The 125,058-nt window shown below is 41.7% G+C and overlaps 2 protein-coding genes and 1 long non-coding RNA gene across 10 annotated transcripts; 1 reads left to right on the top strand and 2 right to left on the bottom strand.

The window, feature by feature from the left end:
• Positions 1-13,245: 13,245 nt before the first annotated feature.
• VPS54 (VPS54 subunit of GARP complex) lies at positions 13,246-62,384 on the top strand. Of its 7 annotated transcripts, none has more exons than XM_080997362.1 (23): positions 13,246-13,879; positions 24,797-24,958; positions 26,424-26,665; positions 33,738-33,816; positions 34,613-34,647; positions 35,185-35,316; positions 37,576-37,961; positions 39,676-39,802; positions 40,345-40,452; positions 42,025-42,080; positions 43,748-43,844; positions 45,320-45,660; positions 47,352-47,481; positions 47,835-48,016; positions 49,427-49,539; positions 50,895-50,958; positions 52,319-52,424; positions 53,462-53,549; positions 53,946-54,067; positions 56,908-56,988; positions 58,266-58,373; positions 60,453-60,547; positions 61,277-62,384. In XM_080997362.1, exons 2-23 carry the CDS (start codon positions 24,823-24,825, stop codon positions 61,380-61,382), a joined length of 2,934 nt encoding a protein of 977 aa, XP_080853488.1. In that variant the 5' UTR covers positions 13,246-13,879; positions 24,797-24,822; the 3' UTR covers positions 61,383-62,384. The 7 variants fall into 7 exon arrangements, with proteins under 7 accessions (XP_080853488.1, XP_080853492.1, XP_080853486.1 ...); XM_080997360.1 differs by lacking the exon at positions 13,246-13,879 and adding an exon at positions 14,114-14,266; XM_080997361.1 differs by lacking the exon at positions 13,246-13,879 and adding an exon at positions 14,130-14,236 and having other exon boundaries at positions 24,794-24,958.
• LOC308472528 lies at positions 60,727-61,234 on the bottom strand. The gene is made up of 2 exons (XR_013983555.1): positions 61,164-61,234; positions 60,727-61,080 (listed from the first exon to the last, which is right to left on the bottom strand). It is a non-coding gene; the product is annotated as an uncharacterized lncRNA (long non-coding RNA).
• Positions 62,385-62,464: 80 nt separating the features above from the next.
• UGP2 (UDP-glucose pyrophosphorylase 2) lies at positions 62,465-94,409 on the bottom strand. 2 transcript variants are annotated; one of them, XM_080997426.1, is made up of 10 exons: positions 94,256-94,409; positions 86,139-86,266; positions 84,057-84,164; positions 81,238-81,423; positions 74,622-74,755; positions 72,213-72,510; positions 71,087-71,284; positions 68,787-69,029; positions 65,375-65,479; positions 62,465-63,383 (listed from the first exon to the last, which is right to left on the bottom strand). In XM_080997426.1, exons 2-10 carry the CDS (start codon positions 86,250-86,252, stop codon positions 63,276-63,278), a joined length of 1,494 nt encoding a protein of 497 aa, XP_080853552.1. In that variant the 5' UTR covers positions 86,253-86,266; positions 94,256-94,409; the 3' UTR covers positions 62,465-63,275. The 2 variants fall into 2 exon arrangements, with proteins under 2 accessions (XP_080853552.1, XP_080853551.1); XM_080997425.1 differs by lacking the exon at positions 94,256-94,409 and adding an exon at positions 92,510-92,950.
• Positions 94,410-125,058: the final 30,649 nt, after the last annotated feature.

Here is a 125,058-nt window from a genome sequence, read left to right on the forward strand (position 1 = left end):
AGGTACTAGATTTTTTACTAACTAAAGGGCTAGGGAGTGTGCTGTGAATGATGAGCTCTGACTTACCGTATTTTTCGCTCTATAAGAGACACTTTTTCCCCTCCAAAAATTCAGGGGAAATGTGTGTGAGTTTTATGGAGCGAATGCAGGCTCCATGGCTTCAGCGAAAGCAACGCAAAGCGTCCGAAGTGCAGCGGGAGCGCTCCCGCCGTGCTCCGGAGACTTCGTGTTTCTTTCGCTGAAGCCTGGAGAGCGAGAGGGGTTGGTGCGCACCGATCCCTCTTGCTCTCCTGGCTTCGCTTCGCTGGAGAGGCGCTGCACAGCTTTCCCTCTCTGCGCAGTGCCCCTTCGGCGAAGCAGGAGGAGAAATCGAAGGGGCTGCATTTTTCCTGCCGCTTCGCTGAAGGGGCGCTGCGCAGAGAGGGAGAGAGTGTTTTTTTTCTTGTTCTCCCCCTCGAAACCTAGGTGCGTCCTATAGAGCGAAAAATACGGCACCCATCAGCTGGGCACACATTCTAGTTACCAATGGCAACCAGATAACTTAATAACAATCCTGGCTGAATGTAGCTCAAATATATATTTGCCACAGGTGGATCTGGATGATATAGCAATTCAGGGGTTGAGCTATTAATGAAATGAATATATCTTGCACCACAAAGTGTGAAATCATACACCCTGCTTCTCCTTTTATAGTTAATGCGATTTGCCATCAAAACAATGAAACATGCATATTGAAATGTTTTTAGAAGAAAAACAGCCTTTAAAAAGAGGTGTTAACTTACTTTGTGAAAAGCAGGCAGAATCCTCTTCAGAGAAGTCTACACAACCAAGCAGAGTCATGTTCCACACTGGTACATCTTCATTTGTGATTAAATATTATCCAAATCAGTGTTTCCTAAACTTGGATCTCCAGCTGTTTTTGGACCACAGCTCCAATTATCCCTAGTTAGTAGGACCAGTGGTCAGAGATTATGGGAATTGTAGTCCCAAAACAGCTGGAAACCCAAATTTAGGAAACACTGATTTAGAGACTGGAGTCAGTTGAAAGTCTAAGCGTTTGGAAAGGGCTCATATGGAAAGGGCTAATAAAAAATGAGCAGAAGGCACATGATCCATTTATGTTATTAAAAGGTAAGGGGACCCCTGACCATTAGTTCCAGTCGTGACCGATTCTGGGGTTGGGGCCCTCATCTCGCTTTACTGGCCGAGGGAGCCGGTGTACAGCTTCCAGGTCATGTGGCCAGCATGACTAAGCCGCTTCTGGCAAACCAGAGCAGCGCACGGAAACGCCATTTACCTTCCCACCGGAGCGGTACCTATTTATCTACTTGCACTTTGAGGTGCTTTCAAACTGCTAGGTTGGCAGGAGCAGGGACCGAACAACGGGAGCTCACCCCATCACGGGGATTCGAATCGCCGACCTTCTGATCAGCAAGACCTAGGCTCTGTGGTTTAACCCACAACGCCACCTGCGTCCCATTTATGCTATTAAAGCTAAGCAAAAACATGCATGAAAAGGCCAGTTTGAAAATTCAACTAGTAGTGTATTCAGCATCAAGTGCTAATGAGCAAAAACCAGACTGAATAGGTTTCCAAGTGCACCCTTCATCAGTATATATACCATTTGCTATATACACAAAACACACAAATGCACAAAACAGTAATTAATATCAGTTCACTATACCATCTATAAATATTTTTAAACCATAAGACTATGCTGATAAAACTTTTATTGTACTCATGGAATTATTTATATCAAAATACTCCAAAAGCTACTATAGTCATAATTTAATCACTTGAAATAATAAAGCACATAAATAATTGTTGCTTATCAGTCTTATGATCATACAAACCTCACTGAAAAAAATAGTTCCTGATGCCCTGATTTTAATGCCAAATCCTACTGTATCTCAGTTCTGCTAGCACACAAAGTTAATTGGTTGCACCTGAGACATATCTTAAAGGTATAATATTGCCATTCATACTAAGAATGTTGTCAAATACTGCATCACCAAGATGTTACTATGCAAATACCCATGGCTGGAGTTTCTCTTAAACAGGATATTAGCAATGCAAATTACAATGAAGGACAAATATGTATAAATATAGGAGAATTCCCTTGTTGCCAAGATCCAAGTTTGGGGCAGATGCTATTTGGTGAGAGAAACCCAGCAGAGATTTAAATTCACAAAATATGCAGCAAAGTAACGCATGAAAATATAGGATGTTTGTTGTTGTTTAGTCGTTTAGTCATGTCCGAGTCTTCGTGGCCCCATGGACCAGAGCACGCCAGGCATTTCTATCTTCCACTGCTTCCCGCAGCTTGGTCAAACTCATGTTGGTAGCTTCAAGAACACTGTCCAACCATCTCATCCCCTTCTCCTTGTGCCCTCCATCTTTCCCAACATCAGGGTCTTTTCCAGGGAGTCTTCTCTTTTCGTGAGGTGGCCAAAGTATTGGAGCCTCAGCTTCAGGATCTGTCCTTCCAGTGAGCACTCAGGGCTGATTTCCTTCAGAATGGATACGTTTGATCTTCTTGCAGTCCATGGGACTCTCAAGAGTCTCTTCCAGACCATAATTCAAAAGCATCAATTCTTTGGCGATCAGCCTTCTTTATGGTCCATATATCACTAGTGGGAAAACCATAGCTTTAACTATACGGACCTTTGTCAGCAAGGTGATGTCTCTGCTTTTTAAGATGCTGTCTACGTTTGTCATTGCTTTTCTCCCAAGAAGCAAGTGTCTTTTAATTTTGTGACTGCTGTTACCATCTGCAGTGATCATGGCTGTTAGATCTTTAAAATATGCCTTTCCAAATTTTCCTACTTCCCCTAGCATAGAGAAAGATCACACATTTGGTAAGTTTACTATGGTTTACTTACAAACTCTCCAAAGGTCAGGTTCACATGCTTTTCCATATAGCATTCCGAAAATGCTGCATAGGCAGTAAACTTGGCTAGGTTACAGTGATGAAAGTTCCTAAATTCTTGGTATGGGAACACGAGAATGGCTTGTAAGAGCCATGCAGTCTGAGCTGCAGCAACCAGCTCAAAACCTCTCGGTACACAGACTGAGGTGTACCAATAGACTTGATTACCTTCATCCCAAGGTGAGGGGGAGAGACCTAGGCTAAGTATGGCAGGACAGTTTATTCTATGGTTTTAACCCCTTCAGCTTAATCTTGTGGGTTATCCTAGACTAGTTATCCCACACTTTTAACATCGGGGGGGGGGCGGTGTTCTCACAGTACTGGAGCTCTTGTTCATAAATGTCATTTTTCATGATTATTTGCTTCTTTAGATAATTGGTTGGTACAAGAAAATATTATTATGCTTGTATGCTGAATCACAGACTTTTTAGACCCTTCTGTTGCTGAACCATTAATCAAGTATTGTTCTACCCACCCATCTCAATTTTCACTCATCACTGAATGTTGCTGAGCTTGGGTAAGTTTGGGGTAAAAAGCTGCTTGTCACAATTTTTAAGCATTTCTGCACCTTTTGACAATATGGCCTTATTGATTACATGGACTGTAGTCCTGATTGCAAGGAAAGATCCTTCTGTAGCCAGTGCTGCTGTAGAAAACAAGCAGCAATGTTGCAGAAAAGAGGCCTTCTACCTTCATTTTCAAATATGGTGTTGGGCTGCCATCTGCTGCAATAATGGAAAGTTACTGCAGACAACTGCTTTTGTCCTACGGCGGTTTCTTAATAGTGCACTATAAACAAGGAACACGTAAGGGATGAATATGCTTTGTTAGCTAGGGAAATGGGGGGGGAACCTGAAGGAATATATACAATCCCCACACAGACATGTTGTACAGCACTGTAAAGAGGCAGATAGTGAAAATGCAGTTAAACCAGTGCTCAAATCTGTTCTCAGTTTCAGGTTTCAGTCCAGGTATTAGAGAACTTGAAGAAGGAATAATCTCTGAGCATGTCCAGTGTGCATTGTTTTCAGAGCACTGCCCCACTGAAAACAGTCCAGATTGCACCCTCCACCTCTTGCACTAGGAGAAATCCACCTGTGGATCAGCTAGACATGTAAATAAATCAGTAGAGTTATCTGCACCTATGCTGAGTCTAAATTCAGCTGTCAGATTTCAGACAACATACCATGATTAAAAATAAATAAATCATGCTTTTATTGTTACACAACAACAAGAAGAAAGCAGCTAACAGTGGATAAGGTACGATTAAAATAACGCAAAAAGTAAAAAAAGCACAGAGTTAAAAAGTAAATGAATAAATAAATAAAACCAAATACTGTATTAGAAAAGGCTGTTTGCTGAAGAAACTCAGGAGAAGGAAATCTCATCCGATAAACTGATTAAAATGCCCTGAAGTGAGAATGATTCATGGATGGGGCCTTCCATAAAACTGCTGGCATAAAAAAGCCCTGCACCTTGTGGTCACCTGTAATAAGTGGGAATATGGGTGCGTTACAACAATTAATCACATGTTTCAATGGCCAGAAGCTTTTCTTCTTTTTGTTGGTATAAAATAATTCACAGTTAAAACATTGTAAAGGAAACAACATTAATTTTAATTTATTAGCAGGGCTGGCCTTGCAATGGCAGAGTGAAGCACTTGCCTCAGGTGCAGCGGCAGAGGAAGCCACCTTTGCACCCATGGGGGGGCACCGTGGGGCCCCCAGAGTCTGCCTTCCTCCTCCCACTCAGCCACCCTACAGGTGGGGGGAGGCAGTGGGCGGACTGTTTGGGCAGAGCTCAAGCCACCGGGTCTCAGGCCCCATGGTGAGTGCCACCCAACATTTTGTCACCCCCCCCCAGTGGAGATACTCGGGGTGGCCCACACCTACCGCACCCCCCTTCCTCCACCCATGCTCGGGTGGCAGGTGCTGGGAAGTGGTAAGGTTCTGGAGCACTGATGCCGGCTATTGGGGGTGTTTGGGGCGCCACCCCCTCAATATTTGATATATTGATATATTGAAGGTGCTGGCATTCCCTGCCACCACAAGGTGCCCTCCTTGTGCTCCAGCTCCCACCCAGGAGCCAGGAGGGGGCTGGGACCAGCGAGGGCAAAGATCACCCTCTGCACATCCCGCCCCCAACGCATGCTGCGGGAAGGATGAGGGGGAGTGCGAAGCAGCACCACACTCTGCCTCCTCCTCCCCACATGGCATCGGGTGGGGAGGAGGAGGAGGAGGAGGAGGAGGAGGAGGAGAATAGCGCTGCTTTGCTCCACTGGGCATGACATGTTGCGTGTTGTACACCCCCTAATGTGGGGGCACTTGGTGCCCCTGTTCTGGAGGAAAAACTTGTGTGTATCTTATGGCTTGCTCTGCAACTCCCTAAGCCAGCCTGATGCCCTTGTGTTTGCACAAGGAAAGGTTCAGTCAACAGTCTTGGAGCATGATTCAGCTGCCAATCTGGTTTTTCTAGCCTAAGTACCGAACCTTACATTTGCCTCTACTGAAATTCATTTTGTTAAGCTTGCGCCCAGGTCTTCAATCTGGTAAGGTCATTTTGAATCATGATTCTGCCTTCTGCAGCATTAGCCAGTTTGGTGTCATCTGCAAATTTGATGAGCATCGCCCTCAATTCCTTCATTTAAATACTTTATAAAGATGTTGAACAACAACAGGCCCAGCATGGGCATAGCCAGGGGGAGCAGAGAGGGGCAGCTGCCCCCCATCAATAAAAATCAGTAAAATACATAAACTGAGGTTGTGCTCCCCCCCAACAATTGGCCTGCCCCCTGAAACAAAAATTCTGGCTATGCCCCTGGGGCCCAGGACAGAGCCCTGTGTCACTTTTTCCCAGAATGATGAAGAACCATTTATGAGTACTCTTTGGGTTCTGTCAGTCAACCAGCTACAAATCCACCCAACAGTTACTTCATTCAACCAACATTTTACCAGCTTCCTCACAAAATATCATGGGAGATTTTGTCAAAAGCCTTACTGAAACCAAGCCTTACAATACTAGGTCTATGGCATTTCCCTGATCCACCAAGCTTGTAACTCCATCCAAGAGAGAGAGAGAGAGAGAGAGTCCTCTGGCATGACTTGTTTTTGAGAAACCCATGCCAGGTCTTGGTAATCACATCCTTTACTAAGTGCTCACAGACGACTGTTGAATTCTCCTTTCTGGGACCTTTCCTGGAATCGATTTCAAGCTCACCGGTTGGTAGTTACCTGGGTTTTATTTCCCCCCTCCCCCCTTTTTAAAGATGGGGACAACGTATGTCCACCTCCAGTCAGCAGGGACCTCACCAGTTCTCCAAGAATTATCAAGGATTATAGACAAAGGCTCTTTTTATAGACAAAAGCTCTTTTTGGACCCTTGTGTCCAAATTTCTGCTGCTGCTGCAACTCTAGATGCTAGCAGAATCTAAAATCCATGCTTCAGAGTGCTTCATATCAGGACCCTAAGACAACAAAAATGTATTTTGTTCCATTGTGATCTCCCACGAGAAACCTGATAATCAATGGTCCATAGTCCAACATTGTGTGACCTAAGGATATTCTGAGGGAGATATAAAAAAATCAATGTGAAACTGCAGAAATTTAAATAATAGTAATCTGATATGTTTCAATTGAAGTTTTTTCTTTCCTTCTTTTTAAAAAATATTGCTTACCAATTTGTTTCCAAGCAAGGAAAAAAGTGCTAAGTAATCGAACCATAGAATTTTAGAGTTGGAAGGGACCCCAAGGGTAATCTAGTCCAACCCCTTGCAATGCAAAAATCTCAACTAAAGCATCCATGACAGATAGCCATTCAACCTCTGCTTAAAAACCTACAAGGAAGGAGAGTCCACAACCACCCAATGCAGACTGTTCCACTGCCAAACAACTATTTTTCCTGATGTTTAGTCAGAATCTTCTTTCTTGTAACTTGGAGTCATTGGTTTGAGTCCTACCATCCAGAGCAAAGAAAACAAGCCTGCTCCCTCCTCCATGGGACAGCCCTTGAGATATTTGAAGATGACTATCATATCTCTTCTCAGTCTCTTTTCCAGGCTAAACATACCTAGCTCCTTCAACTGTTCCTCATAAGGTCTGATTTCCAGACAAAGGAGATGGTGTTGGACTTCTGGAGGAAGAGAGAGGAACCTGCCCCATTGTATAGCGGGGGGGGGGGGGCTGCGTGGAGAGAGTCTCCTCCTTTAAATTCCTGGGAGTTTACCTTAGTGAGGACCTCACTTGGAAAATCAACACAGCTCAGGTGGTCAGAAAGGCCCAACAGAGACTCCATTTCCTCAGGGTCTTGCGCAAGAATAATGTTAAACAACAATTGATGAACTCCTTTTATGGTCCACAATAGAAAGTGTCCTTTCATATTGTATCACAGTGTGGTATGCTGGCTTGACAGCTGCGGACAGAAAGTCTCTACAGAGGGTGGTGAATACAGCACATGATATCTGTCCCTTGAGTCCGCTAGATGTCCCTTGAGTCCGCTAGATGACATCTCAAGGGATCGTTGCCTTAGGAGAGCGAGAAAAATTCTCAGGGATGACTCACCCCCTGGCCAGCACCTCTTTAATCTTCTACCCTCGGGCAGGAGATATAGAAGTATAATCAGTTGTACCAACAGGCTAAAAAATAGCTTCTGTCTGTGGGCTGTTAGGCTGTTGAATGGAAAATAACATAGCGCAACTGACTTGCGAGGTGGTGTGTTGTGCGCTAAGCACACAGAGTACAATGAAATTGATTTTTTGGGGGGGGGAGGGAGGCTTGGTTAGGTTCGGTTAATTTCATTGTACACAGGTTGTACATTGACAATAAAGGTATTATTATTATTATTATTATTATTATTATTATTATCTTGCTTACCCTCCTCTGCATACATTCCAGCTTGTCAACACCCTTCTTAAATTGTAGTGCCCAGAACTGGACAGAGTATACCAGGTATGGTCTGACCAAGGCAGAACAGAGTGGTACTATGACTTCCCTTGATAGTATACTATAGTATACTATTACACGACTGTTGATGCAGCCTAGAATCACATTAGCTTTTTTTGCTGCTGCATCACACTGTTGACTCATGTTAAGCTTGTGGTCCACCAAGACCCCAAGATCCTTTTCACATGTTCTGCTAGTAAGCCAATGTCCCCCATCCTATAGTTGTGATTCAACTGCCAATCTGGTTCTTCCTGCCTAAGTACAGAACCTTACATTTGTCCTTATTGAAATTAATTTTATTAGCTTGGACCTAGTTCTCCAATCTGTTAAGGTCATTTTGAATTCTGAATCTGTTCTCTGTGACATTAGCTACAACTCCTAGTTTGGTGTCACCTGCAAATTTGATTAGCACCCCCTCAATTTCTTAATGCAAGTCATTTATAAAGACATTGAACAACAATGGGTCCAGGACAGAATCTTGAGGCACCCCACCTATCACTCATTTTCAAGGAACCATTTTTTAGTACTTTTTGGGTTTGGTCATCTGCTCATCTGGCTGGGCTTCCCCAGCCACTCTGGGCAGCTCCCAACAGAATATTAAAAACACAATAAAACATTTGTATGCCACAACAGCAGGAAGACTACTCCTCGCACAGAGATAGAAACAACAGGATATTCTGGCAATTGAAGAATGGCAACAGAAAGTATTGGAGTATGCGGAAATAGCAAGCCTAACTGGAAGAATCCGACAGCAGAACGATGAGAAATTCCAAAAAGAATGGTCCAAATTTATAGTATACTTAGAGAAAACTGCACATAAATAAAGACACTTATATAAAACTCATAACGTTTATTGTAAACATTTGGTTAGACCATAAGATTTAATGCTGTAATATAATAAGGATTGTATGTTTAAAGTATAACACAAAAACTTATTAAGGAATTATAGACATTTATAGAATGTATATATAGTAAACACGCTTAAGTAAGAGCAATATAGAGAAGCCAGAAGAGGGGTGGAGGAAAGTTAACTTGGATAAGATATAGATTTTAAAGAGAATAATATTGTTAAGCTGTATTGTGTTTAAGATATTTGAAAAAAATCAACATCCCCCCCCCCTTACGTGCACTGAGGGTGGGTGGGCTACAAGCTGGGGGTGGGGCAAGGGTCAGTAAAGAGCTGATTCACTTTGACCAGGGTCACTTTTTTTCCTCGCCAGGCCAGGTTCTTCTCTGGACTTCCTTGGCGGGGTTTGGGGCTGGAGTGTGCCCTGCTGTGCCTCTTGCAGGCAGCGCCTCTTCCACAGCTTTGGGGGTGGGATGGGGGCCCCCTCCCCGGCAGCAGAGGCCTCAGCACTGCTCCACAGCCGGCCGGGTGAGCTCTGGGCTGCCGGCAAGGCCTCTGTTCATATCTAGAGGAAAGTTCATAAGTCAAAGCACCTGCTGAAGGTCGTAACTGGAATCGTACGTATGTCGAGGTTCCACTACAATGAAATGCCATGGGTCCACCAATTTGTCCTCAAGACAAAATATCAATATCTCTGCCACTAATTAGGTAAATAATACATGCATTGTCATTTAGAACAAAATGACTGCTATAAGTCAAAGGTGAGGGACGTACAAATATCATGCTCCTGCTTTCCTTTCTTGATTAATGCATGAAATCAGAGGGAGATTTTGTTGGATAACATCCTTTCCCAATGTATTTTCACTGCAGAAATGGACTCCAAGACTGGAAAGTGCTAGCACTTTCATTCTTACAAAAATCAGTAAAATACAGCCTGCATATTTTATATTTTTGTAAGTATAAAAGCTAAAGATTTAAGTTCTAAAAAATTAAACCTGAAAATTAAAGCAAGGTCTACGGACAGTAAACTACTCTTCCTAGAACTTTTTGAATAACATGTAGAACTGAATACAGGACCTTGGATTCAAATTATAAAGAGAACTACGGCATCGCTTGGGGAAATGATTGACAATAAAAACTACTTTAAAAGGCCACTGTTACACTAGGGCCATTAATCGTGACTTCTGTAGTCATCTATTTACTTATTTGGAAATAAGCTTATTTTATTATATTTCACTGCAGCTTACTTCCTCACATATGTGCACATAGGACAGTAGCCTTTATTAATTGTTAATTCAGTGCATGTTATTTATGTCACTGACATATCTTTGAAATAAGGAATTTTGATTCAGAGTTCACCTGGGTGAGAGATATGTAGATACCAAGAGCCCAGTTTTGCAAGGTAATAATCTGACAACTATTTCACACTTGAGTCACGTTCTTACTGATTGGCCTTTGATGAATTTATTTGCTGCCATCTGTTTCATCAAGAAAATTGTTTGTGGCATGCCAGATGGTAAGTGAGAACAGAACAGCAATGTAGGCAGCCTAAGCACATTCAGAAGCAATTCATAACATTAGCCACTATTTCACAATTAGTGGGAGGTGCAGCCAAGTTTACAAGACTACTCAGCATATACATTGGCCTGGACCTGAATTTAGAAGAGTGTTTATTTGCATATCTAAATATACTCTTTAACATGCATCCATTTATTTATTTGTTTATTTGTTTATTGTTAACAAAAAACCACTCTATTTATAGCTTTTCCTTAAAGAGTCCTTAATAAGGGAATTCACAAAATAATTTAGTATCTTAGGCTGTATTCCTAGTCTCACTTAGGATCACCTTGTAATTTAATCCTTGAATTTAATGGGACTTTTAAGTACAGTGGTACCTTGGTTTACAACCATAATCCGTTCCGGAGGTCTCGTTGTAAACCAAAACAGATTGTAACCCAAGGCACGCTTTCGCCAATGGGGCCTCCCCCCCCAAAAAAAGGATTATAATCCAAAAATAATGGGGGGTTGTAATCCAAAAAAAGGGACACGCACTTCCGGGTTTGATGTGATTGTAATCCAAAAGGGTTGTAATCCAAAATGGTTGCAAACCAAGGTACCACTGTAGACATCATTATGACAGTGCTGTTACTGAACTGATTTTATTAATGGTTACGTATTGGTAAAAAGGTATAATTTCTCCACCTTCCAAAGCCTTTAAAAATACTGCTCTACTAGTGAGGGTTGGGAGCAACTCCAGACCAACCAAATGATTAATGGTGTGGAAGATGCCAGATCACAGTTTAGTATTATTTTAGCTGATAATTGTTCCATTGCCAATGCACAAAATCTTCGAGAAAATTCACAAAGATGGTGTGATTTGAACAGAGTGATCTGTGACAATGAGAGACTATAGTCCTGTATGACCCCCACCCCTCCCATTGTTACTGAGCTGGTTTTAGTTCACTTCATAAAGGCCAAAACACAGCCTTTCATTTTCAAGAGCTGACAGACCATGTCCCCAATTAATGGAGAAACTGGCAATTTTAGTAAAATATAATGTGCAACTGAGTTTTATTTAAATATCTTCTTCAGGAGGTTGATAATAGCAAAACAGGGTCACACTCTTCCTATCCATCTCCCAATACCAGTCATCAGCCTAAACAACCAGTCTTTCCAGCAGTGCCAGAACAGGGTCTTGAGCCAGATTGAAATGGCTATAATCTATGACCTGCTTATACTTAAGGTCACTTGTACAGTGTGCTACCCTGTACAGTGGTACCTCGGGTTAAGAACTTAATTTGTTCTGGAGGTCCATTCTTAACCTGAAACTGTTCTTAACCTGAAGCACCACTTTAGCTAATGGGGCCTCCTGCTGCCGCTGCGCTGCCAGAGCACGATTTCTGTTCTCATCCTGAAGCAAAGTTCTTAACCTGAGGTACTATTTCTGGGTTAGCAGTCTGTAACCTGAAGCGTATGTAACCCGAGGTACCACTGTAATGAGTTTTACCAACTGTCTTCCAGGTTAAAAAGGGCTGCCTGTTCTACATTGGTGGTCCACAATTTGGGGGACCTTCAAGCAAGGATCTCTCAACAATAGTTCCCTTAATCTGGAAGAAACTCTAATTTACCCCTCCTGCTCTTTTAATGTTCTCTAGGAAAACTAAGGATGATGTAGCAGAATGAGTCTTTTCCCATTCTGGGCCCTGGCCATTCATTCCTGGGAGCCAGTAGGGCAACATAGAAGAGGGTTGTTGGACAAATTCTGTCCCAAGGGATCTTTACCCAGAGGGTGTCAATTTACTCTGTGTAAAAAAGGAGTCTACACCACAGTCAGGCATAGCCAGATTTATTGTTGTAATGGTACTGCATGGGCAACCCCTCAGCTCATGCTATAAAGGAGCAGTGCGTCTTTCAGCTTACATCACACATAATTTATAACCTAAAACCATTCAAATATCCCTCCTACAATTCCTATTGGTTAAGAAATTGCAGTTTACAGGCTTCCCGATCCGCCTACATTGTATGTCCCTCTAATATGTACCCCCACCAATAACATACATCCCATGTCCATTCAAATGAGCCGTTTCTCCAACAGGGGTGTGTTCTCTAATATTCATGAAGCACGTGTAATAGTTCTTAAACTATCACCTGCTATTTCTCCTTGTTCTCTCAAGTCACCTCTAAACTATAAATCTATCCCTCTTTCAAGGCTAACAATCTACTTTTAACACATTCTTTACTTAATTGTAACACTAGCAAGGAAAGGAGCCTCTTAGGGAGTATTCTAGCTTGTCGAGTCCAACATCTACTTTATCTCGTTTGCAGTTTCTCCAGCAACTCAAGTTGTAAGACATAAACAACTCAGGTTGTAAAGATATAAACAACTCAGGTTGTAGATAAAGTTCTCCGAAGGGGCCCCTCCTTTGGGCTGTTTGAGAACCTTTGTTCGCAGAACCTTGGTGTCTTAAGGCAGGCCCGGCCATTTTTGCTATTTCTTCCTTATTTATTCCACAAGGGTTTTCTCTGTAGTCGTGTTGCATCTGTGGAACTTTATTCCCTGAGAGACTAGCCTGGCACCTACTTCATTCTATTTTTAGTGCTTGGTGCGGCAAGAACCAGGCTTTTAATCATTTAAGATGACCCTCCTGGATCAAGCATTCTGTTCTAATCGTGGCCAACCAGATACCTGCGGACCCAAATACAAGAATGCTCTCCCTTCCTGTATTTTCCAGTAACTTTTCAGAAGCCCTCCTGCCTCCCACTGTAGAGGCAGAGCAGGTAAAGGACACCTGGACCCTTAATTCCAGTCCCAGGTGACTCTGGGGGCGGTGCTCATCGCGCTTCTGGCCGAGAGAGCCGGTGTTTGTTCACAGACAACTTTTTGGGTCCTTTTATTGTAAACTACCCTGATAATTTCTGTTTATTACATAAGTAAATAAGACAATAAAGTGATATCGCATCTTGAAACATGGAGTAGTTTTTTGAAGGTACGCAAACTGGAATAAAACCATGTAATATTTATGACAAGAGAACAGTTACCTATAATTTACCATTTTATTTCAAAATACTTTGAAAATTCATTAATGTAAATGCACGAATGCTTTGGCTTTCTCTAAGACAGAAAATGGGAAAGGGAGATGCTACACTTTATGAAAATGTTTGCAGGTGTGACAGACAGGGAGGCGGAGAATGCAGGATGAAATGGGGAGAGGAAGGGAGCTGGGAGGGGAAACGTCCCATCCAGAGCAAGTCCCATTGCTTTGTTCCTTAAGGTGTTCTTCTTATTTGGGCGTTTCAGTCTCTGGCAAGCCGGGATCCAGGCGTCTTCAGGATGCCCCCCCCCCGGTCTGCGCCTTCTCCGCCTGGGTCCCCGCCTGGCTCTCTCTCGGCAGGGAGGCTGAGCGGGCTCCTTCGGCTGCAGAAACGTGGCTCCAGCCCGAAGTCGGATTCGGGAGAGGAACTTGTAGGCTGCGCTTTTGTGGCGCTCCTGCAGCTGCGGGTCTCTTTTGCTGAGGCGGTTTCCCCCTCTTCGCCGTTTTCTAGTTTTGCTTCCGATCTGAATGTTTTGCTATGAGCAGCCTGGGCGCACTTTTCTACGCCAAGGGCGAGACGTGTAAACATTTGGAAAGAAAGCGGCGCTGACCCCGAAGGCGGCTGATTTCTGAGGTAAAATGCTGGCTATTATTCCTATGCGGCGGCTGCATTTTGCTGACAGGGAGGGAAGCGGGCGGCGATGCGCCTGCCGCGAAATCTCTCTCTCCGGGGCCTTTTGCCCGGCGCTCGGCTGGCTGCAGCTGGGCCGAGAAGGGGCGGAAGAGGCGGCGGCTCCGCGGGCGCCTCCGGCCCCGGCAGCTGCTGCTGCGGCGGCGGCTCCTCCTCCTCCTCCTGGCCGGGGCTGCGGGAGAGGCGGCGCTTGCCGGGTCCGCTCTGCTCGCCGCCGCATCGCCGCCCGCCCTGGGCCCAGCCGGCAGCCCGGAGAGCCGCTCCATGGTGGCGACGTGTCGCTTGGGAGGCGCTAGGCCGCGGCGCCGCCTTGGCAGCTTCTTCCCGCAGGTACGGAGGGGCCGGGGAGGCGGGCGGGCGGGCGGGCGGAGGAGGCCTCCTCGTCGGCCCCGCCATGAATTCCAGGCCCCGAATGGGGCTGGATCCCGGAACTGCGCTCCTGCCCCCTCGAAAGCAGCAGCAGCCGCCGCCGGATCCGACCCCTCAGGAAAGGCGCAGGCGAGAGAGAGCAAGCGGATCCCCCCGGCAGCCCAAGGGAGCAGGCCGCCCTCTGGCCGTCAGGAGCCCCGCTTTGCAGGAGATACTCTCCTCTCCCTCCCTCCTGCCCCTGATTTGCGGGGTCCGGCTGCCTTCGCCGCAGGAGTGCCCCTCGGCCCCGCGATTGCGGGGGAATTGGGTGGGTGCTCGGGCGCCCAGGGAGCCAGTGCCTGTGCCAGACCCTCCAACAGTTCTCTGAGGAGAATAGGGACGTCCCATTCCCTAATGATCATTTTACTATTTATACCCCACACATCTTACTGGGCTGCCCCCAGCCACTCTGGGCAGCTTCCCACATATATAAAACATCATGAAAAAACTAAACATTAAAAAAACTTCCCCATACAGAATTGCCTTCAGACGGCTTGGAGATCAATAACTCCATAGCCTCCAACATTTCTCCAGTGAAAATAGGGACGTCCTAAGGAAAAGTGGGACTTTCCGGGATCAAATCAGAAACTGGGACGGCTTCTCTAAATCAGGGACACCCCTGGAAAATAGGGACACCATGCTCTGTCATAACCCCTTTCCTCTCCCTTTTCCCCACCCTCCCCAAATTGGCATGAGCTGTGACCCCATAGTTCCCTTTCCAGAGGATATCACCCACTGCTTTAATTCTTCTTACACAAATACCTTCCACCCCTTTTAAGCCATAGGGCGCTGTTTGCAGGCAATCCTTTCCGCCCACAATTTATCTCCCTTGCCCTTTCTTTCCACGGAAGGTTGTATCCTGCGAACCCCACAGAGGGCAAGTAGGTTCCACAAACTGCTGGTTCTTCTCTAGACTGACCAGCATCACCAGTCCATTTTATCAGATGCACAAAGTGTTATCACGAATAATTTTATAGACAGACAGATATATGGAAGGGTGGAGTGGAGTTATAAACATTGAGGTCGGATGGAATGAAATTGAGAACAGACAGACACACTGATATGTTAGCAGCAGCCATTCACACGAAAAAGTTGTTAATAACATAGACTTCTTTTGTGTGGTTTTAAAAAACCCACTTTTGTCCCAATTCAGTGTACAAGTTACTGACCCTCTTGAGGACTTGTAAGCTATTAAAATAGTATTAAAAGGCTAGCTTTCCACCAGTAAGATTAATAGGCAAGAAATGGCCAGTGAAGTCCTACCCAACCTTAGGCACCAATTTACCCCATCAAAGCTTTTTTTAAAAAAACCAAGTGGTTTCAAATTTGTGACATAAATCCATTTAGAGAGTGGCATCTTGTATTTTGAACAGGAAAATATCTGATAAAAAGACAAGACGTGGTGAGATCCTTCCAAAGCTGCTGCACACTCTACCTTAGGGGTCAGCAAACTTTTTCAGCAGGAGGCCGGTCCACTGTCCCTCAGACCTTGTGGGGGGGGGGGTCGGACTATATTTTGAAAAAAATACAGTGGTACCTAGGGTTACATATGCTTCAGGTTACAGACTCCGCTAACCCAGAAATATTACCTTGGGTTAAGAACTTTGCTTCAGGATGAGAACAGATATCGTGCTCTGGCTGCACAGCAGCAGCAGGAGGCCCCATTAGCTAAAGTGGTGCTTCAGGTTAAGAATGGTTTCAGGTTAAGGACGGACCTCCGGAACGAATTAAGTACTTAACCCGAGGTACCACTGTATATGAACGAATTCCTATGCCCCACAGATAACCCAGAAATGCATTTAAATAAAAGGACACATTCTACTCATGTAAAAACATGCTGATTCCTGGACCGTCTACGGGCCGGATTTAGAAGGCGATTGGGCCAGATCTGACCCCCGGGACTTAGTTTGCTTACCCATGTCCTAGGTTATATCCAAGATAAAGTATTATTCGTGTATTATGATTCTTTTGATCTTAAGGTATATTTCAGCTGCAGAATGAGAAATGAGACAAAAATGCTGATGGCAAAATCAATGAGAATACTATTTGGAAGTAAAAGTGATTCACTGCTAGGCTTGTTCAATATTAAATTCTTTTGGTCCACTGCTTCTAAACTCTGAAAAAGACAAATAGGAAAAGAAACATATAAGAAGATCCAGCTGGGACAGACTAGTGGAAGGGTTTTGTTTATTACTATGTTACCCAGCCAGATTGGCAAGGCATTACTACTATATACTACTTCTACTACTTCTACTACTTTTTGTGTTTTTTAATATTGAAAACTGCCCTGTGATGCTCGGATGAAAGGTGTATATGTGATTTATTTTGAAGGGTTATATATACACTTTGCCTCCACAGCTGCCCCCATCTGTCCTTCCATGCTAATATGTGCTTAGCATATTAAATGCACCTGATAGCTGGTACTTGGAAAGTGCCACCATTGAGCTTTTCCTTTGACAGTCTGGATTGAGATGCCTTCCTACATTGTTTTTGTTATGTTTTCCCAGCATTATATGCTTCCATTTTGGCATATATAATTAGAATAAGAATGTGTCATGTATTCATGGGTTTACAACATAACTTCAAATGATACCCGAGGAAGCATCATGTCTTAATGTCAGACATATGTGTGTATAGTGCATTTCATTCATATATATACACTGGAGTAACCATCCTATCCTCAAACTAAAAAGTTCTGAGTTGGGCCACATTCATGTTTATAAATGAGTTACCTTACTCTGTACCAAAAAAGTCACCTGGTGTTATTGTACATGGTGTCGTCTGTCCGTTCACCTCTTTTTATCAACATTTGAAATGTTAATCACACATTTGAATGTTTATTCTGTTTTTCTTAAATGTGTTTAATCTTTTGTTTAGGACTTGAAAATAACCGTGTGTGTTACAATCTCAAAGGTTTTTTTAAACTGATGGAACTGGAAGAAATAGGAGGTCTCCTTACTGGGACTTTCTTGGACTTTCCTCATTAAGGCTTGCAAACTTAATATTGTTATACTAAATCATTTGTAGAATAGTTGCAGAGTGCAATGTGTTGGAGAACGCCCAGGGGTGCCTGCTAACCCCCAGAACTCCCAACATCCTCCGGTATGCGCAACGCTGGAAGAGGCATCTCCCCGCTCTTCCAGTGTGCTTAGCGACATAAACCAGCTTGATTGATGCACACTAATCATCTAGCATAACACAGCAAGAAGCGTGAAACATCATAGTCTAATTTACTATTTATAACGAAGTAAAAGCAGAAGTACATTACCAAGTACATACAGTGGAAGAGAGATAAGGCTGTTTTCCATTCCCACAGTCTGCTCAGACAGGCATGTGAATTATACCAATCACATAATGCAGCATTGGAGGAGTGAAATTGCTAACATCTTGTTGATACTAGTAGAGACTACTAACATTGATATATCCATGTATATATGCGCACCAAGATGAGCACTTCTTCTGTTTGGACAATCAAAGTTATATAAGTGGTTACATATAAATTTAACCTTGGATTGAGTTTACATTATTTTCTGTGATCCATTATTTTCACTGGAGTGAAATGGGGGTTACTAGAACCCTCTAAGTCTATTCCATGGGTATGCAAACTAAGGCCTGGGGGCCGGATGTGGCCCAATCGCCTTCTCAATCCGGCCCGTAGGCGGTCCAGGAATCAGCGTGCTTTTACATGAGCAGAATGTGTGCTTTTATTTAAAATGAATCTCTGGGTTATTTGTGAGGAATAGGAATTGGTTCTCTCCCCCCTACCAAAAAAATAGCCCGGCCCCCCACAAGGTCTGAGGGACGGTGGACCGGCCCCCTGCTGAAAAAGTTTACTGACTCCTGCTCTATTCTATCTGCCAAACCCAGATAACTCCTCCCAGAAAATAAAATGAAATTAAATTAAAAATCTGAATGAAATAAATAATCCATTTTGAAAATCAACTAGAGTCCAAGCCTATATGTTTAAAGTTTTAACAGGGGTGGCTAACCACCAGTTCAGGGGCCTGATCTAGTCTCTCAAGCATTTCTTTTTTCTGTTTCCCAACACTCTGCCAGTTTTGGAGAGGGCAATGTGTATATATTTCTCCAATATTTGGGGTTCTATCCAGCATGAGGACTCATTTGTCTTGTTTCCTAGTCACCCTCTTTGGTTACAGTCCTCTTGGTACTCACCTCCTGAGTTTGCTATTACAGTACAGTGGTACCTCAGGTTACATACGCTTCAGGTTACAGACTCCGCTAACCCAGAAATATTACCTCAGGTTAAGAACTTTGCTTCAGGGTGAGAACAGAAATTGTGCTCCTGCAGCGCGGCGGCAGCAGGAGGCCCCATTAGCTAAAGTGGTGCTTCAGGTTAAGAATGGTTTCAGGTTAAGGACGGACCTCCGGAACGAATTAAGTACTTAACCCGAGGTACCACTGTATCTGGGTCAGAAATGTAGCAAAGACTTGAGTACTTTCTTTCATTTGTGGGGGCCCTCACCTGCACAAAATATGATTTATTTAGAAAGCAATCAAAACCTTCAGTGTGCCATGCTGGATGGCATTTTGATGAGGCAGGATTGTCACTCTCCCTGACTTTTCTCAGTTTCTGCACTTACTTCCAAGTAAGCATGCATATGATTGTGCTAGTAATACTTTTATTGACCTGTTATGAGCTGTAATCCTAAATAATACGTGTAGCTAGGGTCTTAACTGCTAAGTACTGAAGGTCAGAACAGGTTCCTAGCTTATTTGGAAGTAAATAAGGGACATGTTTTTGCAAAACTAATATAGTATGCCGAGTTTCAGCCTACTATTTCCCCATTTGGGTGTGGGGCTACCTGCACCTTAACTCTGGGAGTTAGGTTTCCTCTCAGCACTGGAGTCTACTGCCAGCTAAGTGTATATAGGATTGCAGCTTTAACCATTCCATTTTGCCAAGTTGGAAAAGTTGAATGTTGCAGACCAATGAAGGGATTATTTATCTAGAGGTTACTATTTCACATTTGCTATCCCCCATCTCAGTGAAATACATATTCCAGCCTTCCACAACTTTCCAATTTATCAACATTCATTGACTATGATCATTGATGGATTGAGAGATCTGAGTCAAGAAGACCTTCTGACCCAGCCAAAAGCAATTACCATTTTTTTCGCTCTATAAGGCGCACCAGACCACAAGACGCACCTAGTTTTTGGAGGAGGAAAACAAGAAAAAAAATATTCTGAATCTCAGAAGCCAGAACAGCAAGAGGGATCGCTGCACAGTGAAAGCAGCAATCCCTCTTGCTGTTCTGGCTTCTGTGATAGCTGTGCAGCCTGCATTTGCTTCATAAGACGCACACACATTTCCCCTTACTTTTTAGGAGGGAAAAAGTGAGTCTTATAGAGCAAAAAATACGGTATTATTATTTAGTTTGATTTAGCTTCTATTCTACCTATTTGACATGTAAGCATAGCAGACCCTGCAATGAATTCAAACAAACAAACAAACAAACAAACAAATGAGTAATCCTGCAGGTTAAATTTAGGAGCTGGTGTCTTAACTTGTATAATGTTCATATATACTTTATAAACAGTTTAAATTAAGCAGTATGAGGAACTTTCAGGGTAAAACACTTTGGCTTCAGCTCAGAGCTCTTTGGAAGTTTGGATGTGCAGATAGCTCTTACTCGCTTTCTTGACTTGGACAAGGGCAATCATTGCATTTACTGAAACTGTGTGCTTTGGAATAAGCAATGAGTCCCTGAATTTCAGGGAATTTATTTGGGATTATTTATGTATATTTGCCTATGGATTCCAGATGCTTTGCTTGCAATAACTGCAATGTGTTTCATTAAGACGTAGCTTAGATCAGTATTAGGTTAATTTAATTGATCTAAAATTTGACAGACTACTGTTATTACATCAGTGAGGGAAGTAATATCAACATGAATCATTTTCAGGCACTGAAATATGAGTTCTTAAAAAGATCTTCCAAATGTTAAAACTGGAACATTTGTATGTTAGCCTTGCCAGTGAAAATGGAATGACAGTTAGGTGGAAATATAATAAAAATAAATGTTCAGCAAAGTTTATTATATGAGCTGTGATTAATCGAAGTTCATATTTTAGTTTCTGGAGCCATATCAATGCCTACCTTAAGCATGGGCGTAGCCGCAGGGGGGCAGTTCCCTCCCCAAATCAATAAAAACCAATACAAATCTGCCCCCCTAACAAAAGCCTTTCCCCCCAACAAAGCCTGGCCCGTCCAACAAAAATCCAGGCTATGCCCATGAATGTAAGCTATAGTTTCTGCATCTATGTAGAAGTACAGTGGAACCTCGTATTATGGACAGGATCCATTCCGGAGGCCTGTCCATAACACGGAACTGACGCAAGTTGAAGCGCTGTGTCTGTGCAGGCGCATGGCGTGATTTAGCGCTTCTGTGCAGGCGCAAGTGGCAAAACCCAGAAGTTACCCGTTCCGGTACTTCCGGGTTGCTGCGGACACAACACGAAAACACGTAACCTGAAGCGGACGCAACCTGAGGTATGACTACAGGATACAGTTGCAGTCTAATGTAGGAGTGCAATTAAAGTATTTTCTGTTGGTGATACTTCAGATTTTCTTGTGAGGTTTTGTTTTGTGTTCATTTCACTTTTACTTTGTGATGAGATTTGAATTGGAAGGCTTGTGCATTACTGCATATTTGAAAAAAAATATTCACTAAATTCAGAAGGATGCTGTTGTTATCTAAATTAGAAAACTTAACATTGCAATATGAGGAAGCATCTTAGTTAATAAGCTGGGGCCATTCTTCACAAATAGTTAGTTTGAATGTCCTGCACAGGTCTAAGATGTAACGGAAATGATTTTCACCACGTAATTGCTAATTGTGGAGCACACTTTGATATTTTCCCTTTTGATACTATTTTACTAGAGCAATTAGGAATTGTGACATTTTGTTCTTTTTGTTGTTGTGTGAATAGACTGGTGTGTACAGTGGCTTGCTGAGGTTAGTTATTTATAAGATCATAGAATCATAGAATTGTAGAGTTGGAAGGGACCCAGAGGATCTAGTCCAGTTCCCTGCAATGCAGGAATATTCAGCTGTCCTTTATAGGGATCAAACCTGCAACCTTGGTGTTCTCAGCACCAGGCTCTAACCAACTGATGCTAAATTTATGACTATACTCAAATAGCTGTTAGCTGTGAATAATTCAGTGTGGCATCATGTTGCTGCTGATTTAGGACTGGTTTATTGGTCTAGTGAGATGACTTCAACTAGAAACATTTACTCTTCCTGTTATGTTTCTGTTTTGTTACTGAAATTAAGCTTTTCACCTTTGGCAGGGAATAAGGTGATTGTGCATGGTAGAAGGGAGAGGAGGAAGATGACGACGAGGAAGTTGAAAGCAAAAGCATTATACTTTTCCCAGAATATCTTACAAAGACTGCTTATCCCACTTGTCTCTTCCCTAGCATGTTGGTATCTGTGTACAGTAACCACAAATTGATGGTTTATGTTCAATTAATCAGCATTTGCATCTTAGAAAATTCTACAGGAAGGTAGAACCTGGTTGCATTCAGTGAACTAGATGAAGACTAGTTGAAGAAAAAGGGTTTATGAAGGTTTATTGTTAGCATGTACTCAAAACTTTTCCTAGAAAGAAAAAAGCCCCATGGGTATCATTTGTTAACCAGTGGGCTGTTATGACCATTGTTAAATTGAAGTAATAGGTATCTGGTATATTTGATTTGATCTTGGCCATTTGTTTTCCCTAACTTATCTAAAATCTGCTCTAGCCTTATTTGTATGTATCTTAATGGACTGATAGTCCCATATTTGATAATAGTTATTAATATACCACACATAATGCATAACAATTATGTATATTTCTAAAAGGGAGTCTACTTAAGGTCACCAATGACACCCAGTGGATAAATACTGCAATTAAATCACTTGAAAATACCACACTATTCTTCCAAATACAGTGGTATGTTGGTTTTTTAACATCTCCGTTGATGAACATTTCAGTTTTCGAATGCCATAAACCTGGAAGTAAATGCATCGGTTTTTGAACATGCCTTAGAAGTCAAACAGAAATGCGGCTTCTGCTGAGTTCAAGATCCTGAGGCCTAGCTGTCGGCTATTGAGTTTTCGATTTTTGTTTTGTTTTTTTAAATGATATTTATTGAGAAATTTTTTTAAAATTACACAAAAAAAGAAACAAGACAAAAAAAGAAAAAGAAAAAGTAAAACCATCATTCTCCAATTCTCCACTTTCAATACCTTCTTTCCTTGACCTCCTCCTCCTCCCTTTTCCTGTAACCTGATTTATAATAGTCACAGCAAATCCTTTCCATAATTCATAATATTCTGTCCTCACATTACCTTAGTCTATTTTCATCTTATCTTATATATAAAAAAAAGTTTAAAACTTAAATCTTAATTTTTACCAACTTCTCCTAACCATAACATTCTTACCTAATTCTTTAAACATTTTTATAAGAGCCAAATAATTTCATTTCAACATTTTCCTAACATTCATCAATTTTGTAAAACAGTCCTAATGATAGAAATAGAGACTTAAGCAATCCAATCTTCATCCAGCGTCCCTTCCTCCTGGTCCCGGGTTTTGTCAGTCCTTTTTGTCCTATTAATCTAGCACATTAACCTGGCAATCTTATATCCGAGGCCCTCAAGTCTCTTCCATGTCCCTTCCACAGCTCTTCTTCATATTTTCCTTTTATTCGTGGGAGCTCCAGCTTTGTAATGTTTTTGACCCTTTTCAACAAAACAGTCCCTTTTCCATAGTCCAGACTAGACTCGATGTAGTATTTAAAAACATGTTCCAGATTTCCTTCAAAGTTGAGAGCCCCCACTGCTCCAGACATCTGACGGCCCCTTTCCAGACTCGAAAAGTCCAAATCTCCCTGTATAGGGGGGTCTATCCACCCCCCCATTTCCAAACCAAACCAAATTTTTTCTTTCCAAGTCTGGTCTTTTCCAAGTTCATTTGTCAAATCCAAAAATTTATATTCCTGCTGGGCCGCCGCTCCTTCCGTCTCTGGTGCCCAAGATTCAGCAGAATCCTCTTCTCTCAGCTGTTGTGTCATGGCACGCTCCTGTTTTAGTTCCTGGGTGGGCTCCATATAGTTTCCCACTACCTGTTCAAAGGTTCTGGCCGCATTCGTCATCAAATCCGTCTTCTGGCTTAACTGATCCAATAGGGCATTTATTTTGCAGAAAGCACCCAACAGTGCTTCTGCAGACATTGTCCTGCAAGGTCACAAACCCTTTCCCATGGTTGTAATCAGTGACAGCTGCAAGCTCCCAGGGATTAGTTACAATTTCACAGTTCCCCTCTAGGGGGAAAAAACTTCTGGTTGTTCTTTCTCTTAAAAACAATAGCAACAAAGTTTCTTTTTTAAGATATTTTGTCCATATTTGTTCTTTTAAGATGCGAAAGGGAGCAATGGAGTCACTATGTTTCTCTTCTTTTAACTATCTGTCAAAGACATTTGTTTCTGGTCAGTGAGCTTCAAACGTCAATTCTGACACCCCGCTCCAGGATCAGAACGGTGGAAAATTACTTTGCTTTAGATTCACTTCTGCAGGTTTAAAGAGCTCGAAAAAAGCTCCCCCTTCTTCTCCTGCTACCGAAGGGGGGTTCAGCGATTTTAAATGATGAAAGTCAATCCTTTAAGAGTGATTTTTAAAGCTCTAGTTTGCGTTGTCTTTGCTTTGTTCTGGCTACAGGGAAACGGAAGGCTGACTTCCTGTTTAAACCTTTCCGTTTCAGTACCAAATTAGGGTAAATTTTTAAGTCCAAATTCCTTTCTATTTCACCAGTTCTTATTTAAAGTCCAGATATTCAATGTTCCAGTACTCACGGTTGGTTATTTTAAATGCCAAATTGTCCCAGGAAAAAGGCAGCGCTCTCCGGCAACGGCTATGCGGCTTCACTCCGCAGAAAAAGCGATTGACTCACAGCACCGCGCCACTTCCCCCTCTTTGCTTTGGAGCCCGTTTGTGGGTTCCTTTGCGGGTTGGGGGGGGCGCTAAGGGTGCCCGCCGAGTCCCACGGTCACAGGCTTCATCCGCCTGTGATTTCCAGAAGGGTCCCCGCTTCGCCGCAGCGGAAAAGACCCGTTTCATGCGGAGCTGGTCCCTCCAGTTCGGAGGGAGTCCGCCATTGCCAATGGCGCCACCCCGGAAGTCTGAGTTTTCGATTTTTGAATGTTTCAGAACTTGAATGGTCTTCTCGAATGGATTATGTTCGAAAACTGAGGTACCACTGTATTCATTAAACATAAAGAAGATTGTATGGAGTTATCTCATTACATTTTTCTAAACCATTTTATCTCCTTTTTTACCTTAACTTTCAGTTTCTATAACTGGGTTGTCATATTATAATTGCCATCAGCCTGCCATAATATCTAAAAAGATGTTTATGAATACATGTTATCTCTTTTTCATTCAGTACTTAACCAGTGGTGACTATATGCAATGGCCTCAAGCCACCGGTCTTCACCAGTGCCTCCATCAAAGAGCAGTGATACTTTCATTAAAAGGGAAGTGGATTCTGCCAAACGCTTTCGACCAGTGCAGTCGCTGCCAGATGTATGTCCCAAGGAACCAACAGGTAAGTGTCTCTAACAAAATTGGCTTAACTTTTTTCCAAGCTGAGTGCCACGTTACCCCATTGAAAAGCTGTTGAGTGCCACATTACAGTATGTATGTATTAAATTTGTATACAAATTTAATACATACCGTACATTCATACATACAGCATAAAAACAAAATAAAGAAACGAACAAAACCAAAACACACCAATAACCCCCCTCTCACAAACACATTTAAAAGGACATAGAATGTTAATCAACCAAAGGGCTGGTTGAAGAGGAACATTTTTTTGTGGCACCTAAAGATGTATAATGAAGGCGCCAGGTGGGATCTCAAAGTTACTAGGTCTAGACCCTTACCCTTAACTCTCTCCCTCTCCCTCTCCCCATACACACACCATATCTCATGGAAACTGAGATCTGTGTTTGATACACGCGTGTCCCCACTTAAATGAGGGTTATGTTCCCAGGTACCACAAGTACACATGACAACATGTATAGAACACCATCTAAAAAGCCAAACTCCAGCACAATCACTCCCTCCAAACCTCTCTTCTTAAACTCCAACTCTCCACAGGCCTCCCCTTTCGCACATTTTTGCAATTTAAATAGATTTATTTAATTATTTACCAGCTCTGCGTGTATACATGAGTTGAACACGCGTAAGTGGAGAGACGCCTGTCATTAGCAGGGTAGGCATGGTAAAGTTTATGCTGTTAAACATACACATTGTGTACCTGTTGAACTCTGTGGACATGACAAACTACATTCTAGTGATTTCAGGGGATCTTTTCTGAGTGTGACTTAGACAGATACAATCCTTAAATAGTGAATTGACATTAGTTTGTTTATTGCACAGTTGCATATTACTACAGACATAAAAAAACAGTAAATGTTTAAATTTCGGATATTTGCTTTAAACTTGATAGCCTATGTGAGCTTGAATGAAAAGAACATGCTGGAAGAGTAATAAATCAATTTCAGTAAGATTGTTTTTATAGCAAAAACAATTAAAATCAATTTCAGGCTTATGTAACTCTTGAAATGCTGCATTGTCTTCTAATTCTTCTCTTAATTATACTCTTAGGTTCTGCTATTTTAAAAAATTTTTGTACCTTTGAAAGGAGCAAACAATAGTAAATTACATGATGACTGTTTCAACGTGTAGAAGATTTGTAGGTCTGTCATTGTGAGGCTTTGCAAAATGCACAAAGATAACAATTGTTAATACGCTTCATTTCTCTGATACCTGAAATTACCTGCTGCATGGAGATTTGTATCTGCTACCTCACTGCCAACATTGGAGATGGATATATTTCAGTCTAAACACAAAGGTGCAGAGCAGTCCTGCAGTACATAATTAGAGTGTAATATCTTCTTAAGATATTTATTTGTATAGTTAATTCTGAAATTATGCTGCAGATTTTATCTTGTCATTGCTGGAAAAAATGCATGCCTCTTTCAAGTTACTGTTTTGTCTTTCAGGTGATCCTAATAGTTTATGTGACAGTCCATCTTTAGTTGCTGATCAACATAGATGGACTATTTATCATTCCAAAGTAAATCTCCCAGCAGCACTGAATGACCCTCGGTTAACAAAAAGGGAATCTGATTTCTTTACAAAAACATGGGGACAGGATTTTGTGGACATTGAAGTTGTGCCTTCGCTCTACCTCCCACAAATCAGCAAGGAATTTTTTGTAACATACCAACAGGAAATTGTTCAGGTAAAAGAGAAATCCTATGATAGACCTGTCTATTTCTGATGTTCAGGCTGTGAGTGCTGTTGCTTTTGTAGCAAATAAGGGCGGAAAAAGGAGAGTTGGGGGGAACCCAAAGCTAGAAAGAAAGAAAGAAAGAAAGAAAGAAAGAACCCATAGTGCCTCAAAACAGCCTAATGAGGATTGGGTCTGCTCAGTGGCCATGGAATGCTGACTGACTTTTTTTGCGTATTCTGTGCAGTTTAATTTGCTACCTCACAGAAGATGATAAAAATGTATTTGTCTCTTTAAGTTCTTTCACTGTTTATTTTTCTTCTTGCAAGCTGGCTTAGGACCTAAATTGCCTGGTTGGTGAGGGACTGAGAGGGAGGAGGTGAGCAGGAAAAGGAATCTGCTGCCAGACCAGGCAGGCAGAGGATGAGCACAGTTCATGCTAAACAATTTTTTAAAACGTTAATGCTAACTTGTCAGCCAAAGCCAGCTTTGAGCTAGTGTTTCAGATCCTGTTTTGTTAGCCTCATAGAAAACCATGAGGATGTACAAGCAAACCATAGTTTAGCTACACAAAACTGTGGTTTCCTGTTACATCTGAAGTGGCCCACAATTAATGGAATTTTTTACATTTGTTGCACACACACAGTACTATATGAACATTTTTTAAAAGATTCCATATGCTGGGAGAAGAAACACGACTTGTTCATTTAAACAGTTTTTCCTATTTTTAAGCAGCGTGATGAAAGAAGTACAAGCTCTCTGTGCACAAGGGCTAAAAGCTTGGAACAGTTACTGTACTCTACTCTGAATGTGTCTGCACACACTCTACCTAGCCCTTCTCAGTTTGAGGAGCAAGGTCTGAAGAGGACTTCAAGATGCATTTGACTGAATGAATTTGGAAGCTTCCTTGCAGTAGGAAACCAATAATCCAGAGTTCCTGATCATGGGGAGGCTTCTAAGTCTGTCCAGTTGGATTTGCATAGAAGACCCCTTCATGCTAAGCACACTAAGATGGAGAGTGGAGGGTTGGTGCTGCTGTACACACAAAAGTTGTGGGACACACGGACACCAGTCCCCTGCACTCCCCACCCCCCCTTGCATGTTCAGGATGAAGGCCTGAAGAGTACTTTAGTGCTAAACCTTACAAAGAAGCCTTAGGCCCTCAGGTGCTTTGGGACGATATTGTGGGAATGTTCTGGGGTGCAGGAGAGGATATATTGACTAATTATATCCTTATCCAACTTGTCCTAACAAGTTCCCAAAATATCAGCAGAGTTTATAAACATTCCCCTTTAAGTGCGCAACGGTAACGTGTGCACAGGTTCGCTAGAACCTCTATAATAATTACTCTGGTAATTTCCCCTTTGTTCCCTCTTAAAATACAAGACACAACACAGTCTTTATAAAAGTATAAAAGAGTTTACTCACGATCTGTTCACAATATGATCCCAGACGGCAGACTGGCTTAAAAAGTTACATATACTTAGAATCTATCTTATTGCAAGATAGACCTTATCTCCTCTCTTGGCTGAGAGCCAAGAGGGCATCTTTACATGCTTCCTCATCGAAGGAAAATGGCAGAGAGAGAGAGATGGCTGCCTGCCCTGTGCTTTTGTCATTACCTGCACAGGTGAGGGCACACCCACCTCTAGTCACATGCGGAGGAAGTCTGTCCCCAGGAAGTTTACCTGCTTGCTGGACAGACATCCCTCCCCATGTTCTAACATGTACACTCTAGGAATGTTGTCATTGACTGCTCCTGTGTTTACATCCCACATACCCCTTCTCAGGCAATACAACATATACAAAACATAAACAACTTTATTCAACCACCCAGAGTCCCAGCTTGACACGTAGATTCTGGAAACTCTCTCTTGGTAGGGGTTTCGTCAGGATGTCAGCAGTCATCTCTTGGGTGCTGCAGTAGGATAGCTCCACAAGTCCATCCTGGATCATCTGGCGTATGTAGTGGTATTTAACCCCAATGTGTTTTGTTCTGGCCAGGAACTTCTCACTCTGCGTCAGCTTCAGGCAACTTTGATTGTCCTCTAGCAAGCTGACAGGCCCTTTTCTCACCAACCCAAAGTCCTTTATGAGTTGATCAAGCCAGGCGATCTCTCTGCAGGCTTCTGTTGCTGCAACGTATTCTGATTCTGTGGAAGATAATGCTACACAGCTCTGTTTATAACTGCCCCATGAAACAGGTCCATCCCCAAACATGAAAACATGACCACTTGTTGATTTATAATCAGCATTATCCCCAGCCCAATCAGCATCTGTATACCCAACCAACTTAGGGTCTTTGACGGCTGGTAACCTTAATTTACAATTCATGGTACCCTTCAAATATCGCACCACCCTCTTTACACCTGCCGAATCATGCTCAGTGGGAGAATTCACTTTTCTGCTAAGAATCCCCACAGCATTAGCTAAGTCAGGTCTACATGTGGTAACTAAATACAAAAGTTTACCAATCGCCGACCTGTAGTCATTGTTGTCTGGCAACTGCTTCGAATCCTGCTGATTCTTCAGGAAGTCAGTAGCCATCGGTGTAGCAACTGGATGTGCGTCTTGCATCTGCATGTGCTCAATTAGCTCGTGGATCTTCTGTCTTTGGCTGAGAAGAAATGAGCCGTCCTCTTCTCTTTCCACCTGGATCCCGAGGTAGTACTGGACATCTCCTAGCTCCTTGACCTCCACCTCCTTGCTAAGGTGTTTTACTATCTGTGTACAGTCTTTCTCACTTGCTGTGGCAATAATCAGGTCATCAACAAATGCTAGGATATATGAGAATTGTCCATTATTTGACTTACTGTACAAGCACTTGTCAGCGTCGCCTTGCTTGTACCCAAGTTGCGTCAGCATTTTATGCAACTTCTGGTTCCAGGCTCTGGCAGCCTGTTTAAGTCCATAAAGTCCTTTCTCGAGTCTGCACACTAAATGTGCTTCATGTGGTTTTACAAAACCTTTAGGCTGTTTCATATAAATTTCCTCAGAAATCTGCCCATGTAGAAAAGCGGTAGCAATGTCAATGTGTTTCACCCTCATTTTCTTGGAGGCTGCAATGCTTAAAAGCATTCTTACGCTGCTGTACCTCACAGTTGGTGCAAAAACTTCATCATAGTCTTCACCAAAACGCTGTGAAAATCCCTGTGCCACAAGTCTAGCTTTGTAGCGCTGCACTTCTCCTTCTGACCCCTTCTTAACCTTGAAAACCCATTTACTGCCAATGGCCTTCTTACCGGGAGGCAGCTCAGTGAGTGTCCAGGTCTTGTTCTGATGCAGTGCATCCATCTCCTCCTGCGCGGCCTTCCTCCAGAGACTGGCTTCTGCAGCTGGCATCTCCTGTATCTCTTCCCAAGTGGAAGGTTCCTGTGGAAACGCCGACCCTGCAAAGTAGGACAACCGTACTGGTGGGACACCTTTGTTGGTTCTGGATGAGATCCTGACCTCTGGTTGTGCGACCGCATCAGCTTCCTCATCCTCCTCCAACGCAGGCATGTCCCCATCTGAGTCCTCATCTTCGTCTCTGGTGCTGCCAGGGTTCTGGTCCTCTGCGTCTTCTGGTGTGTCGCCTGTAGGGGGCGCTGTAACACTCGAAGGCAGATAATTACTTTGTGGGGTCTCAAAAGGGAAATATACAAACTCTTGAGTCCTTTCTGACTCATCTGAAGAATCCACAACAGTGTTCTTAGTGTCTACTTTTCCATATTCATCAAAATAAACCGCATGGTATGCATTTGTCTTACCAGTTTGTAAGTCCATAATTCTGTATCCTTTGCCTCCAGAAGCATATCCCACAAGGATACCTGCTTTTGCCCTGGAGTCAAGCTTGTGTCTGTGTTCCTTGGGCACGTGGAAGTAACACGGACTTCCAAACACACGTATGTGCGACAGATTGGGAGCTTTCCCATGCCAAAGTTCAAATGGTGTGCGCTCTGCACCTTTAGTTGGCAGTCTATTCTGCAAATAGACCGACGTGTATACTCCTTCGGCCCACAGCTTGTGTGGCAAACGTGCATCCTTTAGCATGCACCTTGTCATGTCCATAATGGACCTAAACTTTCTCTCAGCTATGGCATTCTGCTGTGGTGTGTAAGGAATTGTGGTTACGTGTGCAATTCCTTCCTTGGCCAGGAGAGCCTGCATTTCATTTGAGCAGTACTCACCTCCATTGTCGCTCATTAACACAGCTGGAGCTCTCTGGAATTTGTTCTTGACCATGGCAATGTATTCCTGGAGCTTCTCCACTGTTTCACTCTTCTCTTTGAGGAAATATACAACACAAAATCTTGAAAAGTCATCCAGAAATATTAAAATGTATCTATTCTTTCCCAGTGAGGGAACATTCATGGGTCCACATATGTCAGTGTGCACTATGTCAAGCACTTTGTTGCTTCTTTGTTCTGCACAACGTGGAAATGAAGGTTTTACAGCCTTCTCAGTAATACAGCTTATGCACTTTGTTGGAGCTTTGTTGCTCTGCTTTACCTGCAAACCTCTTACAAGATTTCTTTTCTGTAGATCCAGAATGAGGCTGGCGTCCCTGTGTCCAAGCCTTCTGTGCCACAGGTCCAGATCTGCTTCATCCTTCTGGCTGGAATGTGCCACTTTTGCAGACTGGTTCTCTGAAAGATCAAGCTCATATACACCATTTATTAGCTTTGCTTGAGCAAACACTTTGCCATTTCTAGTCACTTTACATTCTCCATTTCCAAATGTGACCTGGAAACCTTTCTTGTCCAAAGTGGACACGCTGATTAAATTGCAGCTCAGCTCTGGAACATACAAAACTCTAGAGATTGTGTTCTCAATGCATTCATTGTTTATATTGCATTTCAGGCTCATGGAACCTGCACCTTTTGCTTTAACAATGTTGCCATCTGCAATCTCAATTTCAGATCCTTCTTCATCATTTATCTCATTAATCTCATTAAAATAGTCCTTTTTATATGAAAAATGCGAACTGGCACCTGAATCTAAAATCCATTTGTTACGTTTATTTTCACGATTCTGGACAGCTAAGTTCCTTTCTTGCAGTAACCATGTGCATTCACATTTCCCCTTCTTTTCCCCTTTTGGCTGAAAGGGGTGGGGTTTCTTTGCTTTAGGAGCTCTGCAGTTCTTTGCAATGTGTCCTTCTTTGTTACAATTGAAGCAAATCACTTTCTTAGGCATCTCTTTGGACTTTGTACATTGCCTAGATGCATAACTGCTGCCCTTGCTTCTAGCATTTCTCACTGGAGATTCAGCTCTATCTCTGCATTCTTCTTTTAAATAACCAATCAAGTCTTTAAAAGTCAGACCTTGTCTATGAGCCATCAAACTTACAAATGCGCTAAAGTGTGGTCCAAGTGATGATAACAAAAATGCTATCTTTGTATCCTCATCAAAAGCTTTGGGAGTCAGATCAATTCTTTGAATAATCTCAGTAAACTTGTTGATGTGCTCTGTGAATTCCTCTTTTGAATTCATCCTCAATCTGGTTAATTTACACACCAAGTTTCTGAAGCTGTTTATGCTAGATTCTCCATACACGCGCTCAATATCTCTTAAGATTTGAGATGCATCATCTGTACTATTTATTAATGATAGCTGCTCATCACGAAGTCCACTCAAAATTATGTGTCTAGCTTCACTGTTCATGCGTTTCCAAGCACTTATCTTGGCTAAATCTCCCTCAGTCGATCCCGTGGGCTGAGGCTTTAAAGCTTCCAAAATATGCTTATAATCTAAACATGCTATCAAGCGCTGCTTCCAGTGCATGAAATTATACTCATTCAGCACAGGCATTCCTAGCTTTGCATCACTATCAAAAGCTGCTCTAGCCATCTTAAAATCCAAAAATTTGAAAATTCTTCAAAATTTCTCAAAACTTTAAAATCAAAATCTCAAAAATCTCAAAATACAAAACAATTCTTCACTGCCTTGGGTCACTGTGAACTCTGAGGGAAGGGGGGGGGTTGCTTAATCCCCACTGCACAATGGAACAAAGGACCATGTGTTTACCAGGAAGTTAAGTCAGAAAAATACTACTCAACTTAAAATCACAATCCAATGCAATCCTTCAAAAATACGCAGAAATATGCAATACTGGGCCCATAACCCTTTGTGGGAATGTTCTGGGGTGCAGGAGAGGATATATTGACTAATTATATCCTTATCCAACTTGTCCTAACAAGTTCCCAAAATATCAGCAGAGTTTATAAACATTCCCCTTTAAGTGCGCAACGGTAACGTGTGCACAGGTTCGCTAGAACCTCTATAATAATTACTCTGGTAATTTCCCCTTTGTTCCCTCTTAAAATACAAGACACAACACAGTCTTTATAAAAGTATAAAAGAGTTTACTCACGATCTGTTCACAATATGATCCCAGACGGCAGACTGGCTTAAAAAGTTACATATACTTAGAATCTATCTTATTGCAAGATAGACCTTATCTCCTCTCTTGGCTGAGAGCCAAGAGGGCATCTTTACATGCTTCCTCATCGAAGGAAAATGGCAGAGAGAGAGAGATGGCTGCCTGCCCTGTGCTTTTGTCATTACCTGCACAGGTGAGGGCACACCCACCTCTAGTCACATGCGGAGGAAGTCTGTCCCCAGGAAGTTTACCTGCTTGCTGGACAGACATCCCTCCCCATGTTCTAACATGTACACTCTAGGAATGTTGTCATTGACTGCTCCTGTGTTTACATCCCACAGATATGTCCCACCAGCCATGGAGATAATGGGGGTTGCAGTCCAACAGCATATGTGGACCTAAGGTTGGGGAAGCCAACCTTCTTCAGAGGATAGCCCAGTCCTATGCATGGCTACTCAGAAATAAGAGCTATTGTAGGCATTATTCCCATGTATGTGTGCATAGGATGTCAGCTTTAGTTAAAGGTATAAGAAAAATTGGCCTTGATATATATACTTTAATCTTTAATATATTTTATTAATAGGAATGCAGTCCTGAATTACACAATTGCATTATAATAGATTTAATTTGTTAGTCAACTTTCATTTTGCATAGGAAACTTAAATAATGTGCTGTGGGGAAAAAATGTTTCAAACACAGAATTTTCTTCACCTTTTGTAGAGAGAAAAGATTCATGAGAGATGCAAGACCATTTGTCCTCCTAAAGATACTTTTGATAGGACACTGTTACATACTCATGGTAGGTTACAGGTTTTCTTGTAGCTGCGTAGTCATTCTCTTTAATTTACTAGGGCTGCCATACGTCCCGAATTTCACTCTTCATTGGATAATTTGAGTCCCTGAGCGGGGAACAATGAAGTAAGGTAGCCATAAAATATGCAGGAAAAAGATAACAATATACAGAAATGAGAGAGTATAGAAAAATGGGGCTAATAAAACAACAGCTTCACCATAAAGCAAGCAAAGATAAATTACAGTGAAGACAGCAATTAGAATTTCTAATTTCACCCAATACCTTGGTAAATAAAATATGACATCTAGCTGACTGAAATATTTCAAATTGTCTGCCCTGAATCTTCGAAAATTCAGCTTCATTTAATGCCCCCAAATTCTAGTATTTATGAGAGAGAGAGAGAGAGAGAGAGAGAGAGAGAGAGAGAGAAACATTTCTGTATTCACTTTCTCTATGCCATGCATAATTTTATACACCTCTCTCATGTACCCTGTCTTTTCAACTCTCCAATGGCTAGAGAGTGAAAGAGGTGAATACCTGCCTCCCCACTGCCTGCTGAGATGGTTCTTCAATCTACAAAGGAGAATATTTGCTTTAATAATATTTTCTTCTATTTATCTAAAATGACTGAGTTCAGATTTTTCTTACTTGTGTATATTCAATTTGAAACCAAATCCAGAAACATTCCAAAGTTTAATAAGGGCCTGTATGTTTCATAAAATTGAAAATGAATGAGCAACTGGAGTTTACTGTGAAAATATGTAATTTGAATCTTCTATTTGTTGCGGCATTTTATTTTTAGATAAATCCAGGACAGATCTGGAGCAAGTACCTAAGGTATGATGGAGATTTTCATAGCTGTAAGAAGAAATGCTTTGCTCGTGTCTTTTGCTTATTAATTTATTTGGGCTGTATGTATTATTTATTGAATTTATATACCGCTCTATACTCGCAGGTCTCAGGGTGGTGTACAGAATAGAGATACATATTTTAGCATAGCTTATCCTACTCTTATATGTGACAATGTATGCAGAATTTAGGCAACTTATCAAAATGCATCAATTCCAGTTGTTTTCAGCAATCTTCCTCTTTTTGAAGTTGTTTCTTTTGCTAGATTCTGAAGATTAACTATTCACACTAACACTATAGTCACATTTTATTTTATTTTTGTCCTTTGCTACAATAATCCGTACATATTTCACACATACATAGGCCCAATGCAATAATGTACTACAGCAAGCTTCAGATTTGTGTGATCTCCCCTTCTTTCCTCCTTTGTCCACAAGGTTGAGGAATGGGGGTCTGCACTATACAGGTAAAGGTGGGAACATTAGTGGTGTGTGGTAATGAGGTGTGATTGACTTCTTTTTTCAGATTTTTTTAAAACCAGATTTTGCCTTGGAAGATCCCCTAACATTTAATGCAGTATTACCTTGGTCTCATTTTAATACTACTGGAGGCAAAGGAAATCGTGATGCAGCTTCCTCAAAGTTGCTTCAAGAAAAGGTAAATAAACTCCGTGCTTTTCTCCCCCAGGGGGTACTCAAGGGGACATAGAATCATAGAATCATAGAGTTGGAAGAGTTGGAAGAGAGCACAAGGGCCATCGAGTCCAACCCCCTGCCAAGCAGGAAACACCATCAGAGCACTCCTGACATATGGTTGTCAAGCCTCTGCTTAAAGACCTCCAAAGAAGGAGACTCCACCACACTCCTTGGCAGCAAATTCCACTGTTGAACAGCTCTTACTGTCAGGAAGTTCTTCCTAATGTTTAGGTGGAATCTTCTTTCTTGTAGTTTGGATCCATTGCTCCGTGTCCGCTTCTCTGGAGCAGCAGAAAACAACCTTTCTCCCTCCTCTATGTGACATCCTTTTATATATTTGAACATGGCTATCATATCACCCCTTAACCTCCTCTTCTCCAGGCTAAACATGCCCAGCTCCCTTAGCCGTTCCTCATAAGGCATTGTTTCCAGGCCTTTGACCATTTTGGTTGCCCTCCTCTGGACACGTTCCAGTTTGTCAGTGTCCTTCTTGAACTGTGGTGCCCAGAACTGGACACAGTACTCCAGGTGAGGTCTGACCAGAGCACAATACAGTGGCACTATTACTTCCCTTGATCTAGATGCTATACTCCTATTGATGAGGCCCAGAATTGCATTGGCTTTTTTAGCTGCCGCGTCACACTGTTGGCTCATGTCAAGTTTGTGGTCAACCAAGACTCCTAGATCCTTTTCACATGTACTGCTCTCAAGCCAGGTGTCACCCATCTTGTATTTGTGCCTCTCATTTTTTTTGCCCAAGTGCAATACTTTACATTTCTCCCTGTTAAAATTCATCTTGTTTGTTTTGGCCCAGTTCTCTAATCTGTCAAGGTCGTTTTGAAGTGTGATCCTGTCCTCTGGGGTGTTAGCCACCCCTCCCAGTTTGGTGTCATCTGCAAATTTGATCAGGATGCCCTTGAGTCCATTATCCAAGTCGTTGATAAAGATGTTGAATAAGACCGGGCCCAAGACAGAACCCTGTGGCACCCCACTAGTCACTCTTCTCCAGGATGAAGAGGAACCATTGATGAGCACCCTTTGGGTTCGGTCAGTCAGCCAGTTACAAATCCACTGAGTGGTAGCATAGTCAAGACCGCATTTTACCAGCTTCTTTACAAGAATATCATGGGGCACCTTGTCAAATGCCTTGCTGAAATCAAGGTAGACTACATCCACTGCGTTCCCTTCATCTACCAGGCTTGTAATTCTGTCAAAAAACGAGATCAGGTTAGTCTGACATGACTTATTTTTCAGAAATCCATGCTGACTATTGGTGATCACAGCATTCCTTTCTAGGTGCTCACAGACTGTTTGCTTAATGATCTGCTCCACAATCTTCCCTGGTATTGATGTCAGACTGACTGGGCGGTAATTATTTGGGTCCTCTCTTTTCCCCTTTTTGAAAATAGGGACAACATTTGCCCTCCTCCAGTCTGCCGGGACTTCGCCTGTTCTCCAGGAATTCTCAAAGATGACTGCCAGTGGTTCTGAGATCACCTCTGCCAGTTCTTTTAATACTCTTGGATGCAATTCATCTGGCCCTGGAGACTTGAATACATCTAAACTAGCCAAGTATTCTTGTACTATCTCCTTAGTTATTCTGGGCTGTGTTTCCTCTGCTGAATCATTTGCTCCAAATTCTTCAGGTCGGGCATTGTTTTCTTTATTGGAGAAGACTGAGGCAAAGAAGGCATTGAGGAGTTCAGCCCTTTCTGTGTCCCCTGTTTGCATTTCACCATCTTCTCCTCTGAGTGACCCCACTGTTTCTTTGTTCTTCCTTTTGCTACGAACATACCCATAAAATAGGGTATATGAACTTTTAATGGAAGATAATATTGTGGTGCACAAGACACTTCCAGTCATTATTGATCTGAAAGTATCAAATCTGCAAATTAATTCCAACTTAGCCAGTTCATGCTGAAGTCTCATTTTGAAACTTTCCTCCTTGAAGAATGGCAGCTTTCAAGCCTGTTCTTAAACGTTCAGGAAGATTGAAATACACCTCCAGTGTCATGCTGTATACTTTTTTCCTTGTTTTTCTTTGTTTAATTTTAAATCCAGTGTTCATTAAATATGGTCTGTGTTCCTGGGTATGTGCATGTGTGATTTGTAAAGGCAGCGTGCCCATTTTACTTGAGTTAAATGTCTGGTATTGTGACACTGATTGTGGTAGGTTAAGAGCACAAATGTTACAATATTGATTTCTCTTTCTTCCCTTAAGCTGAGCCACTATCTGGATATTGTGGAAGTAAACATCGCTCATCAAATCTCTCTCCGCTCAGAAGCATTTTTTCATGCCATGACCTCCCAGCATGAGCTGCAAGACTACCTCAGGAAAACCTCACAGGCTGTAAAAATGCTTCGAGATAAAATAGGCCAAATTGATAAAGTAATGTGTGAAGGATCTCTTAAAGTTTTAAGATTATCATTGACTAGAAATAACTGTATAAAAGCATATAGTAAACTGAAGTTAATGGCAACAGTGCACCAAACACAACCTACTGTACAACTATTACTGTCCACTTCTGAATTTGTTGGAGCGTTAGACTTGATAGCGACAACACAAGAGGTGCTACAGCAGGAGCTCCAGGGCATTCACAGTTTCCGGTAGGTGACATTTGACATTCCAACAGAAATTCATAATCACATATAAAATTATTATGATCAGTTTCAAGGGACATCTAGTTCATGCAGATCTAAGTTGATACTCAACTAAATTTAACTCAGAGTAGAGCTGTTGAAATTAATCGATACGACTAAGTGAGTAAAGCTTGGCTGCATACCACCTATAACTGGTATCTTTATATATGTTATTGAGTTGAACTAATTTACTATATTGTTAATTATATTACAGTATATTAGTGTCCAGTGAGAATGTAATTAGTCAGTTTTTTTAAAAGGCCCTAAAAGTATCCTTGATATAGTGTGAATTCTTATTTACATTAATAGTTGTACACCACATAAATGCAAAAGTAAAGGGTATTCAGACTGCCCTTCCTCTCTGTCCTAAATATAGGCCAATCAAGATCAATGGTTGAGTACAGGTCACCTAGTATTATGAGAGAAGGTGGAAAGTTGTCTTTGTCTATTTTCCTCCACACCATCCATAATTTAATAAAGCACTGTCACACTCCTCCCTCCAAAAAAAATCTTGTTTTCTAGACTAAAAGGTCCTTTATATTTTAGTCCAGGGTTTCCCAAAGTGGCTGATAATGACTCCTGGGCTTGATGGGGCTGTGCAAGGAGTGAATAAAGACCTATGGCTCAAAATGAATTAGGGGTGGAAAAGAAGCTTGCAGAAAAGGGCATGTCATGCGCAGAGTGAGCATCCCTTGCCAGTGAGGAACCTCTGTATTTAACAAGATGATTCCACAATACAACCATATTCTCAGACCGTGCTGCTTTGCTGCTTAAAAAATTGTCTATAGGTGCTTTTCCTCACTTTATTCATTTACACTGGGTCAATGAGAACTTCATAAGCTCATCCAGGGTTCAGGTGTTTGAGAAACCCTGTTTCTAAGCCTTTCTTAGAGTGAAGATAGTCATCCTTTTTGAGATACGTCGAACAGAAATCAGTCTAGTGCTCCAGATATTTCTTTCCCTTAGATTTGTGTCAGGGTGTTAAACGCTTTTCTAATAGTCATTGAATGCAGCTCAGCTTTTTTATTCCCGTGATGCTCTCTTGCTGGACTAATAATTGTGCCCCTTTAGATTTGTTCTCCATGCGTTGGTTTTTATTTACCTTTTTGTTTTCCGTTTGCCCAGATTTTAGAAATCCTTTTAGATCTCCTTGCATTCTACAAACTTGGTCATCTCACTGCCCCTTCTGACTCCATCTCTTTATTGAAAAAAAATAGATAGCTCTCACCTCAATAAATATCTTTGGGGAAGCATTACTGCATGCATACCTCCACTGTTAGAAGTCAGTTTACTCTTGCCCTCTATTTCCTGTTTTTTTAGCCAGCTACTGATCCCTAAGAGGACCTGTCAACATCTCCCATGACTGCTGAGTTCTCAAGAGTCTCTGGTTACTCATGAAGTGTGTAATTAGAATGCATATTTTATAGCAAATTGTTCTCTTTTCATGGAGATGTCTGACATTAATGTCACAGTGGAATTTAAAAGTTTTTTTTTTTTCTTCTTTTGCTGCAAAGGAAGACATAACGTAAATAAACTGTATTCAGTGTCCTTTATTTATTGTGTAGAAATTACCCAGATGATGCTTATACATCCCCATATTTTACTGATATTGAGATAATGGCACTTTCATGCTCCCTCCCATAATTATTTTAACTTTTTCACACATTTTTTTCTTGAACAGGCATCTTGGATCACAGCTATGTGAATTAGAAAAACTCATAGATAAAATGATGATTGCAGAGTTTTCTACCTATGCTCACAGTGACTTAAATAGACCTCTGGAAGAAGAATGTCAGATTCTGGAAGAGGTACAGTACTCCCCATTTAGAAGGCTTTTTGCGGTCTAATTGCCTCTCAGGACATAGAACAGAACACACTGCTGTCAATGCCTATTCCATTCACTTCTCCTCTACAAAATGAGTTTTCACCAACACATCTTGAATCCTCTCAGTGATTTGAAAGCATTAATTTTGGCATTTTCCATTCAATTCTTTTTTATTTCTCAGCTGTGTCATAATGCATACCACTTGTCCACTCCTTCATTCATGGAAGGCACAAATGCATACCCTGTATTGTCCTTACCAGAACTAGCTTCTGTGTATAGTATGTGGGGATGAATGCAAAGTATACATCTGTAGCACATGGCTTCTACAGCAGCCAATAATTTCTGCCGGGCCAGAATCAAACCTTGACCTTAATAGTACAGAGACTAACTCCTATTGTACTTTCCAACAGATTTGCTATTTAGCATGTTAATTTATCTGCACTAGTAAGGTTCTAATCTGCCATTTGAGTTCTGATTACCTTTCTTTCACATGTGATCTTTATTCTTGTTTTTTTTTCTAAATAGGAAAGGCTTGTATCTTTAGTGTTTGGACTTCTAAAACAAAGGAAATTGAATTTTTTTGAAATATATGGAGATGAAATTATTGTAACGGCAAAAAATATAATTAAACAGGTAATTTATTTTTGAGGGATTTTTACCTTTCACGTATATAGTAGTTAAATGTTTTGTGTTTTTTTGTGCTTTTTTTCTAAAAAAAATATTTAGGGGTACTCTCATTTTGATTCAAGAAAATCACCATTTTATAGTTCAAATTGGGAAAAATAAATACAGGAAATGGAAAAAAGTACATAGTTTCACAAAATGTTTAGGGGCATTCGTCCCCCCAGAAAAAAAAGCACTGGTTTTATGTATGTCTTCAGGTCTTCTGATATTTCCAGGTATCTAAACCGGTTTTCTTTCTCTATCATGAGTTATACAAAGCCCAAAGAATGGATATACTTTGTTGATTTATCATATGTTTTGCTTATTGATTGTTGTTTGAAACAATAATCTAGATTTTAAAAATAGATGTATTTTTTATAAGCTGTAAATAATGGAGTACCATAATCGCTGACCACTGGCCTTCTGACTGGGGATGATGGGAGCTGTCATCCAACAGCTTTGGGGGACCCAAGGTGAGGACGGCTGCTCTAAAATACCACCGTTGCATCTATCCCAATCTGGATTGGGCTTCCCGCACCTGCCATTTATTGCTCTCCTCTTTAGTTTAGCTCTGCCCAATCTTCCTTGAATCTTCTGTGCTGTTTTGGGAAAAGAGACATCATCTTCATCCTAGTATTGAAAAGATTTTATATTCTTTGGGTACTAAACACACTGGCTTATTTTGGACAGTCTTTTCAGGCTTAGTATACACTAGAAATGAAGCAAAGAAGGAGAAGCTTTGAAAGGCTATAGGCCAGGGGTCAGCAACCTTTTTCAGCTGTGGGATGGTCCACCGTCCCTCAGATCATGTGGTGGGCCGGACTATATGTTTTTGGGGGGTGGGGGGAAATGCCCCACAAATAACCTAGAGATGCATTTTAAATAAAAGCATACATTCTTCTCATGTAAAAACACGCTGGTTTCCGGACCATCTGTGGGCCGGATTGAGAAGGCGATTGGGCCGGATCCGGCCCACGGTCCTTAGGTTGCCTACCGCTGCTGTAGGCAATACTCGGTGCATTTCAGGGTTTCATTATCTTTCCTTTTTTACTGTACACATAAGATTTTTACACATACACTTAAAATGAATGTGACACACATGAATTACACTTAAAATGTGAATGTGTAACATACAGTGCTCTCATAGTAATGTATGAATAGGCACTCAGAATAATGTTTGAAGGGTACAAAACTTACCCATTCAGGACAACTTATCAAATGTTTTAAAAAGGTATTTGGAAACCATAGGCAGGATTGAGTGAACATTTTCAGTGGCCTGGGCTTCAGTCCTTAAACCTGGACTTCAGTTTCCTGCATCATTCTTCACACATCACAATAATTAGCAGGAGGAAGATAAAGCTGAATAAGGTGATCTGTGAGCAGACTTGCCTAATGCATGTGTGGTCCAATTTCATTTTCCATTGTGAAGTTTTTATTATTTCAGCTCTGAATATTAGGATAATCAGGAAGTGTCTGATTCAGGGGTAGAAAGCTTTCTCTCCAAATTTAATTCTAAGACATATTTTTCTTATATCTTTGCAGTGTGTGGTTAATACAGTGTCACAAATAGAAGAAATAGACACAGACGTGGTTGTTAAGTAAGTATAAAGTATAAAGTTTTGAGTTGCCATGAACTAGATTTACCATTTGCTTCTCTATCCGTGAATTGCCTACCAATTTTGTCCACATGCTTTTTACTTCTTCTTGGCATCTGTGCTTTTAGCATAATTCCTATAACTTTGAAAGAGTGAATGTGTTGATCATGTGCAAACAGCAGAGGTGAAAATGGCAGGTCACGCAAGATAAACTTTCTGAAATTCTCTCTCCTACATGGCATTAAAGGTGCAAAGCTTTATCTCCTTTTCCTCTGCTCATCATAGAGAGAGAGAGAATGAATTTTGAAAAACTTACGTTAAGGCTGCAATCCTATACATCAGTGGTTCCCAATTAGCTAGTTTTTCAAAAGCCAAGCCATGGACCCCATACTTTTGAAAATGTTGATAACTCCATGGTAGTTTCCTGTACAGATGATTTTTTAAAAAGAAAATGTGGGGTAGCGCCTAATAATTTTAGGTATACTAAATAAGAGACTATAAAATTTGTGATATTACCTTTCAAAAATGACAAAGATTTAGTTGGCGGGAAGACCAATTTAATTTTATAAACATATAGTACAAGTGAACAAATTATGACATGTCTAGCAGCTACTAAGCATAAATAATAATAATGAACTTACTTACTTGCAACCCATCTGGCTAGGTTGCTCCAGCCACTCTGGGCAGTTCCCAACAAAATGTTAAAAACACGCTTTCAGGTCTGTAGGTGGTTGCTCGCAAGTAAACAGCCAGGACTCCGACTTGTCTTTTACAGGTTTTATTGAGTTCAAACTATGTACAGTTCAGAAGTCCAATCTTAAGAATGGTTTGTTGAAAGAAGTGAACTCAAGCATCAAGCTGTGAAACTGGCTTGTTTCAACAAACCATAGTTAAGATTAGCTTCTGTTTAGGGTTCAGATGTAATGATAAACTCCAGTTAATCAAAAAATAGAAGTGAAAGCTTTAAATCTCCTCCTGGAGGAGAGGGGAGGATGAAGTGTGGGAGCTGAGACCACCTGCTGCTTATTCTCATCAGGATAAACCATGATTTAATCCCCGCAATGGGGTGAGCGCCGGTTGCTCGGTCCCAGCTCCTGCCAACCTAGCAGTTCGAAAGCACAAAGTGCAAGTAGATAAACAGCTCCAGTGGGAATGTAAACGGTGTTTCCGTGCACTGCTCTGGTTCGCCAGAAGCTGCTTAGTCATGCTGGCCACATGACTGTATGCTGTACGCTGGCTCCCTCGGCCAGTAAAGCGAGACGAGCGCCGCAACCCCAGAGTCGTCTGCGACTGGACCTAATGGTCAGGGATCCCTTTAGCTTTACATGTACTACAGAATTATCTGCAAAGTTCCTGAAAGTCTTCAGTTTCTGAAACCTCAGAATACAAATTTTGCTACAGAAATTATGTAAACATAATTTAATGTTGATCTTCTTCATCATTTTTATTATGCATTCCCCCCCCCCGAGGTGTACTGTTAGTCTTTGTATCATTCACCATAATAATAGCACTGTGAGGTGGACCTTAATATACCTTTTTAGAGATCGGAAGCTGAGCCTGAGACGCTGAAGACAGAACTGGCAAGGATGTACCCAAGGCCACCTTACAGGATGAGAGTTAAACTGAGTTTAAATGAAATTGTAATTATTGTTATATGGTATTCTTCATAGACTTGCAGATCAAATGAGGATGATGAATTTTCCACAGTGGTTTGATCTACTGAAAGATATATTTTCTAATTTTATTTTATTTCTCAAGAGAATTAAGGTAAGAAGTGTACTTTATAGACTTTATATTGTTATTAAACCAATTGAATTTTGATACATTTGGAATTGGGTCTCTTGCATCAGCTGAGTGAGTTTTCATGAAAGGCATTGGAGAGTCCTCTGCCATTATCCAAAAGCAGGCAGACTGAATCTCAGGCAATACTTCACTGCCCCTTGCTCAGAGCATAATCCCTTTGGCAGGTTAATTGTTCTTCAAAGCTGAATCGCTGACATCCTGGGGCCTCTTAGGAGAATCAAATTTTAAATTGAGAGATCAAGCCTTAAGGCTCCTGCCTGTAAGTTACCCAGAGGTATTGCTTCAGCTGAGTGTTAATTTTTACCCTCCTTTGTTAGATTTACAGTACACTTCTGAATGAATTGTATCCTTGTATGGCATTATAATTTATTTGTACAGCTGGAAATGGAAATGAAAATTACCACAATTCACATGTTCCTCTGAGGTCAGGAATGGAAATCTTACAAGCAAATACAGTGGGCACTCGGGTTGTGAACATGATCCGTGCGAGATGCACGTTCGCAACCTGCAGCGTTCGCAACCCACATCTGCGCACACGTGGGTTGCAATTTGGCGCTTCTGCGCATGTGCAAAGCACGATTTAGCGCTTCTACATATGCGCGACCGCCGAAACCCGGAAGTAACCAGTTCCGGTACTTCCGGGTTTCGGCAGTCCGCAACCCAAAAAAACACAACCTGAAGCGGCTGTAACCCGAGGTATGACTGTATAAGCTGTATTCACAATCTTTTTACTGTGCGAATATTACATGATTGCATTATTTTCTACATTTTTTTATGTCTCCCTTCCATTGGAATTTATTGGCGTTAATTACGCAATTAACTACACTAGTTTCAGACATAGCAGATAGCGAGATGAATAATGTAGATTTTAGGAGAAGCTAAACTGCAGTAGAACAAGAAACGGTGCTGATTGTGAGGAACACAGGGTGGTGCGGAAATCACTGTTTCCTTCCATCCCTAGCTCTACAGTGTAACAAAACTAGATTCAGCATTGTGGTGTGGGAAAATATTGTGAATTTCTTCATCAATTAAATCTCTCTACGTGCTGATAATTCTAGAACTCTGAAATTGATACCGTACCTTGATCAAGCCCTGAAAGATAACACTATCATTATTAATGTTTCATGTTTTATCCTTTTAGAAAAATATTTGGGGAAATGGCCTAATGGCGTAAGTGGCATAAATTTATTGGCCTTGGTTTTAAAAGGCTGCCAGTCACTTTTTGCAGAATTCATATGAACCACCATGATTATTGCATTTAGCAAGTGACAGAAGATGTTATGGGGCAGCATAAATGATGTAAACATAGTGGATATGAATCATTCTGTTGTGTTCAGATTTTGCAGTATTTAAAATAGAAACATTCTTGCTAAAAGATGTACTCTTCAAGGAATTCAGCACTGTCTCAATTTTTTTAACCAGCACTTATTTTATCTTAGGCAACACTAAATGTTATCAGAAGAGTGGTTCTCTTGGTTCTAGACAAGAACCAGAGGAGCAAGGAACTGGGTGATACTTCTGCTCAGAAGAACTCTGCAAAGGACAGTACCATAGACACAGAACTGGTGTATCTGGCGCATGAGGGCATGTTCATAAGTGATGCCTTCAGTGAAGGAGACCTCCCGTCTGCAGCAGCTTATTCTGCCTCTCAGAGAAACCTTTCCCCAGACAGTGAGCCCAGCAGCAGTGACTCTGTATCTGAGCCAGAATGTACCACTGACTCCTCATCTAGCAAGGAACAGACTTCGTCCAGCATTACACCAGGTGGAATTGACATCATGTAGGTAGCAAAAAAAAAAAAAAAGCAGGATTCAGTCCCCACTGCAGCTAAACAAATTAACGAAATTAGCACAAGTTCACTGCTTTTAAATTTGAAATTGAAAGTAAACTTTCCCAGATGCTCTAAAAATGTGAGCCTAAAACTCAGTTTCAAGTTTAATGCATATTCTGCCCATGTTGGCTTCTCAACTCTTGAGTCTAACACCTTCAGTTTCATAGCATTCTGTAGGTTGTACCCAACAGGGTCTTATGGGGACACTGCAGAGAAGATGTTAGAAGCAGGAAGGCTGCAGGGGAGAAGAGAAGAAGGGGAAGTCACGGTGTGTGAATGGAAGTCTGCTCATTCAGCCTCAGCCATTAACTTGGCTTCTCTTTTGAATGTGATGATATAAATTTATGACTGCGCTCTATGATATGATAATAAATTGTCCCTCCCATTTTCATTTCAGATCTAACATGATATAAGTATTCCAAATTTTGAAGCCCTTTGTTTTTAGTTGCAGTTAATTACACCTGAAGAGCTTTGCAGATTCTTTCTTCTTTTCTTACCTTTACTTTTCTCTGGTCTCTGTTTGCCCTGTTTAAAAGCCCTAGCTGTGTTCCCTGACTCTACACCCATATGAGTTAGGAATGGGTTTCAGTCCTCCTTTTTGGCTTCACTGATGCACCATATGGACATAGAATTTCCTGTGTTTGAGAGTAGATATTATACAGAGAGCAAGGCATAGATGCCACAACAGTGAGGTTACCAGCCATCCACAGCCTTTCCCTGTCATGATATTTGGTAACATCTTGGACCAGCCTTAGTTGGAGAACACTTGTGGCCACTCAACAAGTCAAAAGGCAGATCTTTAATATTTTTCCCCATTTCATTTCTATACAGCCTCATATTTTTAGGGAAAAACCTCAATGCAGTTTACAGCACATTTAAGTATTAAATAAAACAATCCAGAATAAAACATTACTGAAGAAAGTCAAATATAAACTATACATTCAAAGCAACATGATTAACAGGAAACTAAAATTTATCTTAAAGATGTCAGAAAAAAACATTACAAAGGAGATAAACTACGGGATGCACACTTAACACAGCAAATAAAGCAAAACAGACATCTTACACATTTAAAAAGAAAACATTGCTAAAGGAAATAAAATATAAAATGCACATTTAGAATGGCATAAATAACAAGAGAATAAAATATTATCATAAGCATAGAACATATCTGCAGCTGTTGCTGCCAGTCCTGCCAATGGTGGTTCATGGCGGGTGGCAGCTGTGGAAGCTGCCAATATTCTTCCCTCTCTGGAAATAGCATGTTGGAAAGACTCAGGTTAGTGTATACTACGTTAAACAAAAATGTGTTCTAGTGGAATGGTGTGTAAATAATGTAAACACGGTGTAAAAGACTTAAATGATCAGTAATTGGCCATCAATTGCTTGGTTTTTTGTTTTTTAATTTTGGTCTTTTGGTCTTTATTATTTGTCACTTCACTTGCTGCTGCTATCTATTGGACAGTTGAAAAGTCAATTCTGCTCCAGTTCAGAGATTGTTATTGACATCAAAATGCAAAGCTCTCATTGTCTATGTAGTTGCATGTGAATCATTTCCTTTTTTGAGCAGACTGGTGGGGCACTAGATTGTTTCAGCTGAAAATTATGTGTGAACAAAGTCTTCCTTCTATTTCTTTCAGGATTGGTGAGGACATAAAGCTCTCAGAACTGGAACTAGGTAGATTAGCAAACAATATCCAGGACCTACTTTACAGTGCCTCTGATATTTGCCATGATCGTTCTGTCAAGTTCCTAATGGCTAGAGCAAAAGTAAGTTCCATGCATATACCTGCGTCCCAGAAGAGGTCCAGCTAGGGTCATTAATGTAATCATGTCCTTACACCTGGACCCAACACAGTCTAAAAATAGCCTGATGTCTAAAAATAGCCTGAAAGTTGGAAAGGGCTTTGCTTTATATTTGAGATGATATTCATACAATAGCCCAGGGTGAGGAACTGTTGGCGGTTCAGGTCACTCACCTGTCAATCACCTGATGACATAATGATATCAGAGAGTCCATGCTGATGGCGCTTTCCTTACTGCATAGCCTTTTCAGCCTTTATAATGGGGTAGGATAACAATGAAAATAGTTGTGATGCTGTTACAAAACCTTTTTCATTTAGGATGGGTTCCTGGAGAAATTGAATTCTACAGAGTTTGTTGCTCTTTCGCGACTGATGGAAACTTTCATCTTGGATACAGAACAAATCTGTGGTAGGAAGAGTATGTCATTGCGTGGTGCACTTCAGAGTCAAGCTAACAGATTTGTAAACAGATTCCATGAGGAAAGAAAGACCAAACTCAGGTATCTTTCTGTGATTATGTACATGTGTGCTTCAAGGCTCCTTAATTAACGCAACAGCTCCTGAAGCTTCCCACTACCACCGCCTTTTGAAATGAAAGGGCAAACGGTGGGAGAAATGTGCTCCATAAGAGCCATCTGCCTCAGGGTTGGGTAGTTTAGCCCACCCTGACCTCAGTTTCTGAGACAGTGCCATTTCTGTTGCTTATAACTCCTTCCCATTCCAGCCTATATTTGGTATCAGGTTTTCCCCTGAGTTATATGGCATTGTTCACTTAGCTCAGAGCAAAGTCAGGTGGCTAATTGTTTGGCTAAAGTGTGTCGTCTGATCTGAGGAACCAGGGTTCAAATCCCCTTTCATGAAGCTCACGGGGTGACCTTGGACCAGTCGCCAACACTCAGCCTGACCTGCCCCACAGGGTTATTGTGAGGATAACTGAGGATGGGGGAAAGAGTCATGGGCACCACCTGGAGCTCCTTAGAGGTGGGATATAAATGCAATAATAAACAGTCAAAGAAAAAAACAACCCAGTAGTTTAATCTGAGGCCCAGTGTACACATAAGCAGTAATAACTTTCTGCACATTGCATCATGTGAAAAGTGAGGAGCTGCTTCCCATAAAGTTACCCAGTTTTGGTGTTACAGTTAACAGAGGTGGTTTAGTTGAAGTTGTCCAAACTGTATGGCAACTCACTTCACACAAATGCCTTTCCACATCTTACTGATGGCCACACATGTGGCTCACTGGATGTATGAGTTGGAATGAAATCTCTTGATGGTCAGACTCCCTCATGAATTTTCATTCTCATTTATTTCCATAAGGCTTTTGCCAGTACAGCTTTCTTTAGTATGCCTGCCACAATGATTAGTACCGTATTTTTCGCCCTATAGGACGCACCGGCCCATAGGACGCACCTAGATTTTTGGGGGGGGGGGGAATAAAGGGGAAAAAATTATTCCCCCCCCCCCCGCCCAGAACGGGTCCCAGAGCGATGCCGAAGCTGAGCGCAGCTTCGCCATCCCTCCCAGAGCTTGCGCGGCTGGGGGCGGGGGAAGCCAGAGCTTCCCCCGACCCCAGAACAGGAGCCAGAGCGATCTTCGCGCCGGGCTCCCTAGGGCTGCACATAGCTTTCTGAAGCCTGGAGAGGGAGAGGGGTCGGTGCGCACCGACCCCTATTACTCACCAGGCTTCAGCAAAAGCCTGTATTCGCCCCATAGGACGCACACACATTTCCCCTTCATTTTTGGAGGGGGAAAAGTGCGTCCTATAGGGCGAAAAATACAGTATTTGAATCAATTGACTATTTCATGATTTCATCCTGGTAAGAAATTTGGAATCAGTACGGACACATAGCTCTTCAAGGCAATGTGTTCTAATTGTTGAACTCCCCCTTCCTTTATGTGTATAAATAGCCTCCTGCTAGATAACGAGCGCTGGAAGCAAGCTGATGTTCCGGCAGAGTTTCAGGATCTTGTGGATTCTATATCAGATGGCAGAATTGCTTTACCAGAAAAAAAAACAGGAGGTGAGTTTCTTGGCTCCTTGTTACTTTAGTAATTTCCATGTGGACATGATGCTGCAAAATGTTGACAGGCAAATTTTATGTTTCTGGAGCAGTAGACCATTTTTAAAGGGTTAATTTACTTTGAAGCACAGTAGCAAACTGAGGATGTTCAACCAAATTAAAAGAAGAGAAAAGGCAAAGACCGGAGGGAGGGAGGGAGTTGGGAAGGTTTGTCATACCTTGCAGGGCTGCCTCCTCAGGGCTGCCGCCCATGTCCCAGCCACCCACTCCTGCACTGGACCGCTGACTGCAGCCTCTTGCTCCTCCCCTCCCATCTCAGGGCAAGGTTCAGGACAAGCAAGGGGATTCTTCCACCCTAGAATCTATCCTGGCTCACTTAATGGCAGCAGCTGGAGCGGCCCAAAACAAAAGAAACCTTCATACGGCAAAGAGACTGGAGCTCACATGTCAGCCCACTTGCAGCATGCTCATTGGTCAGAAAAGCACTGCCTGCCCGTCCAGGGGACAGGAATTCCCTTTACCAACACTACCACTTCCTTCTGTTTCTTTCTTTTTCCGTGCTTTATCAGTGGAGAAGACATTCAAAGCTTCAGAAAACAAACCAAAGCAAGGTTCCACTTCGATCCAAATGGAAGCAAAGTGCCTGTCCAAAGTTCTGAACCAAAATAAGCTATCTGAAGCAGGTTTTGGTTTTCCCTGTGCACACTCTCTCTCCCACCCACTTTTTTGGCTTCCCTGCAACCTTTTCCGCCATCCAAGGCTGCTGTGTCCTCCCTCCCCGACTCTTCTTCGCTACATATCCCCTCAAACTTGGCTGTTTCACCCTCCTGAGTAGGAAGAAAGGGGTCGCTGGGAATTCAGTCCAACAGAAGTGGCTGGAAGTTAAGGACCCCCCCCCCCAAATTCCCAGTTTTTGCTGGTGTGGATAGTTGAGAGCAGCAGGCGCCTGAAGGGAACATGGACCCCCCAATGCTTGTGAGAGAATCCTGTGTGCTACAAGTTGCGTGGGTGGTGCATGCTCAGAAATGGAGGGAAGCAGGTTCTTCAGCTGAGCCCCTGTGCATTGTAAAGAAACTACTTTCTGAATAAGAGCATGCCTTGCGCCTGTGCATTGTAAAGTACATAGAGGGACTCTGTTGAAGAACCTGCTTCCCTCTGCACCTGAGCATGCGCCTGGGGGACTAAGCTAGTCCCTCCGGTTCACAGACTGCATGCCAGTGTTATAAAGTGGAAATGGAGGAGTAAAGTAAAGGGTAATTTTCATCCCTGGGCCTTTTTTTAAAGAGACAGTTGCAATGTTATTTGTGTTGTTTTTAATTTTAGATCCCCCCTCCTTTTTTATTCACTTGTTTTAGCACCTGAAGAAAGAAAGCCAACTGACTTCCTTGTTGTTGATGGACAAAAATATGCTGTAGTTGGGTAAGACATGTGTGTTCCCCATCATGGCAAGTTCACTTTTGAATATTAAAATATTTATTAGTTTTGTGAAAGTTGAGGAAAACTCCTGAGTAAGTCTCCTGCATATAATTCCCTTTTTAAAATCCTCAGCAAATTTCAGTCAAATGTTTGTTTTCTTTCTTTTGATCTTATCAGGTGATAATTTGGGTTCCTCCAAAATTAGTAGCCAGAGATATTATATGGTACATACCACACCAGTATTTCTGTTTTAAGTCACTGCTGTGTGCTCTGAACTTAGGAAATGCTAGTGAAAAGAAAGATTCAAAAGTAAGATTTTTTTAAAAAAGTTTTTCATCTAATTGATGTTGCTGCTCTGACCCCAATGTACTGTTGGGATAGCAATGATTAAGTAAGAGTAGGAATATTTAAAAGAAGAGGAAGTAAATTTATATGATTTCTCTAAAAGTGAATTGATCAACAAATGAAAGTGGTTCATTAACTTTGATGCCTGTTTTTTTTCTGGGTTGAGCCTCTAGAATATAAAACAAGAGGAACTGGTATGCATTAGTATTTTTATGTTTTAGCTGAAGATTGTACTGTTAATGCTGGATTCCCTTTTTATATTGTTATATTTATGTCCCGCTCTTCCTCCCAAGTTGCTCAAGGTGGTGTATATGGTATGCCCCCTTATTCTGTAAGGTAGGTTATGCTAAGGGACTGTGACTGGCCCAAGATCAATCAATGGAATTAATGTCCGAGTGAGGACTTGAACCCTGCTCTCCCAGTTCCTAGTCCGACACTCTAACCACTCCACCAGTCTACTGTATATTTTGAAATTTTGTTTGTCTATCTAAACACTTATACATTCAGTCATCACTTAAGATATCTTAACCAAATTTGGCAGGATGGTTCTAGAGGTCAAAGAGGAGTGCTTTGTCTATTTTGGATAGGTTGCTGTTGGCTTCTTAGAATTGCTGAGCACTCCCTGCGCGTGTGTGTGTGTAGTCACAGCAGTATACTTCGTTGAAATAACTTCTGATCTTTTACCATTTTGCTGCAGAAAATTGCACCCTCCTACTCCGTCAAAAACACATCAGTAGTTGGTATTTGTGACTTTCCCTAAAATGCACCATCTCTTTCACTGACCATAAGCTAGCTCTACTGAAGCCAGTGAGAATTTCCCCATTTAATTCAATGGCATATGAGCTGAACTCACCTGGAAAGTAAAATTCAGGAGCCACAGTAGAAATTGGCAGGCAATGGTGTTGGCTAATAGCAAAAGATGAGAAGGAAAAGGTTGAAGTGTGTTTTTAAAGATGTTTTGATGACTTGCAGTCTGTCATATGGTCTGAGTGTGTATGTTTGATTCTTTGTCTTGCAGGACAGTGTTGTTGTTAATTAGAATCATCCTTGAATACTGCCAATGTGTGGATAGCATCCCCTCAATAGCTACTGACATGCTTACTCGTCTGTCTGATTTACTAAAGGTACAGCTCCCTCAGGTCCTTCCTAAAATGCAGGGAATGTACCTTGCTTTTTAAAATATATTTTTATGAAATGGCTTTATGGAAATAAATAGGTATGGTCAAGGAAAATGTGGGGGGAAACATCAGAAAACTTGTGTAGGACTTTGAACTCTTTTTGATGCACACAAAAGTTTGTAAGAGAGCTTTCTGTTCATTTTTTCACCTTGTGGAATGCAAAGCAACTCCCAGTGTTGACTTTGATATTTAAGCCATATGCCTTCCCTCCGTCCTGTTGAATGTCATTATTAATTTTTGTGCTGCTCCTAGCTCACAGCCAGCTGGATCAGCTTCAGACACTGAGATTAAACTACAAATTAGTAAAACAAAGAATAACTTAATCTATAACTGAACAAATTCAAAGGCCTTGCCTTGTGCTTTGAAAGACCATTTGACTTAATGCTGCTGATAAAGGCCAGTATTTTCAGTTTCTTGGAAGAGTTGTTTGTTTCTTTTTTAGCACTAAGGTGCTGATTTCTGCAAGTATCTAGCTGGAATAAAATAAGCACTGTGGCATTGCATGTCTCAGAAAAACTAAGAACTTGGTAATTGTTGTCGTAAAGGAAGTGAGAATCATAAATGTTGGAAGGGATCCCAGAGTTCATCTAGTCCCCACCCCCCACCCTGTACGATACAGAATCTGCACTAAGACTGTTAGAACAGCAGTTCATGGAAAGAGGCTTTTCAAGCTCACGTCTCTCCTCCCCACTCCTAGAACCCTCTCCAGAGGTTCTGGGGGACGTAGTCCAGCTGGGTCAGACTAAAGCACTTTCCAGTCAAGCAGCAACCTGTTTTTCACCATGCCCTCTCCTCTCCCACTCTTTCCCCCCAGCAACTGGTGTTTGGAGACATGCTGCCTCGGAGGCTGAGATGGTGCACAGCTATCATAACTTGTAGCCTGATCTTCCATGAATTTGTCTATAAGATCATAAGATAACTACAACATGACTCCCAATTCCCATCAGCCACTGTGTTACTGTTTACCTTTCTCTCTTTCTCAGTATTTTAACTCAAGAAGTTGTCAGCTAGTGCTTGGAGCAGGTGCCCTGCAAGTGGTTGGCTTGAAAACAATAACTACAAAAAATTTAGGTATGGATTTGGCTTAAACTTTCTATGGTCATGTAAATTCCCTTTTCAATTTTCTAAAGAAACTTCGAGTAGGCAGCTTTTCCAGAACATATTTTTGTGGTTGCAATGTGGTTGTATTGCAAATTCTTTTATGGGCAGTATGTGAAGGAGCTAGCGTGCAATAGATATTTTAAAATTCAGTTCATGAAAAAGAGCTGCCTTCTGATTAACTTTTGTGTACTGGCACAGTAAGCCTTTGGAACATGCTGTTGGTGAATTTCTAAAATAAAAGTAGTATTTCCTCATGCAGAATGCTGTGCATATTTTCTTTATTGCAGTTTGCATAGGAAAAGATCTCATAGTATAGTAATAGCTCTTCTGTGTTGTTTTCTTCTGTTTTCTTCTCTGTCTTCACAGCCCTCTCATCACGCTGCCTGCAGCTCATAGTGCACTACATTCCTGTTATCAGAGCTCACTTTGAAGCTCGCCTGCAACCCAAACAGTTCAGCATGCTTAGGCATTTTGACCACATTACCAAGGTATTTTTCTAATAATTTTCTGGATTGAAATACCTTGTTATTATTGTTGTTGTTATTAGGTAAGAAAAACCTGCATGCATTTTACATTCCCTGCATGGGCCGTCGTTTTGGTGGTTCCAACCTAGAGGTGTGCATTACTATGGTTGCATAGTAATAACCTCAGTGCAATGTGAATGTCCATTTGCTCATCTGCCTTTGTTCATTGACAGTCCTGGGAATAGATGCTGTAGGATCTCATAAACCTTTTTCTTTTCTTCTGAATTAGTTCACATCCATAATACCAATTCCAGCAACTGCCAACAGATTCCCTTTGTGCTGCAGTCCCACCTGCTCTTGCTTCCTTTCTCTAAACTCCCATCTTCCATACTCCATTGTACATGGGAGAAAAAGCTGTCTTTTAAGCATCTAGAACAGTGGTTCCCAATTAGGGGCCCGGGGACCCCTGGGGGTCTGCGGAACACACTCAGGGGGTCCATGGCACCGTCCCCTGCCAGGGACTTGCTTATCTTGTTAACTGCACAGTGAAAGCCTTCCAGGGGCCACCCAGCCTCTGCTCACAACCAGCACCTGCTTGCTGGTAGGGGAAAAACTTGTGAAAGAGTTGGGGGATGGCAAGTAAACTGGGATTGGGCAAAAACCTCTGACACAGTTTCATAGAGAGGGGGGAAGAGAGTGCAAACAGCTCACATGCTTATCATTTTTTAAAAATGTAAGGGATCTCTCCCCCCTTGCTCTCTACTTTTTCACTGAAAAGAACTTCTAATTGCTTTCAACAACTAGTTTAGTTTAGAGGACTCTCCCACTGCTTGGTAGTACGGTTTTCAGTTAATCTTGCCTTATGAGTTTGGGATTCATGTCTCATCTTGGAAGCCCAACAGGGGAAATAGCTAAGCAAATTGCCACTGTGATTACCACAGCAGCTCAACCTCTGATGATTTAGTTTAGTGCTACGGCTGGGCAATCCTTTCTTTTCAACATTGTGATATATCAGTAGCTAACAGAGCCTAGGACTTGCCGATCAGAAGGTTGGCGGTTCAAATCCCCGCAATGGGGTGAGCTCCCATTGCTCGGTCCCTGCTCCTGCCAACCTAGCAGTTCGGAAGCACGTCAAAGTGCAAGTAGATAAATAGGTACCGCTTCGATGCTCCGTGCGCTGTTCTGGTTCGCCAGAAGCGGCTTAGTCATGCTGGCCACATGACCCGGAAGCTGTACGCCGGCTCCCTCGGCCAATAAAGCAAGATGAGCGCCGCAACCCCAGAGTTGGTCACGACTGGATCTAATGGTCAGGGGTCCCTTTCCCTTTACCTTAAATACCGGTATATGCTGATATATTACTATGTCTGGAATTTATCTTGGCTTCTTCTTCCCACCTTAGGGCAGTAAGCAGCAGCTGAGAAACATGGCCCACCACTACACAGTGAGCGAGTTCCGATGCCTCTCGGGCTTATGTTTGATCCGAGGAGCATTGGGGCTTTGCTGAAAGAGGCCTCTCGTCCCCCAGCTGAATGATCCAGAGGGGGGCTGGAAGCTCTGCTAACTGCACGGCTGAGGGGAGCGGCAGCCGGGCACCCTTCAGTGGAGCAGTTTCATTGAGCCCCCACCCTGCCACCAGCTCATGTGACCGCAGGGCAAATTAGAGGCTCCATAAAACTGCTTGGCTGAGGCAAGGGCAGTCGCATGCTCCTCCGCCGAGCAGTTTAAAGACGTGGAGGGAGGAAGAAGCTGTATTGTGCCTCGCCGACACAGCTTGTTTCTGCCTCTGTCGGTGTGAGGGCAGAGTGGGATGGTGGCTTCACTCCGTGGTAGATCGCTGGTGAAACGGCTGCAGCTCCTGAGTTCCTCTGCTACCAGCGCCAGCTGGAGGGAGCCAAGAGCTCAAAGAGATTAATGAGTTGAGCACAGGAGGACTAAATAACAGTAATAAATTACTACTACTACTACTACCATCATTCCAACATTCCAGCTGTTTTCCACTCAGTCTTCCCCAATACCTTATCAAGCCCTGGCCAAGCCTTCACCTATGTCTTGAAGGTGCAAGATCCCTTAGTTAGCAGAACCATATGCTGCAAAATTCTGCTAGGATGTACCATTTCAGATTAGAAGTAAGGAATAGCATGTTTGAATACTCTCTCATACAAAAAGCCTTCTGCATATAGAACACGTACAAGTTAGGGACACAATTCCTTTTTAAAAATTCAGTTGTAGTGGGGACACGTTTTTCCTGCTGTCTGGTGATAGGCAGTTTTTGGTAATATAACAAATTTTACATAAAATCCTTTAGTAAAGCTAAAATCCCCTAGGCTACCCCACATTTTCCTCAAATAATTGCTTTGCACAGGTAACTACCACAGAGTTATCAAAATTTTCCTAAGTAGGGGTCTGTGACTTGGCTTTAGAAAAATAGGGGGTCCTCAGTAATTAGCTAATTGTGAACCACTGATCTAGAAGGATTGAGGAAGACAAAGTCTTGTTTCATTTGCATGGAGATTTGGATAAGATAAGAAACTGTAATGGGCTTGAGAGAGATGTAATTTCTTCCATGCAGAAGGGAAAAAATTGCTTTTCCTGACTTTCATACTGTTGCACAAGTCAGGGAAATCTCTTGACTTTTCCCAAAACTCCCAGCTGCCACAGGTGTTGGTAGTGAGGACAAATGTAGACTAGACTAATTGGTCAGCCGGCATTTGTGGGCGCCTTCCAAGTAAGTATTACTGATTAAAAATGTAGCAGCAGCGGCAAATGCATTGTAGTCATCTTTGTTTTTCTTCATGCCTTCTGGATAGGCTCTTTAGGACAGACTCTTGCATAAATATAAATAATAAATATTATATTCTTTTCAGGATTATCATGACCACATAGCTGAAATTTCAGCAAAGCTCGTAGCCATAATGGATAGCTTATTTGACAAGCTGCTCTCTAAGGTAAATATTTGCGGATAGAATCATGCTTCTTAACAAAGGTTTAAGTTCTTCAGCTCATGCAGAATACTCAGTGGGTACATGGACAATACTTTCCTTGTTCAGGTGCTTATTGTTTCTTAGCAGTTCAGTATGCTTAGGTATTTTGACTACGTTAGCAAGGTATTTTTCTAATAATTTTCTGGTTTGAAATGTCTTATTTTTAGTATTGTTATTTGTAGCAGAGAATTATAGAGGATACCTTTAAGTTTTATCAGATGATTGCTCCAAGAGGTCCACTGTGCAGTATTTTGCTAACTTGTTACATTAGTAGTTCAATGGCAAATAAAAGCATAAATGTCCAGATATGGACCCCAGACTCAAAAGGCAAGGTCAGGTGTGCCTCCCTTATACCTGAAGTATCACATTCTTAAACAAAGAATCCAGTTCCACTCCAAACCCAGACTCTGTGTGTGCAGAGGTGTACATGGGAGTTCCCCGTGCAAACAGCCCCTCCCATTGCATGCTGAGCTATATTGTATGTACATAAAGTAACTATATTGTGCATAGCTCTATTGTGCATCGTATTTGCATTTGCAGAAAACTTACATACTGTTCTTTGGGGCAGTTTTTCTTAACAGCTGGGAAAGAGGATATTTTATGGTAGTTATCTGATCAGAATTTTAGCACATTACAAATCATCTGTATAGCACATCACAGTTGATGATGAGAAACTGAACCAGCCAGCAGAAAGATTATTACTCCTGATGAGACCAGGGTCTCAGGGTTGGATACATTAATTTAAAATACAATGTTAAAAATAGTTTAAAGCAATCTACTTGTGGTGAACCTGGCTCCAGAATCACAAAAATAGGGTGATTTAGGGTGAAACTCTTAAGAAGATATTTATCAGGTGTCAAAGGCCAAGGTAAAGATGCGTGCCTTCAGCATTCATTGAAAATATATGTTGAAGTTGCCAGACACAGCTTTGAGGAGAGAGTTCTACAAACTAGGGCCTACCACAGAGAATGCCTTCTCCTGGGCCACCACCCCAAGTTTCTGTGGACAGCAGAACTACCAAGCAGGCATCCCCTGCTGATCTGGAGACCTGAGAGGGTCCGTAGGGAAGGGGGTGGTCCTTCAGATATTTGGGGCCTGAATCATTTGGGCTTAAAATGCTAACATAAGCACCTCCTTAGATTGGGCCCAGAAATGAACTGGCAACCCATGAATTTCCAGTGTTTTTTAAAGTAGCAGCCAGAAAACAACTTTAGTGACACATTCCCTGTCTTTGTTAACAGTATGAGGTGAAAGCACCTGTTCCTTCCACCTGCTTCAGGAATATTTGTAAACAGATGGCCAAGATGCATGAAGCAATATATGACCTTCTTCCTGAGGAGCAAACACAGGTGAACCGTTTTGAGTGGTGTGTTTATTTCTGCTGTAGGAGTGTCACGTATGCTCCCAATAGTTGAAGAGGCAACTGCAAATGAAGTCTACATTTGCTGATTACTCATATAAGGAGGATCACATCTCATGTTATTTAAGATCTTGGCTTAAAATGCTATGCATATGTAAATTATTCCTTATTTTATGTAACACATAAATAGTAAACATCCAAAAAATAGAGATCAGTATTGGAATAGCTTTACCTCATTTGAAATATGGCTGCAAGTAAAGCCTTTAATTATGGAGTCTTTTAATAGCCTTGGGGAAATGGTCCACTAGGTATTTCTGTGTTGTCATGCTGAACCAGGTGGGTTGGTTCCCCCTAGCATTCAAAGGCAGGAATGTTCTTAGGAACTTGTAACTAACTCGTTCCCAGAAGCGACCTCATTCTGGTTTTTTTGCCAGGTTAGAGAAGGAAGAAATTGTGGGAGATCTGCAGTCAACCCTAACAGTGCTAGTGAGTATAGAGTAGGATCAGTGATGGGAAAGATGTTCTTCTCTCCCTCTTTCTCATGCTGCACACCATGGAGGCAGACATGCCTCCACACAGCTCTCTGCCTTGTGTGTCTAAGGCTGCCTTTGCTGCATTTATCATCCCAAAAACAAGTATCTTCATTTCTTAATGTTGCTACATGTCTGTGACTTGATTAAGTAAGGCATTTTTAAACTAACTTCAGAGTGTGGTCTATTTCATTGTATGGGGTGGGGTAGAAGGGGACCAGTTGACTCAAGCAGCAGGAATGGAATCAAAAGGTTTAATAGCCCAATCCTGTGCTTCTTTAATCTGCTTGATGCCAGATTTAAACTCTGCTATTGGGGCTCTTTATGCACTAGTCCCATGTTTTTAAAAACTGGCACCAGCCATTTCCCTATTGTTTGTTAACCCACACACATGGGTCCTCTTACCAATACCCATCAGAAGTTTACAGGATCCACACAAAGATGGAAGAAAGTTCCAGTTGCAAGCAGTGCCCGGTGGTATTGTCTTGCCAGCGACCCAGAGTAGTGTGCTGCCATCTGTGGAAATAGTGACTGAGGTTGCTTCTGGAAATGGGCTAGTTAGAAGTTCCTGAGAGGCAAGTATATTCCTGCTCTCGAGTGCTAGAGGGAGCCAAACCCACCAGGTCTAGTATGGCAGGATGGGAGAAGTAATGGACTCTTTTTATTTAAAACAAGTAACACATACTATTTAATTGCAGATATTGTCTCATTAATTTTACTTGTAAGTTTGTGTGTGCTTGGGCAAGGAGATTCCCATGAATCAGAAAATAAGTAAACCATTTCTTGGTACTAGTTTAAATATTATGGCCCCTACGTGAAAGCTACTGACAACCATATCTCCTTGGCCACACCCCAAGTGGGACTGTAGCATCTATAAGTAGCTTCACACCACCACTGTATATTATTAACCTTTGGCGCAGTCCATTCATGCAGAGTTGTTATGTGAGATGACATCATGAAAAAATATGCCATACTTAAGCATGGTTCTGAAAGAATGGGTTTCCCAAACTCCATGGGGGGGGGGGAGTACCCCTCCTCCCTGTGCCTTGGTGCGTTGGCCAGGAAACCCCAAACAGGGGTTTGGGAAACCCATTCCTTCAGTTCCGGGGGAAAGTATGGAGAACTAGGGGGTTGTTTTTTAAAATAAAAACAAAAATGCTGGAACCATTATTTATGAAGTGCTCATTATTTTCTGTGCTGGCGGAAGTGCACAGTGGCACATAAATGCGAAGTTGGGTATGTACATGAAACTGACTACAACTCACAACTTAAGTGCATTTAACTTGCACACATATGCTTGGCAATAAAATAAAAAGGGGGCAGACATATGGGAAAAGAAGAGTTTGGCAATCCTACCCACCACTGAACCCAGTGTGTTTTGACATTACACAATTTTGGCTTTACGCGCTAGCCCCAGAACATAACCTCGGCGTAAGTTGAGTCTTCTGTATTCTTCATAGTCACTCCTCAAGAGAACAAAACCTTTCACCTTCTTACTATATATTCTAAAAAGGAACATCTTCTATATTGTTCTCTAGATGTTGTTTTTAAGAATTAATGCAAGCTACAAACTTCACTTGAAGAGGCAATTGGCCCACTTAAATGTAGTCAATGACGGAGGACCTCAAAATGGGTATGTTACACAAGGTTTTTTATATAGGAGTTCAAGGGTAAGGCTGCTAAATACAGTCTATCTCCTTTAAGCATTTGATTGATACTGCTGGATGGCTGTGCACAGAAAAGGACCTAACGCTATGGGAAAGAACACAAGTGTTGAGATCCAGAATACAATAAACGTTTTAAGAAAGAGAATTCTAGCAAGAGAATATGGAATTTAATGGATGCATATTTGATGTAGTTATAGAAGTTATATTATTAAACACAAAACATAGTATTTTGTGATTTTGAACATCACAGCTCTTCAGGAATTAAAAACAGTTTTACTACTACCTTACACTAATAGTAGATGGTGATATTTTCAAACTGTTATTAACTATACAGGGTGGCCCAAAAGTAGGTATACTGTTGAATCAATGAAATTCATCACAACAGATTATTTGGGTACACATAGGTGACACACAACAAAGTTGCAGTTAAATTTCAGGCTGGCAGTTAGAAATAATAGTGGAGTCAGATAAAAGGATTATTGTGAATGATGATGGCAAACTTGAGTCCAGTACAAAGGAAATGGATTCTAAAGCAGTATACCTACTTTTGGGCCACCGTGTATTTGTGTTGAAATGCAACACAAATACAGTACAAAGCAAAATAGATCAGGCTTAGCACACGAGACCAAGTGCACAACACTTAGCTTGAAACATCCAGCCCTTTTGTCTCCTCAATGTGTTTATTTCTGTTTCAGATTGGTTACAGCAGATGTAGCTTTTTACACTGGAAATCTCCAAGCTTTGAAAGGGCTTCAAACCCTAGACTTGAACATGGCTGAAATCTGGGAACAGAAGAGGTGATAGTCCAGCAGAGCAGAATTGCCTCTTGGCATGGGATGGTTTCTTCTTTGTAGAAGATGAATTATTGGAACATAGAAGAGGAAGCTCCCTTGTGATGTGGTGAAAACCAACTATGGGAATGACTTTGATAGTTCTTTTGCAAGAAAAGTGATCAGTTCTCTGTGCAATTTCTTCATTCTTTCTGGAACGAGGCTCAGGTTTCTTTGGACCAAATCCAAAAGAATATATAGCTGTAACACAGCTGTAGTTTTCTAGAGAGTGCTCTGTAAATCTTTATATTAAAAAGATGCTTTGCATTTCCTCTAGTGCAATGAAATTCACATGGTGTCTCACCTTTATTTAATGATGGTAGTTTGAAAATTCTTGCTGTTGAATTATAGAAAATGTTTTCAGTATAAAACTTTACTGTTAAATTATTTTTTTACAGATGTTTCTATAAAGTCTTATCTGCATAGATTTGGATTTGTTAGGGTGCATCCTGTTCCAAAGTATTTCCATAAATGATCTTCATACTCCCACCAGAAGATGACATTTTAAATGTTTCCCAGCTCTTGAAAGTAAAGCCCTGCAACTTATTCTGAGTATAAGGGCATGTTAATAAGATAGCTTATCATAGCCAGTAAGCTTGTCAAACTATGGGGGGGGGGGGGAGTGTGTTAATTTTTTGAACACTTCTTTTAAGAACCCCTGCCCACTCTATTTAAAATGTTATGTGTAGTTCTGACTACACATAAGTGCAGCAGGAGATGAGGCATGACTAATTTATGAATACTTTTTCTAATGCTACCTTTCAGGCTGGTACCTGCCTCTCTTAAGTAATGAAGTGCCTGTGTATTTCACCTCACAGCATTTTTACCTAAACCCAGTGAGTGCCTACTCTTGTGATGATTATGTACAATGATAGTCCACCATGTTTGTGTGCCTGTGATTTCTTCAGACAGGCATGCCTATCTGTTAACATTAGCAGAAGCCGTTGTCAATCAAATAAAGTTGTAAAAATGAGCTGTTTAAGAGAGCAACTTCTTTAAGAATAGGATAAGCACAAGGCCAGATTTTGTTAACAACAAAAAAGAAAATTCAGACAGGGGGCTTGATGTTTTATTTCCGTACCTTCCAGATGTGGAATTTGTTTCCACATTTGTAACAAGCAAAACATGATTTAATTCTAAGAACATAAAGTACACTGAGGTGGTGATATTTTCCCATATTTAGAAGTACATTTAGGATTTCTTAAGAAGTAATAGCTAAAAAGTAAGAGAAGCTAGAAGATGAGGGGTGACAGTAAAGGAGTAACATTCTAAGGTGTCTCTTCTTTGGGTAAACAGAGAGCAATAACTCCAGCTTTAGAGAAGGATAAAAGTGAGGTAACTGAGCAATGCTATCGTTGCTGTGATGGTACTATAGCTTGAAGGTATTAACTGTAGGAAGGAAGACAATGTTAACAGTTAAGTACTAGACATTTTAAACAGCTTATGTGCCATATTAATAAATCATCTAAGTGTTTTATCATGGGTGCCATTTATGCTTTATAAGGTGGTTGCACTTAATAGTTAACAGCATATTTCACAGCTTTTTCAGTTACAAGCCATTCAAAACTCATTGAACATCAGCATCTTAAAACATCTTACACAAGAGATGTCTGCCTTTTCTTAAGACAAACAATATTGCACTTTAGATTATATTAGCTGAATTATAGATTCATTTAAAGAGCTGCATCTTAAATATTCTTTCAGTTAAGAAAGTTCAGAAAAATTACTTAGAAATAATACTGTTGGTACAGTGAGTGGATAGCTAAGTATAGAGACCTTCTGTGTACAAATCTAATGCCTATGGGTTCTTCCACTTGTGAAACTAGGAAATATTACCAACATCTCTATTAGTTCACTTATTGGATCAGTGATCAAGGATCCGAAGATTTCCAGAGACTATTTTGTTCTCCAATACAGCTCCTGGTGGGATATCTATCCTGTCACCATGGTTTGCAATGATGATGACGGTTCCCTACATAATAAAAGAAAAAGGGGAAAAAATTCAGATCCTTTTTTTTTATTGAGTGTGCTGCTTGGACTTGAACTCTTTAATTAGATTTTCTTAACTCAGCTTTTAACTGTTTTGAATTAATTCTAATACATTTCATACAGTGATTCATGCCAAACTTGTATGGCTGGTATAAAATAAATACATCCTAAATATTTACCTACAGAAATTTGTAAAACTTAGTTTACATACACTATGCAACTTAGTCATATTTAATAACTCTGCATACAAATAATTTCAGGCCCCATTTCTTTTGAAGACCAGCAAAGCGGTACCGAAGATATTTCTATTTTGTCACTCCAAACAGCAAATAAGGATAAATTGTGATTCGAGGACCCAATCCCCGCATAGCTAATCTAAAGGGAGTGGAGGGTGGGTGACTCGAAGAAAATGTGTGTGCAATGGCGGGGATGGCTGGCACGGCCGCATTTGAACGGCAAGCCACGCCCCCGCTGAGCTTCCCTATTGGGTGCCCAACCGGGAAGGGCGTGGCGCTCCAGCCCCTGGAGTTGAAGCAGGGGGCAGAGCGCCCCCTGCATGACGCGGGAATCGTTTCCCGCTCACAACCCCTCCCCTCCGGGAGGAGGAGAGGCTTTCCACCATATTAATCTGAGATATATCAATATTTAGAATCCTGTGTACAGCTCTGGGCACACCTCAAAAAGGTACAGAAAGGCAACTTCAAGTTCAAACCTATCCCTTTTACTGAGAAGTCTCATTAGTCAATGGGACTTTACTTCCCACTATGTGGATATAGGTAGTGTTAACAAAAATCAAAGGCTTGGAGGAATGCCTAAAGTACTTGTGCCTTTTTATTTGAAGAAGACTTTGGGAGATAACAGTTATGAATGACTGCAGATCACAAACAGAAACACTTAAACAGAGATGTAAAATATGCTAGAACTTGGAAGTTGGCAGCAAGTTCAGGACTGACAAGGAAAGGCTTCAAATAATGCACAATTAATGTTTGAAAACTGATTAAAAGCTCACAGTGTTAACTCAGGTCAGTTCACCTGAGGTCAAACTGAGAAGGTATCAAGACTATTAAGCAATGGCAACCTAATGAAATGTCCATGTTTCAAGGCAGTATATGTGACACCTTGCAATTAGCAATCAAAAACTCTTAAAAAACTAAATATTCGGTTCCTGGCATGGGACACTTTTGCCCCTAGCTGTGGTTCCAAGTCCAGATAGAAAGCACAGGGCACTCCATCTACAGTGGTACCTCGGGTTACATACGCTTCAGGTTACATACGCTTCAGGTTACACACTCCGCTAACCTAGAAATAGTGCTTCAGGTTAGGAACTTTGCTTCAGGATAAGAACAGAAATCGGGCTCCGGCGGTGCGGTGGCAGCAGGAGACCCCATTAGCCAAAGTGGTGCTTCAGGTTAAGAACAGTTTCAGGTAAAGTACGGACCTCCAGAACAAATTAAGTACTTAACCCGAGGTACCACTGTACATAGGAAGAAAAGCTTCTGTTACCACCAATGGGAGCTTTTCTTCCAGTGCCAATAGCAGGCATGAGAGACAAAATCTGAAATGAGACCACAGCTGGGGCATATGGTCAAAGCCCCCCATGCCAGAGTCCCAGTCCAGATCAGGCCACTTTTACAACTTTTAAAAAGCCATCCACACTATTTCTAATTAAATGAGTGGTCCCTGGTTGAGTTTGGCCATTAGAGATGCCACATGTCATTTCTCTTACAGAGATTTATCACTCTATTTTCAGATGTAGTGTGATTCTTATTTTGGGTACACACACTGGGAAACAAATGGTTTTCAATAAATTTCTCGAAGGCAAATATATACTTTCTTTCACATATTACATGTTCTACATCTAATGAAGAGATGAATATTTGTATATTTAATCTTAAGGGAGGTTGACAGATCAACGATTTCTACATGTTATCAAAACACAAAGGCAATTTGTATACAGAAAATTGTATGCCCTACCTTTAATGCCACATTTTTGCCAAATGTGACATCGCCTGAAACAGTCAGATGATCCAGTTCCAGCATATCTGGTATACTTTCAAACCTCTTCAGGTAATCTTGAACCTTTTCAAAAAGCAGACATTAAAGAATGATGCCCCAGGTCCCCATATACGTGTCATCATGAAAGATTTGTCTGGGAATTATTTGAAATATAAACAACTACATGGCCTACCTAGAACTATGCTTATTTAGTTGTTTATCATGGAATTTTATAACTTTCTTTTTTTCCTCACCCCTTTAACTAAAGACAATTATTATTTTCCTATAGTTTCATGCAAAATGCAAGTGATTAATGGACAGGGAATTGCAGTCATGGGGGCAGCAGTCCTTTTCTAAATTCATCTAAGTTTAAAGGTTTCTGGCAGGCATCATTGTTATCCCTCTGGAAATAAAGGTAGGCTACTCATAGCTTTAAGGGATGATTACTTGAAGGACCTGGGGTTGCAATGTTCACACCCAGGATAGAGCAAATGGGAGCTTGCTCATGCCAGTTTGATGGATCAACACACCTGACTTGGATCTGGGTTAACAATGGAAAACTGAACTGAACAAATGAGATTGTGTAAGCATCCACTATCAAATATGCCATTGTCATAGGAGAATATTTATAAGAGTTCTGACGACAAAAGCAGTTTAAAAATAATGTGAAAACAAGGCACATCAACCTGCTTCAATTTGCCCTTGAATACCTACCATAGTAGGTTTTCTGGTTAAATGCTGATGTGAAGGAAGTCAAGAATATCACCTGTTGCCCGAGGGGTTTTCTAGTAAGGGTCGAGATTTTCCAGTTTCAAGATTTTCAAACAAATCCACAAACCAATTAAACTGTGCCACTTTCATTTAAGTACATCTAGTTCTGCTGAGTCGGGATGCGGGTGGCGCTGTGGGTAAAACCTCAGCGCCTAGGGCTTGCCAATCGCATGGTCGGCAGTTCGAATCCCCGCGGCGGGGTGAGCTCCCATCTTTCGGTCCCAGCTCCTGCCCACCTAGCAGTTCGAAAGCACCCCTAAGTGCAAGTAGATAAATAGGTACCGCTTTATAGCGGGAAGATAAACGGCGTTTCCGTGTGCTGCGCTGGTGCCGGCTCGCCAGAGCAGCTTCGTCACGCTGGCCACGTGACCCGGAAGTGTCTCCGGACAGCGCTGGCCCCCGGCCTCTTAAGTGAGATGGGCACACAACCCTAGAGTCGGACACAACTGGCCCATATGGGCAGGGGTACCTTTACCTTTACCTTTTAGTTCTGCTGAAGTAAACTGAGCCTAGTATTCCCAATTTGAGCTACTCTGCCAGCAACAGTGGTAAAGACATCAGATAACACAGAGCTACTCTACGGCATGCCATCTCGAGAAGGCAGATCTGGCTAAAACAAACCACACAGCTTAGATAAAAAGAATGGCTTTTTAAATCAAACCTCTCAATTAGAAAGAGACTTAACACATTTTCTTTGTTTCCTATTATCTAAGATATATAAGCTTCTTTTGGGGTGGGAAACAAAAGACAAACAGGTGAAACCAGTGATGATACACTGGGCAAGGGATTTTAGTTATAATACAGAAATGGAAGCATGGGAAAGGTTATGGAATATGGATTTGAAATTTACAGCATGTTATACATTGAAAGAAAATTATATGAAAATGATGTACAGATGGTACTTAACACCCAGTAAATCAGCAAGAATGTATAAGTCAAAATCAGACACATGCTGGAAATGTAAATAGGAAAAGGGCACATTCTATCATAGATGGTGGTCTTGTAAGATAGTATAAGACTTATTGGAAATTATTTATAATGAACTGAAAAAAATGTTGAAGGTAACTTCTATTAAAAAACCAGAAGCCTTTCTTTTAGGGATACTAGGGCAGGATATACTGAAAGACCAAGCAAAATGGCTTATGTATGCAACCACAGCCGCTAGGATGCTCTGCACGGAGATGGAAAGAGGACACTGTCCCAACAAAGGAAGAATGGCAAGCAAAGTTAAATAAAGAATGGCAAAATTTACGGGAAGAGTAAGAAATCAAGAAGAAAGAATGGGGGAGTTATGTGGATCATCTTAAAAATATTGTAAACAAACACACCAGCAGGATTAATTTAAAATCAAGCAATTAAAAGGTGACTTTGGAAGAAATATAGAGAGAAACAAAAGGAATTAAGGAGGAGATGCAGTTCTGAAAATGTTTTTACAAGAAACCAAGGAAGGGGAAGAAGGAAGTCAAAACAGGTAGGTATGTAAATGTAATTGATGATTATTATTGTTAAATTGAAAAATGAAAATAATTTAAAAATAAAATAAAACCACACAGCTTGGTCCACCATTACATGCAAATATGGTCAATGTTTTACTGCCAAGCTATAAACAATTAAAAGGAGCTATTCTACAAGCTAGAATGCCTAGCCCTAGGCAAATAAAAAGTCTTCTCCTGGCACTAAAAAACCATCCAATTAGGCATCAGATAAGCATGTATGTGAAGAGGATACGCCACACACAAATGCAAGTCACCACCATCAAGAAGCTCCTCTCTTCATCTGAGATTAAAGGACCTAATGGTAGCAGTGGGCTCACCAGGGGAGATAGAAGGGTTCAAGCAAGCAATTGTAGATACTAGTTGTTTGGGTAGCCATCCACCAAGCCATTTAGTGCTTTATAAGTAATACCTAACACTTTCAATTGTACCTGAAAATAGACATGCAAAACTGTGCCTATTTAAATACTGATAAGATATACTCTATACAGCTGGTCACAATTAGTAACTTAGCAGCTGTGTTTTGCAATAAATTGGAATCGCTGGGAAATATTCAAAAGGCAGTTCTCTATAAAACAAATACTAGCAATCCATTCTAGAAGTGATCTGAGCATGGAAAATTGTCCCGGGCTCTCTCTGGGAGGAATCTCAGCTGTGCTTCATTCTTAGCTGGTGGAAGGCACTGCATGCCACCGATGCCGCTTGGACTTCTAGTGATGACGACGGATCTATCAGGACTCCCAGACTCTAGAATTAGTCCTTTTGGGGGGATTGAAGCCCTATCCAGAAACCATCTTGCTGACCCACCTACCAATGGAATCTGTCTTATTTAGATTGAACTCCAGGTTTCTGTGTCTCATCCAATCCGTTACTGAACCCAAACCCTAATTCAGTAAGTCTACTGGTTAACCTGACTCCAGTGAAACAGAGTAGAATTGATTGTCATTAGCATAGTGAAGGCACCTCACTCCAAATTTCCAGTTCATTTAATTTACTCTTAGGGCAGCATTCAGGAACGCAACTAGATTGGCTTCTAGTCAGCCATGTGAAGGAGCTTGATAAAACTGTTTACCCATCATCTGCAATTAACATTTTTCTTGTTCCTCTCATTTAAGAGCTATGCTTACCTTGGTGAAAGAGCTTCCCAGTTTGACCAGCGGCACAGTAGGGAATTCCCTTTTCTCACTCATTGTTAAAGATCCAGCATTAAGGCTATATAGATTGGACATCACAAGTAGAAGATCAGACGTGGTCTTGACAGGCAGAAACCTGCTACGGGGTACATTTATTCCCAGAGAATTCTCAAAACTTTTAATGGCAGCACCAACAGCAGTCTCCAGCTGAATAACATTTAAACCACCGTCTAACGTCTGGAAGAAAAAGCTTCATCAGTTAAGTAACTGTTCAAGAACGTTAACAATGATGATGATGATTAAAAATTTCTGTTATTTCTTTAAATATCACAGAGTGGTTTACAATATAAAACACAAAAACACATAATAATAATAATAATAATAAATTTTATTTATATCCCGCCCTCCCCAGCCAAAGCCAGGCTCAGGGCGGCTAACAACAATCAAATAATCAAACAATCAAATAATCCAACATTCTAAAACATTTCATTATAAAAATTAATTAAAATCAAATTAATGGCAACCGTTAAGCAAAGTTCTGTGCAGGTTGCCAGAGGAGGGAGTCAGGCTGGGCCCTGACCAAAGGCCTGGTGGAACAACTCTGTCTTGCAGGCCTTGCGGAAAGATGTCAGGTCCCGCAGGGCCCTAGTCTCTTGTGACAGAGCGTTCCACCAGATTGGAGCCGCAGCCGAGAAAGCCCTGGCTCTAGTTGAGGCCAGCCTAACCTCTCTGAGGCCTGGGACCTTCAGGATGTTTTTATTTGCAGACCGTAGGTTCCTCTGTGGGGCATACCAGGAGAGGCGGTCCCGTAGGTACGAGGGTCCTAGGCTGTATAGGGCTTTAAAGGTTAAAACCAGCACCTTAAACCTGATCCTGTACTCCACCGGGAGCCAGTGCAGCTGGTATAGTACTGGATGAATGTGATCTCGCAGCGAAGACCCCATAAGGAGTCTCGCCGCGGCATTCTGCACCCGCTGGAGTTTCTGGGTCAGTCTCAAGGGCAGCCCCACGTAGAGCGAGTTACAATAATCCAGTCTGGAGGTGACCGTCGCGTGGATCACAGTGGCTAGGTCAGGGCGAGAGAGATAAGGGGCTAACTGCTTAGCTTGGCGGAGATGAAAAAATGCCGCCTTTGTTATAGCTGTAATCTGCGCTTCCATAGAGAGGGAGGTATCGAAGATTACACCCAAACTCTTAACGGACGGTGCTGGCACTAATTGCATCCCCGCAAGAGATGGGAGTTGCCCCCCCAATCCCATATCGTCCCGTCCCAGCCAGAGGACCTCTGTCTTCAAAGGATTTAACTTCAACCGGCTTCCACGTAACCATCCAGCCACAGCTTCCAAACATCTGGTCAGTGTGTCTGGGGCCGAGTCAGGATGGCCATCCATCAACAGATAAGAGTTGGGTGTCATCGGCATACTGATGGCAGCCCAGCCCAAAACTCCGAACAAGCTGGGCGAGGGGGCGCATAAAGATGTTAAAAAGCATCGGGGAGAGCATCGCACCACATACCACAGCAACAACAAAAACAATACCCCCCCCCCCCCAGTTTAAAAGGCCAGGCAGTTTAATTAGCCAAAGTCCTGGGAGAAGCTTTCACCTGGCTCCTAAAGATATGTAAATAATAGTTGCTCCATCCAAGCTATAGCTCAAAGATGTACGTTTTGTCCGAGTGCACCACATTTTCAAACCACAAAAAGTATAAATAAGGGGAGGAAGAGATCCCTAGCACTTCATCCTAATACCTCTTGTTAAGGTTTATTTGGTCCCCTAAGTAGCCTGACGTGAAAGGGAGGACCTTTAAGGACTTGGCTGGTAATAAAAATCATAATCCCTTTTAATTTGTGTACTGCCTTTCTATACTGCTGGGCACAAGGTGGTTTACAAGCTGAAGGAACAACAAAATATACAACAAAGTTTACACATAACAATACAATACAAATAAGTCACAATAAAAATATAAGTTAGTCCATTTATTTATTTACATTAATTGCCAGTTCTTGATCCTTAAAACCAAAATTGATACATAATAATTACATTACATTTTCCAATTTAATTTGGATATATTCCTGTAATATCCAAAGCTTTTTATATCCAAAACTTCTGAAGAAGTGATAAAGAGAAGTATAAATACTTTCTGAAATACTTCTCCCACTACTTAATCCAAAAGGATATATTTTGGATCAGGCTTCCAATATTTCCTAAACTTGACACAAAGTTTTCAAGATTGGCATTTTTACCCTCTTTTTTCAATTTTGTCCCTTCAGTTTCTGACCTTTTCAGATTCTTACCTTTGGATTGACAATAATTTCCATATCAATAGCATTCTGCTCCTGTAGCCGTTTAATTGCAGAGAGTGAAATCCATAGGTTGTTTGTGTTGAATATTTTGAATTTTGAAACAGACTTGAATTCATCTACATGGGGTTTGGGCACCTGAGCTATCTCCACTAGTCTCAGTTTGTTCTCATATTGCGTGAGCGTACCACCCTGGAAAAACAGAACAAATAGAAGTGAAATGGGATTTTATGTGGGCACAAGCAAACATAAAAAAGCAAATTTACCTTGCTAAAACTAACTGTGACCTGCTTGCCTTTGGTTTCTAGCTTAAATCAGACAAGTGATCTTGGCAGCATTCAGCTAGAATGTTTTCACCAGTTCCATGCCACCTATTACACAGTTGGACATACCAAGTTTTCTACTTGTTTATTAAAACAGCCATTTAATAGTGGTTTTTCTATTGTGACTTTGTTGACAGAAAGATGGTTCAATGAAGTCATAGTTTAAGGTAATCTATAACAAAGTATAAATAATGGATCTTGTTTTTGCTTGCGTTTTAATTGTTTTGAAATTGTTAGTGTCTTGACACAGCCAAAGGAGACAAATTCTAAAAAGAAATTCAAATAGGCAGGTCATAAATAGAAAAAAGTTAGAGTCTATCCCCCGTCAGAATACTACTTGCTTTCATTCTGCAACGCACTACAAATCTTGGGATCAGATTCAGGATTTCATCGGCTAGTGGGGAAGTAACACTTCTATGGGTCCAGTTTGTTACAGTGGTACCTCACAAGACGAAATTAATCCGTTCCGCGAGTCTCTTCGTCTTGCGAAGCACGGCTATTAGCGGCTTAGCGGCTATTAGCGGCTTAGCGGCTATTAATGGCTTAGCGGCTTTAAGAAAAAGGAAACAAACTCGCAAGACGTTTCGTCTTGCGAAGCAAGCCCATAGGGAAATTCGTCTTGCGGAACGACTCAAAAAATGCAAAACCCTTTTGTCTAGCGAGTTTTTCGTCTTGCGAGGCATTCGTCTTGCGGGGCACCACTGTATATCAATTATTACATTCTCCAGTCATTTCAGTCCTTGGTATGTGATTTACAATGACAAAGACACAGTTCTGAAATAAGTATTTGTATTTACCTTAACATCTGCCCTCGTTTTATTGGTGACCTCCATAACAAATTCACACCGTTTTCCATTTGGTGAATTCATGAGGTGGTTAAGGATGTAGAGATCAACAGTGGCACCAAGGTTATCTATGTTGGACACAAAAATATACTCTTTTCCCTCACCAATAAAATTATCTAGCAATCCAGAATTATAGAAACTTGCATAGATGTCCCCATGGCCTGGGGGATACCATGCCTCTGCATTCTCTCCTGAATAGGACACATCTTTTGCTACTGGTAGTAAAGACTCTTTATTAATCCGTGGGTACCTGTAAAAGAAAATACCCTTTAAGACACCAACATGGGCTGGAGAGCAGCTGAAGTATGGAAGGGAGATAATGGACAGTTTTACAAAATATTTATGACCTACAAGGGAACTTGGGGTAGCAGAGGATAGAGGGGCCACTGCCAGCTCTGCTGAGAAGCCAGGCATCTCCATCAGCAGCCACTTTGCAGTAGCCACTATATCAGGCTACAGCAGAAGAAGGAATGTAGTGCAATTACACACACACACACACACACACACACACACACACACACAGTGGAACCTCAGTTTTCAAACATAATCCGTTCTAGAAGTCCATTCGACTTCCGAAACATTCAAAAACCGAGGATCAAAGGGCTGTCAGCAAGTTCAATGTGGAAAATTGAGAAATGCGCCTCGGAAGTTGTTCGACTTCCAAGGCGCATTCAAAAACAGAAGCATTCACTTCTGGGTTTTTGGCGTTCAGCTTCTGAAACATTCGGCAAACTGTCTTCAGAGGCAGCCCTATGTATAACACATCACAGTAACCTACCCTGAGGTTACCAGAGCATAGACAACAGTAGTTAGGCTATCCCTGTCCAGACAGGGGCGTAGCTGGGCCACCAGCGGAAGCTGATTGAAGGCACTCCACACCACTGAGAACACTTGAGCCCCAAGTGACAGCAAAGAATCCAGGAGCACCCCCAAGCTATGAACCTGCTCCTTCAGAGGATGTTCTAGGGAACCACCCACTAACAGGGTCTCAGTCTTATCTGGATTGAGCTTCAGTTTGTTGGCTCTCATCCAGTCCATTATCAAGGCAAGACACCAGTCCAGCACTTCCATTGCCTCACCTGCAGATGTAAAGGAGAAGTAGAGCTGAGTGTCATCAGCATATTGCTGACAACATACTCCCAACTTCTGGATAACCCCACCCAGCGATTTCATGTAGATGTTGAACAGCATAGGGGATAGGATTGAGCCCTGCAGAACTCCACATGGCTAAAAAGCACTCCCCAAGTGACACCCTCTGGGAACAACAATCCAAGTAGGACTGGAACCACCAGAAACCACCCACCTCTTACTCAAGACAGTTGCTCCAGAAGGGTACCATAGTCGATGGTATCAAAAGCCACTGAGAGGTTGAGGAGAATTAACAGGGACACATTTCCTCTGTCTCTCTCCCGACAGAGGTCATCATACAGGGCGACCAAAGCGGTTTCTGTGCCAAAACGGGGTCTAAACCCCAATTCTGTCAGCACAGCTGTAGACATACATACATAATTTCATTTGTATGCCGCCTTTCCATAGTTTAAACCATGCTCAATGCAGCTTACAATATGCAGGAAAAAATAATTACAAACATGACAAAAGTAGGAATAAACAGTAAATAAAAAATCACACAACCAAATTAAAAGAATTTCCACATGAACATATAAAATTAATATACAAAATTACTATCCCCCACCAACAAAAACCCCTAAAAAACAAAACGCCAAAATACTCTTTTTGCTCCTCTTCTCATCTAATTCTTTCACCCCAGCTGGTCATTAGAAGAACTTTTAACCAAGAAGTTGTATCTGAGTTAGCGTATTTCCTCCTCTCTTCCAATTCTTTTTTCTTTTCTTTTTGCATTTTTAGATTGCAAGCCTAATGGCTGAGATAGGTTTGTAGTGACCTATAAGCTGTTCTGAAAGCTTTTTCTTTCTTTTTTCTTGCTGAAGAGTGGGTTTTTAAATTCTTTAAATAAATTAACTCCAAACATCAGCTACAACTTAGTTATACTACATGTGGCTATGACTTTCTGCTCACAGAAAAAGTGTGTACTTCTGAATTTGATCCTTTAATCTCAAAGGACAATTTAAAATCAACATATAGGGGCAAGGGCTGCTTAAAAATGCCTCGAACACTGTAGATGGATGGTCAAGCTACATAGTGAAAAGTGATGTGAGTTCCCACAACATTGCAAGAATACAGGGGAAGAGGTAAGGGAAGAGAATGACCTCAAGCAGTTGTTTCAAATTGCCCAAATCGAAGTAAATTGGGAGGGGTTAAGATATAATGGATATACAGAATATGCCTTTCTTGCATCTAGTCATGTAGCTTTTATGACCTAAAACCAAGTGCTGTCAATACCTGCTTTGATTGAAAGTGTAGATTTTCACACGGCTGTGGCTGTACTTTTGCAATATTTTTTTTGTGTCTTCATCAGTGTTGAATGAGTTCATTAGAACCAGAGGAACATCTGTATTGTAGGTTTTATTTAGATGCTGTAAAGAAATAAAAACATTTGGAAAGGACTACTGGATTATTATATTAATTTTGCCATCTTAAAATAACTCTCTGTATCATCCTCAAGGACACTCAAGGACAATGATCAAAGAATACATTCTTAGGTCCAATGGACAGAAGTCAGAAGAAATTAGCAGAATAGATTCCTACTGAACTGCTTAAAACACACACACACACACACACACACACACACACACACACACTGCCGCTGTCACCACCCAAGAGAATAACTATAGGGAAAACTGTGACACATAACAGCCACAGTTTGTTGCCCAGCTTGAGACAGAGAAATAAATACCTTTCGAAGGAAATTGAAATATCCACCTTTTAAATCTTATTTTCAATAAATGTAAAGTCTCCCCAGCTTTCCATGCAAATGGTAGAAATAAAAACAAAGTTTCTGCAGGAGCTTATAAAATGCTTAAGCTAGCATTGAGAATCTTGTAACTCTAAGCAGCTAAATACTTTCACATCAATCCACTGCCACACACAATTTCAATAAAGCTGAAATCTATCTAAAAAGCAGTTGTGTGTCACATAGTTTCATTATTTACATAAGCAGTAAAGTAGATATAATAGTTATAGCACATGGGAAGGTATAGCCATTGCTATTTTTCTAGAAAAACAGATGCTGGAACTCACCATAAATGCCTCCCTTCTGCTCTTATAATGGCAATGGCGCCCAACTGAGAGGTACCGGAACGGATTCCCTTGAGTTCCAACCCTGGGTATATCCTAGTCCCCTCCTCCATAAATACTAGAAATTCATTTACTAAGGGCCACCTAGCATAGACCGTATTATATTTTCAGCATCAATTTAAGAGTCTTCTTCCAGGCATTTGGTAGTATTTGATGGGCTGCTTATTAATTTTTGCTAGGCATCTGTCTAACTAGTAACTGTGTCAATATTTTAGTGTGATTTCAGTATTATATTGTTATGGTTTTCTGAGCACAATCCAAAGGTCTTAGGGCCAGGCTACCTGAAATACTGTATTCCCTCATACAAATCTGTCCAGGTTCTGAGATCTTGGAGGGAGGCCCTTCTGATGGTCCCCCCCCCCCCCGCACAGGCATGCTTGGTGGGCACACAGGAGAGGTCCTTCTCAGTGGCTGCTCCCAGACTCTGGAACTCCCTCCCCGGAGAAGCTAGATTGGCTCCCTCAGGGTTGTCCTTCTGCTGGCAGGTGAAGACTCCTTTGGGGAACTGACTGTTTTTGTTGAACAGGCGGGTGCCATGATGTTTTTATTGTAATTATTGGTATAGTTTTAGTTTTAGTAGATTTTATATGTGTTTATTGTTTCACTTCTATCCATGTTTAACAGTTTTTTAAATGAGCTTTTTCTATGTTTTTAGCAGTTCTTATTTTTATATGCCTTGAGTCCCCATAGGAAAAAAAGGCAAGGTATGTTCAGTTTGGGCCACAACTCAGTGACAGAACCTCTGCTGTGCATGCAGAAGGTGCCAGGTTCAAGTTCCAATATCTCTAGGTAGGACTAGGAGAGTCGCTTATCTGAAACCCCGTCAGTGTAGACCATATTGAATTAGATGGACCAATGGTAAAAGCAGTTTTATATGTTTCTAGTTTTTTATTGCTGCCCCAAAGACTGAGATTGCTTCATTTTTTTTAGGACTTGCATTTTGTATTTTAGTCAACTCTAAGAGCTTTGTTAAAGGGCAAATTATAAATATTTGAAATACAGAGGCACCTCAGGATGCGAACGGGATCTGTTCCGGAGCCCCGTTCGCATCCTGAACAGATCGTAAGACGCGACAGCGCGTCTGCGCGTGTGCCGCTTCCGCGCAATGACGTCATTTTGACCGTCTGCGCATGTGCAAGTGGCGAAACCCGGAAGTGACGCATTCCGTTACTTCCAGGTCGCCACGGAGTGCAACCCGAAAGTGCTCAACCTGAAGCCTATTTATCCCGAGGTATGACTGTAATGAGATCAGGTTTCTGCTTAGGCCAGCACACCAGACCGTATCATGCTGGTTCTTTATAATCTTCAATGACTTTAGACTAAAAAAAGCCCTAGAATCAAAGATTTCTCAGGAATCACCTCCTCTAATGTGAATGAGCCCAACAACTTCAATCTACTTCTGAGGACCTTCTCAGTCAGTTACTATCTATTTTGCTCTGAATTAGATCCACAGTGGGCACTTCACTGACCCTCCCTGCTGCCCTCTTCCAATGTTTCACTGTAACTACTCAGAAACATACTGTGATTGCAATGAAGAATGGAATCTCAATTTCATTGTATTTTAATTAATGTTGCTGTTTTTACATAACTGCTCAATTTTACACCTTTTGGGTAAGTAGTTTTATGCACGAGAAGTTATGATGATTGGGTTTCTTAAAAACAAAGCAAGTAAAAAACACCCGGAAGGTCACATACTACAAAAAGGACATGATAGCAGCCAGACTATTTCCTGCATTTCTGCCACTCTACTATGCCTTCTCAATTAATCTGGTGGTCCCCCCCCCCCAAAAAAAAATTCTTAGCAGTTCTCATTCTACAACATAATACATGAAAGCCCAACTCAAAACCTATTTTGAACTGATTTGTAGAGAAGGATGAGTTTCTGCAAGCTTGCTTATATTTTGAAAGTATAAGCTACACAACTTCATGTAGCTGCTGTGACCACAGGTGGCAAAACCGTGTGCCAGCATCTCAGTCACATACTGAAGCTTTCTAAGCCTTCATGAAACTTGCCTGTCACAAAAAACTTGCAGTTTCATTTACAGTGGCCACCAAGTACAACAGCTGCGCTCTTTGATATTATCTTATTGAAAATATGCTTCATTTCCTTTTTGCTAACATCAAGTGTCCCACCTATTTCTGAACATGCTCCAAGTCTGAAATTAACAGAGAACAGAGTACATATAGAGTCAACAGCAAAACATCTCAAATGCCTTTTGAAAAAATGCATCTACTAAGTGATGAATAATGGCAGGAGAATATCTCTAACTCCAAAAGTTTTTTTAGACTAATGTCATACATGACATAATCAATACAAACCCAAAACCTCATCATGATATGAAATCCTTCATAAAGTTAAAAACAAACTCTTGGTTAAAAATATGAATAATGAGAGTAAAAACAAATTACATGATGTATCTGGTTTAAAGACTGAAAAAAGGTAAAGTATTTTAGGTGTATGATTAACAGCAAATAATATAAATTTGTATAAAGATAATTATTTAAAAACCTGGGAAGATATTAAAATACTTTTTTCAAATTTGGAATAGAATTAATCTTTCACTATTAAGTAGACTGTCGACTATAAAGATGAATGTATGACCAAGAATGGTATTTCTGTTTCAGTCGATTCTGGTGATGGCAAGACAGATTGAAACACATGGCCAAAGGATATTTCTGAATATATTTGGCAAGGGGAAAAACCTATAAAATATAAAATATTGATAGATGCAAAAGAAAGAGGTTTTCCCTGACAGATATGAGACTATACTATGAGGAATCCTGTCTTTGTTGACTGAAGGAATGGATGACATTAGAGAATTCACATATTCTAGACTTAGGTCATGACAATATTTTTGGTTGGCATGCTTATTTATGGTATGAAGAGGTGAAAGTTCATAAAGGATTTACAAATCATAATTAGGAAAAATGTGTATAGAGTATGGGAAAAATATGTATAGAGTATGGGAAAAATATAATAATTTATTAGAGTTAAAATACTACTTTGGCTCTCACTGTTGGAAGCTATAGAGGTAAAGAAGCTATAGAGGTAAAGAAAAAAAATATGATAGAAGGGTGAACAACTTATAAAGGTAAAGGGACCCCTGACCATTAGGTCCAGTCGTGGCCGACTCTGAGGCTGCGGTGTTCATCTCGCTTTATTGGCCAAGGGAGCCGGCGTACAGCTTCCGGGTCATGTGGCCAGCAGGACTAAGCTGTTTCTGGCAAACCAGAGCAGCGCACGAAAACGTCGTTTACCTTCCCGCCAGAGTGGTACCTATTTATCTACTTGCACTTGGACATGCTTTCGAACTGCTAGGTTGGCAGGAGCAGGGACCGAGCAATGGGAGTCCACCCCGTCATGGGGATTCGAACCACTGACCTTCTGATCAGCAAGTCCTAGGCTCTGTAGTTTAACCCACAGCGCCACCTGCATCCCTGGACAACTTATAGAAATTTATTAAAACAAGAGGGTATCAATTAAAATAATTTAAGGAATAATTTAAGGAATTAACAACATGGATACAATATCATCATTTGAATGAAGTATTTAAGAATAACAGGATATGAGGATTTGGGGAACAAATATCCCAACTGGAGAGAGATCTGTTGGAATATAATATAAAAGTGCTGTCTATAATGTGTAAAATATTATTGGAATAGGAGACAAAGGACAAGCAAGTAAAATCTTCAATGATACATTGGGCAATAGATATTGGTCATAATATAGACATGGAAGCATGGGAACAATTGTGGAATACGGATATAAAAATTACAGCATGTTATGGTTTTAGAGAAAATTATATGAAAATGATGTCTCTATGGTATCTAACACCGAGTAAACCGATTTAAATGTACAAATCTAAATCAAATAAGTGTTGGAAATGTAAAGAGAAAGAAGGTTCTTTTTATCATTTGTGGTGGTTTTGTAGTAAGGCTTACTGAGAAATGATATATAATGAAATGAAAAGGGTGTTTAAAATAACGTTCGTAAAAAACCCAGAAGCTTTTCTCTTGGGAATAATAGGGACGGAACTATCTAAATTGTATAGAAACTTATTCATGTAGGTGACTACAGTGGCAAGAATGTTACTTGCCCTAAAATGGAAAGAAGCAGAAGTCCCAGCAAAGGAAGAATAAATACAAAAACTTATGGAATATGCAGAAATGGCGAAACTTACCAGAAAAATAAGAAATCAAGATAAGAAACTTTTTATAAAAGAATGGAAATGGTTTATTGAATATTTACAGATAAATTGTAAACAGATAAGAACATTGACAGGATTATTGTAATAACCTGCAGTTTCAAAAGAGTATATATTTAAAGAAGATGAATAAATGAGCAAATTAAGTTAATTAGGATATGCAGAAGATATTAAAAATAAATTTAAGGAATCACAGAAAGAAGGGAAAGGAAGTCAAGTTTTGAAATGTCAACATGACTGAAAATCAGTGAAATGTATAAACCTGAAAAGTATTTTAAAAAAATTAAGTATATGAAACTTCAAATTTCCACAAAATTCTTCAAAATCATTTTCAGCAGCTGCCCTCTTCATCACTCTCCTTCAGAGGGGATGATTAAACTTAAGCACTAGTGTCAGGGGTTCAGGAGCAGAGGCAAGGGCAAGGGAGGAAACAGAGAGCGAGGGAGAGGAGGCAGAAGAAAAGATGAGTGATGACGACGACCCGAGATCTCCGAGTCTTTCCAGTGAATCAGAAGATTCACAGAAAGGAGCACCAGTGGCCAGGGCAAGGGGGGAGCCTAGGGGGACACCCCAGGAAGATAGAGCCAGAGGGGACTCAGAGGGGAGCAGTTGGAAATCGGGACCAGCGTCACCGCCAGAGAGCAGGGAAGAGGAAGGGCGCCAGGGATCAAGCGCTGGCAGCTCACAACAGGGGGGAGGGCACGAGTCAGGAGTGGCCACACCTCCATTGGGGAGCGAAGAAACGGTCAGACGGAAGGTGGAAGGTTTGGCGCGCGCGCCAAGTTCAAATGCACAGGAAGGTGGCGCAGTAGGCAGCCCGGAAAGGGAGCCAGGTCCTAAAGCCCGGCGCAAGGAGACAGGAGGGTCCGGGGGGTCGGCGTCAGAAGAATCCCGGAAGGAAGAGACCCCGGGGGGCAGAGGGACCCAGAGAAGAACAGTCAGGCGGAAAAGGTGGAGCAGGGCTAGGATATTAAGTTGGTGTACAAGGGGCGGAGACTCAGACGGAGCTTCGCCGATCTAACCATGAGACGTAGAGTTGCACGCAGCAGATTGAGAATGGAAACTGTAACTCAATAAAGACTTTTATTTAATGATCGCTGGCTAGCGTGATCCTCTGTGAGCTAGGATCTGGAAGCAGCTCTGACAACTAGTATAAATCCTTGTTGCTTTCCATGATCAACAATGAACGAGAAAGTTAACAAAATACAATGTCCATTGCTTTGGAAAAGGCGTATCATCAAAACAAAGAAAAAACTAGCCTTTCACTTTCAAAGCAGGCTTATCAATTTTGGTTGGACATTTGGAGGGAAATTTTCAAGACAGAGTACTAATATTTCATAAACCATTTGTCCCAGGGAAGTAACCCTATATAACTGAAAAATTATAGTGCCTGCACAACTCACATTTTCTATAAAACAGAGGTAGCTCCAGCTCCCATCAGCCCCAGACTGCATGGTCAACTGTCTGGGATGATGGGAGTTGGAGATAATTCAGCAGCAACCTAAAGGCCCCTACTATAAAGATTTATTAACGAAGAGAAAACAAAAACAAGTTACCTCAATCTGCTGAACTGTGAGATCCAAGAAGGTATTCTCATTTCGCACACCAATAAGACTTTTGGGGCCTTTACACCCCATACTGGTGCCCAAACCACCATTCAGTTTCACTACAACCAGCTTGTTTAAGACTGAAGCAACACTATCAGGCAAGCCCCTCGCTTTTATCTTCTCATACGGTTGTATCTGAAATGAAAACAATGGATTTTAAGAATTATTCATGTTATTTACATGGTTGAAGTGTCTTGTATGTTTAAAAAATAATACAACAGAGTTTAAGTTAGTGTTCAGATCTGAAATTCTTTAGAAGTATTAAATCAGCAGGAGGCTCTAAACTAAAGATACGTCTAAATGCATTTTAGCTTTGCTAGCAGTATGCCATCCTAGTTAAAGTTAACAATTCATTGCATTTTAAGCTGGGAGTAATAGATTTTGAACTTCCACTCCACAAAGATAAGTTGTTTTTCAAGTGTGTCATTTTCAATTTCTACTAGTTTATTGGCTACTATGTGTGTTAATTATTCAGATACACTAACAGACGTTTAAGAGTGTCGCCTGTCTGTATCATAAGCATGTTAATTTTTTAGGGTTTCATAATTTTACTCACTGTAGCTACTTCACATTTGCCAATTCTGTTATTGAAAACTTTATAGTAAAACTTTAAAGACAAGCTTTAAAGAGTTTGTTAACAATAATGTTAGATACTAGATGAAATTTTCACCCTACCCCTTAGCAATTCAATCACAAAGTACCTTTCCTGGCCCCAGGCTTCAATAAAAGCAATCAATAACCATTTATTGTTAAGTATAGCTTGATTTTTCACTGCAAACTTTCATGTTTTTCCATTTGTGTGACCTTCCCTTTTCTAATCTTTTAACACCTATGTTTCTTTTTTTTAATTTTGGGTTTGTAGTAGCATTGCTGGCTTTAACTGTTCTTTTAATTTTTATTAAAATCATTTTACTGAATTATGGTGAAGGGGAGGCTATGAATCCAAAGAGATAAATGAGGTCACTGTGAGGCATTCAGAGCAAGACAAGAACCAAAACAGCTGTTTCAAATACTCTGCAGGTTTCAACTGACACACCATTTTGGCTTGTAATGCACATGATTGTGACTATCTCAAAATGAATTATAACTGGTAAAGCTCAGTGAAGCAGATCACAGCTTTTAAAATTACATGCCTGATAAAGTAGTTTCAGGCTGAAAATAAGCCATAGTTGCATATGACTTCATGGTCCATACTATTCGAATGAGGTTAGGATCCATCTATCTTTCCCACTGCCAGAATAAAGATTCAAAACAAAGTTGTTGTTTTTTAAAAAGTTAACATTGAGATTAGAGATTTGCAGACATTATTCAATTGCACATGTTTGTTTTTATTTAAAGTCACATCTAAGACACAAAATTTCATTATAACAGTACCTTTGACGTACAACATAAATGTAAAGGAACGGCTAAGGGAGCTGGGCATGTTTAGCCTGGAGAAGAGGAGGTTAAGGGGTGATATGATAGCCATGTTCAAATATATAAAAGGATGTCACATAGAGGAGGGAGAAAGGTTGTTTTCTGCTGCTCCAGAGGTTAAGGGGTGATATGATAGCCATGTTCAAATATATAAAAGGATGTCACATAGAGGAGGGAGAAAGGTTGTTTTCTGCTGATCCAAACTACAAGAAAGAAGATTCCACCTAAACATTAGGAAGAACTTCCTGACAGTAAGAGCTGTTCGACAGTGGAATTTGCTGCCAAGGAGTGTGGTGGAGTCTCCTTCTTTGGAGGTCTTTAAGCAGAGGCTTGACAACCATATATCAGGAGTGCTCTGATGGTGTTTCCTGCTTGGCAGGGGGTTGGACTCGATGGCCCTTGTGGTCTCTTCCAACTCTATGATTCTATGATTCTATGAAAGGTAAAGAGACCCCTGACCATTAGGTCCAGTCGTGGATGACTCTGGGGGAGCCGGCGTACAGCTTCCGGGTCAAGTGGCCATCATGACTAAGCCATTTCTGGTGAACCAGAGCAGCACACAGAAACGCTGTTTGCCTTCCCGCCGGAGCGGTACCTATTTATCTACTTGCACTTGGATGTGCTTTCAAACTGCTAGGTTGGCAGGAGCAGGGACCGAGCAACGGGAGCTCACCCTTTTGCGGAGATTAAATCATGGTTTATCCTGATGAGAATAAGCAGCAGGTGGTCTCAGCTCCCACACTTCACCCTCCCCTCTTCGGCATCGCTCTGGGTCCCGTTCTGGGGGCTGGGGAAGCTCGGGCTTCCCCCGGCCCCAGCCCCGCGCCTGGGGGGGGGGAATAATTCCCCCCCCCTTTATTTCTCCCCCCAAAAATCTAGGTGCGTCCTATGGGCCGGTGCATCCTATAGGGTGAAAAATACGGTACTTGAGTGAGGCGGGCAGCGGTGGCAGGACGAGCGGCCCGAAAGGAGCCCTTTCTCGCTGCTGGTCCCACCGCCGCAGCCCGCCTCTCGCAAGGGCAGGCACAGGAGCCGCAGTTGGGAGAGGTGCTGTCAGCGGAGGAGGAGGAGGAGGAAAGCTTTGGAAACTATCTCCACCACCCAGGGGTCAGTTGCCAATATTGGCTACGATCTCTTAAGTGATGGAGACCACCTCACATCTTGAGGATAGTGAGCTGCTGGTGTGTCATGCGATTTATTGACTTCAATGTAGCATGTAGAGGAAGAACACTGGTTGGTGGAAACTTGGTTGCTGGAAGGTTTTACAGCCCATTCAGCAAGCAAAGGGTGTGGAGTCACAAAACAAACAAAATCCACAGCAGTGGGGTTATTCACATAATGTTGCAACTTACAGAATCTTCTGGAGGCCTCTGGATCTTTCCCCAGTCCACAGAAGGTCCCTTTTCTTGCAAGAATCTGTGAAAGAGCTTTTTAAACCCTTCTAGATCTTTCTTGGTGTGCTGAAAGAAGACATGAGAGGGCAAATTTTTAAAAAGTAGTATTAGCCAAGAGCACAAGTGTCTATTAACTCCAATGCAAGCCCCAGTGAAACCAAGTTTCTTTACAATTCCCATTAAATTAAACAGACCCTATAATGGAAAAGAGACTGGTGGGTTCTCTTCCATCAAACTTTCAAGAAACTTTGAGACTCAGAGGTATAACCAGATTCCAATAGCTGTTGATAAACCCAACATTAATACACTTGTCTATTTCTTCTTTAAAGCTATCTCACCTAGTACCCACCACATCTTTTAGGGAATTCCATGTCAATTATTAGTTTTGTCAAGAAACAAATGCTCCATTCTCACTTCTAATCTTTCATAAATGTCACACCACTCCTTTTTTATGGGAGTGCCTTAATTGTGGGACCCTTCCCCCAATGATGGTTATAGCAGTCCCAACTCACGTTTTCCTTTTAGGATGGTGGCCAAGGGGTTTTTGTTCCATTTCACATTTTGTTAATGTTTTTTAATTTTACTTAATTATGAGAGTGGTCAACAATCTTTATACACCCATGAACAGGCATGCATTTTTGAGCAAGTGCCATGGGCATCGCCACATCTGGTTACTTCTCTCCCCTCCCCAAGAGAGACAGAAAGAGCACAAATACTTTGTTTTCCCAATATAACTGGGTAAAAGATGGATCCAGCAGAATAATTCTGAGCCCTGAAAAGCACATGTAAGTTAAAAGAGGAAATGAGTGTCACTCTTCCAACTTTCCTCTTTAGCTCTGGGTAGTTTTCAAGGGAGAAAAAGTCACTTTCACCACCTCATGGCAGGAGGGAGGCAGCTCACAAGACATCAAACCACTTTGTGTTTTTTTCTTAAGAGTCAAGCAGTTTATAATTTTTAAATAAAAGCAAGGGCAAATTTGTTCACTGTATTATGGTTTGAATGCACTTCTAGATTATGTTACAAAGGTGTTGCAAAGATTTCTTAGAAATTAAAAAAAAAAAGAGTTTCTTTACTAAGTTCAAAGATGTAAAATACTCTTAGGAGTATTTTCTCTAAACTATGAAGTCCCAGCCACCTTAGCCTTTCCTGGCAAGAAAAGCTCTCTAATTCCATATTTATTTTAGATGGCCTTTACTAGCTGTACATCATCCTTTTTTAAAATACAACCAACCACCTGAACTACACATAATATACTAAATTAACTGCATCTCTGATTTGTATAATATTATAATACTTGCTGTTTTAATTTCCAGTCCCTTATCTAATTTGAAATCTGGAATTTGCTTTGTTTTCACTTCAGTGAGCTTCACAGGGTAGTTACAGCTAATTAGATCCTGTGCATGTGAAGCTGGGAAACTTGTCCCCAAATGCATCAGTCTGCACTTACACTGGTTCTCATCTGCTACTTGTTGCCCATCCACCCAGTTATGCAAGTTATACATGTAGAGCTTGTAGTCATCTTGGGATTTTCCACTGTGTAACATCCAACAATGTCCTACTGATGTCTCATAATATCCAAGCACAGATGTCTGCAATGTCAGAGTGAGGGAAATGTCCCAAGTGGCTGGGCAGAAAAAGCACACTCTGTCATCACACAGTTTGGGCAAATGTATCAGCTGATCCAGTCTTAAGACACCATTAGTTTCAACAAAATGAAAAGCAATATACTAGAGACTGTATTCTAAATAAAACTGTACTTTACTACAGTCCTGTGAACCTACATACCAAAGAACAAGAGAGTTTCTCAACAGGCCTAAGTTTAACATGATTAGCAGGTCCAAAGATGTCGGTCTATAACTTATTCCATTTATTTATTAAATTTGTTAGTCATTTTATCTTGCCTAAGGCAACCCAAAGCAACTTAAACCAATTTAACATGAAAATGTTCATCTGCCCAAATTTCAAATATTCTTCTAATTTTTTAGAAGTCATACCAAAAGCACTTCCCTCATGCACATTTAAATAATTGAAGTCCCTACCTCTAGTTCATTCTGTGGTGCAGTACCAAGTATCTTGTCCAGTTCCACTTTCATGGAATATTCCAGTTCTTGTCTAATCGCTTCCTGGAATTGGGATGTACCAGCCTGAGACATCGCTTTGCTAAAATCTGTATAAAAAACAGAGAGAGGTAGAGAGATGGGAACAAAACGCTCATGTGGTAAAGTGTAGGTAACTAAGAATGCATTAGAAAGCAGTTTTGTATTGTTTCAGATTTCTTTTCTACAGAATTAAAAGTCACACCATGCTTCCATTTTATTAATCAATGGACCAAAGGAAGAGGATGCACTTCCATTTGTGTATGTACTGAAATAACAGACAATGTGGCCATCAATAAAAATCTAAGAACTAATAGCAATCTTGCAAGCAAGGGCATCAGGCTGTTGAATAGCCAAGCATTGCAGATTTGCCAAGCAATACAAAATATGTCATATAAAAATAGAAACCTGCTCATGAACTGTCATGCTCCATGACAGTTAGCCTCCCGTAATTTGTCTGTTATTATCTCCCTCCCTTAAAAACATCCCCTTATCCAGGTATTCAGCCATTACTAAGCAACACAAAAAGTGAATTGCTCTATCCCTCTCATCTGTATTTACTTTGTTTCTTAAAGCCACTTATTTCACACATGCAGAGAACAAAATCAGCATCTAGTATGAAGCCTGAGAGTGCTGATTCGCCTTATATTGCTTTGGTAATTTTTTAAACAAACTCCTCTTTTTAATGCATAAATGCCTTGAACATATTGGTAGTCTCAGGAAAAAACACAAGATTAGTTTGGGAATGCAGCTCTAGGGGAAAAAATTGAAGTGAAAAATATAAGTGAGATTCTGAAACACACATCTTCTTTTGTAATAGAAATTGTGAACAAAGTTCAAAATCATCCATAGATGAAAATGTCTGTTTCAACATGCAAACTTTGCTTTTCATTTTACAACACTCCTGATTCAACAGAAAGGCATTTCTAGGTGTTGCAATAATTGCCCAGAGCACTTTTGTTTTATGTGGAAATAGCTCTACCGTGCTTAATGGCTTTCATTAGATCAGAAGGCATGTGGCACTTTCTAATTCCTCTGTTAAGCATGGAATAGCCACTTTTGTTTTCCAGGGAGGAAAGTGTTGCAATTACAGTGGTACCTCAGGTTACATATGCTTCAGGTTACAGGCTCCGCTAACCCAGAAATAGTGCTTCAGGTTAAGAACTTTGCTTCAGGATAAGAACAGAAATCGTGCTCCGGCGGCGTAGTGGCAGCAGGAGGCCCCATTAGCTAAAGTGGTGCTTCAGGTTAAGAACAGTTTCAGGTTAAGAACGGACCTCCGGAACGAATTAAGTACTTAACCTGAGGTACCACTGTAATGTACTATAGCAGAAGACAAGGAGAGAGACTGACATTCCAAAACTTTTTGGTACAGTGCAATTATGTGCACATAGTACACATAATTTGGTACAATAATTTGGTACAATGCAATTATGTGCACATAGGAGTGTAAATAATCATATTTGAAAAATTATCATGAAAAATTAAATGAACATAGAAAGTGTTCATTTAAAGGCTGCAAGCAAGAGAACTAGGCATTAGTTCCCGGGGCGGAAATTCAACAAGCATGGCATCATCATCGCAAAAGCCCACCCACCAGATCAACCTTAACAACAGACCTTGACCAGGGCTTTAAAGGCCAATCGTAGCATCTGGTCACATTCTTGGGCCTACATACACACAATCCTTCATATCATCAGATTATATACCATTCTGAGGTTTACATGTCAGAATCAGTACCAAATTGAACTTGGAAATAAATGGGAAAACAATGCAGCTAATGCAAAATTGGTGTGATCTGATCAAACCACCAGGCCCCCACAAGTATTTGGGGTGGGGGGTTAATTCTGCACCAGTTCCCAAACTGTTGTCAAAGGCAGACCTTCTATATAGAGGTCACCTGTGCTTCCATAGGGGACAATAGACCAAGGAGTACCCCAAACTTCATACCGGGGGGCAGTGTTGGAGGAAGCCTGGTCCAAAACTGACTGCAAACCTTCATCAGATCAGAGGTCTTCCACTAACTTCAAGTTGTTTGCCCTTATCCCACAACTGCCTCCAAATACCTGGTTAAGGTATCTACTGCCTCCCTGGGATAAGCAGATAAAACAAAAGATATTGTGTTTTCTGTATACAAAATGTGATTTCATAGAATCAGAGTTGGAAGAGACCCTGAGGATCATCTAGTCCAACCCTGTACAATGCAGGAATATGCAGCTGTCCTCTGCTCTAGCCCCCAAATGACCTCTCCTAACAGTTTCACTGGAATGTAAAAAAGTGTAGATGACAGGCTGGAAATCTGACTTTCTTTTTATTCCTCCGTCTAGTGCCGAATTCAGCCTAGTTAGATCCAATAATTAATCTTCTTTATGTTTCCGTCAGCTTAAATGTAGTTTTCGCAAGATCTCTGCTGCAGGGGGGAGTTTGAGGCTTCGCTCCCGCAGAGTTGCAATACTGCCTTGTCCGCAGGCTCAATCACCGGTCCCCCCCCCATTCCTCTCAGAACAGGGGTTTGAGGGTCGCAGAAGAGCCCTTTTGCAGACTGCTGGACCCCTCAACACGTTGAAAACCCTCTCAAGACTTTTAAGGGGGTGCACCTCGCCTTGGTGCTTCCCCCTGTATCTCCACAGGGCTCGAGTCCGTCAGACGATCAGACTAGCACTCCTTTTTGCCATTTGCAGAAACCGGAAGTCAAAGTCCCATTTTGTCAAAGCATGGATACCATGGCTGATGGTATCAAAAGCTGCTGAGAGTCCAGAAGCAGTAACAGGATTGCACTCCACCATCCATCTCTTGGTGAAAATCATTCACCAGGATTTTCCAAAGCAGTTTTTGTGTTGTGAGTGGGCACTATTGTTTTGGAAGATGTTTAGTAGGGCCAGTTCTGGAGTGCCTTCTAATATTTGCTTAGTTATTTTGCATATTTCTTGTATGATTGATGTCCAGAAGATTTGGATTTTAGGACATTCCCACCACATGTGGAGGTATGTGCCTGGGGAGGTGCATCCTCTCCAGCATTTTGGTGAGGTTCCTGAGCTTACAGTGGTACCTCAGGTTAAGTACTTAATTCGTTCTGGAGGTCCATACTTAACCTGAAACTATTCTTAACCTGAAGCACCACTTTAGCTAATGGGGCCTCCTGCTGCCGCCGCTACGCCGCCGGAACACGATTTCTGTTCTCATCCTGAAGCAAAGTTCTTAACCTGAAGCACCATTTCTGGGTTAGCGGAGTCTGTAACCTGAAGCGTATGTAACCTGAAGCGTATGTAACCTGAGGTACCACTGTATTAGCATTAGTTTCTGTGGTGTTAGGTACCACCTGTGAGTTTCAGATTGAGTTCTTTTCTTTTCGCCGATATGGATTTGAAAGGTTTAGACCACATTCTGGTCCATTAGGTGGAGTTAATCTCATAGCCTATGTCGTTCCCCCATTGTTTTTTTATTACATATAGGGGGTTTGTGGGATTTTGGAGTAGTATTTTGTATACTGCAGATACCGTCCCTTTGTTGTTAGGTTTTCGAAGGTTGTCAAGGGCCCAGTTGCAGCTGATTTTACTACTCGAAACCTGGCAAATCAAAGGCTTATACCACCTAACAGACTTCTACAAAAATAACAAACCCATATTAACACAAGAAATAAAAGACAAACTAGGGGACACCCAAATGCCCTGGCTAACACATCACCAATTACATGCCTTCTTAAACAATTCAGAGACAGTTGTTGACTAACAATGTGATGAGTGTGATCGTTAGGCAAGTGCCATTTAAATGTTAAGTGCAAGAAGAAAGGTGGTCTCTCTCTTTTTCTAGCAATACTCTTATTAACACATGTCCCAAATTTATATTAGGGTCACATTCAGTAAGAAGGGTTTGGTTAAACAGTTGGAAATCATGCTTATGTGAGCTAAGGCCCAATAATCTGTCCAAATAAATTGCTCATGTAAAAATTAAGTGTTATCATCTGGCTGTGAATATTGAATTTAGAGGAAGACTAGGCAAGATCCAGCCCAAGTCTCTCTCATTTCAGTGGGAGGGTTAAACATGCACTTAGCTCTACTTCACTGAAATCAAAAGGATATTCCATTCCTATTGATTTTTATTTCAAGACAATTTCCACTGAATTCAATGGGACCTCTTTGGGACTAGGATATGCACTGGATATTCGCTCCGTGTTTTATGGAGACTGATCTTTTAAAGCACCATACCAAATGTTTTATATGTTGCAATGAAAACCATACCTGCACACTTCTTAGGATTTAGGACAACAGTTCTGGCATCATGTAGTTTTTGCTATGCAATTTAGTTCAGTCATTCTTTCTCCCTTGGAATTGATGGTATTTTATCATATGAATAAGGGTAAAATCCTAAATTCTTTTCCACCCATCTACCAATTATCTGCCTGAATAAATATTAAATCCAAGTGTGCAGCTGAGTTTTAATAGCTAACGGTCCATCAAATTACTTGGCCTAAATGCTTAAAATAATCCCTAAGTATGAAACTTGAAATAAAACAGTAGTCCTAGAAACAAAACAAAAAACAAGAAAAACAAGCCAAACCTGGCTTGCCTGAATAGAAACTCACAGCACAGACAGGAGTCTTGGTTACAGTTTCTTTTTAAAAACTAGTTTACAGAAATGTTAACAGGTATTACCATAGAGCAAAGTAGCCCCAAGGAGGGATTTTTAATACATGTCATACAAGATATATTTATGCAGCCAGTAACACACAGGTTTTAAGAATACTTTACTGGCCAAAGAATTAAGCCACACAGCACAAGTGTCATGTGTAGGCCATTGCCTGTTACCTCATCTGTAAACAATATGCTGTAGTAATTTAATGTTAAATAGCAATTATCTTTTTAAAATATCAAATATAATGGGAGAACAGTGTGCACTGTTCCCTACAGATCAAGCTAACACTTAGTCTATTTAGTCTACATTTTAGCCTTCTTAAAATTAGCTCACAGCATTTTATGTATTCTACTACACCCATTCTGCATTTAAGGGAATAAAATCTGACGTACCATGAAGCAATTTCACCCAAGCATACAGTTACAAACCATTTCAGCAAAAGAAAATAGGAAGCTGTTACGCATAAACTCCTCAGCTTCTACTCATAGTGATAGAAATCTCCAGCAGGCTGGGAAATACCATGTCAGGTTGTAAGCATAGAAGGGGACATTTTGAAGTGTTTAAATGTATGCTAAAAATACAACTGTTTCGATTCCAATAAGGCAATTAAATTTACCTTTAACCTAATAAAACTGACACTTTGAGAAACATAAGCAACCTCCCCTTTTTATACACAAAATGGCCTCCTCCAGTATTGAGCTTTAAAAGTGCAATAGCACACATAAGGAGAACATTTCATCGTCCCTTGTTGCACAGAGTTGACTGGCTGTAGGTAGATGACTTTCAGGTTCAATCAACCTTGCTCTTAGCTCTCTTATTAGTCTGCCTACAAGCAAGACATAATCATACTGCACTCATATACTATATATTCTACAGTATCCCCCCAAAAAAAATCAATACTTGACTTTTTATATATTCTCTCAGATCAAAGTACTCTGCACAATTTACACATAAGGACTGAAAATCTGATCTGTTTTCTCCAAGTAGGTAATTATAAAGTTTTTCTGGCATACAAAAGGGCACAAACTTTTAATTTAAAATAATTCACACTGTTGCAAGAATCCTTTTTTTCAAAGAAAATAAATGTATCAGTCATCAGGCTTCCTGAAATGTCTTCTTACGGACTTTTCCAAATTTCGCAATATGTCTCCGAGAATTAAACCACTTACACAGAACCCGTGGAATGAGACAGCCATACCTTACCAGAAAAATCTCACGCTATAATTCACCAGAAACTATTACACCAAACCACAAGACATGTAGATAAAGGTTTAAAGACCACTGACTGTTGTGGACAGAAAGGCCAGGCAACAAATCTGGACGGACTCAGTTACAGACCCCACCTGCAATTTGCCAGATTCAGAGGCAGCGGCTACAAGACACTTCAGTCCGGTTTTGCAGTGTTATGTATTGAAAGAAGAGAAAAAGAAAGCCTACATACTCTCTCACCCAAGCTAAAAGAATCAGCTGAGAGAAAGCGGCAGTGCTCCGCTGTCACCCGAGCAACAACGAGAAGATATGCTCAATTAACCCAATGATACTCTCTTTCAAGCCCCCTCCTTTTACCACCCATCACCACTGCATTTCTGCAGCCTCTGCTTGTGAAAAATAGCTGTTTTATTTAAAAACACGCAGAACCCCGGGCATCATGCAGCTTTAAAGAAAAACTAAGTAATTCCTACCTTTTGCAAATGACGACATTTTAGAGCTTTATGGGGGGATACTCTTGTTTTATAAATATAGAAAATATTTAAGACACGCTTCTCCCCACAAAATTACAAGAAACGCTCGGAAAAATAGGAAGGTTGGTTTGGGAGGTGGTTGTTGTTGTTTGTCCTTGCCGCCCTGCTTCGTGTATAGCTCAGTTTAAAAGCATCGAGAATAGGTTAAATATATATATATTAAAAACCAAAATAAACTACCCCACTCCCCCGCAAAAAACCGCTAAAAGAATTTTCACGTAAATTTCCTGTCGTGCCCGATTTCCCCGATCCTTCTCTACATCTGCCCTCGGAAATAAATGAATAGGGCAAGCTGGTTAAGAGGGAAAAACCACAAAGAATTTAAATTTCCTCAATGAAAGAGGCGGGCCTAGAACTGTGTCTCGCCACCCTTTCGCCCGCCCCTTTCCCCGCGCGCCTCCCCAGCCTCTCTGACTCGCGGCTCCCCGGGGGGAATCTCCCCTTCCGGCTTCGGGCCAGGAGCTCCCCGCCAAGCCGGCCTGGCGCCCCTTCCTGTTGGGAAGGGCTGCTGCGAATCTAGGAGGCTCAGCTCCTCTTCTCCGCGTGCCAGCGGGTGGCTGGGGGAGCAAGAGGCATGGGTGCCCGGCAACTCCTCCTGCCTGCCTGCCTGCCTGCCCGCCCCCGAGTTTCAAGGGAAATCTTCGAACAGCAAGCCTGCTTTTTCCCAATGTGGCGCGTTTACTCCTGTCCCCTTAAAGCCCTGCTTCCCTGGATAGGAGTTGCGCTTTTAGAATCCGCGGGTGGGCGCCTGAGTAAAAGACAAAAACACACACGAGAAAATGTCCGTCCAGCTCCCCCCTCTCTCCTATATATCCTAGAGGAGTTAGACGGACATTTTATCATGGGGGGGGAGGGGGTCTTGTCTTTACTCCGGAGGAAGCCCCGCAGAGGTTGGCATTGTTTTACAGTAAGGCCACGTGTCCTGAATTTTAAAAAAGGACCGACTGCAAAGCTCCTGCGAAAGTGCCACGGGCGGACTTTGCTGAGCCGAGGCAAACACGCCGGCTTCCTCCCCGCGGTGCGCAATGCCTTCCTCGCACTGGCTCAGCGCAGGGCGCAGACATGCTGCCCATTTTCTCTGGCTCCCCACGTCCCGGAGGCGACAGTCAGACTCGAACCCTCTGGACTTCGAGAAGCTGCAGGCGACGGCACCCATGTGTGGCGGGGCTGCTGTTGTGCGTCTCGGGGGGGGGGGGACGTGCCCGGCGCCATAATTGCGGAGCACCAACCCCCCCTCCGCCCCCGCTAGAATTCCCTGGAAAAGGAAGAGCTCCGTTCTCGGCGGCGCCCTCCCCGCGGGGCAGGACCTTCAAGGCCGCCTCTGCCAAGGGGGGGGGGCCACGCAGGGCAAGCGCCACACACGCTTCTCGGGGCTCCCCACAGACGGGGAAGGGGAAATGGCGGGGGGAGGAGGGAGGGCCGCGGCGGGAGCAACCTTGGCGCCCGAGGCCGCTTCCCGACCCATCGCCCCAAATCCCCCCCCCCAAAGGCGCCGCCTCGGCATTTGTAGCAGCAGAAGAACCCGCCATGGCGGGCAGCACCACACGCCCACGATGCCCGCCGCCGCCGCCGCCTCCCCCGAAGACGGGAGCTGCGTGACGGGGAGGCGCCATCCGCGGAGGGAGGGGCAATGGCGGCGGAGACCCCCCGACCCCGCTCTGGTCGAAGCCGGTCGATAGTCGTTACCTCCTTTCCGCCCCTTTTCCAAGTTTCACTTATTTCCTGAGGGCGGGCGGGCGGGCGGGCGGGGGGAGGCACTGCTTGTGGTGGGGAAATAGATTTATCTTATCTATACTGTGTGTCTCAACGGCGTGTTTCCTAGGCAGCCCGGGGCTCCAGCAAAGGGGCCGGAGGAGGACGAGGAGCGGCTGAGGCGAAACCACAGCGCGGCCTCCGGGCCCCTCGCGAACGGAAGCGCCCTCTCCGCAGGCCTTGAAGGGCAGCGCCGTCTGCGCGACGCCGCCAATCAGAAAGCAGGCCAAGCCAGGAGGGCGGGCCTTTCGGCGGCCTTAGTTCGCGGCAGAAGCCGGGCGCTTCTCCTTGGCTGCCAGCTCGGCTTGGGCTGACGTGGCTTCGCGTTCAGGAGCAACAAAAGACCCCGCGAGCCTTTTCCCGGTGCGGGCGGGGGGGGGTTGCCCGCCCTTCTCAAATGGTTTTATTCCGAGACAGGCGCCTCGATTCTCCTGTCTTGGAGGAGGGCTTCTTTGCTTTACAGTCAAGCTGTGTATATAAATTTTACGAAACAAATTATTGTTTATTATTTGTTTCACAAAATTTATACACCGCTTGATTATTTTTTTTAAATCCTCAAAACGGTTTACAAAAAGACAAGACAACAATACTTTAAAGAGTAAAGGTAAAGGGACCCCTGACCATTGGGTCCAGTCATTACCGACTCTGGGGTTGCGGCGCTCATCTCGCTTTATCGGCCGACAGAGCTGGCATACAGCTTCCGGGTCATGTGGCCGGAATGACTAAGCCGCTTCTGGCGAACCAGAGCAGCGCACGGAAATCACCGTTTACCTTCCCGCCAGAGCGGTACCTATTTATCTACTTGGACTTTAAAGAGTACAATAACATTTAAAATTCAAATCATCCAGCCCATTACAGTCTCCAGACACTGATCCAACATTGCTACATGCGACCCTGATAGAAAGGAGAAACTTAGCTAAATGTCATACACATATTGATGATGTAACACAATGAACCATAAACAATAAAGCAACATTTTAAAAAATTAAGGTTGCGACTCTAAAGTACGCTTATATTGGAGTAAGGCTTTTAGGTAGCAATTCTATGCACAGGTTTATCGACAGGTTTCTTTACCGCTTCCTGGCAGGCGTCCTAATGTAGCTGGGCTGCTATTAGTGGAATGAGAGCGAGGGACAAGTCTGCAAGCCAGGTTGTGCTTATGCAAGATTCGTCTCTTCTGAAAGCCTTTTCTCCCCCTTTCTCTTTGGCAGTAAGACGTAGTCCAGAACCGCTCTCCTTGTGTCTGCTCACTAAAATAGCTGGAATGTCTTATTTATGAGACCTAAAAGCTATTCATAATATTATTACACAATATATTTATGATGTTCTTGGGCAGTGCTATGTTGCAGCAATCTTTGTGTTGGACAACAACTCTTACTGCAAACTCAAAAAATATATTTTGGGTTTTGCAATGGCAGTTAAAAGATCTCTAAACCTCTTGCCATGCCCCCCACTTCATGCTATGCTTCAGAAGAGGTGTAAACTTACTTGTTTTTTCTATATATGTGACTAAGAAGAATGGACAGTTTCTTTTTTTTTTTTTCCCACCCCGCCCCCAAGTCCCTCGAATGGACAGTTTCTTAAAACAGTCCCAATCCAATGCTAATATTTAATGATATGTTGTAGTATTTTAAAATTTCATTAAAGGTTTAGGATCAAATTAAATGGCAGCATTCCTATTTGTTTAAAACTAATATTTAATGTGTCAATTAAATTAAATTTAATGTTTCAATTATTTAAAACCAATAATTCATGTTTCAATTAATTATAAAATCACTGGGTTTACGGATGGATCCAGATTTGTAATTGTGGTCCATGAGGCCTTTGCAGCATGTAGCACCTTCCATCAGCTAAGGCCATTGCACCAGCTACAATCCTTCCTGAACAGAGAATGCCTGACCACAATAATATGGGCCTGCTTTTGAAGATGCCTCAGGAGTTTAGACTTCAGCTAAATGAAACCAACTTTAGAGAACATCTACCAGTCCTGAATCTGTTTTACTGGTATGTTTTCTAGCACAATTCAGACAAGTGGTGCTTACCTTAAAGTGCTTGTGTAGCCTGGTACTAGAAGGACTGGCTTTTCTGGGTCTCTCCACCTACTGAATTTAGACAGATGGCAAGAGTTGAGGGCTCACTCCACTATGAAGTCCTGTTTATGAAACTCATTCCCCAGGGAGGCTTACCTGGCACCTGATCTTATGTCTTTCTGGTCTTTTTATTTCCCCCAAGTCTTTTTTAAAAAACCGCTCTCTCTTTCTCTCTCTCTCTCTCTCTCTCTCTCTGTGTGTGTGGTGTTGTTTTTCTGCCTCTACTGTTTTTCCCCTGCTTTATTTTTGCTGTTATTTATTGTCTAGATTGTAGTGATTTAAATGCTACCCTGAGATGGTTCTTTCCTATTGTAGAGCAGGTTACAACTTTCTTATGAATAAATGAACTGGTAAATTCTATTCAGGAATGTCATTCAGTCCATCTCCAAGGGCAGATAGCTAAACCAGATCCCCCAGCCCTGCAGAAGCTGGGCAGAAGAGCCTAAAATCTAAGCCTTGGCCAGGTAACTCTCTTCCCAGGACAACAGCCCTTCCCCGACATGTAGCTCTCATAACAATAATAATTGCACCAAGCAGGAAAACAGCCACCCTCACTAGCCTCACCCCCACCATTGTGCCCCTCTTCTCCATGTGTTGTGATTACATCCTCTGCTTTTTTCCTTGGCGGACGCAGGGGGATGCATAACCCTAAACATCTTTGTACTTTTGCCCATTTACTGTATTTATTTTCCCCGATTTGAACTATAAAATGATGATTTTCTTGAGTCAAAATGAGAGTACCCCTAAACATTTTTTAAAAGAAAAAAACACTGGTTACATCTGTAGAAGAGTCTCTTCCATGCATGTAGAGCTCTGCCATGTATGAGAAAAACCTATGAGGGCTATAAAGTTCTAAGTCACACCTAACTGATATTGAAACCCAGCATCAGTAGCTGAGGTTCAGGGGGATTAGTGGTCTTGTGTGTCACCTTTGAGTGATGCCAAAGGGCACTAAAGGGTGTGAAGCTCTGGACTGATACTCAGGACAGGCTTTTAGAGACTATCTGGCCAATTTTCCACTCCAGAAATTTCCTTCTTCAATCAATGCTCGGTTGTCTTCAACTTTCTGTGATTCCTGTGTCTTCTTAACCCTCATTGGAAAATTCTGGCAGCATTATTTAATCTACAAAGCTTCAGCAAAACATATGTGCCTGCCTGGTTATGATTCCTTATTTGACACTGTATCAGGGATGGGGGAAGTTGTGGCCTTCCCACCCATCCCAATTAGCATGGTCAGTAATCAGGAATTATGGGAGTTGTAATCCAACTATACCTGGAGGGCTGCAGGTTCTCTCATCCCTGCACTAAACTGTAGTAAAGTGGGTTGTAGCAGATGTTTCTATTAACCCCAAGCCTGTTTCATTAAGTCACAGTGATGCAGCATGTTTGTAAACCCATATTTTCCACATATGTGTGACCTGTTGTAGCCTGAAGCAGCCATTCCTATGTGCACTGTATTGATTCTGTAATTTAGGACTGTGTGAATACGCCCTCTAATTTCCTCCCCTATAAAACCTTACAACTATTCAGAGAATGGACATATGACAAATTGTTTATGCCTGTTCTTTTGGCCAGTCTACTTGATCACATCATTTTGGGATCTTGCCTGATGAGAGAAGAAGTTCCATTGAGGGAGGCTTTAAAGGGAGGAGTAGAACATTACACTGTTTACTTAGCAATTATATTTCCCAGAGAGCTAGATTCATTATGTGTGCATCTGTTTTGCCTTGCTGCAGCAATCTCAAGTGGTATATAGTATATTTATTAAGAGAATAACAAATAAAGTTTTGTGACAAATACATGTTAAAATGTAGACAAGTTCAAATTCTAGCCTGCCTTAATATTAGATCCAGAAAGCACGTGAGTGAGGCATCTCCTGCCTTCTCTAGGCACAGTTAGTCCTTTCATAGCAGATTTATTGCATGGAGGGGAAGTCCGCCAAAAAAACATAAATTTAAAAGCTACAAATTTCTACACTCTAAACTTGTCTGACACCTTGTTCATGTTTTCTTCCTTATTCCAGCACCAATTCTGTAATTAAATCTACACAGATCCTTATATGAATACACGGTAAAAGATAAATAAAACAGGTCGTTGCTTTCAATGTATCCATGTGGCTACATCCCCTTATAATTTATCACCTTCTGTTCAGAAGACACATTCGCTTTTCCCCAGTAGATTTGCACACATCTTATTCAATACATAGTCACTTTGGGATTCAATACATGCTGCGGGAATTCACTTTTCAACACACACACACCCCAATCAGTTGACTTGCTCTCTGGACATGCTGTGAATATTATACATGACTATATTGATATGTGCAAATCTACTGAAGAGTCAGCATAGGTTAGCATAAATGTATTTGAAAAGGTCATGTGAATCAAACTAAACAAAGAAAGCTTTTCAGGCATTGTTTACAAAGGTCATATTGGACCCTAACATGGTTTAAGAGCCCCAAAGAAGGAACTCCAGGAATCTGGAGGAACTTCAATAAAAGAGGAATCCACCACATTAGCTTCAGGCACCAACTATCAAGACAAGGAAAGATTTGTATAATTTAGTGTGTTAAGGAGGTGCATGGGTGTGAGAATAGGTGCACACACAGAGAGAGAGAGAGAGACAAGCAGGAGGCCTTGAAAAGTAAGAAAGTTATGAACTACAGAACTAAACCTAGTGCTGTTAAGTTGCCAGTGGCGTTGTACTATTTGTATTTTTAAAGGTTCTTTAATTCTCTGACATTTAACAGCTTCATATAAAGTACAAGCATTGGCTTTCATCTCAGTACATAAATTTTATTTTATATTCCTGAGCTATTCTCTGAGGAATCTCTGAGAACATCATTCTTGCAAACTAAAAATAGTGTCAAGGAACACTCAGAAGCAAGTAGCTAACCATTTACATCCAGGTTGCTTGAATGATCCAGAATCCATTACCCTTACCATAAAGCGTGGTGATTAATAATTAAAGGAAAGCCAAATGCTATTCAAGGTTTCATATTTGAATGTGCAAGTTGTGAGATGGAAAAGTATTGCGTGTGTATGTATATATGTGGGGGGGGGGTGTATGTGTGTATAAAGGTTCTGTGCTCTGTTTTATAATCCTTCTCTTTGACAGCTGAGTTAAGTGAAACACAATTTTTACACCAATAATTGACCTAAAAGTATCCACAACTATAACCTAGATGAGCCTTTATTTCTTCATACATACTGTCTGTTGTTTGAAGTAGAAATTGATTGGGATCTCTCATGTTTCTATCTAACACCACTATCTAACTATATAACAGTTTAGGGATGTTGGAAGCCATCCAGACTGGCTGGGGAAACCTAGCCAGATGGGTGGGGTATGTTTATTTATTTATTTATTTAGATGAGCTAGTCCATGCAAAGTGGACTAGAATATGAAGCGGGTGGAGAATCAGTTCTTAAGGCAGTCAAGAAAAGTTACTGAAGATGATTACAGATTGTTGAACATAGAAAAGAAAACATCAACATTTTGGGAGCCAAAAAGGGAGCCAAAAAGGCCTGGGTGGGGGGAGATTCAGATTGTCAGATTTGTATACTTAACCGTACAAACATTTTTATGCAAAGTTTTTAGGAATGTGGAGGTGGGGGAGAACCAAAAGTAGGCAGAAAAAATGAGGATGCTAAAAATACTCATGGCAGTTTAAGCATTTATTCATCTATTGTCAATCAGCACAGCAGCATTCCTCTGATACTTAAAAACTCCCCTCCCCGGGGCCTTTTATGGCAGTTTTCAATAGTACTATAGTACATAGAAACAGTAAAACTTTTCCTCCAAGACAATCATTGGCAAGAGTAGAGTAGGAGGCTTCAGGTATCATTTGTATCATTTTCCCTTGTGAAACTAGACATTTTCCAAAGAAAGGGGCAGCAAAATACACCCGTTTGTGCTCTCTTTAACTAGAAATGCACTTTCTCTCTATCACACACTTAAAGCTACTTAAAGCTACTCTACAGCAGTCTCTGATCAGATTAGATCAGAATTCTCCTTTTAAAGCCATGAATTTGCAAAATGAGAACAGGTTCCAGGAAGTAAAATGCATTTCTAAACTGCATATCAGTTCCTGGTTCATAGTCACCTCCTTCAAAAAGCAAATAAACACTAGTGGCAAGAGAGCAACTGAAAGGAATTTCCTCTAGTTTTATATTCCCAAGGGAGTCATTAGCACAGTTAATTAGAACCCCAAATCGGATTAAAGGGATCGAAATAAGCAGCGTGACTTTCAGAGTCTCTGAGCACAGCTGAACATGGTTTTTGTATGTTAACAAACCTGAAATATTCAGCAGTAGCAGCAGACTAAATCTGGAAGGCACTCTTGTTAAACTGGCAACTTTGTTTTGCATGGGGCTCAGTGCAATGGCACAGCTCTCTTTTCCCTACAAGTTTTCATTTTTGGTTTCACTGCCCATCATTCTGCATCCTCCACAATGTATGAGACCGAGTGTTCTGTGGCATAATAGTCACCCCCCACAAAAAATAGCAGAGAATATTATGGGGGCAGGGAATGCAAACTTTCATTTTCTTCTAGGGGGAAGGATAGGTAAGAAAATCTCTGACATTTTATTTAAAAAAATGTGGATTCACCATTAGCAAAAATTGGGAGTCATGAGCATGTAGGTTCACATGCATTTCCCTCCATTATTCAGCACTGTTTCAAAGTAAACATGTACAGTCTGGTTCTGTTAAGATACAATAATCCCGGAACTCTAAGATAATGACTAGGTGTAGAGTCCCTGGCAACAAGATTGTCTCTTGTATCCATGGGTTTGATTTACGGAATAGCATCCTCACCATTCTGTGATTTTTCTTCCAGTTCAAACAGTTTCAGAAGGATGAAGTAGGAAGAACATTCAAATCTGACGGTGGCTGGGTACTTCCAATAACACCTGGGCACGTCTGGTGCTTGGTGGGTGCTGGGGATGATGGCCAAGCACTTTTGATACTAGATGTGCGTTGGCCGTGAACTCATAGTAGGAAGAGGAAGCCACAGAGAGCATCAAGAGCAGGGTATGTGGGCCATGAAGATGACAGCTGTGCTTTTAAGGTTGCACAGGTGACCACAGCAGCTGGGTTTGCAACAGGACACTCAAGGACAGTGAGTCTGGTAACAGGCTATCCCCTAGGGAGAGGGGACATGGTCTGGGATGCATTAGAAAAACTGAAAGGCTGTATTTTCCCACCCCTGGTGTGAGGTGTTGAAATTGTGTTGTTTCTGCAGCAAACTACAGTGGTACCTCAGGTTACATATGCTTCAGGTTACAGACTCCGCTAACCCAGAAATATTACCTTGGGTTAAGAACTTTGCCTCAGGATGAGAACAAAAATCGCGCTCCGGCGGCGCGGCGGCAGCAGGAGGCCCCATTAGCTAAAGTGCTTCAGGTTAAGAACAGTTTCAGGTTAAGAACGGACCTCCGGAACGAATTAAGTACTTAACCTGAGGTACCACTGTACATGGGTGAGTGACTGTGGAGAACATAAATGCCATAGATGAAGAGCCATTTTTTATGAAGTCACTTTTCTGTTCAGTACACTTAAATTTATGTAAGTAAATTATTTTGTGGGATAACAAATGGACAAATCTCTGAATAAGTGCAAATAATTCAGCTTGAGGATAGGGAGAGTAAGAAACATGAAGGACGTGGCACTAAAGTACTTGGCAGTACTAGCAGGGAAGGTGGAGCCATTTCTCAGAAATGAACTCATTGGAAATGAACTCATTCATGGACTAGCAGTCAATGAAGTCAGTATTTGCAGAACAAAATATTTTTTCTTCCTCAGGGAGATATTTGTACAACAAAACCAGAGTGTACAGTAGGCATAGACCAAGGAGTAGCACTCTCTTTTTCTACTGGCCTCAGTGTTTTTAGTTGAGGCAACTGAAACAAAAATTAAGTGAGGCAGAAGTTTATTTAGAAAAGGAGTTGCTGGCATTTAATTGCAACTTATTATTTGGCAAGTTGAATAATAATAATAATAATAATAATAATAATAATAATAATAATTTATAATTTATAAAAAGACAGAAACTAGGACCTGGCTTATATATGACATAGGGGTGCCAGGGTGTGGGTGGGTCGGTGTGTGAAAGGGGGCAAACAGCCTGCAGGCTCCACTCAGCTGTAGGCCTCTAATGTATTATTTCAGTCATCTGAGAGAGATGAAAAAGTCATTATAACTTGTGCTCAGTTACTCAGTGAAACCTAGCCAATGGATCTGGCCTAGAGAATAGGGCAGATTCTCAAATTTATGTATGTGTAAATAAGAGCCTTTGTAAATCCAAAGGATGAGTCCTGTTGGTGCTATAATGTGTTAGGTAGCACTTCCAGGTCTAATTTTACAACTCAGCATAGGCAATTATTTGAAAGCACCACACTCAAAAGATTTCTTCCCGCTATGTTACTTCCAGTACCAGCACTTCACAATGGTTGTGTCCAGGAAAGCACATTAAAAAATAGAAATCAATTCTGTTTATGCATTTAAAAGGCCAGCATAGATTATTTGTGGCCTGGAGACACAGGAAGAATTAGAAATGTGTTCTGCTTGTTTGCACAGTAGACTTAGCAAACACTTTATGAACAGTGTGCTGTTTTGCTTCAAGTGTGTGGTAAAACTTTCAGAGGCTGATTTAATTAATATTTGTGTGTACAGACCTGTATTCATGTTTACAGACATTTCTGGGGAAAGTCAATATGGATTTTTATAAGCAACTCAGCAGCATTTCCCTGTTAACATACAGTAAATATGTGACATTAGGACGTGGGTGGCACTGTGGTCTAAACCACAGAGCCTATGGCTTGCCAATCGGAAGGTCGGCAGTTCGAATCCCCATGATGGGGTGAGCTCCCTTTGTTTGGTCGCAGCTCCTGCCAACCTAGCAGGTCGAAAGCACGTCAAAGTGCAAGTAGATTAATAGGTACTGCTCCAGCGGGAAGGTAAACGGTGTTTCCGTGCACTGCTCCGGTTCACCAGAAGCAACTTAGTCATGCTGGCCACATGACCTGGAAGCTGTCTGCGGACAAACACCGGCTCCCTTGGCCTATAGAGCGAGATGAGCGCACAACCCCGGAGTCGTCCACGACTAGAGCTAACGTCAGGGGTAAAGGTAAAGGTAAAGGTAAAGGGACCCCTGACCATTAGGTCCAGTCGTGACCGACTGGGGTTGGGGCCCTCATCTCGCTTTATTGGCTGAGGGAGCCGGCGTACAGCTTCCGGGTGATGTGGCCAGCATGACTAAGCCGCTTCTGGCGTCATCAGGTACGTCAGGGGTACCTTACCTTTAAATATGTGACATTATATTTCATGTTAAAGTGGTGACATTTGGATATCCCTAAAAGATCAATCCCACCTGTTACCTTTATATCCTGCCTTTACACTGAAAGACAACAGAGGTTGGAGGGATTTCATGGGGAGCTGGGAAAGGTATTTGGAGCCAATAATCTTCATTGAAACCACAACAAGGTCTAAAAGGGGCACGGAACTGGGCTTGCAAATAACCAATCTATTTTCTGACTTTATAGAGTAACATTTTCGTTAGCTGAACCCAATTCCAAACAGACCCAGAAAGTTTCACTCACCACTAGAGTGAGAAAGTGTGAGTTAGAGTGCTATACTAGGACATGGGAGACCAGGGTTCAAATCCCCACTCGGTCATGAAGCTCACTGGGTGACCTTGGACCAGTCACAGTCTCTCAGCCTAACATTCGTCACAGGGCTGTTGTAGGATTATATGATGGGCCACCCAAAGCTCCTTGGAGGAAAAGTAGGTTATAAAGTAGGTTATAAATGTAACAAATAAACAATGAGAATAATTTCAACCAGTTATCTTTGTGTGGACAGAGTTTAGCACTGACACAATCCTTGTATACCACTGAATTCTGTATGGAGCAAGAGTGGACAGAATGAAGGTGTCATAGGAAAGGGCATGAGTTTAGGAAGAATCCAGCACACACACAACAGGGATCATTATTGCCCCCTTTGGTGCTGTATTGTTATGCTAGCAGAAGAGGTGGCAGACCTTCCCATCCAAGTCAAAGTGGAATTCCAATTACTAGATTGTGTACCCAATTCCAATTCCAATTGTGTACCCTTTGGTACACAAGGGAAACTGTACTGGTTTAGCAAATACATTGATTCATCAGTTTTTGGCAGTGTCTGCTGCACAGAGGAAAAATGAGGTTACTACTGGCCAAAAAAAATGGTCCCCTAAATCAAGTAAATAAATAAAAATACTTAGCTAACTGACCAGTTGTGTCATAGGTAACTCAGTTCTGCCCCCACAAATAAAGCCTGTCACCCCCTAAAATAAATCCTGGCCACACCCATGGATCACAGCCAGCTTTGTTGGTGAATGCCAAGCACACCACGCCACCTACTGTCCTTGGTGGCCAAATAATGCTGACCCCATTTGCCAACATCATTGTATCAGAGCTAGTGCACGTGGAGCCGAACAAACAATAATCAAGGCTGCTAGATGGATAAAGACTGTTTGAGTGATTATATTTTATTCCCAACCATTAACTCTTCATATGTGGACAATTAGGGGACCACCAAAGGAGGGGGAAGGGAAGCTAGGTTATGTGGAATAGAACCACACTGAGGTGGTGGCACTCTTTCTCAGTCACTCCCAGCAACCCTTACCGAGCACCTAGATTAGACAGAAGAACTGCCTGTTGCAACTGCTATAAAGTATTATTGCTGTACTTCGGCCTCTTGGCTCTACAGCAGGCAGGCACCCATCCAACATTCACAGGCAAGGCTTTTTTTCAAAACCCGCCGCCCCACGCCATGGAGATCACAAGCTCACAGCAGCAGCCAGTGGAAAATCAGGTGATTGGTTGTGTGGTTACCATCCTATTTAGCATTATGGGTTCCTAGGGTAGAATCCAGTCTGCCCTTGCACTGACTGAAGGGGTTTTCATCCAGCAGAAGTGTCTTCTAACAAAAGGGGTTGAGGGTGTCATGTGACAAAGGTATTTGAGAGCAGAAGCAGTAAAGAGGGAAGGGGAAGGTTGCTGATTCCACATGAAATCCCCAGTTGCCCACTCCCAAATGAACTCCAGGGAGTTGGGGGACCCCTACCTCCTCTGCAGTTAAGTGAAGGTCTCCATATGTACAAGGCATCAACTGAATTCCACTCATATCATCAGCCTGTTTCTTAACGAAATTGTATTGAAAGCGTTTTTAAACTACCAGTTCAGATTCTCAGGATTCTAGCAAGATACCAAGTTCTTCAGATGGATGGCCCTTCCTCTGTAATATAGTTTGTTGGTGATAACCAGTGATCATATTGTGAGTCAAACACTGACAATAAATAAGGTTACACAGCGTAAGATTGAAACAAGGCAAATTGAAACTCTTAATTTAGCACAGCTACCTGCAGCAGTTATGGTATGTATCATCATTACATATCTATAAATATATAGCAAGCTGGTGTTGTGTAAACCATCTGCTGTTGCTAGGCAATAAAAACACTATGCTAATGTCAATAATAAATGACATAGGAGCTACAAGGAGAATTTGCATTAGATGAGGATAGAGTGTGTGAGTTTCCTGGACTGGATCAGGCAGATAATCTTTTGTGAGAAGGAATGTTGTGTTATAAACTACATGGGTGGGTAAAATGGCACATACTGCATTTGCTAGTCTCAAAGCCATGGCTGTTTAATACCCACCCCAATTCTCAACTCCTAGTGTGATGTTTAAAGGTGGTTTTACAGTCAAGGAGTGTATACATTTTATTAAATAAATTATGAAATAAAATGTGCTGAAGTGACCAATGTCCTGTGATTAGTGCAGAAATTCTGCACTTGCTGTCAGCTTTCAAAAGACTGTAATGAAAGGTGACAGTCCATGTTGACTGTATCTTCCCTGCTTTTTCCCTATGTGCTGTAGTCATCCATAACTACAGATTCACAAATTGGATTCTTGCCATTTGACTACAGCATAGGTCCTGATAAATTCATTGCACACTGAAGCCATTCATTCCACAGCCATTTTTTCTCCTAGCATATGCTGACAGTTGCAAGTGGCTCTAAATTAATGCACATTAGGGAGTGGTGACGGTGAGTCACAACACTTCTAGCCACAGTTTTCAGCCATTTTGTATTTTGCATCATCAGAGCATGGTGAGGCAGTTATGTACATACTGCAGGGGCATGCAGGATTCAGCCCCTGCATCACTGTTGAGTGGATGCAATACATGCCAAAAGCCAATCTGAGATGAATCCTGTACATGCACAGGAGCTTCTTGCTACAGGCTGATATAGCTGGAAGATAGTTGACTATCATGACTTAGAATTACCCTAACAGAGTTACCTCCGACTTACTTCAGGCCACTGATTTTGTGTGCAATGATAGGACAGCAAATATATTTATTGTAAGTGGGATTTTCTGTCTGAGGTACCAAAATGTAAATACCTGGACATGTGATGGGCACCATTCACTGCTTAGTCTCAGGCAATAAAATATATTGGAATGTTTTGCATGCTAATTTCAAATTATGTGAGACCCAGGCTGAGAAGATCATGGGACCAGGTCTAGAATTTGCTCTTTGACCTAACTGATAAATTGTCACTGTAATATGACTGCCAGAAAAAAAGCAAACAAACACAACAGATTGATGGCCAGGAGGCTCCCATGTTACACCAGTATCACAGAGAAAAGACAGTCACACCAGGTGATGTGATATTTACTACAAATGCCATCATCAATGGTGGCAGTACTGGAACAGGAAATAACTGACAACCAAACTATCCACATGACTTGATGGTAATCTACATGTCAGGGATACTTCCTGTGTCAGTACTGAACCTACAATACAAGGTGTGAGCCTAGGTTTGCATGCCCAATGTGTGGGCATAGTTTTCCAGTAGAAACCACAGTGCAAATATAGCCCATAAATGGTGTCTTAGTGAGAGCAACATGACCACTGGGAGGATCCCAGAGAGAATAAACGTCATGGTGCATCTTTTACAGTGATGCTAGATGCCTTCATCAACTCAGCTGCAACAAAACATGTCTCTCCCGTATCAGTCTCTACAGCCACAGCAATGCTGTAACTCTCCAACAGTTTGACTTTACCCCTGATGGCACACTCTTCCATTGTCTCTCCAAACAGATGCATGGCAACAAGTAAAAAGTGAGTTCATGACACATGGAAACCTGACTATGCAACATATGAAGTAGATAGAATTTCTCTTTGCACTTAATTTCTTTTGGGTAGGTTAAACCTTGACACTCAAATTACAGGGAAGTACAAAGCAATTGCCATATAATACTTAGATATACCAGTCATTTTCTTGTTAAACAAGAAAAATGAGTCTGGAAAATGTAAACATATTAACTAATTTTCCTTATCAAGTTTAAGTATGTTTGCCTCTTGGCAACAAAACTAAGAAAGCATTAAAATAAAATAGGGATGAAAAGGACGAAGAGGTCCTAATTTGGCCCAAGGCCATTTCCCCACGTTATATAAAATGCCAGGTGGCTGAGTTTTTGTCAACAGTATCTCTTAGAGTTGTGAATAGCACTATTTAGCAGGAAGAAATGCTAATGGAAATCCTCATTATTACATATTTTACATGGCTGTTTTTGTATATATTTTAAAATTTTATATATGGATGTTTTATGATGACCTGTTTGTAATGCCTAATAAAGGTTTGGCAAAGTAAGTAAGTAAGTATAATGCCAGGTGAAGTGCAGCTAAGAGGAATTATCGGGGAACAATTGTGCTCCCAATTGTGCCTTGGCAAAGAGGGCTTGTTTTCAGCACCCTGAATGGAGCCAGTCCCACTGGGTGTTGCTTACATCATTTCCCAACAGTGCATCTTTCTAGAAAAATAGAACCAATCAGGGCAACCAATCCCAGTAGAGCTTGCAGACAGCACTGATCAGCTGATCAATGTTGACTACAAACACCATTGGGCTCGGCTGCACTTGGGAGTTTTTGATTGTGAATACACAAGTGGAGCCGAGCCCCAACAAAAGCAGGATTTGCAATTGGTGCTGATCAGCTGCAAGAGTGCATTCTGGATTCTTTCCTGTGAAGTTGTGTCACTTGACGTCATGGTGATGACAGCTAAGCATTATCACTTATTTTTAGGTCTGGTCTTATTATTTGGAGGAATCAAAGGAAGGATATTTGTGCAAAATAGACCTGTGAGCCAGTGTGGTGTAGTGGTTAAGAGCGGTAGTCTCGTAATCTGGTGAACCGGGTTCGCTTCCCCACTCCTCCACATGCAGCTGCTGGGTGACCTTGGGCCAGTCACACTTCTTTGAAGTCTCTCAGCCCCACTCACCTCACAGAGTGTTTGTTGTGGGGGAGGAAGGGAAAGGAGAATGTTAGCCGCTTTGAGACTCCTTAAAGGGAGTGAAAGGCGGGATATCAAATCCAAACTCTTCTTCTTCCTCTTCAAAAAGAAAGTAAGAAAAGTTGACAGTGTTGAAAAGTGAACCACCCCCCTTCGTTGTTTCTTCCGTGACTGCTGTGAAAGGCATCTAAGAGCAAGGCATTTACTTGATTAGTACTATTGCTTCATCTTCTCTGGCTGTGGCACCACAAAGTTTCAGGTCTATGTGGGGTGCCCTCAACCTTTTATGGGGGTGAGGAGAGGACTGCATCCGTGGTTTGAACTGGTACCCCCATGTGCACTACACCTGCTCTATTTTATGTGGCTGTGGCTCTACCTATAGCCCTCTCCTGGTCTATACAACAGGGTCCATAGGCCGAGGCGCTGGGGGATTACAAAAGTATGTATTTTGCCTGTCTAGTGCTGTGTGGTTGGAGTTGCTCTGTCTTAAGGGGAAAGTATGGCTTCTAGCCTTGCCTCCCAACGTTTGTGTGAACAGCAAAGAAGGTGCTTGAAGGCTGTGTGTGTTTGCGCTGCTAGGGACTCTGTACAGAGGTCTGGAGTATGTCCGTTAGTGGGCTCCTGGGAGTCTGTTGTGGTGTTTCTGATTGCTTGGTTATATTTTGCATCTTCACTGTGTATGTAATGTTCTGAGCAGGGGCAGATTTTGCCACCTGAAGTGAATTGGGAATGTGCCACTCCTTACCCTGCTGCCGCTGCCACTTCTGCTTTGGGGGCCAGCGGGGTACTGCCTCTTGCACCTTGAGTGCCTCTTGTACCTTGGCTGCTTCACCTGCATGGCCTGGCTCTGGTAATATGGGGAAGGAGCAATCTTGCCTTTTACAGCCTTAAATGACTTGGAAACAGAATACCTAAAGGACTGCCTATGTGCTTGCCAAGTCAGGTCACCTGTATGTCCCACCTTTATCTGAAGACTGGCATATTTGGTAGAAGCATGGGAGAGGGCAAGGTTAGTGACCAGCTTTAGGAATTCCATGCCCTGGGAGATCTGTCTAGCTTTCATTGTGTTTTGCTTTCATGCCAGGATAAGATGTCTTTATTTAGGCAGGCATTTAATTTTAGCTAGCCACTTAGGACTTCTATACAGCAGAGTTTACTGTGTGTTTGCAGCTGTTTGCAATCCCATTTAATTTGTATAGTCTGCATAGCATTAATCCTTCAACACTACCAGTCTTGATACAGTGGTACCTCGGGTTAAGTACTTAATTCGTTCCAGAGGTCTGTTCTTAACCTGAAACTGTTCTTAACCTGAGGTACCCCTTTAGCTAATGGAGCCTCCTGCTGCCGCCATACCGCCACCGCCACACGATTTCTGTTCTCATCCTGAAGCAAAGTTCTTAACCTGAGGTACTATTTCTGGGTTAGCGGATCTGTAACCTGAAGCGTATGTAACCCGAAGCGTATGTAACCCGAGGTACCACTGTATTCTTTTGGTTGCCCAATATGAGAGTAATCTACTAAATTGGGGAAATTGGGCTCAAACTGCTCTACTGAGGGTTTATGATTACGTATTTGTTTTGGTGTTTTTGGGTGGGTGGATCAATTGCCACTTTCTGCTACTCCCCTTTCCATGCCTGCAATTTGCTCAGCGCTTTCTTTTTTTCCTGTGCTGGTCCCGTGCTTTTTTCCCAGGGGGTACTCAAGAGTTCGCAGTACTGGCATCTCTTTTTGTTGTTGTTAAAAAGTGTGATACTTACTGTAACAACTACATGGTGGGTACTGGGACCTATTTTTCTAGAAAAAAAGCACTGCTTGTAAGTATTTTTAGTGCTCTCCTGAATGGTGGATTCCCAGCCCTTCCATTGGATCTCTTCCTGTGGCCAGGAGACAGAGAAGTTGTGGGGAGGGGGAAGAGGAAAGGAAGGCTTCACTTGTCTTCACTTAAACGGTTTTTTAAAATCACTTTTCAATATTTTTTTCATTCCTTTAAATGTCACTACTGGTTTTTAATGGTACCATAAGATACAATGTAAGCAATGCCAATATCTAAAGATGGGATGGTTGAGAGAGGCACACACATGGTTTTCAGAAAAGCTGCATACTATCAGGTGCATTACAGGATAATTATTCTGAACTTCACACTAATGGTGAAAAAATGGCATTGGAAAAACTTGAGGTATCTATAGACAATGGGTTTGTATAGAACTGTAGCCAAACATAATGCATCTGTATGGGGAGGTAGAATGTGTTTATTGATTTTTAAATAATATATTAAAATATACAAATATCTGTGGCAATTATGGAACTACAAACTTTGGTATACTTTTGCCTAGTTTGCTCAACTTGAAGGGAACGCAGTGGATGTAGCCTACCTTGATTTCAGCAAGGCATTTGACAAGGTGCCTCATGATATTCTTGTAAAGAAGCTGGTAAAATGCGGTCTTGATTATGCTACCACTCAGTGGATTTGTAACTGGCTGACTGACCGAACCCAAAGGGTGCTCATCAATGGTTCCTCTTCATCCTGGAGAAGAGTGACTAGTGGGGTGCCACAGGGTTCTGTCTTGGGCCCGGTCTTATTCAACATCTTTATCAACGACTTGGATGATGGACTCAAGGGCATCCTGATCAAATTTGCAGATGACACCAAACTGGGAGGGGTGGCTAACTCCCCAGAGGACAGGATCACACTTCAAAACGACCTTGACAGATTAGAGAACTGGGCCAAAACAAACAAGATGAATTTTAACAGGGAGAAATGTAAAGTATTGCACTTGGGCAAAAAAAATGAGAGGCACAAATACAAGATGGGGGACACCTGGCTTGAGAGCAGTACATGTGAAAAGGATCTAGGAATCTTGGTTGACCACAAACTTGACATGAGCCAACAGTGTGACGCGGCAGCTAAAAAAGCCAATGCAATTCTGGGCCTCATCAATAGGAATATAGCATCTAGATCAAGGGAAGTAATAGTGCCACTGTATTCTGCTCTGGTCAGACCTCACCTGGAGTACTGTGTCCAGTTCTGGGCACCACAGTTCAAGAAGGACACTGACAAGCTGGAACGTGTCCAGAGGAGGGCAACCAAAATGGTCAAAGGCCTGGAAACAATGCCTTATGAGGAACGGCTAAGAGAGCTGGGCATGTTTAGCCTGGAGAAGAGGAGGTTAAGGGGTGATATGATAGCCATGTTCCAATATATAAAAGGATGTCACATAGAGGAGGGAGAAAGGTTGTTTTCTGCTGCTCCAGAGAAGCGGACACGGAGCAATGGATCCAAACTACAAGAAAGAAGATTCCACCTAAACATTAGGAAGAACTTCCTGACAGTAAGAGCTGTTCAACAGTGGAATTTGCTGCCAAGGAGTGTGGTGGAGTCTCCTTCTTTGGAGGTCTTTAAGCAGAGGCTTCACAACCATATGTCAGGAGTGCTCTGATGGTGTTTCCTGCTTGGCAGGGGGTCGGACTCGATGGCCCTTGTGGTCTCTTCCAACTCTATGATTCTATGATTCTATGATAAGCTAGTATTTTAATATTTGATGGTACAGATGTGTTTTTACATATCTTTTGGCAGATAAACACTATTTTACTGTGGGAACTATAATGTGAATTCTGTAAAGTAACATTGATTCTCATACAGCTCTCATAACAAAGAGTTATACACCTAAAACTGCACATACACCAAACTTTTAAAGCACCCCCCCAAAAAAATGTGAACTGTAATTTACCCTCTCCAGAGCTACAGTTCCCAGCACCTTAAGAAACTAGAGTTTTCAGGATCCTGAGGGTGTGTGTGCTTTAAACGTATAGTGTATATGCAACCTAAAGCATGTTAGAACTAATACTGAGCTTAATATGTGACTGCATCCTGCAATCTTAATCATTGTGTTTGCCACATACATAAAATAACAACAGTGAAATGCAATTGTAGGAAAAGCAAAACTCACTGCAGTCAATTGTAATTCTGTGACTGATTTGAATGGGACCACAGATTGATTTATTCTGATCCACCCATGTTGATGAGTTCACAGAAGCAGACTTCCACTACTACATACCTGCAGGATGAAAAGTACTTTCACAAATTCATACTGATAGCATCCAACAACAGGGGATGTGTGCTGCTGGAAGACGGTATCAATCATTTGTTCTGAGAGCAGGTACTATCAAGTTAAACTGCCTGAGTGTAGCATTACCAGGCAGACATCAGTCCACTGCTAAATGCCCCTTGTTTTTAATTTGTTAACTCATAGGAAGACCATTCCAAGTGATTTTAGGTCTGGTTTCCTGAAAATATAAGTATGCCTTTCATTGATTATAATTCAGGGATCCTCCTTGGTTACAGCCCATAATACTTCATGTTCATTCAATGACATACACATTCAAAACTATATTAATTAACATTTTAGTCTTTCTCTAGTGTTCATTATATATATATATATATATATATATATATATATATATATTCTGTTTTCTTTTTGTTTTCGTTATGGCATTTTCCAGCTATATTTAAAGCACCAGCATAGTGGTTACTGTTGAAAAGTCAAGAGTGCACAGGAAAAGGCTGAAAGGCTTTTCAGGAAATGAAGGTAGTCTGGTACAATACCTGCATTGATAAGACTAATGAACAAATTAGAAATGGAGAAGCCTTATTGACTCTATTCTTTCATCCCATAACTTGAAGTTACCTAAGTGAAATGAATAGATTTGCTTCATTTCAAGAAAGAAGAGTCCTAGGCACAATGCATTTTCTTTTAAAAGTGTATTTTCTTTTAAAAGTGTATTTAAAAGTGTTAAAGATAATTGTGTTGTACTATTAATGGGGATATTATATTGTAAAATATATAGCACCTCTACTCTTGTGTAACATACAAATGCCATTAAAAATATTACATTCCCATGTTTCTCTCTCTCTCTCTCTCTCTCTCTCACACACACACACACACACACAACCTCCAACATTACTCAGATGAAAATAGAAACGTCCTGTTCTACAACAACAACTTTATTATTTATACCCCATCCATCTGACTGGGTTGCCCCAGCCGCTCTGGGTGGCTTCCAACATATATAAAAACATAACACAACATTAAACATTTTTTTAAAACTTCCCTAAACTGCCTTCCCCTAAACTGTCTTCTAAAGGTTGTATAGTTACTTATCTTCTTGGGGGTTTTTTTCGGGGGGGCATAACTCCATACCCTCCAACATTTCTCCAGTGAAAATAGGGACATCTTACCATACCCAACATCAATTTGATGAAAATAGGGATATCCTAAGGAAAAGCGGGAAATTCCGGGATCAGATCTGGAACAGCTTCTGTAAATCTGGACTGTCCTTGGAAAATAGGGACACCTGGAGGGTTTGCGCATGTCATGAAAAACAGTTAAGTCCTTTTTTACCTTTATCAGAGCATTTTCAAGAAAGACAAAATGACACAATTCCCTTCAGATTACAACCCTTTATTGATTAACAAGCAACAACAAGAAGGACTAATTCATTCATTCATCACTCATTCATTCATTCATTCATTCCTTTCATACCTACCCTACTCATAACATTATATTAACCGAGAAACATACTTTATTGAGAATGTGGTAAGTCCCACTGATATTAAGCACTCCAGTTTATTTCATAGGCGTGTGCTAAGCACATGTTTAATTTGGGCTGAATGAGGGGTGAGACTGGAGGGCTGCAGAGAAAAGGGGAAGATAGGAAAGCTCCTTTCAAAAATTAGTTTCCAAGCCACAATGTTTAACACACTAAATAATTATAACATTAAGTGTTCAATATAATGTTACATTTGTAAGTTTCCAAATATCGTTCTTCATTCCTTTTTGAGGAATGCAGATTATTATTGTTCTAAGATTTGAGGTTCTACAAATATTTATACTTTTTAGTCCTTTTAAAAAAGTCTAACTCTGGCAATTTGTAAAGCAGAGAAATTGTGGGACACTATTCCCACATTTTATACTTATTGTTACAAAAGTTGGGTGCCTTCCCCTCTCTCTGCCAAGTGGCAGCAAGAGCCCATGGGGTACACAGAGTCTGTGGTCCTTTGGAGAATGGAGACACCATGGAGACTGTTGTGGCTTTAAGAAATATGGTTTATTCACCTATAATGAGTAGGTGTATTCATTCAGTCTGCATGGAGGGAGTCCAGATCTTACAGCATGGTCCTTTCAAGAGGGACTTGTACCCCCACAGCCTCACAGGCCGCCTTCAGGCAGTCAACCCTTGCTCCCAAGCTCCCTTTCCCCGTCAACTCAAGCACATAGCTCCTCTGGCCACCTCAGGGGAGGAAGGGGGTGCTCTTGTATTGCGAATGACCCTCTATTGTTCTTTGGTGGCCCTAGGTCAGCCAGGTTTTTTTGCAGAAGCTAGCCCAGGACTTCCTCTGCATCTTGCATTCTCCTTTTATATCCCAAATAATCAAAATCCTAGCATTTATTAATTTATAGGGTTTAGGGGGGTCTCCCCCCTTAAATCTATAACACCTGTTTTGATAACTAAAGTGCTGTATCACTTGCCTATCATAGCTCTCAAAACATGAGGATGGGAAAACAGCCATGTAACAAAGGCATCCCTTATTTAAAGTAATGAGGGTTGTTTTTTTCCTGTGGAGGGAAGAATATAACAGAATACATGTGATTCTGTCAAACTTGAAACTGGGTGGCCTCCTTATACGTTTTGCACAGAATTGCAAAGCTGTATTTAAAAAACTCTCCCTTTTGTTTTCCCTGTCATAGTGTGCATATTTTGCTCTTCCTTTTAATGTGTGGAAGTGGGTTTTATATATATGATTTAACAATAAATAAATACAAAGTTCATCTCATAACCCTGACAGAATGTCATCATCGGTTTGGACACTGAAGCCAGTTATGTTTCCTGCTTTCTATATCCCTTATCACATCCCTATCATTAGACAAGTGTTTTCTTACTGTCTACGTCTTCCTTTTTGTCTCTTTTGATTTAACCATTCTCTATTTAGCATGACATGGCCTTCTTTCGACAATTTTCACCCATTGTTTCAATTTTATTTCTAACTGTGGAGTTTTGCACATCTCTTTCAGCAACTCTCAAAATTGCTAGCTGAGCATTTTATAAGCTATGGCATTCTATTCACCAAGACGCCTGATTTGGTTTGTGTTTCTCTTTGAAGATGAAAGCTGATAAGACCTGGGTTAACTCCAGCTCAAAATATGAGTCAAGCTGGAGCTTAATACTGGAATCTTAAAACTCTGACTTCATCATATGATCTCAGATGATCTTCATTCCCTCAAGTGACCTCCAAAGAGCATGTCTGTCAATCATCTGAAAGCATTTAAGATTTAAAGAACCAGTAAACCAACAAATGTAAGCATCAAAAGTTTCAGTGGGGGAGAGAGCCAGTACATAGCATGGTGGCACTACTTTCACCAACTGTGACTGATCACGCTGTCTTAATTTTGAAAAACAGTAGATTATATATTTTCAGAGCATGTATCCACATGTGAAAGTGATATGAATTCTGGCAGCTAGAGAGTTATTGCAAACATTCTTTAGTTAACCTGATAGCTTGATTTCTGCGTGCTTCCTACAAGGTTGGCTTCTGAATGTCATTGGCAGCTGATTCTACAAAGAGAGGACTACATGAACCTTTGGAGATTGGATTTAGAAGTGGAAAGAGAAGCATGTGAGTGAAATGTGAAAGAGTACTCACTTGACAGAATACGTTTTGGCTTTATATTCGTCACTTACTCATTATGAGTAGATCTTTCATGTGCTGTTTTATTTTTAGACAGTGTTGTGAAACTATTTGAGTGCTGTTGTAAAGAAACCCAGTAAGTCTACACGTTTGTAAAGCCTGCTGAACTACTACAGGGTATATAACTCCTTGTGGAGTGTTCTATTATCATCCGGTGAATTCTGGCCTTAACTCCCCTTCCTGCATTCTGTAGCCCCAATAAAAATTGCCCCGTGTGTAATTGCCACAATATATAGTTACCCTCAGGTAACTGAGGGCAATCTTGAGCAATAATTGTAACCTCTCTCACAGAATTGTGCATCTAATGGAGTTGAGAAAATGTTGTTACTCTGAACCTCCAGGATGGACATGATAGATATACAGTCAAACCTCAGTTGTCGAACGTAATCTGTTCTGGAAGCCCGTTCAGCTTCTAAAACGTTCGACAACTGAGGCGCGGCTTCCAGTTGGTTGCAAGAGCTTCCTGCACTCAAGCAGAAGCCGCGTCAGATGTTCGGCTTCCGAAAAATGTTCGAAAACCAGAGCATTTACTTCTGGGTTTTCAGCGTTCGGGAGCTAAAATGTTTTTCTGTTTTTCAGCCATTCAGGAGCAGAGGTTTGACTGTATTTTATATTTTGTATTTATTTACATTTTTATTCCACACTTCCTCCTAGTTCCCCACGGTAACATGGAATAATAGAATCATAGAGTTGGAAGGGACCCCAAGGGTCATCTAGTCCAACCCTTCAGTTCAGGAATCTCAGCAAAAGCATCCATGACAGATGGCCTTCCAACCTCTGTTTAAAAACCTCAGAGGAAGGTGAGTCCACCACCTCTCATGGGAGTCTGTTCTACTTTAGCTGGCCTGACTTTCACCCTGCAACTGTTGGCTTCTCGTCTATACTCCTTTGTGATTTCACCTTCCTTCCATTTCTTATACATTCCCTTCTTAACTCTCAGCTCATCTGTAAGCTCCTTATGCAGCCACACCTGTTTCCTTAGATGTCTCCCACTTTTCTTTCTTGTTGGTATAGTCTGGATTTGGGTCTTCAATATTTCTCCTTTTAGAAACTCCCACCCAGAGCCTGCTTTCCTATTGGGTTTACTGGTGCCTTGTGCCAGGGCGCCGGCTTCTCAGGGGTGCCCCAGCGAGTGGGGGAGCTGTGTGGCTTTGCCGGTGGCCTCCCCTTTCCCTGCATGCCTGCCAGCTGTGCCCCACCAACCATATGGCTTTTGGGCGTACAGCTTCCTTCCCAAGCCTCCGCGGGAGAAGAGCGATCCCTGCAGAGGCTTAGGATGGAAGTTGCACCCCGCCAACTATATGGCTGGCAGACGTGCAGCTTCCTTCTCAGGCCCCCGCGGGAGGAGAGCGATTCCTGCAGAAGCTTGGGAAAAGGTCAACAACTCTGGGAAACGGGGGGGGGGGGGGGGAGGCGCCACCGGAGGGATCTTTGCACCACGGCCCTGCTCCCATCCTTCTTGGACTCCCTTCTCACTGAGTATTTCTGACAACAGGATCACACCCAGTAGCTCCTTCAGCTTTTTGAAATAGGCCTTCTTAAAGTCCAGAGTGCGTGTCCAGTTACATTTAGTTTTCCCTTGCCTTTGTATCCTAAAACCCAAGTTTCTGAGCACTTCCACTTCATCAGTCAGTTCCTCCCTATTGGTGAGGACCAGGTCCAAGATAGATGATCCCTTGTTGGTTCTTCCACCTTCTGGGCAATGAAACTGTCAGCAAGGCAATGGAGGAATTTGTCAGACCTTTCACTCTTGGCAGAGTTTGAGTCCCAACAGATATCAGGGTAGTTTAAGTCTGCCATTATTATTATTTCTCCCCTTCAGTCTGGTTTGGCGGTCTATAGCAAACACTCACAATAAGGTCACTCTTGTTTCTCTCTCCTACAATTTTTACCTATATACTCTCAATCTGCTTTTCATGCTCCAAGTCATGGATTTATTAACAAGTTTACACATCCTTTATATATAATGCTACTCCTCCTCTCTTCCTGTTTGGTCTATTCCTTTTGAACAGGAATATATCCCTCAATTCATACATTCCAGTCATGAGTCTCATCCCACCAGGTTTCAGTAAAGCCTACCAGGTCATATTTGCCATCTTGTATTAAAAGCTCCAGTTCGTCTTGTTTGTTTCCCATACTCTGTGCATTTGTGTAGAGACAACTGAAATCATGAGTTGTTCCCTGCAGCTGCTTCCTTCCTGTAGTTTCTTGTCCTTTAGCAGGTTTCTGGAGCACCACCTCAGTTTCCTGTGCATCAATGATGCTCTTATCCCCAGTGAAAGGTGCTCTTTTGTAATTCGCATTGTTTTCTCTCTCCTCCTCAAGATATAGTTTAAAGCTCTCCTGATCAGATTCTCAAAACTCTTGGCAAATAGTCATAGTCCCTTGCTACATGTTGCAGGCTATGTGTGGCGGTATTACTTGTACCCACATGAATCAGAAAGATTCTGATATGCAGCCTCTTCCACATATTTTATCCTTGCAACCCTTGTGAAACTGCTTATGTGCCATACCTGCTGGTACACTGCGTGCCGGGGCAGCCTGGCCCATTTGGCCACTTGAGGAGAAGTAGGAAGGTGCTGCCCAGTGTGTGTGCTGCCCACCCACCCTTGCCGCCCCTGCTGAAGCCTTGCTTACCAGGGTCACGTGGCTGCAGCTTCTTTTTAAACAATTATTTAGTCTGTATTTTTAAAATTTGTTTGTTTTAAAACAAATACAAATACAATAACCATTGAACATTTATCCTGCAGTACATATAATGCTGTTTGTTTTATCCATTGACTCTGGGAGTAAACGTACACATTCAGCATTCAAACATATTACTTAACATAACCTCTCCACTGAGAATATTGTGTGGTTGGTATAACAAACACTTGACTTTGGCCATTAGCATAGTTAAAGAAAGGAATCCACGTTTCTTGGAAGGTGTCTCTGTTCATTATGCCTTTAATTGCCCTCCAGTGTTTGGTAAGACACTCGGACTTTGCTGTACCCCAGATATTATTCTCCCATATGTTCAGGGGTATTTTGGTCTGGTTCTTCCATTGTTGAGCTATTGCTAATTGTGCTGCAGTCAGTAATAAGGCCTACTAGTTCTCTGCGGTGCAGGGTGGAGCCTAAGTCTATGTCCAAAGGTAGCAGAGCTAAGGCAAGATTTAGAGAAAGGTGTTGGTCTGTAATTGCAAATATAATGGAGAATGCTCTGTTCCAAAAGTTTTTAACATGGGGCATTCCCACCAAGATTTCCACAGCCCTTCCAACGTAAAGGGGAAAGGGAGGAATTCATTTTTGCTAGCCTGACTGGTGTCCAGTGCCACCGGAGGATGACCTTGAGTGAGGTTTCCTGTAAGTGAGCAGACAGCATCCCATTTGTGATCTTCAGTTGGGTGGCCTAAATGGCTGTGGCTTCTGCTTTCCAGCAAGATCTTACAACAGCCCTGTGAGAGTTCGTGAGGCCACCAGAGGCCTCAATGTGATTTTACAGGGCTCTCATGAGATCTCATCAGAACCCCAGTGCTGCTACAGCAGCTTCTGCTCACTTCTCCAGAGGGGCTGGAGGGTGCCCACAGAGGCGCCTCTTAGATTCTGCCACCTGAAGTGGTGTCCTCATGGATAGAATGGCCCTGACTGCATGCTTTATGTCTAGAATATCCCAGGTTCAATACTTTGTCTCCACAACACCTGATGGTACCTTTCCAATGTCTTTGTCCTTGTTCCTCCAGGAAACCCACTGGGCAACAGCTCACCCACCTGATTCTGCAGCCACTGTAGCCTCACCTGCTCTGTCATCAGAGTATACAGCCAACAGTTTCCACTAGCTGAGGCCTTTCTGCTAGATCTCAACTTTCTCTTGTATTGAGCCTTGTGAATCCTGATCACCTCTGGCTGCTGCCCAATTTGTGGCAGCATTGACTTTGTGTATAATATTTCACTGGGTTTGGCCATTTTTCTCTAGTTAGCAACAAGCACTCAAACTTACTTAAACCAATTAGGGAGCTAGAATTTACTTCCAATTTAGCCACAATTTGTCCATGGCCTTTCCCCCATGCAAAATAACTTTGACATCTTTAGTAAGTTGTGGGTCTTACCAACAAATCAGCAGGAGAGCATGATGTAGTGTTGTACACTGAATAATTTCCTTAACCTACTCAAAGTGCAAGCATCCTCTTATGCAAGGTATGCTGAGTCATCTAAGGAAGAGAAAAAATAACCTCTGTTGCAAGAAGGTATTCATTGCCAAGATAAACACTGTGTTTGCCATGGCAAACAAAGGTTTATTAAAAAGCAGCTTGTGCTAAATTAAATGAGATGTGCAGCCAATTTCTAAACCTTTACTACAAAATTGAAATACGGCTGTGGAAAGTTGATACTACCATGACTGCATCCCTGCAGACTATGTTTTCCAATTTCCCACAGCTACCTTTCTATTTGATGGTGGGTGGGAAAAGCATATGAGGAAGGAAGTTAATGGAAATATGACCTGCAGGAAGGGATTATTAACCATTACTCTGATCAGATTCATAGCCTTCTGTAGCTGCATTTTAGTGAAATAAAGCATAACTTCAATTTCATCTAGTTTGGCCCTTATTTGGAAAATTTATCTAAATAAACTATAGTGTTTCAGCAGCACACAGCAAAAAGAGATGAAAGTTGATTGTGTCCTTTATTGATTTCTAGTTAGACTAATTTTGCAGCCTCTTCTTGGTGGAGTGATTGAGAGCAAAGCCATGACCCCATCATGACTGATCAAAACATTGCCTACTTCTTTTGCTCATGGCCCACTAGGAAGGCTAGTTGTGCATCTCCAAAAAAGAGGTGGAGGGGAAGAGGCCAAAAGAGGACTTGTATTTGCATATATGCTAATTGGTATGGATAGATGCAAATATAGAAACAATTTTAATAGAAATACACCCCTCCATAGTGTTTGTATTTTATTTTAAATACAAACATTTAAATACAAACATTTAAAACATTTGTTTAAATGTTTTGCTGTTCACTGCCATGAGCTTCTTTGAGACCAAGGATACAAATCAAATGGCTAGACAACAAAAGCAAATGTGGCCCCCAAGCTGGAAAGGGGTTCCTTAAAGGTAAAGGTAAAGGTACCCCTGCCCATACGGGCCAGTCGTGTCCGACTCTAGGGTTGTTCGCCCATCTCACTTAAGAGGCCGGGGGCCAGCGCTGTCCGGAGACACTTCCGGGTCACGTGGCCAGCTTGACGAAGCTGCTCTGGCGAGCCAGCACCAGCGCAGCACACGGAAATGGCATTTACCTTCCTGCTATAAAGCGGTACCTATTTATCTACTTGCACTTAGGGTGCTTTCGAACTGCTAGGTGGGCAGGAGCTGGGACCGAAAGACGGGAGCTCACCCCACCACGGCGATTCAAACCGCCGACCATGCGATCGGCAAGCCCTAGGCACTGAGGTTTTACCCACAGCGCCACCCACGCCCCCAAGGGGTTCCTTAGCCCTGTCCTAAATCATGATGTCCTAGCTAATGCATCCCTGATACCTTAAAGAAACCTGGAAGGAAATATAATCTATCATCTCTATTACTCTTAAGAAGCTACTGGTTTACATTTAATCCTACATTTTAACTGTCATTTATAAACAAAAAACATCTTGCAGTGCGCCCAGGACACATTTACTTGGGGCAAGTGGCATTGAGCTCAGTGGGACTTGCATTTGAGTAGACTACCAAAGAGGCAACTTAATTACAGATGAATTATAGTTGAATTTAAAAAATGTGAATGAGTAAGTGTTTCAAGAGAGAGAAATTGTGAGCATTTGATGAATGGAGCAACACATGCTTTCCCCCTCCAACGTCCTGCCCTCTTTTAAAATTTGAACATCCTTCAAATTAGATGTTGCACTTCACCCATTTAATCTTAATGAGACCAAGGTAAAATATTGACTCATTGTTAATGTTTGAGCTATGGCTGCTTATCTTCACACATTGATCCTCAGACTGCGGCTTTTGCTCTCTTGGACATCTTCTTGTTTACTATCTGTGTGGCCTATATTTGCTATCCATCCTTTTGCCTTTGTACCAATGAAAGAAATGTTTGTCTTTTTTTTAGAGGCTTTACTTCTTTTTCCAGTTAATCAAATTTTTTCCCTGTGACAGTTTGCCCATATGATCTCAAACTTAGCAAATTTTAAACAAACAGTAAAGTATATTAGTGATCTCCAGTGCTTTTTTTTCCTTAAAAAAAAAGTTTAGGGGTACTCTCATTTTGACTCAAGAAAATCGCCATTTTATAGTTCAAATCAGGAAAAATAAATACAGTAAATGGACAAAAGTACACAGATTCAGAAAATGTTTAGGAGTATGTGTACCCCTGCATCCCCGCAGAAAAAAGCGCTGGGGATCTCAATATTCCTGGATTAAGTGCATTCCTTGAGCTAGTGGTTCTCATTCCCCCCCCCCCCCCCGGCCTCGGCCTCTTTGATTCCATAAGCTTCCCCCTGCCCCCCCCTTACACAAAGCATTATTAAGAACAGTGGTTTGCATGACCCACTAAGGAAGATAATAATACAGTAAAATACAAACAGTAACAATCGCAGATTTGTTCAAAATCCCATTAATTAATTAAAACCAAGATAATAAAAGGGTTAGTCTCTGAAATTATTAGCAACATAATGTAAAAATCTCTTCCACAGAAAGCAAGGCCCAGAAAGCCTCATAAAAATTGTTTCCACTTTGAATACTTCCATTTGTACCTTTCACAGACTACGTTAAACTTTGTGGATCCACCTCCTGGCCTCTTTTTATACCTTTGTTTTCTTTTGTTCAAATAGAATCAGCTTCCAATATTAGCATACCATACATTTGTGTACCAAACACTTTCAAGATCTAAGATTATAGAGCTAGGAAAGGACAGGTGCCAAGATTTCTATTGCCTTTTACATAAATGCATTAACAAAATTATAGTGGCCTAAACTGACAATGGAGCAAGCTTCTGAGCTTTTAATTTGCGATGTACTGTATTTTAAAACAACCTACTATCCCTATTATTTATTTCATTTTCTCCTAGTTGGGTCCTCACATTCCAGAAAAACACATTTGTGTTTGAAACCACCACCAAGATTATGAATTATTCAAATATATATTTATCCATTCAGCTTTAAGCAAATGATTGACAGCGTTGTTATCAGAGGAGAGCAAAAGAAGCTATCAACATGTATATTTGAGTCTGTTTTATTATATGTTGATGAAAAATGACCACCATCTACTTCTATATCAGGATTTCTACATTAGTATTTTTGAACATTTAAGAAGAAATTAAAATCAGGTAAAAGGTAAAGGTAAATTAAAGGTAAGTTAATTAATTTAAATAAGTGTCAAGAGAATAATTAGAGAACAAAAAAAGGGAGACAAATGGTGGAAAGGAAATGTCCTATCTTTCTAAAGGGGCTATGGACTGGAGGCATGTCCACAAATTTGTTCCTAAATTATGGAGACAAAGACCCATGTTTTGTGCAGGGATTGAACTGCACAATGCTGGTACGTAGCTGAAAATTAAAGCTTTAAATTCTGAAAATCTAAACTTTCTCTAGTACTTTTGGAATGAGAGGTGTTGCATGAACAAGTTTTAAAAGGTGCTTTGGGGCTGTTTGTGTAGTGATGTAGCATGGTATAAAATAGGCTTTTGCAAGGAAACATCTTTCACAAACACAAAGGCCACTTGGCATCTATCCCACTGAGGCAAGAGAGGTAGTGATATAGCCTTTGGGGCTGGTCTCCTAAAACAAGTATGTAGAGCCCTTTCCTATCATGAAGGGTACTCCATACGCTAAAGGTGCTATGGGTCTGCCAAATAAACCTGCCCCAAATGTGGAAGTGGAAAGCCTACACCTGTAGACCTCAATTTATCTAGGCTTCTGTGCATTCTGGAACTCTGCAATCACTGGGAAGTCTGTGTGTACAAAGGGTTGCACAGCTGCCCCACTGCATATACCCCTGCTCAATGGATGGACATTCTTGATGAGGCTACTCAATGTGCATCACATAGGTAGGGCCAGTAGCTGAGCCCCCTCAAAGTGTGGAACCCCCTTCACAAAAGTATCACACCAAAGTTTAGCATTTTAGCCATCACTACTTGCAAGGAATAGGCAAGAGAGCTGCTATGAGAGAAGGTGGAGGGGCATTGCAGAGTCATCTCCATACCCCTTTACAGGTGAGGCTTGACACTGACAAACTGACAAACTGGAACGTGTCCAGAGGAGGGCAACCAAAATGGTCAAAGGCCTGGAAACGATGCCTTAGGAGGAACGGCTAAGGGAGCTGGGCATGTTTAGCCTGGAGAAGAGGAGGTTAAGGGGTGATATGATAGCCATGTTCAAATATATAAAAGGATGTCACATAGAGGAGGGAGAAAGGTTGTTTTCTGCTGCTCCAGAGAAGCGGACACGGAGGAATGGATCCAAACTACAAGAAAGAAGATTCCACCTAAACATTAGGAAGAACCTCCTGACAGTAAGAGCTGTTCGGCAGTGGAATTTGCTGCCAAGGAGTGTGGTGGAGTCTCCTTCTTTGGAGGTCTTTAAGCAGAGGCTTGACAACCATA

Source organism: Podarcis pityusensis (genome assembly GCF_964106645.2).
Source record: "Podarcis pityusensis genome assembly, chromosome: 3".
NCBI classification, from domain to species: Eukaryota; Metazoa; Chordata; class Lepidosauria; order Squamata; family Lacertidae; genus Podarcis; species Podarcis pityusensis.

Coding starts and splice junctions, on each gene's coding strand:
- VPS54 (XM_080997362.1), top strand. CDS start 24,823: ATGGCCTCAAGCCACCGGTCTTCACCAGTGCCTCCATCAAAGAGCAGT. Junction 33,817..34,612: donor GACACTGTTACATACTCATG/GTAGGTTACAGG, acceptor TTTTATTTTTAG/ATAAATCCAGGACAGATCTG. Junction 49,540..50,894: donor ACCAGAAAAAAAAACAGGAG/GTGAGTTTCTTG, acceptor CACTTGTTTTAG/CACCTGAAGAAAGAAAGCCA.
- UGP2 (XM_080997425.1), bottom strand. Junction 84,165..86,138: donor CACCACAGAATGAACTAGAG/GTAGGGACTTCA, acceptor GTCTTCTTTCAG/CACACCAAGAAAGATCTAGA. Junction 63,384..65,374: donor GCAAAAATGTGGCATTAAAG/GTAGGGCATACA, acceptor TTTATTATGTAG/GGAACCGTCATCATCATTGC.